Here is a 127500-nt window from a genome sequence, read left to right as displayed (position 1 = left end):
CCCCGGTTTGGTCGTTTCTCCGGAGATTTTGAATCCGGAATTTAAAGTGGGAACTTTGAATCCGAAAACTTTTGAATCTGGACAGTTTTGTCGTGTAAACGATTTTCTCTCGAATTCGGATATTTTTCCGCCTGTGATCTTTGAGTTTGCGGTGGAACGAAAATGGCGGATTACATGATCCAGTCGTAGTCGAGTCGTAGACACATTGATGGCCATTTGATGGCGGTCGCTGGGTGATTACCTCGTGCTGTTTCAGGTGTAGGTAATCACTTTTATAATGGGTAATGCCATACTCCTCAGAAACCCAATTTATACTTTACTGCGCAGATGACGACGATGGCACGATCGAAAACCTCGACGGTTCTAGATATTAAGAAAAGACCAGAATAAATACCTGGAGGGACCTGACATGATGGACAACAGTACCGTGGTCAGCGAGTTGAAAGAAAACTTCAGACTGTCTCAACCTACCCCTAGCCTTATTTTCGGAGGCATTTTGTTTCTCGTTGTCGAGGCAACAAACTGCTCGTTAACCATTCCATCATGAATGTTCCCGGAGTTATCGTCGTGTGTAAACGGTTAAGAATCCGAATATCCTTTCACTGTAAACCCCCGCTAATCCGAATACTCTAAAATTGATGAACTTTTACGAATCCAAAAAAACTCCTTTAGTGTAAACCTAGTCCTAGATCGACCACTGTAATGTTTATTTGTCTACCAGTGTTATGATCTGCAAATTTCAGTTAATTGATCAAACAACCAAAGTAGAAAAGATGGATTTTTTCCCAGTATGATCGAAACTTAAACGCAGTTTCTTCCTGGGCTAATTCAATTCAAGAAATTCCGGGTTTTCTAGCTGAGTTTGAGCATGTGTGGGTACAAATTTTCTACACAGCTAGAAGAGCGGAGATGCCATCACGCAATTAGTAGTTTATAGAAATTATGGTATTTCCACTTGACTTTATTTGTCAGTCAATGATTCAATTGCCATAAACCATAGAGGATTGGTTAAGTGTATCTCTAAAACTGCCACTATATTGTAAGTTATCAGTGATTCAATAAAATAAATAAGTGTTAAAATCATTTCCCGGAGTACTGTAGAAACGTTCTTTATCAGGGATGTCGTGGGTGTTGCAATGCAAATGAAAAAACATACATACTTATACTAACTTAAACAAAAAAAGAAAACAAACAAACAAACAAAAAACATTTTCCATTATTTTATCTACACTACGTTTCAAATATTGCTTTCATCGGATTGCTGGAAACGAATATTTTACTCGAGAGTGGCTATCCGCGTCACGCAATTGTTTACATTCCAGCGCCGGATTTTGGGCAAAATCTATGAGAAACACAGGCCAAGGCGGGCGACTTGAAATCATTTGCCCAGAGATGTTTTTTGATAGCCTAACAGGTGGGTGTATATTTAACCCGTAGAAAGTGTTTTTATGGTATTTAAAGTTATAGCCCATAGAAAAATATGGCGATGTTTTCATGCAATAATTCTCTTGCGACACACTGTAAAATTTTGCGTGTCAGTTTGATCTCTTTTCGGGCTCAAAACTAACTTTGATTTTTTTTTTTTTGCGCTCAGTCATACCACGAAGACCTGAACTGAATATAAAATCCATTGAAAGATTCTCAAGTAGCTGTTCTGCGGAGCACGAAGCAATCAAATATTCGGAAAATTCAGCAAAACCGGAAGTAGATTTTGAGCCCAATCGGGTCGAAATCGTTTTTGGCGTATTTCTACCAAAGAAAGCTGCATTAGCAGAAACTAACTATGGTCCGTTTCTATTCTTACTAGGACCTATCTATGGACAAAATACAAGCGAAATCAATTTTTCGACTTGTGCCATTGATAGGCGATTTAGGTCCATTTTTATAGGCATTTACTCTTAATATTGTATTGGTTGTTGCCAAGATAAAGGATATGTGTTGTTTCTAGAGATTAGACCTTGTAAGTCATTTATAGTAACTACGAAAAGGTTATTGTTTAACAGTAATTCTAGAACAAGTCTTATGTGTATTTTGTGCAAAAAAATATTTTTCTCCTCTGCATCATATGTTTGTATGGGTCGTCCATTCGTACATGCTAACTTACAAGCAGCCTTCACTTCCTGTTCGGTAAATTAGTTTATACTGCAATCCTAATTGTCCCATAGGCATGGGCCCGGATGATCCACTGAAGGAGCTTGACATTCGTGAAAAAAAGGTCGCAGAACAAATTGGGTCGAACTGGAAAGATCTGGCACGACATAGGACATTTGACTTTAGCGAAGCCGTCATTGACAATATAGAAACGGAAAAAGGAGGTAACAAAGCCGACGCCGGCAAAGAGTGCTGTATCGCAGTCATCGTGCGCTGGATGCGTGATAAGGGAAAGAGAGCCACTGCTGGAAAACTAGCTGAGGCGTTAATGGAAATAGGGTTAACAATGGTGGCTGAGAAACTGATTGGTATGTTGAGGCAATGGAACCAAGATTAGGAATAAATATTCAATGCTTTCGTCGCTGCTTTTGTCGCGGCTAAGTTTTGTGGAAAAAATCGAGGAAAAACAGAATTTTCAATGCAGAGGGCCACACGACACCTAGGGAACGAAGGACACTATTTGTATTCCGATTCTTCGTTAGTCAGTAGAAACGCGTTCTATTCAAATAAGTCGCCTTATCGTAATCGATTTTGTTAATCAATATTTGTTTGTTGTAGATCCGTTGCCTGACATGGAAGGCGAAGAGGTAACGAAACAATTAAAGATGATTTCCAGTCCGTACTGCGCACTCTTGAGAGTTTGTTTGCGTTTTTTTGTTTCGTTTCATGTAAGACATCAATCTCGTTCTCAGAGCGTTCGTTACCCCGGCCTTGTCCTGCAGAGGCCTTCGTTTTCCCGTTCCGCCTGACATGGGGTGCTTTCCATTATGCTAAAGATTTCAAATGGAAATTGTGGGTGCTTTCCATTATGCCAAAACTGACCGGTCAGAGATCACTGGGAATACCCGGGGAAAATGGAGCGCCATTTTCGGATGAAACCGGGCCGACCAATAGGAATGGCTCTTACCATGATTTTTTATTAATTTTCCCAATTCCCTAATTAGGGCAAAGAACCGGTTTGTCAAAAATGGAACAGCGAATTTCGGTCGGAATGTTCTTTGTCATATCATTTGATGAAACAGCTTCGTAGCTGTAAAAATCAATCAAGCTGTTGAAAAAAGAATTTGAAAGGCCTCAAAGATAAGGTGTGTGGTTCGTAACGAATAACATCGATTCGCATTCCATCGAGTGAGATTTACAATGTTCATAACATTAGGGTGTTAATACCGCGCAGTTCGGACTGAAAATCATCTTTAAACAAAGTTCGTCACAAACGTAACTGATCTGAACTCAAGCTAACGAAGCAACAGAAAATGGTGAAATGCTACAACTCTGGTGTCTATTTGTCTGAAGTAATTGCTCGTGGCACACCAAGCTCAAGTAGTTTGAAATTAAGTGGTAAAATGCTAAGAATTTCCTAGATGGACCTTTAAATGGTATTTTCAGTGTTTTTTCTTGCGATGAACTTTTTTATGATTCTTTTGTTTTTAAATTTCAGTTTGGAAAACTGAAGAAGGCAGTTTTGGAAATAGAGTCACGCTTTATTTCCTGGAAGGAAAAGGTACCGAAATTATTGCTGATTGTGAACTAGTTGAATATTCTGGTTTAGCAAGAGCAAGAAAAAAATTAGATAACTGCACTGTGGCTAATGGGACGCAGGACATATTTTGAGCTATTTTTGAATTGGGAAAATCTCACATTTTCCCATTTTTTTCAGTAACTCTACTTGTAGATTTTATTCGCCTGCATGTTTGATCAGAGCCAGTTTTTAACCCGGAGATTGCTTGAGCAATCTATAGGGTTTTAGTTGTGGAGCAGATTATGCAAATAATATGCAAATGATGTCCTTCCATCATCCGTAAAGTTTTAAGAGTAATTCTGCTGACCAGTGGATAAAGCTCCCGAAATCACGGTATTAGTCAATATTGCAGACACATGTATCATTTTACATTTCTACAGGTCAAGGTATTATGTGACTGCGATTGTTGCACTAAAAGTGTTTTGTTTGCTTTCTGGGTATAGTTCATATGACATTTCTTTTACACTTCTAATCTTAATAAATTAACAGCTGACTACAAATAAGGCCAAATGTTGGCTTTTGTAATACGCCCTGGGACCGTTTTCGACCTTATAACAGTGGCAGTGCCTTTGTGATCTATGGGAGTTCAGTGCTAGAGTTCAGTGCATTCCTCGTACGTCTTTGCAATAGGTACGGGGAATGTTTTCGGTCTTATTGCCAACGAGGCAGCGGAGTGAAGACGCTCGGCTGGTGAGGCGGCAGAGAATAGTGCCACACGAAGAATACTTTATGCAGAAAAATTCTCGAACGAGCTTCGAGGAGTTTAAGTTTATGTACTTTGGACTTCGGTTTGAGCCAATTGCTAGGACGGAACTTTAGAGCCAATGGAAACACGTGTTAGATTTTAGTTTTTAGCCAACCAGGAGGCGATAGCAGGACGCGTTACCCCCCCGGGGGGGGGTACTCCCTTATATGGGCTATATAGGTATGTGTGGCCCCAAAGGGTATGGTTTTTCAGCCGTTTTGGTCATCACTAGGGTATCGATTTTAGCTGATTTTGGCCATTTTGGTCATAAATAGGGTATGGATTTTGCACTCTAGCCTAGATATGGGTATGTTTTTAAGAGGAAGCCACTTTTTCATCATTATCGAAAAAAAAATTAACAAAAGTCCTTCACAAATTATTTTTACGGTAATCTAACATTGGTCTGAACTAGGGAACTAATTATAACGCAGGTCTGAAACAGGGTTTTGATTTAAGGGTCAGGTGATAAATACGGTTTCCAATTTTTGGTCAGGCCATAAATAGGGTAGGGAATATTGCAGATTTTGGTCATAAATAGGGTAAGGGTTTTGAGAAGCGGGCCGCACACTCCCATTTTTCTGGGAGTAACCCCTCCCCCCCGGGGGCGTTAGCTCGCACATAAATCTGCAGACCGTTGCCGCGTTGTTGATCAAGCCTTTCGTCCTGAACGCACCGTGACCCACAGGGGACACGCTGCAATTTTAAAAGTTGCTGTAATTTTTAATAATTTCTTCTGCAAATTTAAGAGTTGCTGGAATTTTAAGTAATTTTGTACAAACATGTAAAACTTGCTGCGTTATAAAGATACTTGCATGCTGCAATTGCGCTTAATGTGATGCAAATTTAAAAAAACGTAAACGTTGCTGCAAATATAAAGAGTTTGTGCTGCAAAAATAAAGTAAAATATAATGAGCACACATAGTGGCTGAGGAAGTCTGGACCCACTGCCCTGTGTCCGCGATCTTTTCAGCACCAAGAAACCACGATCTCAGGGAAGTCATATTGTTTCCCGTTCGATATTGAGAATGTTCTGCTCTTCTTGTGGGGAAAACTGTTCGCTTGAGGCCAAATATTGTTACAAATGCGTACGTCTAATCGCCTAAACTTTAAACCCGGGTTTTATTAGGCGCCCCCATCCTGGATTCAATACATTGAATGAACTGATCAAATGAGGTAGTCACTTTGTCTGCTTTCTCACCTAAACGTTTAATTGAACCCATTCAGTTATAATAGACTAACGCACAGTTTACAGTATCTGTTGTTGTAGATTTTGTACATACTTTATTATATTCCCATTCCCATGCGCCCCCGCCCGAGTTCCTGATACGCACCTTCTCTTGAGCTACCAAAGCACTAAGGTATGCATTTTTCTCCTCCGTTTTAACAAAACAGGCCTCCAGAATGCGTGAAGAGTTACAACAAAAGGACCAAGAGGTACGTTTAGTTTTCAAGCTCTTTACAAAAAACAATGTCTAGAAATTTTTCCCACTTTAAATACAGGAAATTATATATCCTGTTGCAGTGAGGACACTCAAACCCTCAACACTTGACATTCTTTTATTGATTAAAAAAATAAAAATAAAAAAGACAGGCCTCCATAATGTTTGCCACAATCAAAGAACTGCAAGAACAGGTCCAGAAGAAGGTACGTTAAGTTTCCAAGCTCTTAACAGCGTAGCTTTGGCCAAAGGAAGTCGCTAGGATCATTAATAGAGGAGAATGTTATGAAGCCCGGCAAACTGTCAAAGGAGCAAACAAAGATGCCAAGATTTATGTTGGAAGGTCCACGACCGTGCGCCATCATTTGGTTTCCGTTCATAAACTATGCTTGAGTTAGGTAATTAAAACATTTCTATTGGTTAGCTCCTCGGTCAGTAGTAGTAGAATTTTCACTGTTATGGTGCACCTCTATGGCACACTCGAAGATACTAAGATATGGACGAAAATAATTTCTTACCCAAGCACAAATTGCCGTAAATAATCCAAAAACCCGTAAAAAAGCCAATATCCCTCCCAAACTCAGACGCACGGCAACACGGAATCTATTTGTTAAACAGTGAGGACACTCGAACGATGAACACTTGACATTCTGTTGTTCATTTTTAAAAAAAAAAACAGGCCTCCACAATGCTTGCCACAATCAAAGAGCTGCAAGAACAGGTCCAGAATAAGGTACGTCTAGTTTTCAAGCACTTAACCCCCGGAGGGGAGGGGGGTATTCGAAGAAAAGTTGGGTGGGGGTGTGCGACCCGCTTCTCAAAACCCTCACCCTATTTATGATCAAAATCTACGATATTCCGTACCCTAGTTCTGACCAGACCAAATATTCGATACCCTATTTATGACCTAACGGGCCATTAAATTAAAGCCCTGTTTCAGACCTGCGTTATAATAAGTTCCCTAGTTCAGACCCATGTTAAATTATCGTAAACACACGTAAACATAATTTGCGAAGGGCTTTTGTTAATGATGAAAAAGTAGCTTCTTCTTAAAAACATACCCATATCAAGGCAAGAGTGCAAAAATCATACCCTATTTATGACCAAACTGGCCAAAATAGGCTAAAATCGCTACCCTATTTATGACCAAAACGGCTGAAAAATATTCTGTAACTTTATTGCAATATTTTTTGCCGCTTGGCCCAGCCACCTAGCTCGATTAGCCTTAGCTATTTCTAAGTGGCTGTGCTCTGTTTTTCATTGCTATTTTTTCACATTGCATGTATTTATTTTTATTGTAAAATTTTTCTGGGCACGAAATAAAGATTGTTGTTGTTGTTGTTGTTGTTGTTGCCGTATATACCTATATAGCTCATATAAGGGAATACCCCCCCCCCCCCGGGCTTTTGACAGCGTAGCTCTGGTCAAAGGAAGTCGCTAGGATGATGAAACTGTTTTGGGTATTTGTTCGCCGACAGAAGATAACATTTAACGCTGTTACATTGAAAGAATGTGTTTCTAAATAGCGCTATAATTCACTTTCGTGCGTTTTTTTTTTACGTTTTTTTTTTTTGCAAAAACTCTGCAATAAGACAAGCTTATCGTTTATGCTCAAATATGTCTCTAATAGCATTTGATTTTTGGACTGTACAGACTCAACTTTTACATTTTACCAGAGTTCGTACTGTTTCTTTTAAAAGTTGGGCTGAATAGACTTGCTCTAGTGACTCTCCGTCTGGGCACGTTCTTGGTATGTTCTTAAAATTTGGAGTAGTCTTAGCCTCAAGTGTATGTTTTTCCTTAAAAGAAGAACTTTGAATACATGAAATTATCTATCCTGTTACACTCGAACCATGAATATTTGACATTCTTTTGTTCATTTTTTTAACAAATCAGACCTCCGCAATCAAAGAGCTGCAAGAACAGGTCCAGAATAAGGAACAAGAGGTACGTTTACTTTTCGAGCTCAGTTTACAACGTAGTTCAAGGGCGTCTCTTTTTATTAAAAGAAGAAACCAATGTCTGGAAAATTTTCCCACTTGGAATACATGAAATTATCTATCTTTTGACATGTTTTGAGGACAATCAAACCATCAACACTTGACATTCTTTTGCACTTTTTTTTGGGTGACTACAGAATGAAGGCTCTTCGCGTAATGTACAAGATTAATACTAGATACCGTCTTGTTAATATGAAGAGCTATGAGCAAAAATAGTGTTCACGGCAGGAGCCATAATCGGGGACGGAGACCGTAAGTCTTGAGATCCGCGCGTACCTATGATATGGGACAATTTTTCTATTTTTAGAACAAATTGCGCCATCCTGACGTCATATATCTGCGCGGATCCACGCACATGTCGGGGGTTCTCGTGTGGATGTTGTCACGTTGCATGATCAAATGGTGAGAGTTGAAAGATTCTCTTGCGTATCTTTCACAGCGATGGCAGGGAATAAGGAAGGGACTAAGAACCAGGGCGCTTATATGTAGTTTTATGCTCTGAGCCAACGGAAAAGGTGGGTTTTTCAGGGTCGAAAACAAGACTTCAATCTCGCGCTGGGAATGAATAATAAGATCTGCTCGCGCTAGTTGTAAGCTTACGCGTATGTTTTTGCGTTTGTTCTGACTTAAGAATATAGCAAGAAAACTCTCTACTCTGGTATCGAGTTAATTTGTGAGTTTATCGGACAATGGTTCATCATAACCAAAACCTGTTTTGATGGTTTCTAATTTTTTCTGCTTGTTTGGTGCGTTTGCAAAAGTTTTTGAAAGGAAAGTCTGACGCGTACAATTAGCTCATTTGCATAGTGCAGCTCGTGCACTTTCAAGTCCGAGTCGGTGTTTTCAATTGACAACAAATCTTGACAAACATTTCTTTCGTTATCTTTTGTGCTGAGATGCTGCAACAAATTTTACGAACGCAAGACAGGCTACAGTAACATCATGTGTGTTTCTTCAACATAAGCATAGTGAAGTTTTACACTGCGAAAATGAAAATAGACAAGGAGTTTTGATATTTTAAACTCGATCAACAAAATCGAAATCGTTATTCGAAGTTGATTAAAGAAAGCGTCATCGTAACTTTGTTGATTATTTCTGCTTTATCCGCATATTTTCAGCTTAGCGTTTAATATGTTCTCAAACATTTATCAATCTTAAACATATTTAAAAACTATAGAGTTATTGTTTGAGTTCGTTGTACGTTTTCACAGGAAAGTGCGGCGGAATGTCATGTTTACTGACTGTACAAAACACGCATCGGCGGGCGCTCTCATTCATCGACAACAGAGAATTTACTGGATTTTTACACGAATAAATCTGAGCAGTATCTACGGACGTAAAGTTATTGGGCCTTAATGAAACATCAAGCGTTGCTTACAATTCAGGCGAAACTCAAACTGACCAAACTAGCAATTATTTTGTTTTACTTTTCAGTCGCGATAGACTGGCAAATTCCTCGCAAGCGTGGGGCAAGAGGAGCTAGGAAACTATGAGGTCCTGAAGCTCTGCTGTATCTAAATATATCCAGCTACTTTCTTGCTGTGTAATGGAAAAGCTGTTAATCTTCAACATATGTGAAATTTAAAGTGGAGTAATGTACAGCTCATGTAAAAGAAGCATCCGTCGAAACACAACTTGGTCAGCGATATACATAAGCTTACAGTGGAACATACCCAAATTCGACACTGTCTTACTTCACTCAAACTGGAGCAGCTTACGACGAAAATACTGAAGCAAAAATCCAACAGACGTAAACGTGTTGAGTTGTGGGCCAAAAACATGAAACATTTCGGGAATTTCGGACGCCATTTCTCCCGCGCGACATCGGCAAAAATCCTCGCAGCATGTACGCGCGTGTGCCTCAGGTGATGGCGCAATCTGTTCTAAAAATAGAATTATTGTCCCATATCATGGGGACAACCCCAATACTAGAAATGGAGCGCGCTTACGGTCTCCGTCCCCGATTATGGCTCCTGGTTCACGGTTCGAGTGTCCTCACCGTAAATATCTGTACTGTTTTATGAAACAGAACTGCAAATTACGTGAAACGATCTGGACACTGAAGGATGCCTTGGCGGAAGAGAAAAAGGTTAGATAACCGGCGTTTATTCGTTGGCGGACACATCCTACCTTATGATGGATGGGCTCAGTTTATTTAGGTTTATAATACGTCATTTTACGAGCATACACGTACGGTATAAAGCAGTAGTTAGCAGCCGAGTTAGTTGGGGCGTGGGTTGTAAACGTAACTTTCCAAAACACGAGGAATTTTTTCACGAACTGGCCCGACAGCCATACCGAGCGGCCAGACAACTATACGGTGTCATTATCAATAGCTAAACAGTTGTACATTGATCAAGTTTGTTTATGTCAGCTGATGATCGATTCTGTGAATTACTGTTTGGGCCCTTTTATATTTTCGAACCAAAAAAAATGAAAGAAACACTATCGACTTTTTTGGCAAAATTTTCAAAGATGCTTTACTCAAGTGTATGAGAATAATGTATTCTACGACAACGGCAAAAATTGCCTCCAATTTTGTTTTGTTTTCCACTAATCCCTGCAGTCAATCCAACAAAAAAGGCTAAATAAATTTTTTTAAAAAATCTTCTATTCGTAGCAAACACAAATCATTCCTACTTAACTATATTGTCTTAGTGTAGTTTTATTTATGCCTCATGCCGTCAAGCACATGTGACGAGCAAACGGAGAGCACCAGGATCGGCGGAAGGTCGCCGGGCTTACGTGCCTGGCCAGTGCGTGAAAAATTTACCCGCGGTCAATAGGGCGTTTTTACTCACGTGGCCAACAGCCATGCAGAGTTATCAGAACAAAAGAAAGTGTTTACATGGTCTTACATAAAGAAAGAGTTCAACTCCCACAGGATTGGTTTGGCACACCAACATGGTTTTCATGGGTTTTGGAAACTAATTATGGCCGCCGTGACGTTATGTGAAAACACTCTATTGCACAAACTCGAATGTATTTTTAAGCACGCTAGTAGGGGTGCATGTAGGGTATGTGGGCTATAAGTTACGACAAATAAAGTCGTTGATAGACTGACTGAAAATTCGCGTCACAGGATTGGCAATTTTTAGACCCTCCTGGGATTTACCAGGCTCGATTTCCAGCCGTTTTGGGAGTACGGTTGTTTATCCCCTTCCCAACGAACATGGTTGGGGGCAAGAAACGCGAGCTCACAAATCGGCTGGAAATCGAGCCTAGGGATTTACGAAAACGGAAATTATTTAAACATAGCATGAGAGTGATAACCTTTAAGGGATAATAAGGTCTACATGTAGCATTAACCCTCACCCTCTGTCCTTTTATGCTTCTGAATGATTCAAAGGCTGAATTTTTCGGCGACTTCCTTGCGGACATAATGTTAAGAAACGGAAAACTTTTTTTTCTTGTTCATGCGAAAACTAGGTGTCCGATCTCAAAGCGAATCTCACATGATTCAGTGATGACCGTAGTAGTGGCTTCTATGAACAAGGTGAGAAAAACCTTTAACAAGTGTCAAGTGTAATAATCAGGCAACACACTCGATTGCTCTACAGCAACTGCTTTATTGACTAACCAACCTTTTGTTGATGTGTTTGCTATAGAAACTGAGACTAACTGTTTTAAAGACATTTTGCTGAAGCAGCCCTGTTATCGAGTGATGGAGTACACCAACTCTTCCGTCGTCCATTATTAAAAAGTCGTTCTTTTTTTCTGGTCCATCCTAAATTTTATCTTTCCTTCCTACTACTCAATTTGCCTCGAAGATATTTGCCATATCTAGCCGCCCTATAAGTACTAGTTATTCAACGCTTTAAATTGTTATACTAAATAATTAGATTATGAGCCCGGGATTTCTATCGCGTGATAGTTGACGAGGGCATTCAGCCCGAGTCAACTATCACGGCATAGAAATCGAGAGCGAATAATCTAATTGTTTTAGTATAAACACTGGCTGGTAGTTCGGAGGCTGGGGAGAGGGAAAAACGGAAGCGCGCGGGGAACTCCCAATATTGGGGAGCTTAAGCAACGACGACGGTGACGTCGGGACAACGCCTAGAAAAAAATGAATTTGTATTTTATCAGCGAAATTCGCGATTGTCTAGATCTGCTCGGTACACCAATGGCTCTAAAAACGTGCTTAAGCTAAATATGTAACAACGGCGTTCAATTCCAAATGGAAATACGAAATTGGCCGTCGTCGTCCACGTTCCGTAGACGACGTAGACGTAGACGCAGAACTTGGTCATTTCACGTTGTTGTTTTGCAGAGAACGGCAAAGAAATGTACAAAGATTTATAACGCACGTGTACAGCTATTATTTTGCTCATTTAACCTTTTGTTTGGTGACGCTTTCGTTGCCGTCGTCGTCGTGGTTTGCTTAAGGTCCCTATTACTCAATTTCCCATAGGGAACCTCTGCGGAAGAGAGAGGGGCCAAACCGAAACTGCAGTAATCGGGACCGTACATGCAAGTTCCATGTGGATGTGGATACATAAAAGCCCATCCAGTTCTTGGTTCCGTGTGAACATAGCCTAAAGTACCAGCAAAATCGACATGCCGTGTGGCGCGAAATTTTTGGGTTCTAATTTGTGGGATTTTTGCGTTTTTTTCCACGATCCGCCAAAAACAAAGTTCCCGCTAAAATTTTCTCCGCAAAAATTTACTCCACTGGCGATATTATAGACACCAATATCACATGTTGATGCCATTTATAGAAAACATTTCAATTTAAAACGTCTATTTCGTTCAGGAAGAAAACGATGAAATAAGAAACAAAACCTTCAGAAATTTAACGATTAAATTCCCCACGGTACACTACAGGTGTAGCTGCTAAAAAGTTTATAGAAAACGCTCGTCTGAAGCTGGCACTATCAGCCACACTAGGGCAAGATGGCTTTGTAATAGAGTGACACTGGCTACCGCGTATTACATCTCTGACTGTTGTTTTACTTGTCACCGGCATTGTAGCGTAATACAAAATAAAAAATGTTGTAACTCCAGTTAAACGCGACTTCCTGAAAATTGCAAAAATTAATACCCAGCAAGAAAAACCAGTCTTTCACAATCACAAAAATTGGTTTCCGCAAAATACAAACAAAAAGCGTTGTTCCGCAAAATTAAACTATCGCAAAATTTCGTGCCACATGGTTACGCAGGAGCTTCCCATTCGTTTTCTTTTTTCTGTTAGCGTTATAGTAAGCCATAAATTTAATTATTTCCTTATAAATTAGCTTCGCTTTACGAAGAAGAAGAAGAGTTCACGGGAAACGGATGCTGCTGGGAACTTTCTTTTGAGTCACTGGTTGAACCACCAGGAACCAGGTCTGATGATACGACCCAAGTAGAGTTTAACCAAGGTAACCTCTTTCTTACGTTTGATTCTCCGCCATGGGCCATCTTGTGAATCGGTCTTTCAAAATCTCTGCATTCTAGCTTGTACAAGGCAACGTTTACACATTGTAATTCCGTTTTTTTTTTCCAACTTCCTGACAAGTAGATTTGCTATTTGTTGGTCCCAGATTCAACTCCTCCATGCTTTGTGAATAGCCAACTGGTCAGCCTCCAGCCAGTTGGGGTTTTTGACAAGTTTCTGTTTAATTTACAATATTTGATTACTTATTTCAATGTCCACAATAAGTACAGCAGTGCTAAACACTTCGACCCTTAAATAAAAGGATTTATTTTATTATTTTGTTTTTATAAAGTCTTGGAATGAAGTCAATGAACGATATTACAGGATAACACAAAAGAACTTTTTACCAGAAAAACAAGTATTTCAGATTCAGTTCATGTTCACGTTGGACTTAAATGACAGATTTGTTTCCCTTTCATATACCTCAACTTGTAAAATCCCTGTAAAATAAAATAAAATCCCTTTTATACACCTGAAGCCTGAAAAAGCTACCTCTTTCGGGTAAAGTCTCCTCATGGAGGTCATTATACGGAGTACCACCCCGCCCCGATACATTGTCACAGTTCAGATAATCACGTAGCGGTGATGACTAGCTGTTGGCCTTTTCTCATTCCCATGTATACCTCGTAGGTGACTGTTTTCTGTCTACTGCTGTTGTAGTCTGGTTTGTTTGTTATAATTCTTGGGTTGATTAGCCACTTGCTGTGCGCAAGTTTCAAACGAGCATGCTGATTTTTCTTCAGGACAAGAAGAGGAACAACCCAAAGACTTGAAAATAAAACAAATGTTGGAAAAATTGCTTGCTATCACAGAAGCAAGTCAAAGGATCCTGCACAAAGAGTATCAGACCATCTCGCAATCATTCAGCTCAAAGGATATAGAGCTAAATGAATTACACTGCGAACTTAAAACGATGATCCAAAGCGGTAATCAAGGAATCTCGTACAGTGAAATTCCCACAGAGAGAATCTATCAGCTGATTAATGGAACCTACTCCTTCTGTGCTTATGTGAAAAGAGTAAGAGTTCTTTTACCATTCCAATCTGATGCGCAACAAATGACTAAACTGAAGTGCCCATCCAGGTGACTAATAGCATTCACTGTGATTTTATGTTTCTCTAAACATCTTTACATTAATATCCTTGTTTTGCCACCGCTTAGCTTATGGGTTATATACGAGACAACAGTGGAATCCCGATTTTACGAACCTACAAGAGACACGAGTTGAGAAATCGGGGCTAAAATTACAATGTTCGAACGAGGAGAGGGAGTTATCGGGAGGTTCGAAAAATCGAGGGTTTGAGAAATCGTGAGTTCGCCGTAAAAAAGTCTCCAGGATGCTCTACAGGGTTGAACGAAGCCCTTAAGGAGGCAATGACCAAGGTCATGTCCACATCTTCCCATTTTTCCCTCTTTCTTGCTATCGTCATATCTTTTAAGTTTCTTTCATTAAATCCACCACGTTTTACCCATGGTCCGCAAGAGCCGATAAGTCGAACATGAAATGAAGTAGTCGATTGTTTTTCGCTATCGCCAAAATTTCACAGGAGAATTTGATGGGGGAAAATTAGCTTGAAATCGTGCCTATGTGACAGTTCCTAAGATCATTTTTTCTCTGCTTGCAGCCGACAAGTTCCTCGAGTATTTTTCTCCAAACAGTGATCCCAGTTGACATCTCACAACTCAACGGTTTTTCGGTTTATTGAAAGGATTGCAACAATTTCTCCCTTGCGTTGCGCCGCGTCATAGGTTACGTCGAGTTTATGGTCTATAAACCAGTTATGTAACGCTTTCTAGTGGTTTACCATGGAATATATCCCACGAGGCACTTGTATTTTCGGGATATGCACGCGAACCTTTGGGCGAGTGTTTAATAAGTATAATAAGTATTATTAAAAACTGGATAATTGGATAATGCAATTCAACGGTTTTCATTGTCTTAGCCATGATGGTATATGGGTCATCATAATCCATCAAATATTTTCGCTCGCGCGCAATTGGTCTAAACGCGTAACGTGACCGAATATTACGAATGTTCTTTAACTTACGCGTTAGTTCATTTGATTGGTGCGGTTAAAACGAATGACCAGATCAGAGTGCGCGCAATACCGAATGGCTTTTTTGTTATGCTTTGGTTTTATAAGGCATATAATAAGATAATAATAAACTACTTATTAGCCTCAAACGTTAAGTCTTTACGGGAAAATCTCACTGGCTTGCCGTATTGACCCCGCTATGGTTCGCTCAAAACAGCAGCTTCTCGGTTTGAGAATTCCCCGTAAAGACCTCACTCTCGGTTAATAAGTAGTTATCATCTATTGAAATGACGCCCTCTTGCACCTGTATCACCAGTACAACTGCCCTCGAAAGCGTGCATTCTTAATTTCATTTCGTTTTTTCTTGCAGTGGAAAAATGTCTTGCACGAAGACGTGAAAATGAAAAGAAACACAAAACAAAGTTTTGTCTTCCAGTTTATGCTTTAGACCTCACAGTGAAGAAGATGATCTAATTTGTTGGCAACGAGGAATTGATTCGTCAGTGGGGTTAATTCAACTTTTGTGCACTTAATTTTGCCTGGTTATTAGTAGATGATGCATTTATTAGACCCTGTTACACTGTGCTTAGGAATTCTTTTTATAGTTATTCAACTTATTAGATATAACTTAATGCTATAGATATGAACTTCAGTGAAAAAGGTTTGAACAATGTATCTTCATTAACTATACAATCACTTTCAATTGATACAATAAAATCGAATTACGACCAATTATACTCGTGCAACAGTAAAACAGACCATTTTACAGTTGTCTGTTCAGCGATGTATGATTCGTCTTAACTGTAGAAGTATTTTAGGCGTGCTTACCGGTATGATGAATCCCTAGAGGCGACTATTTGAGGCTATTTGAGATTTGATGAATCCCTAGGCTATTTGAGATTATGTAAGTTTTTTTTTTTAATTTAACAATTTTTTTTATTTCTTTATTGTTTACATTGACAATTACGGTTACAAGCATATTTACTAGACGCACTAACACTAAAAAAAAGCAGTAAACAAATAAATAAATGAATAAATAAATAAGAAATACAATAATGGTTAAACACTACAATAAATAAATAAATAAATAAATATACCAAAAACAAAAGGACAAAATAAATAAAATTAATGAATAAAGTACAAGACACACGATGACGAAACTTTAAATTGATGCTTAGTTAAGAAAGAGGCAATAATTTTTTCCATTTTTTGTAATGTTTATGGAGCCTGTCATTTCTTTTGGCAATTTTTCTCTCTATATGGTGAACTAATTTGATCTTTTCAAAGAAAATTCTTAATGTTGGTTTAGTTTTGTTCAGTTGACATGTATAAATAAAATATTTAGCAATGAGTATTAAGTGATTCAAAATAGCAAACTCTTCATTGTCATTAAATACGCCAAACAGAATATTCATTAGTGATAACGTCTCCATAGATATGTTTTGTTTACTAATCCTGAAGAAAGTCGCACGTATTTTGGTATCTAGTGGGGTGGTTGGTTTTTTACCTATAATTCATTACCATTTGGTTGGAAATTTCATCTTATGTATATCACTCGACGGACCTTGTGGCGTTAAATTTTCTGCGCTCCTTAGGTCTTTCGTGTCTCTTGTATATCGATGATAGACATAATGGCCAGCTCCAGGTGTCGCCTGACAAGGGACAATATAACACTTAGGATTCTATTGATTAACGTAATCTCAGCGGTGTTTCTCGTGGCATTTCATTTGGTACGCCTAGGGTATTTCCTTGGTTTATCAAAGTGAATCTTAATTCCCCGGAAAATGGCCCCTTATCTCCGTTTCTTGATAGACTCCGGTAGCGAAGTTTTCCGCCTGATCCCAGAGAAGAAGCGCAACTTTATAGAGTACATCCGGGAAACGTTAAGCTCACGTTATGTATCGGTCATGACGCTCCAGAGATTGGTGGGTAAATGCGGCTCCTTTTCCTTGCCGTTCCAGCGGCCCCTCTGTTTACCAAGGAGGTGTCAGCGGCAATTTCTATGGGTATGCGCACGTTGAAACCAATCGCGGTCCAGGGTGCACTGCGCGATGGAATTGCCCATTGGCTTTTTCTAGAAAAATGGGACGACCCCCTTCCTTGGCGTGAAGAGAAACCTCTTGAGATTGAGTTAGCTACGGATGCCTCCCAAACTGGATGGGGAGGGGCCATATCCACACCTGTGAAGCAGGAAACATCTGATTATTGGTCAAAGGATCAGATGATGTTGGACATTGCGACTAGGGAGGCCATTGCTATGGATAAGGTCTTTCATGCCTTTAAGGACCTTGTCAAGGATTGTCGCGTCGATGTAATGATTGACAATCTGACGATCACGTATGCGTGGAATAATCAATCAATCTGGATACATACCCGAGAAAGTACTGGTGGCCTCTTTTGCAACGGGTTTCTAGAAAAGCGCAGAAGCTGGCAGGTGCAGGTGATTCACAAGCCCTGTTACTATCCTCAAAGGAAGGTTGGAGCGGAGAAAGCGGGATCCCAGGGGATTTGTGGGCCTTCCAGATAGTTTTCCCGTTAGAGCTCTGAGCTTGTCTGTGACAGTGACAATTGTGTCAGAAACACTAGCTATATATTAAATTGAAATTGGATAAACCCCCTGGAATGTGGGAATCCCTTAGTCAGAATAAGAAATTTTTTCTCCCCTCCTTGTATAATCCTGTGGTATGCAAATACGAAGTTTGACTTTTAAGGAGAATAAAAAGTGTTCTGATAGATTACAAGTCTCTCGTCCTTTCTCTACTCAGGATCTCCCCATCGTTGCCAAGTTGTTTACACCTTCCGTTAGATGTCCAGTATGCTGCCATGCGAATGACCAGGATTTTAGATTCTGCCAACGTTGTGGTTATAACCGACAAATTGTGACACCGGTTAATATTGACAAGACTGGCATCGATCTGGAGAGCATTGACCAGCGCTTAAGTCAACTAATGGACTTTGATCGTGCTACCAACTATGAACAGCTTAAACAGAGAGACTCCCTAAGAAAGGAGCTTGAAACCTTTCTTGCTTCACTTCCTGGTCATATCACATAAGCCACTGTGGCTCCACGGGATATTTGCCGGTTCCTTGTTTTTAAAGACAAGAATGGGAAAACTCAGATTCCGCAATGGCTGTAAGTAGATCGGCCAAGCGGGACGATATACTTGTGGATGTCCTATACGTCTATCTTATAAGACGGTGGACTCTTATATCGGTAAGCTACGAGCTATTCTCCATTCTATTGGACGAGACGGCGAGTGGGACAAGCGTCTAGGCCTAGGCAACCCAGCGTCTGACAAGTCGGTGAAGGATTTTTTGAGGCTGGTAACCGCGGAGCAATTACAGGCACGGGTAACACCAAAGCAGGCCACCCCTTTCTTCGTTGATAAGCTAACGCAATTATGTTCACACCTAGACAGAAAATTGAGAGACTCAGACAGAGCGATTGACAGATTTGTGATAGCCCGCGATCAGGCGTACTTTAAACTAGTTTTCTTTAGTGGAGATCGACTTGGGAACTTGGGACAGATTAAGGTCCCTGAAATCCTACGTTTCCCCAACGACGACGGTTTCCTTTTCAATCACATTTGGGGAAAGACGTTAAGGGATGGGGACGAGAATGTGTTTGGAGTGAGGAGAAATGCGCAAGCGGAAATCTGTCCTGTTCGAGGCATCGAGCGTTATATGGAGGTGACGCGTGATATAAGGGTGGATTTAACGTGCGGTTACCTATTTCGTCCAATCACACCTGATTTGGGCATGAAAGACGCCCCTTTTACTTCCTCTGCAGCTGAATCACGCTTAAAAGGTTACCTTAAGGAGATGAATGCAGATAGCGGGGAGACGCTCCATGGTTTCCGCTCCGGCTGTGCGATCAATCTAGCTCTTACAGGTGCAGATCTGGCCGAGATCATGGATCATGTTGGTTGGCGTCACACAGCCCTATACTACATGCAGTTAGCGAAAGTCTTAAATCCGGCTGGAGCCTCTGCTCGGCTGGCCTCTAACATCGGCGCGGAACCGTCCTGTTCATGGCAAGATATTAGGGAGCTTAAGCAACGACGACGACGACGCCGAAGACGACGCCTAGTAAAAAATGTATTTATATTTTACAAGCGAAATTCGCGATTGTCTAGATCTGTTCGGTACGCCAGTGGCTCTAAAAACGTGCTTAAGCTAAGTATGCAACGACGGTGTTCAATTCCAAATGGAAAAACGAAAAATTAGCCTTCGTCGTCCACGTTTTGAGACCCCCCCATGTATATAAATTCTTGTGTTCCAAGGACACAATAATAAACACATAATCTGGGCAGCCAATCAAATGGTGAGTGTATTAATACGCAACAATTGCGTTTAACGGTGTTCTCACAGACACACTCGATATTGCAGATATTGACCAACTGCTTCGCGCTTTCAACTGTGCAACATCGAGCCAAATGCGCATGTCCGAGACAGTCTTTGTTCTTCAAATTTGAGTTGCAACGCCCACGTTTAGAATTTCTCCGGTATCTGTAACATAATGCGATTTCGAGTATTTTTATTTCCCCAAAGCTGGGATGTTAGTTCCCACCAGAGTTACCCCAGCAGTTAAATCACTGATACCAATTTATATTATACACCCGGGTGGAGAGAGGAATGGTGAGAGTAGAGAGTCTTACCCAAGAACACAACACAGTGACCCCGGTCAGGTTCGATCAGTTCTTGAACCCGGAGCCCAACACATGGCGTGAGGCCTCCGTGTCTCCCTATCCAAAAAAAGCTGTTGTCAGTGTTTAAATATTAAGGGCCTGTTTACAAGGAAGGAGGGTTACCCTAGCAAGCAGCTTACCCTAGCACTCACACATTTACTCTTTTTTACTTCGTCGTGTTTACAAGGCAGCCAGGGTTACCCGGGTAGGTGGGTTACCCTATCTGTGTGCGAGGGTTACCATAGCAGGCGGGTTAACTTTTTCCCTTGTGAACACTCCAGGTAGGGTTAACCTGCTTAACCGGGTTAACTTTCTACTTGTTTCCAGACTCTTTGAGTGTTATCGCACATTAAGTTGTCCCGGATTGTTGGGTTACCCTACCTGTGAACTTTTGCTTGTAGAACCGTGCTATCTTTTGCCCTCCAGCTAGGGTTAACCCGCTTACTGGGGTAACCCTCCCTCCTTTTAAAGAGGTCCCAATTTTCTCATGCGCCACGTCATTGCACCCTTTCGACTCTGACGGACACTAGAAGGTCTTTAACCAATGGAAATCGTTCTATTCAGCACCACGCCGTTGCCCGAGATAATTTGCGACTTTCTAGTGAAGCTTTATGATACAGTAAAACACCTACATTTTTTGGAGTCTTACAAAATAGGTTCTTGTAGTTTGGGGTAGTTATTGGTTCTTAATTAGGTTCTTAATTTCTATGAAGGAGATATAGCTGTTGATTACCGGAAAAAATAAACAAACTTGGGTTTGATCCTGGAATAAACAGTATTTATTCACAACTGTATTATGTATTTCCTTGTAATTGAAATTTGCAATCTCAAAGTCACACTCTTTGTTTAAAATGTTTATCATAATTTTATCATAATTTAACTGTAATCCACATATTATTATTATTAGTGTCATTGTGGGTGATTTTCTCTCGCAGCATCCGAGTCCAAACCATGGACTTTGGGAGGCAAAGAGGGTTTCTACTTGATGGAGAGGGCCCACTTGAGAAGGTGGGCGGTAGAAAGGAGAGTTATTTTCTGGAGTTTATGTATGTTGATGTTGCCAGGGATTTTGTTGATGTAGCTTTCCATGCCCTTCTTGATAGTACCGAGGGCTCCTATAACCACCGGGACTGTTGTTGTTTTGAGTCCCCACATTCTGTCTATCTCGATTTCCAATTCTTTGTATTTGTTAAGCTTTTCAGTGGTTTTGACTGAGGTGTTGGCGTCGAGGGGTACGGTCATATCAATGCGAACTGCCCCGCATACCCTTCGAAGAGGAGATGAATTTTTTCCACTACCTTCGCTCATACAATTCAAAACGCGCTGTGAAACCCTAAGGAAATTACGAGACAGGGATTTATCGAACACTGTTACAATAACTTTCACAATTCCCGCAAGATCGATAGGAAAACAATTTTACCGTAGAGTCGTCAATTTTCAAATTTGGCTGGGTCGGTCCGAAAAAACCCGGCACATGAGCAGAACAGTAGAATAGTAGAACAGTAGAATTGTTTCACTGAAAAAGCATGCAACTGCTTTTCTTCCATCTCAAGTGATTACAAGTTTGAAACAGGAAGGACTCCTTCGTACTCGGGGAGTGCATAGCGGTAATTTAGTGCGACTGAAAAGACAGAGAAAGCTGCGGAATGTGAAACAAAGCGTTCCCGCTATTACTCGCTTTAGGAGATTTGAACACGACCACCACACTCGACATCATGATGCATCAGTTAACGGCCCTCGTAATGTTAACAACTTGATTACAATGAAGATATCTAAGCCTGGTCCTACTCTCCCTAGAATTATTCCTAGCTGCATGGTCATCAATGCTCGCTCCTTGGTTAAACCGTATGCTGCGGCAGCACTATATACTGAATTGTGCACTAACAAGATCGATCTTTGTTTTGTCTCCGAAACTTGGCTTCATAGCAAAGTCGTTTCGAGTTTGATATGCCCTGATGGATATCTCATTGTAAGGAAAGACCGTTGTGACTTGCGAACAGGAGGGGGAGTTGCTATCATTTGCAGAAACGACTGGAAGATCAAACGCCTGGATTTCCAAAACAACTTGGAATGTGCATGGTGTGAAATTGTTACTGCCAATTTTGAATATCATGTAGCCGCTATTTACCACCCCCCTAATCCTACATATGCTGATGTGGAATTATTAGACCATCTATCTGAGAGCTGTGAACAGATCCTCTCATTTAAACCTAACGCAAGAATCATCATTGCGGGGGACATCAACCAGTTGAACATACGGGATCTTATGAGCCAACACAAACTTGAGCAGATGGTGCGGAAAGTCACAAGAGGCCATAGAGTGTTAGATGTGTTCCTTACCAACTGCCCACACATTTGGAAACCACCAGTTGTATTTAATGGTCTTGTCCGGTCAGACCACTTAGCTGTTATGGTCACTCCTCGCGTCGCTGCTAGACCTGACAGGTCGTTTGTTTATTTTAGAGATGTTAGGGAACATCGGAAGATTCAAATGGAGCACAAGTTGGAAGCATGCGTTTGGAGCAACGTACTGTCGTGTGACGATATCACCGAGGCGATTCACTTATTTGATAACACCCTCACAGGGATTTTCAACGAATGCTTCCCCCTGATCAAGGTTAAGGTGTCCTCACGGGACCCCCCTTATATGTCGCCGCTGGTTAAACACCTGTGTACCATCAGGAATAGGAACATCAGGAAATATGGTGAGATGAACACTGACCTACAAGCAAGGATAAATGAGCTCATCCGCTACAACCAAGTACAGGCTGTAGATAATGAAAATAACAAACATGGAACTGGGACCAAGGGTTGGTGGAATACTGTAAACAAAATCACTGGAGGAGAGTCTAAGGCATCAAACATCAGCTCTGTTATCAACCCTGAGGACATAAACCTGTTCTTTCAAAGAATTAATACGGACACACAGAACTCAGCCCCGGAGCTATTACCTATTCCGGAGGGAACTCGCGTCCCCACTCTCGATGTTCTTACTGTCAGAAGGTTTATGACTCGTTTGAAGAGCTCTGCTCCAGGTCCGGACGGATTTCCCTATTGGCTGTGGAGAGATTTTGCATACCACCTTGCTCCAGTTGTCACCAAGCTTTTTAACTCTTCACTCAGACAGCAGTCAGTTCCTCTTCCATGGAAGCTTGCCAACATATCACCAATTCCCAAAGAATCTCCACTGTCGTCATGTGCTCAGCTTCGACCGATATCCCTCACCAACATTATCATGAGTCTGTTTGAGAGGCTAGTCTGCAAACTAGAAACTTTCATGGAGCTTAGGTCTGTGATTGGTATGGATCAGTTTGCTTATGAGAAACATTGCAATACCACGATGGCGCTTATAAAGTGTCAACATAATTGGCTCAGGTGGCTAAATGATGATGTAGACTTTGTTCGAGTTCTGTCATTTGACTTTAGTAAAGCTTTTGACACTGTCTCTCACAAAATTGTCTGCGAAAAGTTGAAGGCTACTAATCTTAATCCATATATCATCAACTGGATTATCAGCTTCCTTGGCAACCGCAAACAAAGGGTCATTGTGGATGGAAAGATTACTGATTATGTTGATATTAACAGAGGAACGCCACAAGGTACAGTCCTTGGGCCACTTTTATTCTCTCTCAGTGGTGAACGATGTAAAGCTAGTTGATTCAAACAACGGGATCTCGAAATATGCTGATGATATCACTATTAGTGTACCTGTTAGAAGGAACTCTGACACGGCGCTCGCAGAAGTTAAGAACCTTGAGAGCTGGGCAGCCAACAATAGGATGTCTTTAAATTTGTCAAAAACGTGGGAAATGCTACTGCGTAGTAGAACTACTCAGCCTGCTCCTCCTCCAGTGCCTGGGATTGAGCGGAAAGAGTGGCTGAAACTTCTGGGAATTACCTTCCATGAAGATCCTTGTAATTGGGATCTTCATGTTGACAGTTTACTTTCTAGAGCTGCTAGTCGACTATATATTCTTAGGGTATGCAAATATTATGGATACACTAAAGATCAGCTTAGTAAACTCTTCGACTCTTTAATAATGTCATTATTTCTGTATGGATTAGAAGTGTGGGGCTCCACCTATCAAGGCAAATATTTAGATCGGATTGACACTTTTTTTCGGCGAGCCTATCGTTTTGGCTATACAAATATGATCATTTTGATATCTGATGTTATAAAGAATAGGGACAGTGATCTTTTCAAAAGAATCACAAGTGACACTGGCCATGTATTATATGACTTCCTCCCACCCAAACGTAACAGAGCTCTTAGAGAAAGGGGCCATGACTTCATACTCCCTAAAGTAAAAACGGAACGATTCAAACGGGCTTTTGTAAATAGATGTCTTTTTAAATTTATTTCTTAAAATTTTTCTTGTAATACATATGATAGGTTTTTTCTAGTTTAGCTTAGTTTGTTATTGATTGTAAAGCCACACGTATGTTGTGACTGATTTCTTAATAAAGACTTCTAACTAATAGTCCCTCAAATACGCTACTCTCTAGCCTGCGCTTACAAAGCTTTTTCTGTATTCCGGTCGTGCGCAAATTGGAGCGAAAGCGAGTAGGGGGTGTTGCCAGAGAGGGAACACTTGCCCACAAACCCCTTGATTTTGAAAAACCCGTTCGCCCACGAACGGGTTTCCTGATTGGTGCGGCATGGTCATGTTGATTGCAATTGACAAGTGTATCAAATTCGCTTGAAAGATTCCTGGAATAACTCGAGGGTGACTTGCACAATGCCGTGGGTACGATTTGTTAGCGCCAGCCAAATTTATTAGACTTGAGCTTAATGTAGCCTGTAAACAGACTCTCTAGTCGAGGATGGGCCTAAAACGAGAAAACGAAAACGGGAAGAAAGAGCCTTTCAGATGTTGAAGATCAAAGACAAACAAGAGAAGGAGAACCAGGCTTTGGACATCGTAGGTCCCGTGTACATTGCGCCGGAGAAGTTTGAAACGGCGCTTTCAATCTGAAAACGCTTCAAACTCTTCCACACTACGCTGGAGAAGCTTTTAAAACAATGTTTTAAACGCAGCCATCACCGGTCATAAACTCAGGCAGGGAAGTCGCTGATTATCATCATCATCATCATCATCATCATAATAATAATAATAAATATTTATAAAAAACACTTCAAACTCTTCCATTCATTCATCATGACGTCATCGTTTTCAAAAAGCTCCGGTTTGAAGAGCTGCGTTTTCAAATTTCTTTGGCGTAGTGTGGACGGGGCCTTGTTCTGTAGCCTCGCTTAACTTTTCTGAGTCATATTTTCATTGTAGTATCAACTGAGTGGTTATAACGACTCATCAGAATCTAACTCTTAAGCTCGGAAAGTGCTGGAATACCCCTTTTAGTCGAAAGTGAAAATTAAAACCAGGGCGACCCTGAAAAAACCCCCCCCCATCAGTTGAAAAACTTTTGTTGCGGTTTATTAGCCAAACTTGACCTGACCTGAGTGGGTGGGAGAGTTAGCGACTTGGCAGAATGTTTTTCTTTTGAAAATTTTACACGAAAAATGCCATGACAAAGCAAAATCACTCGTTCGAAGAGTAATAAGTAACATAAACTTAGGCAAGAGGATAACTGAGTTGAAAATTAAACAATAAAATTGTTTTTAATTCGTTTCAGCCGGATAAGCCCTTTCACCAGAGCAGTTTGCCGGTGATTGCCATTGACATTAAGTATGAAGCGAGTTACAATACACATTTCAATAATCTGAGAGATCTATTGAAAAGTCAGGATTAAATTGATTCATCTTGCTGTTGACTGTCCCTGTACGTTCTACAGGAGATTATGTGACGCCTGTAACGCAGGTCACGCTCTCTCGCTCTTATCTTTGCGCAGAACACAAGGCAAAACGATCGCTTTTGCATCGGCGGTCTCTTAGCCTGCAGTTTGTGCGCAATGAAAGTTGTCCAGCCTATTTCTTTGAGCATGCATGGACCGGACGAGTGTATAGGTATAAACTCGTGATATGCCCAATGTTACACGGCTTTGTATTTGACACAAGCATTTTTCAAATTGTTCTTTAATATAGATTTCCGAGTAAACGCGACCGGTAAAAACCCCGGATAATCCACGGTCCGCCGCGCCGGGCTCATCGTACGAAGAAATGAAAATATAGCCATATCAACTAACCTTTCAGACGGTATTGCATATGATCAAACAAGGTACGAGAGGGCATGAAGTCAGGACGTTCCGGCTATAAATAAGACAAGCTAACACAGCTCGATTCTCCAAAGTACATTCGAATGCTGAGTTCCAAGTTCTTGCTTATTTAACATAGTGGTAGACAGATCGATCACAATTCCTTAAGATCTTTTGTTAATTTCTTAAATCTTCAAGTCCTGTTGGAGCCTGATCTAGGCTGCTGTTTCGATCACGACCGGACCAGAACACTTGGCCAGAGAACATAACTGGAGGAATGTCCTGTAAATCTGCAGACAAGGGTAAGTACTTTAATATAACTACATGACTCTCTGGTAGAAGTTTACAATATCGTTCTTAAAGGCCTTGATGCTTCGTTATTTCCGGGTGGCTACCGAGTCAGTAATGTCTTTCAAGCGATTACAGGAGGCGTACAGGAGGCGTACAGGAAATTAGGATAATAATGATCGGTGTTTCTGATGTCATGTTCAAGTTTGTTCTCAGATTTTCAAGCTATCTTAAGTAATCATGCACATCGTTCCTCAAACATTTATTATTTATTATTATCACATTTTTATTTTTATAAATGTTTGCTAAACTTTCATCTACTCTAAGTTGAGTGACTAAACAGTCGTTTCCTCTACTTGGCTCACTATTTCTGGCCTGCCGGTGTTTCACAGGGGCTTAGAAGCAGAGACAATTCCTGCATAAGTGTCGTAGAATATTCATCTTTTATAGTATTCCAATGCGTAGTCACACAGATGTCCCGTTGCCAGGTCACGGGTCACTTGAACTGAAAGAGTACACAACTGAGCCCGCAGTATTCCATGCTAAGATAGCGGGATGACGTATTTGTGCTATTTTTGAACTAGATACCATATGTACAAAACGGTAATTGAAAATGAACATATATTTAAATAATTGATACTGGCGTTCAGACCTTCATGAATATTAATCCATTCCACGTATAAAGCTTGACACCAGATGCTTGTTCAATATACGGTTATACGGGAGCTAAATAAAATAGCGATTGCGTTTTCCGAAAAATAGTGACCTTACGTTATAAGCTTGCTGCAACTCTTTTAGTTTATGCTGGGCTGATCGAGCACTCGAGGGGAACACGAGGAAAGCCGAATGGCAAAGAACCCACCCGAAAAGTTCCGTTGCCGACTTTTTTTTCGGTATAAACACGTTTATTCATTCACTTTATTTTTTATTTTAAACACGAGATCAACAGGTTTACATTTGCGATAGCCCTGTTTTAAAATAAAGGGCATTTTTTACGCTTTCCGTTTTGTTTTCCTCTTTGAAAAGCTGAGTTTGTCCCATCGAACCTTTTTAGCTGCATAACGGTAGCTTTAATTAATGCTACTGTTGTGCTACAGATCAGGATCCAATCCAAATGGGCCTGGACCCGAGTCATCAGCTGAAGGAAAAAGACATCTATAATTATCACCTGCCGCGAAAGGTTGGAGAGAAGTGGAGAGACCTGGCACGAGTCTTAGGCTACAGCCACACAGAGATCAATGGGATCCAAAAGGAACAAAGCAGCTCTATCAAGGAGTGCTGTATCGAAGTCCTCGTGTGCTGGATGCGTCGGGAGGGACGGAACGCTACCGTCGCAAAATTAGCTGAGGCTTTGGTAAAAGCAGAGTTGAAGGACGTAGCAGATGAATTGATGTGTATGGATACCACCCAAGTACGTCTACCTTGAACTGGTGTAGAAATTAAATATAAACTTGAACAAAATATCGCAGATACGCTCTTTGTTTTAAGTACATCAAATTTTTGGAATGAGGCTGAACAATCTTAATTTATGTTTTGCCGTTTGAACCTGGAGATGTTCTTAAGTTACCATTTCTAATCGTATCATTTTATAGTGTTTTGCTATCTTTTCCAATAGTCCAGAATTAAAACATGCAGACAACCATACAGTATGCCAAAGACCTTCTACTGTACTGAGCCATGCAATAATACAAGCTCATCTTTTAGTTTCAAATATGTCCCTAAAAGCATTCAGTCACTGGGCTGAAAAAGACTCAGCCAGTTGTACATTCTACCACTGTACTGTCGACAAGTTGTCAAAATAAACCTCAAAACCATTTTCTGCGAATATGTCTTTCAGTAATTTACTTCCGCTTTATCGATATATTTTTTGTTTCCCTGAGAGTTACCTAGAAGTTAAAATAGCGGGGCTCTACTGCATTTTGAAGTTCAATAGTAAAGCATCGAGAATTTGCGTGCATGTTCAAAGGTTTTTGTGTATACTGTGGAAGAAATTAATCTGGATTTTTTTCTTGCATGCCAGAATGACAGATTTGACATGACTATAAGTCAAATGCAGACAAACTGTAACTGCAAACATCTAGAGGTCCTGAAGGAAGAGGTAATGAAATTATTCTCAATTTTAACATGATTAACAATGTTTTAGTATAACTCTAACTGAAATTTCCTTTAAATGATGATTTTCAATTATGTTATTACGTGGTATCAAACGTCTAGCTTAAGAAATGCGCGCGCAGACTGAATTGTGATTTGAAATTGGCAGTTATGTACGCGCGCATCAGTTTTTTCAACAATTTCGAGATTTTAGCGTCAAAGAAACAGTGAAGGTACTTCTTTCGGCATTCTCGAGAACTTAATTATCGATGTCTTTCTAAATGTTCTTACGCAACTTCGAAAAAACGAGAAAACGTCATTTCGTTAACGCTGATAGGATTGCTCAGCCAATCAGATTGCAGCACTATACGTGCAGAACACAACAAAGATCATCCTCATGATAATAAGTATACATGTTTTTCTTTGTACCAAAACAGGGCTCTAAAATGCGTCGCAGAATAAAAGAACTGGAAGACAGGTATCAGGATGCTGAGCGAGAAGTAAGTCTTTTTGATGGATAGGCTTTCATTGCATCTGCGGACGTCTTTCTTCCTTGAATTCTGCAGGTTTTTGGTAAGATTAGGACAAGTTGATAAGTGAAATAAACCAACCGTCTGCTTTAGAAATTGAACTAGCAGACAACTTGTTGAACAAAGGGGCATTGAATTTCTTGAGACTTCAACACCTGGAATACAAAAGAGTTGATGGTCTTTTCTTTTCTTTTCTTTCTTTCTTTCTTTCTTTCTTTCTTTCTTTCTTTCTCCCTTTTTTTTAAAGAACTCCGACATGCGTAGCAAGATGGAACAACTGGAAACAAGGCTCCAAGATTCTGAACATGAGGTAAGTCAGCAGGTTTTTGGTAAGATTAGGACAAGTCGATAAATGAAATGAACCAACCGTCTGCTTTAGAAATTAAACTTGCAGACAACTTGTTTGACAAAGGGGCATTGAATTTCTTGAAAGAGACTTCAACACCTGGGATACAAAGAGTTGATGGTCTTTTCTCTCTTTCTTTCTTTCTTTCTTTCTTTTTTTTAAAGAACTCCGAAATGCGTAGCAAGATGGAACAATTGGAAACAAGGCTCCAGGATTCTGAACATGAGGTAAGTCGGCAGCTGTTAATTAAGCCATTTAAAGCATACTTCTGGCCGAAAGGAATAGCGAGTCCACGCAGATCGAGCCAAATTTGAAGCTCCATTTGTGACCCAAGTGCTTGACAGTCACTCTATTTAGATATTTTCAAATTCCCTTTTCCTCCTTCGGATAGTTTTTGAACCATTAATAGTTCCTTTACAGTAATTGGGATGTTAATGTAGAGGGAACCACTGACTGGTTCGGGCATGCGCAATGTGTGTTAGCTGGTTGAGGGGTTCTGTCTTGTTCTCAGTTCAGCCGGTCATCCTTACTGCAGTGGTTGTATCGCAGTCCCTGGGAAGAAAATGTTTTCTTTTGTAAGAGAGGGGTGGGGTTGGGAAAGCGAGTCGGGAAGGAGAAGGATACCCTAGATCAGGGTTCTAGCGAATATACGATATCACTAACATCGAGGTTACGCACACTTATTTAGCAATTTGAATTCGCCATGTTGCAAGATGTTAATCTTATTGATTGCCTATATAGGGTCTTGGCAATTCTGTTGACGCAGCCACTGAATTAGAAGACGTTTCAGGTGCGACAAGAAATGGTCTTGACACAGATCAAGAAACTAGAGAACGTCGAATCGCTATCCAGCTAAAAAGCCTTGACGGAAAGCTTAAAAAAGAAGTAACATCCCCGTTACAAGTACCGGAAGTAAAGGAAGACAAGTTGAAGACTCCAGTCAAATTGGATCTTTTGACAAAACTCAGCGAGAGTTTGCAGAATATGTACAGCGACATTCAGGCTATGGTAGCTGAAACGTGTAAATGCAACGAGGATTTGAAGAGACAATTCTATGACTTTGCCTATCATGGTCTCAGAGCGGAGCACAATGATTTGGTACATCGAGTCAAAGAACTGGAATCATCGCAAGCAGAAATGTCTGATGAGGAGAAGAACGATTTTAAAAGATTACAGCAATACCAGAAAAATCGACAGAGACAGATCGATAGGTTGGAAAACTTTTGGAGAGGACTCTTCTCCTCGGTAAGCAAACACTTCATTTTTTAAAGGAGAGTTTGCAGTAAAAAAAGAAAGGGAACAAAAAAAAAGAGGAAAGTGAAGTGGAGGGAAGTTGTGGTTAGTGTAGTGCTACGTCATGAGTATGCATCTAAGGTAACCAAGTGCAATTTTAAGTCTGGGGAACAAGATCCTGTTCTTTATTATCCAATCAAAACGTTTGTGCGAGCGCTTGACGGTTCTTCAGCATCACGGCGCGATTGGTTGCTTAGCAACTTGGAAACGAAAATTGCGGGCTCAGTTTAGGGTTAGGGATCAACAATTTAGCAAGTTCCTTAGAGTTCATATATTATATAGGCACGAGTGTTTGTATAGGTAATCATACGGTTTCGAGGTCAATTTCGAATTAATTTGCACGAGTGAAGCTGAAATTGCACGAGCCGCTTCGGCGAGTGCAATTTCGCTTTTCACAAGTGCTAATTAATTACAAATTGAACGAGAAAAGCCGTATGATTACTTTTTAATAATATTAACATGGAAAAATTCGCGTGGAGGAAATGCCGGAAGATCTTTCTTGAAGTCATTTTTTCTCATTCAAGAAAACTTTTTTCAAAGTTTCCGCACTAAATTGTCGCCATCATTTCGCGTGATATCATTGGCTTAGGAAATTTCCTCTTTTCTTTCAGCCAATCATAATCTAGGATTACTTTGTGTAATTTGCACTGGTGTTACACGTTTTGCACTGGTGTTACACTTGAACTGTACTGCTCTCAGCCAATCAGAATCGAGTAATTTTTTCATGTATGTTATTATACTGAAAAAGACACCGCTCGTAAAATTCATACGAAACCACACCTGGGACTCGACTGGAGTATTTTCCATATCCTCACTAGTGAAGATATCGGTGATTTCACTGATATCAAGTTTGTCTCTTAAATTGTACTTAAATTTGTTGGTGTATGATCGAAAAATTTTCGGGTCTTCTTCGAAAGTCTTCGGCAATCTTCGGAAATTTTCGGAAATGTTCGGCAACGTTTGTGTGACCTTCGGACAAGTTTTGGAGAATCTTCGAAAATCTTCGGAAAGTGGTCGGAAATCTTCAGAAAATCGTCAAAAACGCCGTCATCAGCATGTCTGTATAATACAAAGAACATTACACGTTAGCTCGAAGATATGAGTTTTATGTTCTCTTGGCAAGAACACTGGCCACTGAAAATAAAATTCATATCTTCTCGCCACCATGTAATATCCTCTATATATTAACCTGCATCTGAAGAATGATCTTCATCTTGAATTAAATTGCAGCCCGAGAGTCTTCCTGAATCATCGTCCTCAGATCCCACCAGAGGAAATAACAATAGTAAAAAGGTAGGTGAATTATAAACTGCTAAGAATGAAATATGTTACTAAGTGCATAAAAATTTTAAAATAAATAGTGATAGAGAAAAGCTGACTCACCAATAATAATGAACGTAATTTTTGAGCTCAGCGGGAACAGTAGTTTTTTCTCTTCTGAGCGTTTAAAATACAAAATGCTTTGATTGTCTGCTTTCAGTTTCAGTTTTTTCTGTAGAAAAGTTCCTATATGCATGCTGCAAAAATTGCAGGCAATGATGAGCTGATGTTCCTACTCGTGGTTGAGAAATGTGGAGGAGCTTTCTTTATCCAGTCTCTCAAAAATTGTTTAAGGGCACAAATATTCCACAAGCCATCGACACGGGGTTGAATTTAAACACTAACTTTTGTTTTTGATGGGTATATAGGCATTGAGTCGCAACCGCACAGACCCTGGCGCCAGACAAAAACAGACAAAACCACGCGAAGAGGCTGCCAGTCCTGGAACACCTCCAGCGAGCGATGAAGAGAAATCTGAAGTGTGCCCTACAATGGTAAGTCCTGATGTTGCCTCTGACACGTTTCATAGCAGAATCCTTTTGTGATTGTAAAGAGGGGTACATGTAACAAGTTACAATATGTCGAAAAGTTGCTTGACTTTCTAAATAAAGTGCTTTTCAATCGATTGTCGTAAAACCAAATCCAAAATAATCACTTTGGCGAATCACAAATCACACAGACAATCCAGTGAACCAATCAAAATTAAGAGACGATGATTTAAAACTCAAAGTAAACACGTCTAGCTGACACGAAGCGCGGGAAAGCGCGTGCGAGCGAATCATGATTGGTTTTGGTTTTACTTCAATTGTGATTGGAGGACAAATTGGCGCGAGATATTTTTAAGCCAATTGCTTGCTTGGTTGCAAAACCAAAACAAATGCGAATGACTTTCGATAATCAAGGTAAAACCGCTCTAGTCAAGTAAACAAATTGCCATTCCACGTAGAAATTTTCATCGAATTCAATCCGACATTGTCTGAAAAATTGCATGTTGATGACATAGGTCTCAAGCAAGAGATTATCAATGTTAGAGAGTGAATCCCCCATATAGGCCTTATACCCAGAGATTTATGTTTCGTTTCGTTTCGTTTCGTTTCGTTTCAAAGCAAAGGAATACCTCCAACGCTTTGAGGATGTCTTTGGTATTTTAATTGCAAGCAAAGGAGCCTGGGCTCTCGCCATATTTTGATACATCTCGAAACTTTAATAGGAGTTTAAATAGGAGACAGAAAACTCATTCAGTTTGTCTATTACTGTCAGAAATATCAAACAGAATACGTAAGACAGCGTCAAAATTCGAAAAAGAAATTGTAAAAATTGGCCGTCGTAGTTCACGTTCTCTCGGCTATATCACGTTGTTGTTTTGTAAAGAACGGCAAAGAAAGGAACAAAGAATTATAACGCACTCTTACACAGCCATTGTACTCGTTGCCGTTGCCGTTGAGGTTTGCTTATTAAACTCTGGGTCCCTAAAACTGAATAAATGACAAAATAATGAACAGCCAAACAAGCACAAAGCAAATGAAAGCCCAGCCGACCAAAAAGACAGTTGAGGGTGCAGAAAACATCTGTGCTATGAAACGTCTTTTGAAAATCAAAACGTATAAAATGACTTTTTCACCAAATTTCCCGCCATTTCGTCTCAGGTAGTTTCGAGAAAGTCGCTTGGGCTGTTCACGCATCGCGCGAGTAACATCCTCGGAAGAACTGGGTACCCTGTCTAAAAAATAACTTTTGAGGGATTGCCTTTGGCATAAGGCTTCTATGGGGGACTCAAGTGATTGATGTAGCGTTTCCTGATTGGTTCACTTAACTATTTGCGCGCGACATTTTATAACTGAAACACACTCAACACATTTCTTCCGAAAAGCCCGTCATATATGTAGAATTTCTCTCAGTTAGTAACACGCGGCAAAATTAAAACTTCACCCATTTGTCGCGCCATCTTGTTTGAGTTCGTGACGCAATCTTTCCTTAAGAAGCGAGATTGTGTGACTCATGTGTTTAGATACTTCCCTGCAAGCGGTTTCTACCCGAAAACATTTTTTCCATGAGAGTGCATGCTAGTTTGTTATGGTGTGCTATAAAAATGGATGCGATCATTCTTCTTTTTTTTTCAGTACGGTTCATTTTACATTAAGCTACACAGCTGTCAAAATGTTTAAGGCCAGAATTGGGAGGCTTTGTTCACAGTTGGTGTACTCATTTATTTTCTCTTGCAGTTCAAACAACGTTCAAAGTGGAGCTGTTTTCTCAGACCAAAAGAGAGCAAGGAAAACATGTGTTCTCCTGTTTCCTACTGCACTCGTAGAGACTCTTGATTGTCTAAACGCTTTGGACAGTGATTGATAAAAAACTTTCAATTTGAAAAATCATTTGGTCCTTTGTGTCTCGACCGGCGAACATAGTTCGAGCTCTGGAGGCAATGTCTGGCCAGCGTAATTAAGTAGACGAACCCTAAAGAAAGCATCACCATTGACTGCGATTGACCGTTAGTAAAGAATTGTCATGGCTCGTAGCACTTGAAAATCTAGTTAAATTGCAATAGACTATATTCGTAGTCTCGGTATAGGACTGGAACTAGCTTGCAACTGAGGCTAATGTGGGGATGGTAATCGCTTATTAATGATATTTCCCCGCAGAGCCTCCATTACATGCTAGTTCCAGTCCAATACTGAGAATACGAATATGGTCTATTAAAGTGTGCATGGCACGCGTTCAATGTTAGGGCCCTTCAGCCCTTTTGTGGTGTCATTGTATTGTGTTCTTGAAAGACACTTTACCCTCACAATACTTCTCTCCACTCACCTGTATAAATGGGAACCGGGAAATTGTCGGGACACAACCATACAAAATGCCGCAGTTTTTGTATACATTACATTTATCTTATAAATTGTAATTAATATATTTTTTGCGCCTGTAAAATAATGCAGTATTATATATATTTACACATAGCATTGTTTAATAGCAAAAGCAACTCAGCCACAGTAGAGCCGCTCTAACACGGACACCAAAGCCGCAAAGCGTAGTCTGTATCATAGAGGCGTCTGTATTCTAAAGGTGAAGATTACAAGAAATCTTGGTTCATTGGGACCACCTGAATTGCCCGTAATTAAGAGTTGTCCGTACGGAGAGGTTTGGCTGTAGTAAATTATAAGCCAGGTTTAGAAAGCACTGAATGAAAATCAAATAAAACAAAATAAAACAAAAGGCTCCTGAAACCATTTTTGGGGCCTGACCATTGATGGGAAACGTGGTTTGACGGCGCTCTTCTCAGGGTGGGGGTTGAGAAGGTCCAGGCTTCCGTAAGAAAAAAAATTCCAGCTGGGTTTTCAGTGGTTGTTTTCACATCCACAATGAATAATCTGACTCATCTATTTCATATGCTTTTACGGTTGCACAGTTCTTAACTGCCAGGGAACTAGCCCCAGCTACGAAGACGCCTGGACTTACTAATTTATCTAACTTGTGTTCAGCTAAGCCTTTTTATAAAATTGGCATTGTCATCCAGATCGCCAGTATGATAGCGGAGCCCCAGAGAACAAGGAGAGCACCATAACAATCAGAGGAAAAGAACCACATGTATGCATAGAAATAGAAAATCATGGCCCTTCCAGCGCTTGCTTTTGCAATGTTCACCAGTAGTTTTTCAGCATTAAGGCATTTGTAGGCTACGAACAGTACCTCGTCCCCAGTCGTCCACGCCCTGAAAAGGTGAATTAAAAATGAAACCCGCGCCTGCAGGGAATGATGGTAGCTGTATTTATCAAAACAAATATCCCGTCCAAGATGATGAATACAACTGCCATGATTCCTTGCCGGCGCATCTCACACAAAGAATTGGCCATTGGATCAACTGTAGAAATTCTCGAGTTGGTTAAATAGACAGTAAAGTTCTTTTGTGACGAAAATAAAATTAAGTGAGCCATCAACAGCTAGAGCAACGTAAGTGGCACAGGAAAAGAAAGCAGCAAAGTCCTATAATTCCTAGACAATCGTCGTCACCACTCCTTTTCCACAGTTCTCTGATGGCATAATACGATGTCTAACACTGCTACGGTTAACATGCGGCTGACAGAAATCAATCACAGATGACGTCAAAATGTGGTAAGAACAAAAAAATGGGCGATTGCTGGACCTCGATTCCTTTAATCAGCACAAGCAAATGGTTAATTGGGTTGAACTGAGGTTTCATAAAAGCAAGCCGGGCTGACTGCATCTTGAATCTGAACCAATAGTGTAGAAAAATTGCCGTATGGTGTTGGACCGCACGCACTGTCAACAGCTGAAAATGAGCAGCTCATTTTGCGTTGTACACCACGCTTCTGACTGCAATGTATATATTGTTGCAAAAGACCGGAGCGAAGACCATATGTCACGTCATAAATGTAAATATGACAAGAACAAAATTGTCATAAAATACTTTTGTACATGTATAGGCTCTAACGATATAAGATAATATGAAAAAAAACAAAATAGAGTTTCTACAAGAGAATTTGCAAACAAGGCTCCAAACTGGGCTACGGTATTGTTACTCAAAATTACTATTGTGTTTTTGGCTCTTATTTGATTCGTTGCAATCCCGTCTTTGACTGTACAAGATTGCTTGACCTGGAAACTTCGCCTATTCAAAGCCCACAAAATGCAAATCAGATGCCAAAACGATTTTCCCTTAGGCCGTTTAAAATTAAGCAAAGAAAATGTTTGGTAAATCTCGTTCGTATCTTCATTTCCTAATAGTTCGTTAGACATTGCCACTTACGGTATGAGCCTAGACCAGCCTTCGTTCAATTAAAAAGCTTTCTCATGAAAACAGCGTGGAACAGTCACCCATCCCTCCTGTACCACCAGTCAACTAGTTCCCAGTCTGTCCCGAGTCAAGAAATTCAACATGGCATCGTTGTGTTCATTTTCATGTTTTCCAATTTTCTCTCCTTGAACTCGAAAGAGAAGGGATTTGAAATTTTTTGTGGAACTAATTTGATCAACTGTATATATTCAACTTCGGACAAACCCAATGCGAAATCCAGCAGCGGCTTAAACAGCACATTGCCTGCGTCGAGTGCTTGCGAGCGTCGAGTCAGACCATCGAGTGGTAGGAGAAATGTAGTATCTTGGTGTTTGAATGGCCCAAAAAGATTATTGCTCTTTGTGATAGAGGAAAGGTAAGAGTGTTTGGTTTTGGCATCCGATTATTGCTGAAGTTTTAGTTGTGCGTTCTGCGGGAAGTTGAAAATGACTCATTTGTTGCTTATTCGCAGGTACGAAATATAGGTATTCGAAAACTAAATGGCGTAGACTGACTTGTGCTTATTTCTCATATCTCTGGCTTTTTACAAGAAGTTCTATGTCCAATCATATCAGATACAAAACACGAACTTCGTACGCTAAATTTTACAGTTTTTGCTGGATGTCTAATTTGGGTCAAATTTACCAGAAAAACTAGGACCTGAGGGGGTGATGGAGAGTGGATCTCATATCTCCTATACCAAAACAATTGAAGAGCAAACTTTAGTATATTCATCCATAAGTCAACCTAACCTATCTATGATGTTAGTATGGAATAATCTGGCTCACCCTCATCTTTGACCACCTGCCTGGCTTTCTCAGACAATAACTCTTTAAATCCTAGTGTGCGTGTCACACCGCACTCTGATCCTTGGACTCTATTTTCTTCCTCCTGGGTTGAAGCTCTTTAAAAAGGCGGGAAAGGGAGAGTTCAGGGACTACTGCAATGAGCCGTGACACATGCCCAGTCATTGAACAATACTGTGTGCATATTATTGAGATGCGAGAGATTTTAGGAAGGAGGAAACCCTTACGTGGTAGCCTGTTTTTTTTCTCCTTATGTGAGACCCCTGAGGACGAGTCTGTCAAACAATAGACTGCGAATGCATCAGTCACTCCTCCTCTGTACGCCTACTTTGTTCAGCGTATCTCCAATTCACAGGAGACAGGACAATGGAGGTCATTGTACTTTCTTTCTGAGGTTACTCAAGGTGTTACCTGCTCGATTCGGCAAACGCTTAATTTGGGTGGAACTCGAGTCCTTAAAAGCAAGGTGCAAACATCCCATATGTGTAAGAAATAGAAAGGAGACATATGCTGACTCGCCACTAAAGAGCAGGCATGCGAAATTTGTCCAAAATAGACCGGGCAATGTTCAAAAAAAACTGGGAAAATGCACCTTTTAGTTGAAAGTGAAAATTAAAACCAGGGCCCCGAGAAAAAACCCCATTAGTTGAAAAAGCTTTTGTTGCGGCTTAGCCAAACTTGACCTGACCTGAGTGAGTGGGAGAGTTAACGACTTGGCACGAAGAATGCCATAACAAAGCAAATTCACTCGTTCGAAGAGTAACAAGTAACATAAACTTAGGCAAGAGGATAATTTTAAAAATTAAACAATAAAACTGTTTTTAATTCGTTTCAGTTTGATAAGTTTTCACTAGGGCAGTTTGCCGGTGGGTGTCAGTGATACTTAGTATACGTATGAACCGAGTTACAATACACATTTTAATGCTCTGAGAGATCTATGAAAAGTCAGGATTAAATTCAAATTTAATTCATCTTGCTGTTCACTGTCTCTGTACGTTCTGCAGGAGGTTATGTGACGCGTGTAACGCAGGTCACGCTCTCTCGCTCTTATCCCAGATTTGCGGCTTTGCGCAGAACAGTCTACGTGGTCTTCAAAGCAAAACAATCGCTTTTGCATCGGCGGTCTCTTGGCCTGCAGTTTGTGAGCAATGAAAGTTGTTCAGCCTATTTCCTCGAGCATGCATGGACCGGACGAGTGTATAGGTATAAACTCGAGATATGCGCAATATTACACACCTTTGTATATGACCCAAGCATTTTTCAAATTGTTCTCTACTGAGTAAACACGACCGGGTAAATTCCCCGATTATAATTGATTCACGATCCGCTGGGCTCAACGAGGAAATGAAAACTTCTTGCATGTTTTAGCATCTTTTGCAACCTCCATTGCATTGCTTTTCATGCAGTTCTACTCATTTGCAGAGTCCTTACTGAAAAAAGTGAGTTCATATTTATGATAACAATATTCTATTGAGATATTTCCTCATATATAGCGGTATTAACCTATCAGAGTGTTTGCATATGATCAAACAAGGTACGACATGGCAGGAAGTCACGACATTCACTATAACTTAAACAGTCTAATACAGCTCGATTCTCCAAAGTACATTCAAACACTGAGTTCCAAGTTCTTGCTAATTTAACATAGCGGTAAACAGATCGATCACAACTCCGTAAGATCTTTCGTCAATTTCTTAAATCTTCAAGTCATGTTTGAGCCTGATCTCTGCTGTTTCGATCACTAGCTCTCTCGACTTGACCTGACCAGAACACTTCGCCAGAGAACATAACTGGAGGAATGTCGTGTAAATCTGCAGACATGAGTAAGTACTTTAATATAAGTACACGACTCTCTGGTAGAAGTTTACAATATCGTTTTGAAAGGCCTTGATGTTTCATTATTTCCGGGTGGCGACTGAGTCAATAATGTTTTTCAAGGGATTACAGGCGGCGTACGGGAAATTAGGATAATAATGATCGGTGTTTCTGATGTCATGTTCAAGTTTGTTCTCAGATTTTCATGCTATCTTAAGTAATCGTGCACATTGTTCCTCAAACATTTATTATTTATTATTATCGCATTTTTTATTTTTATAAATGTTCGCTAAACTTTCATCTACTCTAAGTTGAGTGACTAAACAGTCGTTTTCTCTATTTGGCTCACTATTTCTGTCCTGCCGGTGTTTCTACGGGGGTTAGAAGAAAAGAGACAATTCCTGCATAAGTGTCGTAGAATATTAATCTTTTATAGCATTCCAATGCATATCATATAGTTGTCTCCTCGCTAGGTCACGCGTCACTTGAGAAGAGTACGCAACTGAGCCCGCGATTTTTTTTTTTTTCAGTATTCCATGCTAAGATAGCAGGATGACGTATTTGTGCTACTTTTGAATTAGATACCATATGTACAAAAACTAATTGAAGATGAACAAATATTGAAATAATTAATACTGGCCTTCAGACCTTCATGAATATTAGTCCATTCCACGCATAAAGCTTGACACCAGATGCTTGTTCAATAAAAGGTTACTACATTCTTAGACGGGAGCTAAATAAAATAGCGATTGCGTTTCCTTTGATGGTTCGATTGATTTTGGTGATCTCAACAAAAAACACTGATTGTTCAAGTAATTAACTTGAATCATTAATTCGCCAAATTGAGCCTTCGAAAAATAGTAACCTTACATTATAAGCCTGCTGCAACTCTTTTAGTTTATGCTGGGCTGACAGAGCACTCGAGGGGATCCCGAGGGAAACCGAATGGCAACGAACCCACGCGAATAGATCCGTTGCCGACTTTTTTTCGAGATAAAAACGTTTATTCATTTATTTTATTTTTTATTGTAAACACGAGATAAACACGGTTACATTTGCGATAGCCCTGCTTTCAAATAGAGAGCATTTTTTACGCGTTCCGTTTTATTTTCCTGTTTGAAAAGCTGAGTTGTTCCATCGAACCTTTTTAGCTGCATAACGGTAGCTTTCATTAATGCTACTGTTGTGTCACAGATCAGGATCCAATCCAAATGGGCCTGGACCCGAGTCATCAGCTGACGGAGAAAGACATCCACGATTACCAGCTGCCAGAAAAGATTGGAGGCAAGTGGAGAGACCTGGCACGAGCCTTAGACTACAGCCAAGCCAACATTAATAGGATCCAAAAGGATCAAGGCGGCTCTACCAAGGAGTGCTGTATCGAGGTCCTCGTTTGCTGGAGGGGTCGGGAGGGACGGAACGCTACCGTCGAAAAATTAGCTGGGGCTTTAGTAAAAGCAGAGTTGAAGAACGTGGCCGATGAATTGATGTGTATGGATACCACCCAAGTACGTCTACTTTGAACTAGTGTAGAAATTAAACATAAACTTGAACAAAATATCGCAGATACGCTCTTTTTCTTTCAGAACTTCAAATTTTTGGAATTAGACTGGACAATCTTAATTCATTTTTTGAACCTGAAGATGTTCTTTAGTCACCATTTCTAATCGTTTCATTTTATAGTGTTTTGTTATCTTTTCCAAAAGCCCAGAATTAAAACATTCAGACAACCATACAACATATGCCAAAGATCTTCTACTGTACTGAGCCATGCAATAATACATGCTCATCGTTTAGTTTCAAATATGTCCCTAAAAGCATTCGGTCATTGGGCTGAAAAGACTCAGGTTCTACATTCTACCATAGTACTGTCAACAAGTTGTCAAAATAATCCTGTGCCAAACTTAGTTGTGGATAGCTTATACAGTTGGACCCAGCTAATTTTAACCTGCGGACAGACGCGTACGGCCTTGCGCCAGATCGCAGGTTATGTTGAACTCGGTTATTTCGAATTTCCCTTTACTACGAACTCAAAACAATTTTCCGTGGATTTGTCTTTTAGTAATTTACTTCCGCTTTATCGATTTATTTTTTGTTTCCCTGAGAGTTAGCTAGAAGTCAAAATAGCGGGATTCGACTGCAGTTTGAAGTTCAATAGTAAAGCATCGAGAATTTGCGTGCATGTTCAAAGGTTTTTGTGTATACTGTGGAAGAAATTAATCTGGATTTTTTTCTTGCATGCCAGAATGACAGATTTGACATGACTATAAGTCAAATGCAGACAAACTGTAACTGCAAACATCTAGAGGTCCTGAAGGAAGAGGTAATGAAATTATTCTCAATTTTAACATGATTAACAATGTTTTAGTATAACTCTAACTGAAATTTCCTTTAAATGATGATTTTCAATTATGTTATAACGTGGTATCAAACGTCCAGCTTAAGAAATGCGCGCGCAGACTGAATTGTGATTTGAAATTGGCAGTTATGTACGCGCGCATCAGTTTTTTCAACAATTTCGAGATTTTAGCGTCAAAGAAACAGTGAAGGTACTTCTTTTGGCATTCTCAAGAACTTAATTATCCATGTCTTTCTAAATGTTCTTACGCAACTTCGAAAAAACGAGAAAACGTCATTTCGTTGACGCTGATAGGATAGCTCAGCCAATCAGATTACAGCACTATACGTGCAGAACACAACAAAGATCATCCTCATGATAATAAGTATACATGTTTTTCTTTGTACCAAAACAGGGCTCTAAAATGCGTCGCACAATAAAAGAACTGGAAGACAGGTGTCAGGATGCTGAGCGAGAAGTAAGTCTTTTTGATGGATAGGTTTTCACTGCATCTGCGGACGTCTCTCTTCCTTGAATTCGGCAGGTTTTTGGTAAGATTAGGACAAGTTGATGAGTGAAATGAACCACCCGTCTGCTTTAGAAATTGAACTAGCAGACAACTTGTTGGACAAAGAGGCATTGAATTTCTTGAGATTTCAACACCTGGAATACAAAAGAGTTGATGGTCTTTTCTTTTCTTTTCTTTTCTTTTCTTTTCTTTCTTTCTTTCTTTCTTTCTTTCTTTCTTTCTTTCTTTCTTTCTTTCTTTCTTTCTTTCGTTCGTTCGTTCGTTCTTTCTTTCTTTCTTTCGTTCGTTCGTTCGTTCGTTCGTTCGTTCTTTCTTTCTTTCTTTCTTTCTTTCTTTCTTTCTTTCTTTCTTTCTTTCTTTCTTTCTATCTTTCTTTCTTTCTATCTTTCAATCTTTCTTTCTTTCTTTCTTTCTTTCTTTCAATCTTTCTTTCTTTCTTTCTTTCTTTCTTTCTTTCTTCCTTTTTCTTTTAAGAACTCCGAAATGCGTAGCAAGATGGAACAACTGGAAACAAGGCTCCAAGATTCTGAACATGAGGTAAGTCAGCAGGTTTTTGGTAAGATTAGGACAAGTCGATAAGTGAAATGAACCAACTGTCTGCTTTAGAAATTAAACTTGCAGACAACTTGTTTGACAAAGGGGCATTGAATTTCTTGAAAGAGACTTCAACACCTGGAATACAAAGAGTTGATGGTCTTTTCTTTTCTCTCTCTCTTTCTTTCTTTCTTTCTTTCTTTTTTTTAAAGAACTCCGAAATGCGTAGCAAGATGGAACAACTGGAAACAAGGCTCCAGGATTCTGAACATGAGGTAAGTCGGCAGCTGCTAATTAAGCCATTTAAAGCATACTCCTGGCCGAAAGGAATAGCGAGTCCACGCAGATCGAGCCAAATTTGAAGCTCCATTTGTGACCCAAGTGCTTGACAGTCACTCTATTTAGATATTTTCAAATTCCCTTTTCCTCCTTCGGATAGTTTTTCAACAGTTAATAGTTCCTTTACAGTAATTGAGATGTTAATGTAGAGGGAACCACTGACTGGTTCGGGCATGCGCTATGTGTGTTAGCTGGTTGAGGGGTTCTGTCTTGTTCTCAGTTCAGCCGGTCATCCTTACTGCAGTGGTTGTATCGCAGTCCCTGGGAAGAAAATGTTTCCTTTTGTAGGAGAGGGGTGGGGGTGGGAAAGCGATTCGGGAAGGAGAAGGATACCCTAGATCACGGTTCTAGCGAATATACGATATCACTAACATCGAGGTTACGCACACTTATTTAGCAATTTGAATTCGCCATGTTGCAAGATGTTAATCTTATTGATTGCCTATATAGGGTCTTGGCAATTCTGCTGACGCAGCCACTGAATTAGAAGACGTTTCAGGTGCGACAAGAAATGGTCTTGACACATATCAAGAAACTAGAGAACGTCGAATCGCTATCCAGCTAAAAAGCCTTGACGAAAAGCTTAAAAAAGAAGTAACATCCCCGTTACAAGTACCGGAAGTAAAGGAAGACAAGTTGAAGACTGCAGTCAAATTGGATCTTTTGACAAAACTCAGCGAGAGTTTACAGAATATGTACAGCGATATTCAGGCTATGGTAGCTGAAACGTGTAAATGCCACGAGGATTTGAAGAGAGAATTCTATGACTTTGCCTATCATGGTCTCAGAGCGGAGCACAATGATTTGGTACATCGAGTCAAAGAACTGGAATCATCGCAAGCAGAAATGTCTGATGAGGAGAAGAACGATTTTAAAAGATTACAGCAATACCAGAAAAATCGACAGAGACAGATCGATAGGTTAGAAAACGTTTGGAGAGGACTCTTCTCCTCGGTAAGCAAACACTTCATTTTTTAAAGGAGAGTTTGAAGTAAAAAAAGAAAGGGGACAAAAAAAAAAAAGAGGAAAGTGAAGTGGAGGGAAGTTGTGGTTAGTGTAGTGCTACGTCATGAGTATGCATCTAAGATAAACAAGTGCAATTTTAAGTCTGGGGAACAAGATCCCGTTCTATATTATCCAATCAAAACGTTTGTGCGAACGCTTGACTGTTCTTCGACATCATGGCGCGATCAGTTGCTTAGCAACTTGGAAACGAAAACTGCGGGCTCAGCTCAGGGTTAGGGATCAACAATTTAGCAAGTTTATTAGAGCTCATTTATTAACCTGCATCTGAAGAATGATTTTTATTTTGACTTGCAGCCCGAAAGTCTTCCTGAAACATCGTCCTCATATCCCACCGCAGGAAATAACAACACTAAAAAGGTAGATGAATTCTATAAGCTGCTAAGAATGAAATATGTTACAAAGTGCATACAAATTTTAAAATAAATAGTGATACAGAGAAGCTGACTCACCAATAACAATAAACGTAATTCTTGAGCTCAGCGGGAACAATAGTTTTTCCTCTTCTGATCGTTTAAAATACAAAATCAGTGGTGGATCCAGACCTTAAGCTAAGTGCGGGGGGACGGTTTTGTTCTGCTTGCCCTGCCGGCTTTTCTTTCTTCTACTATTTCTTCTTTTTTTGCCCAAAATAAGGGGGGCCCGGGCCCCTTCCCTAGATCCGCCACTGAAAATGCTTTGATTGTCTGCAGTCAGTTTCAGTTTTTCCTGTGAAGAAAAGTTCCTACATGCTGCAAAAATTGATGGCAATGATGAGCTGATGTCCTGACTCGTGGTTGAGAAATGTGGAGGAGCTTTCTTTATCCAATCTCTCAAAAATTGTTTAAGGGCACAAATATTCCACAAGCCATCGACACGGGGTTGAATTTAAACACTAACTTTTGTTTTTGATGGGTATATAGGCATTGAGTCGCAACCGTACAGACCCTGGCGCCAGACAAAAACAGACAAAACCACGCGAAGAGGCTGCCAGTCCTGGAACACCTCCAGCCAGCGATGAAGAGAAATCTGAAGTGTGCTTTACGACGGTAAGTCCTGTTGTTGTCCCTGACACGTTTCATAGCAGAATCCTTTTGTGATTTTAAAGAGGGGTACATGCAGCAAGGTACAATATACCGTAAAGTTGCTTGACTTTTCTAAACAAAGTGCTTTTCAATCGATTGTCGTAAAACCAAATGCAAAATAATCACTTTGGCGAATCACAAATCACACAGACAATCCAGTGAACCAATCAAAATTAAGAGACGATCTAAAACTCAGAGTAAACAAGTGTAGCTGACACGAAGCGCGGGAAAACGCGTGCGAGCGAATCATGATTGGTTTTGGTTTTACTTCAATTGTGATTGGAGGACAAATTGGCGCGAGATATTTTTAAGCCAATTGCTTGCTTGGTTGCAAAACCAAAACAAAATTAATGCGAATGACTTTCGATAATCAGGGTAAAACCGCTCTAGTCACGTAAACAAATTGCCATTCCACGTAGAAGTTTTCATCGAATTCAATCCGTCAATGTCTGAAAAATTCCATATTGATAACATAGGTCTCAAGCAAGAGATTATCAATGTTAGAGAGTGAATCCCCCATATAGGCCTTATACCCAGAGATTTATGTTTCGTTTCGTTTCGTTTCATTTCAAAGCAAAGGAATACCTCCAACGCTGTGAGGATGTCTTTTATATCTTAATTGCAAGCAAAGGAGCCTGGGCTCTCGCTATGTTTTGATACATCACGAAACTTTAATAGGAGTTTAAATAGGAGACAGAAAACTCATTCAGTTTGTCCATCATTGTCAGAAATATCTCAAACAGAATACGTAAGACAGCGTCAAAATTCGACAAAGAAATTGTAAAAATTGGCCGTCGTAGTTCACGTTCTCTCGGCTATATCACGTTGTTGTTTTGAAAAGAACGGCAAAGAAAGGAACAAAAAATTATAACGCACTCTTACACTGCCATTGTACTGGTTGCCGTTGCCGTTGAGGTTTGCTTATTAAACTCTGGGTCCCTAAAACTGAATAAACGACAAAATAATGAACAGCCAAACAAGCACAAAGCAAATGAAAGCCCAGCCGACCAAAAAGACAGTTGAGAGTGCAGAAAACATCTGTGCTATGAAACGTCTTTTGAAAATCAAAACATATAAAATGACTTTTCACCAAATTTCCCGCCATTTCGTCTCAGGTGGTTTCGAGAAAGTCGCTTGGGCTGTCCACGCATCGCGCGAGTAACATCCTCGGAAGAACTGGGTACCCTGTCTAAAAAATAACTGAAGAGGGATTGCCTTTGGCATAAGGCCTATACGGTGGACTCACTCTCTTACCTTGATAATCTCTATGTCAGGTCTCAAGTGATTGGTGTAGTGTCTCCTGACTGGTTCACTTAACTATTTGCGCGCGACATTTTATAACTGAAACACACTCAACACATTTCTTCCGAAAAGCCCGTCATATATTTAGAATTTCTCTCAGTTAGTAACACGCGGCAAAATTAAAACTTCATCCATTTGTCGCGCCATCTTGTTTGAGTTCGTAACGCAATCTTTCCTTAAGAAGCGAGAATATGTGGCTCATGAGTTTAGATACTTCCCTGCAAGCGGTTTCTACCCGAAAACATATTTTCCATGAGAGTGCATGCTAGTTTGTTATGGTGTGCTATAAAAATGGATGCGATCATTCTTCTTTTTTTTTCAATACGGTTCATTTTACATTAAGCTACACAGCTGTCAAAATGTTTAAGGCCAGAATTGGGAGGCTTTGTTCACAGTTGGTGTACTCATTTATTTTCTCTTGCAGTTCAAACAACGTTCAACGTGGAGCCGTTTTCTCAGACCAAAAGAGAGCAAGGAAAACATGTGTTCTCCTGTTTCCTACTGCACTCGTAGAGACTCTTGATTGTCTAAATGCTTTGGACAGTGATTGATAAAAAACTTTCAATTTGAAAAATCATTTGGTCCTTTGTGGCTCGACCGGCGAACATAGTTCGAGCTCTGGAGGCAATGTCTGGCCAGCGTAATTAAGTAGACGAACCCTAAAGAAAGCATCATCATTGACTGCGATTGACCGTTAGTAAAGAATTGTCATGGCTCGTAGCACTTGAAAATCTAGTTAAATTGCAATAGACTATATTCGTAGTCTCGGTATAGGACTGGAACTAGCTTGCAACTGAGGCTAATGTGGGGATGTTAATCGCTTATTAATGATATTTCCCCGCAGAGTCTCCATTCCATGCTAGTTCCAGTCCAATACTGAGAATACGAATATGGTCTATTTAAGTGTGCATGGCACGCGTTCAATGTTAGGGCCCTTCAGCCCTTTTGTGGTGTCATTGTATTGTGTTCTTGAAAGACACTTTACCCTCACAATACTTCTCTCCACTCACCTGTATAAATGGGAACCGGGAAATTGTCGGGACACAACCATACAAAATGCCGCAGATTTTGTATACATTACAATTATCTTATAAATTGTAATTAATATATTTTTTGCGCCTGTAAAATAATGCAACATTATATATATTTACACATAGCATTGTTTAATAGCAAAAGCAACTCAGCCACAGTAGAGCCGCTCTAACACGGACACAAAAGCCGCAAAGTGTAGTCTGTATCATAGAGGCGTCTGTATTCTAAAGGTGAAGATTGCAAGAATTCTTGGTTCATTGGGACCACCTGAATTGCCCGTAATTAAGAGTTGTCCGTACGGAGAGGTTTGGCTGTAGTAAATTATAAGCCAGGTTTAGAAAGCACTGAATGAAAATCAAATAAAACAAAATAAAACAAAAGGCTCCTGAAACCATTTTTGGGGCCTGACCATTGATGGGAAACGTGGTTTGACGGCGCTCTTCTCAGGGTGGGGGTTGAGAAGGTCCAGGCTTCCGTAGGAAAAAAAATTCCAGCTGGGTTTTCAGTGGTTGTTTTCACATCCACAATGAATAATCTGACTCATCTATTTCATATGCTTTTACGGTTGCACAGTTCTTAACTGCCAGGGAACTAGCCCCAGCTACGAAGACGCCTGGACTTACTAATTTATCTAACTTGTGTTCACCTTGTGTTCACCTTGCCGTGGTGGTGAAGCTTGTGTGTCTCCATGACCCGGAGAGCTGTGCCGGCGGGGACTTTGTTCCCTGGCAGGTCTAACCATGCCGGATTGGTCGAAGGGTAGAGGCCAGACGAAGAACAGCCCCTGGTCCTCCAGGTTGGGGGTTGGGCGGCGGGCTGATAACCCGCTCCCAGAAAATGCTATTTATTACAGAAACCGAAGCTAGAACTACCACTGCACCCTATCGGGAAGCAGGGGTAAAAGATGTTAACACCCGGTTGGAACAACGTGCGAAGCAGCGAATGACGCATAAGCCGCCGACGAAATTGCTGTCGCCAAAAGCGTGTGTGAAGATCGGGCAATGGAATGTTAGGACAATGTTTGAGACTGTTGGCGGCGAAGCATGTTACGTGGAATGAGGCAAAAGGCACTGCACAAAATAGGGTTAGGTGGCGCGCGCTAGTTGAGGACCTATGTTCCACTTAGGAACGAAGAGGATTAAGTAAGTAAGTAAGTGTTCAGCTAAGCCTTTTTATAAAATTGGCATTGTCATCCAGATCGCCAGTATGATAGCGGAGCCCCAGAGAACAAGGAGAGCACCATAACGATCAGAGGAAAAGAACCACATGTATGCATAGAAATAGAAAATCATGGCCCTTCCAGCGCTCGCTTTTGCAATGCTCACCAGTAGTTTTTCAGCATTAAGGCATTTGTAGGCTACGAACAGTACCTCGTCCCCAGTCGTCCACGCCCTGAAAAGGTGAATTAAAAATGAAACCCGCCCCTGCAGGGAATGATGGTAGCTGTATTTATCAAAACATATATCCAGTCCAAGATGATGAATACAACTACCATGATTCCCTGCCGTCGCATCTCACACAAAGAATTGGCCATTGGATCAACTGTAGAAATTCTCGAGTTGGTTAAATAGACAGTAAAGTTCTTTTGTGACGAAAATAAAATTAAGTGAGCCATCAACAGCTAGAGGAACGTAAGTGGCACAGGAAAAGAAAGCAGCAAAGTCCTATAATTCCTAGACAATCGTCGTCACCACTCCTTTTCCACAGTTCTCTGATGGCATAATACGATGTCTAACACTGCTACGGTTAACATGCGGCTGACAGAAATCAATCACAGATGACTTCAAAATGTGGTAAGAGCAAAAAAATGGGCGATTGGTGGACCTCGATTCCTTTAATCAGCACAAGCAAATGGTTAATTGGGTTGAACTGAGGTTTCATAAAAGCAAGCCGGGCTGACTGCATCTTGAATCTGAACCAATAGTGTAGAAAAATTGCCGTATGGTGTTGGACCGCACGCACTGTCAACAGCTGAAAATGAGCAGCTCATTTTGCGTTGTACACCACGCTTCTGACTGCAATGTATATATTGTCGCAAAAGACCGGAGCGAAGACCATATGTCACGTCATAAATGTAAATATGGCAAGAACAAAATTGTCATAAAATACTTTTGTACATGTATAGGCTCTAACGATATAAGATAATATGACGTTATTTTTCCGGATTTTTTCCCTTTGTATTGAAAAAAAAAAACAAAATAGAGTTTCTACAAGTGAATTTGCAAACAAGACTCCAAACTGGGCTACGGTATTGTTACTCAAAATTACTATTGTGTTTTTGGCTCTTATTTGATTCGTTGCAATCCCGTCTTTGACGGTACAAGATTGCTTGATCTGGAAACTTCGCCTATTCAAAGCCCACAAAATGCAAATCAGATGCCAAAACGATTTTCCCTTAGGCCGTTTAAAATTAAGCAAGGAAAATGTTTGGTAACTCTCGTTCGTATCTTCATTTCCTAATAGTTCGTTAGACATTGCCACTTACGGTATGAGCCTAGACCAGCCTTCGTTCAATTAAAAAGCTTTCTCCTGAAAACAGCGTGGAACAATCACCCATCCCTCCTGTACCACCAGTCAACTATTTCCCAGTCTGTTCCGAGTCAAAAAATTCAACATGGCATCGTTGTGTTCATTTTCATGTTTTCCAATTTTCTCTCGTTGAACTCGAAAGAGAAGGGATTTGAAATTTTTTGTGAAACTAATTTGATTAACTGTATATATTCAACTTCGGACAAACCCAATGCGAAATCCAGCAGCGGCTTAAACAGCACATTGCTTGCGTCGAGTGCTTGCGAGCGTCGAGTCAGACCATCGAGTGGTAGGAGAAATGTAGTATCTTGGTGTTTGAATGGCCCAAAAAGATTATTGCTGTTTGTGGTAGAGGGAAGGTAAGAGTGTTTGGTTTTGGCATCCGATTATTGCTGAAGTTTTAGTTGTGCGTTCTGCGGGAAGTTGAAAATGACTCATTTGTTGCTTATTCGCAGGTACGAAATATAGGTATTCGAAAACTAAATGGTGTAGACTGACTTGTGCTTATTTCTCATATCTCTGGCTTTTTACAAGAAGTTCTATGTCCAATCATATCAGATACAAAACACGAACTTCGTACGCTAAATTTTACAGTTTTTGCTGGATGTCAAATTTGGGTCAAATTTACCAGAAAAACTAAGACCTGAGGGGGTGATGGAGAGTGGATCTCATATCTCCTATACCAAAACAATTGAAGAGCAAACTTTAGTATATTCATCCATAAGTCAACCTAACCTATCTATGATGTTAGTATGGAATAATCTGGCTCACCCTCATCTTTGACCACCTGCCTGGCTTTCTCAGACAATAACTCTTTAAATCCTAGTGTGCGTGTCACACCGCACTCTGATCCTTGGACTCTATTTTCTTCCTCCTGGGTTGAAGCTCTTTAAAAAGGCGGGAAAGGGAGAGTTCAGGGACTACTGCAATGAGCCGTGACACATGCCCAGTCATTGAACAATACTGTGTGCATATTATTGAGATGCGAGAGATTTTAGGAAGGAGGAAACCCTTACGTGGTAGCCTGTTTTTTTTCTCCTTATGTGAGACCCCTGAGGACGAGTCTGTCAAACAATAGACTGCGAATGCATCAGTCACTCCTCCTCTGTACGCCTACTTTGTTCAGCGTATCTCCAATTCACAGGAGACAGGACAATGGAGGTCATTGTACTTTCTTTCTGAGGTTACTCAAGGTGTTACCTGCTCGATTCGGCAAACGCTTAATTTGGGTGGAACTCGAGTCCTTAAAAGCAAGGTGCAAACATCCCATATGTGTAAGAAATAGAAAGGAGACATATGCTCACTCGCCACTAAAGAGCAGGCATGCGAAATTTGTCCAAAATAGACCGGGCAATGTTAAAAAAAAACCGGGAAAATGCACCTTTTAGTTGAAAGTGAAAATTAAAACCAGGGCCCTGAGAAAAAACCCCATTAGTTGAAAAAGCTTTTGTTGCGGTTTAGCCAAACTTGACCTGACCTGAGTGAGTGGGAGAGTTAACGACTTGGCACGAAGAATGCTATAACAAAGCAAATTCACTCGTTCGAAGAGTAACAAGTAACATAAACTTAGGCAAGAGGATAATTTTAAAAATTAAACAATAAAACTGTTTTTAATTCGTTTCAGTTTGATAAGTTTTCACTAGGGCAGTTTGCCGGTGGGTGTCAGTGATACTTAGTATACGTATGAACCGAGTTACAATACACATTTTAATGCTCTGAGAGATCTATGAAAAGTCAGGATTAAATTCAAATTTAATTCATCTTGCTGTTCACTGTCTCTGTACGTTCTGCAGGAGGTTATGTGACGCGTGTAACGCAGGTCACGCTCTCTCGCTCTTATCCCAGATTTGCGGCTTTGCGCAGAACAGTCTACGTGGTCTTCAAAGCAAAACAATCGCTTTTGCATCGGCGGTCTCTTGGCCTGCAGTTTGTGAGCAATGAAAGTTGTTCAGCCTATTTCCTCGAGCATGCATGGACCGGACGAGTGTATAGGTATAAACTCGAGATATGCGCAATATTACACACCTTTGTATATGACCCAAGCATTTTTCAAATTGTTCTCTACTGAGTAAACACGACCGGGTAAATTCCCCGATTATAATTGATTCACGATCCGCTGGGCTCAACGAGGAAATGAAAACTTCTTGCATGTTTTAGCATCTTTTGCAACCTCCATTGCATTGCTTTTCATGCAGTTCTGCTCATTTGCAGAGTCCTTACTGAAAAAAGTGAGTTCATATTTATGATAACAATATTCTATTGAGATATTTCCTCATATATAGCGGTATTAACCTATCAGAGTGTTTGCATATGATCAAACAAGGTACGACATGGCAGGAAGTCACGACATTCACTATAACTTAAACAGTCTAATACAGCTCGATTCTCCAAAGTACATTCAAACACTGAGTTCCAAGTTCTTGCTAATTTAACATAGCGGTAAACAGATCGATCACAACTCCGTAAGATCTTTCGTCAATTTCTTAAATCTTCAAGTCATGTTTGAGCCTGATCTCTGCTGTTTCGATCACTAGCTCTCTCGACTTGACCTGACCAGAACACTTCGCCAGAGAACATAACTGGAGGAATGTCGTGTAAATCTGCAGACATGAGTAAGTACTTTAATATAAGTACACGACTCTCTGGTAGAAGTTTACAATATCGTTTTGAAAGGCCTTGATGTTTCATTATTTCCGGGTGGCCACTGAGTCAATAATGTCTTTCAAGGGATTACAGGCGGCGTACGGGAAATTAGGATAATAATGATCGGTGTTTCTGATGTCATGTTCAAGTTTGTTCTCAGATTTTCATGCTATCTTAAGTAATCGTGCACATTGTTCCTCAAACATTTATTATTTATTATTATCGCATTTTTTATTTTTATAAATGTTCGCTAAACTTTCATCTACTCTAAGTTGAGTGACTAAACAGTCGTTTTCTCTATTTGGCTCACTATTTCTGTCCTGCCGGTGTTTCTACGGGGGTTAGAAGAAAAGAGACAATTCCTGCATAAGTGTCGTAGAATATTAATCTTTTATAGCATTCCAATGCATATCATATAGTTGTCTCCTCGCTAGGTCACGCGTCACTTGAGAAGAGTACGCAACTGAGCCCGCGATTTTTTTTTTTTTCAGTATTCCATGCTAAGATAGCAGGATGACGTATTTGTGCTACTTTTGAATTAGATACCATATGTACAAAAACTAATTGAAGATGAACAAATATTGAAATAATTAATACTGGCCTTCAGACCTTCATGAATATTAGTCCATTCCACGCATAAAGCTTGACACCAGATGCTTGTTCAATAAAAGGTTACTACATTCTTAGACGGGAGCTAAATAAAATAGCGATTGCGTTTCCTTTGATGGTTCGATTGATTTTGGTGATCTCAACAAAAAACACTGATTGTTCAAGTAATTAACTTGAATCATTAATTCGCCAAATTGAGCCTTCGAAAAATAGTAACCTTACATTATAAGCCTGCTGCAACTCTTTTAGTTTATGCTGGGCTGACAGAGCACTCGAGGGGATCCCGAGGGAAACCGAATGGCAACGAACCCACGCGAATAGATCCGTTGCCGACTTTTTTTCGAGATAAAAACGTTTATTCATTTATTTTATTTTTTATTGTAAACACGAGATAAACACGGTTACATTTGCGATAGCCCTGCTTTCAAATAGAGAGCATTTTTTAGGCGTTCCGTTTTATTTTCCTGTTTGAAAAGCTGAGTTGTTCCATCGAACCTTTTTAGCTGCATAACGGTAGCTTTCATTAATGCTACTGTTGTGTTACAGATCAGGATCCAATCCAAATGGGCCTGGACCCGAGTCATCAGCTGACGGAGAAAGACATCCACGATTACCAGCTGCCAGAAAAGATTGGAGGCAAGTGGAGAGACCTGGCACGAGCCTTAGACTACAGCCAAGCCAACATTAATAGGATCCAAAAGGATCAAGGCGGCTCTACCAAGGAGTGCTGTATCGAGGTCCTCGTTTGCTGGAGGGGTCGGGAGGGACGGAACGCTACCGTCGAAAAATTAGCTGGGGCTTTAGTAAAAGCAGAGTTGAAGAACGTGGCCGATGAATTGATGTGTATGGATACCACCCAAGTACGTCTACTTTGAACTAGTGTAGAAATTAAACATAAACTTGAACAAAATATCGCAGATACGCTCTTTTTCTTTCAGAACTTCAAATTTTTGGAATTAGACAGGACAATCTTAATTCATTTTTTGAACCTGAAGATGTTCTTTAGTTACCATTTCTAATCGTTTCATTTTATAGTGTTTTGTTATCTTTTCCAAAAGCCCAGAATTAAAACATTCAGACAACCATACAACATATGCCAAAGATCTTCTACTGTACTGAGCCATGCAATAATACATGCTCATCGTTTAGTTTCAAATATGTCCCTAAAAGCATTCGGTCATTGGGCTGAAAAGACTCAGGTTCTACATTCTACCATAGTACTGTCAACAAGTTGTCAAAATAATCCTGTGCCAAACTTAGTTGTGGATAGCTTATACAGTTGGACCCAGCTAATTTTAACCTGCGGACAGACGCGTACGGCCTTGCGCCAGATCGCAGGTTATGTTGAACTCGGTTATTTCGAATTTCCCTTTACTACGAACTCAAAACAATTTTCCGTGGATTTGTCTTTTAGTAATTTACTTCCGCTTTATCGATTTATTTTTTGTTTCCCTGAGAGTTAGCTAGAAGTCAAAATAGCGGGATTCGACTGCAGTTTGAAGTTCAATAGTAAAGCATCGAGAATTTGCGTGCATGTTCAAAGGTTTTTGTGTATACTGTGGAAGAAATTAATCTGGATTTTTTTCTTGCATGCCAGAATGACAGATTTGACATGACTATAAGTCAAATGCAGACAAACTGTAACTGCAAACATCTAGAGGTCCTGAAGGAAGAGGTAATGAAATTATTCTCAATTTTAACATGATTAACAATGTTTTAGTATAACTCTAACTGAAATTTCCTTTAAATGATGATTTTCAATTATGTTATAACGTGGTATCAAACGTCCAACCTAAGAAATGCGCGCGCAGACTGAATTGTGATTTGAAATTGGCAGTTATGTACGCGCGCATCAGTTTTTTCAACAATTTCGAGATTTTAGCCTCAAAGAAACAGTGAAGGTACTTCTTTTGGCATTCTCAAGAACTTAATTATCCATGTCTTTCTAAATGTTCTTACGCAACTTCGAAAAAACGAGAAAACGTCATTTCGTTGACGCTGATAGGATAGCTCAGCCAATCAGATTACAGCACTATACGTGCAGAACACAACAAAGATCATCCTCATGATAATAAGTGTACATGTTTTTCTTTGTACCAAAACAGGGCTCTAAAATGCGTCGCACAATAAAAGAACTGGAAGACAGGTGTCAGGATGCTGAGCGAGAAGTAAGTCTTTTTGATGGATAGGTTTTCACTGCATCTGCGGACGTCTCTCTTCCTTGAATTCGGCAGGTTTTTGGTAAGATTAGGACAAGTTGATGAGTGAAATGAACCACCCGTCTGCTTTAGAAATTGAACTAGCAGACAACTTGTTGGACAAAGAGGCATTGAATTTCTTGAGACTTCAACACCTGGAATACAAAAGAGTTGATGGTCTTTTCTTTTCTTTTCTTTTCTTTTCTTTTCTTTTCTTTCTTTCTTTCTTTCTTTCTTTCTTTCTTTCTTTCGTTCGTTCGTTCGTTCGTTCGTTTGTTCGTTCGTTCGTTCTTTCTTTCTTTCGTTCGTTCGTTTGTTCGTTCTTTCTTTCTTTCTTTCTTTCTTTCTATCTTTCTTTCTTTCTATCTTTCAATCTTTCTTTCTTTCTTTCTTTCTTTCTTTCTTTCTTTCTTTCAATCTTTCTTTCTTTCTTTCTTTCTTTCTTCCTTTTTCTTTTAAGAACTCCGAAATGCGTAGCAAGATGGAACAACTGGAAACAAGGCTCCAAGATTCTGAACATGAGGTAAGTCAGCAGGTTTTTGGTAAGATTAGGACAAGTCGATAAGTGAAATGAACCAACCGTCTGCTTTAGAAATTAAACTTGCAGACAACTTGTTTGACAAGGGGGCATTGAATTTCTTGAAAGAGACTTCAACACCTGGAATACAAAGAGTTGATGGTCTTTTCTTTTCTCTCTCTCTTTCTTTCTTTCTTTCTTTCTTTTTTTTAAAGAACTCCGAAGTGCGTAGCAAGATGGAACAACTGGAAACAAGGCTCCAGGATTCTGAACATGAGGTAAGTCGGCAGCTGCTAATTAAGCCATTTAAAGCATACTCCTGGCAGAAAGGAATAGCGAGTCCACGCAGATCGAGCCAAATTTGAAGCTCCATTTGTGACCCAAGTGCTTGACAGTCACTCTATTTAGATATTTTCAAATTCCCTTTTCCTCCTTCGGATAGTTTTTGAACCATTAATAGTTCCTTTACAGTAATTGAGATGTTAATGTAGAGGGAGCCACTGACTGGTTCGGGCATGCGCAATGTGTGTTAGCTGGTTGAGGGGTTCTGTCTTGTTCTCAGTTCAGCCGGTCATCCTTACTGCAGTGGTTGTATCGCAGTCCCTGGGAAGAAAATGTTTTCTTTTGTAGGAGAGGGGTGGGGGTGGGAAAGCGAGTCGGGAAGGAGAAGGATACCCTAGATCACGGTTCTAGCGAATATACGATATCACTAATATCAAGGTTACGCACACTTATTTAGCAATTTGAATTCGCCATGTTGCAAGATGTTAATCTTATTGATTGCCTATATAGGGTCTTGGCAATTCTGTTGACGCAGCCAGTGAATTGGAAGACGTTTCAGGTGCGACAAGAAATGGTCTTGACACAGATCAAGAAACTAGAGAACGTCGAATCGTTATCAAGCTAAAAAGCCTTGACGAAAAGCTTAAAAGAGAAGTAACATTCCCGTTACAAGTACCGGAAGTAAAGGAAGACAAGTTGAAGACTGCAGTCAAATTGGATCTTTTGACAAAACTCAGCGAGAGTTTACAGAAGATATACAGCAAAATTCAGGCTATGGTAGCTGAAACGTGTACGTGCAACGAGGATTTGAAGAGAGAATTCTATGACTTTGTCTATCATGGTCTCAGAGCGGAGCACAATGATTTGGTACATCGAGTCAAAGAACTGGAATCATCGCAAGCAGAAATGTCTGATGAGGAGAAGAACGATTTTAAAAGATTGCAGCAATACCAGAAGAATCGACAGAGACAGATCGATAGGTTGGAAAACGTTTGGAGGGGACTCTTCTCCTCGGTAAGCAAAGACTTCATTTTTTAAAGGAGAGTTTGCAGTAAAAAAAGATAGGGAACAAAAAAAAAAGAGGAAAGTGAAGTGGAGGAAAGTTGTGGCTAGTGTAGTGCTACGTCATGAGTATGCATCTAAGATAACCAAGTGCAATTTTAAGTCTGGGGAATAAGATCCCGTTCTTTATTATCCAATCAAAACGTTTGTGCGAGCGCTTGACGGTTCTTCAGCATCATGGCGCGATCGGTTGCTTAGCAACTTGGAAACGAAAACTGCGGGCTCAGTTTAGGGTTAGGGATCAACAATTTAGCAAGTTCCTTAGAGTTCATATATTATATAGACACGAGTGTTTGTTTAGGTAATCATACGGTTTCGAGTTCAATTTCGAATTAATTTGCACAAGTGAAGCTGAAATTGCACGAGCCGCTTCGGTGAGTGCAATTTCCGTTTTTCACAAGTGCTAATTAATTACAAATTGAACGAGAAAAGCCGTATGATTACTTTTTAATAATATTAACATGAAAAAATTCGCGTGGAGGAAATGCCGGAAGATTAAGATCTTTCTTGAAGCCATTTTCTCTCATTCAAGAAAACTTTTTTCAAAGTTTCCGCACTAAATTGTCGCCATCATTTTGCGTGATATCATTGGCTGATGAAATTTCCTGTTTTCTTTCAGCCAATCATAATCTAGGATTACTTTGTGTAATTTGCACTGGTGTTACACGTTTTGCACTGGTGTTACACTTGAACTGTACTGCTCTCAGCCAATCAGAATCGAGTAATTTTTCATGTATGTTATTATACTGAAAAAGACACCGCTCGTAAAATTCATACGAAACCACATCTGGGACTCGACTGGAGTATTTTCCATATCCTCACTCGTGAAGATATCGGTGATTTCACTGATATCAAGTTTGTCTCTTAAATTGTACTTAAATTTGTTGGTGTATGATGGAAAAATTTTCGGGTCTTCTTTGAAAGTCTTCGGCAATCTTCGGAAATTTTCGGAAATGTTCGGCAACGTTTGTGTGACCTTCGGACAAGTTTTGAAGAATCTTCGAAAATCTTCGGAAAATGGTCAAAAACGTCGTCATCAGCATGTCTGTATAATAAAAAGAACATTGCACGTTAGCTCGAAGATATGAGTTTTATGTTCTCTTGGCAAGAACACTGGCCACTCGAACATAAAATTCATATCTTCTCGCCACCATGTAATATCCTCTATATATTAACCTGCATCTGAAGAATGATCTTCATCTTGAATTAAATTGCAGCCCGAAAGTCTTCCTGAATCATCGTCCTCAGATCCCACCAGAGGAAATAACAATAGTAAAAAGGTAGGTAAATTATAAACTGCTAAGAATGAAATATGTTACTAAGTGCATAAAAATTTTAAAATAAATAGTGATAGAGAAAAGCTGACTCACCAATAATGATGAACGCAATTTTTTAGCTCAACGGGAACAATATTTTTTTTCTCTTCTGAGCGTTTAAAATACAAAATGCTTTGATTGTCTGCTGTCAGTTTCAGTTTTTTCTGTAGGAAAGTTCCTATATGCATGCTGCAAAAATTGCAGGCAATGATGAGCTGATGTTCCTACTCGTGGTTGAGAAATGTGGAGGAGCTTTCTTTATCCAGTCTCTCAAAAATTGTTTAAGGGCACAAATATTCCACAAGCCATCGACACGGAGTTGAATTTAAACGTAAACTTTTGTTTTTGATGGGTATATAGGCATTGAGTCGCAACCGCACAGACCCTGGCGCCAGACAAAAACAGACAAAACCACGCGAAGAGGCTACCAGTCCTGGAACACCTCCAGCCAGTGATGAAGAGAAATCTGAAGTGTGCCCTACAATGGTAAGTCCTGATGTTGCCTCTGACACGTTTCATAGCAGAATCCTTTTGTGATTATAAAGAGGGGTACATGTAACAAGTTACAATATGCCGAAAAGTTGCTTGACTTTCTAAATAAAGTGCTTTTCAATCGATTGTCGTAAACCCAAATCCAAAATAATCACTTTGGCGAATCACAAATCACACAGACAATCCAGTGAACCAATCAAAATTAAGAGACGATGATCTAAAACTCAGAGTAAACACGTGTAGCTGACACGAAGCGCGGGAAAGCGCGTGCGAGCGAATCATGATTGGTTTTGGTTTTACTTCAATTGTGATTGGAAGACAAATTGGCGCGAGATATTTTTAAGCCAATTGCTTGCTTGGTTGCAAAACCAAAACAAATGCGAATGACTTTCGATAATCAAGGTAAAACCGCTCTAGTCAAGTAAACAAATTGCCATTCCACGTAGAAGTTTTCATCGAATTCAATCCGACAATGTCTGAAAAATTGCATGTTGATGACATAGGTCTCAAGCAAGAGATTATCAATGTTAGAGAGTGAATCCCCCATATAGGCCTTATACCCAGAGATTTATGTTTCGTTTCGTTTCGTTTCGTTTCAAAGCAAAGGAATACCTCCAACGCTTTGAGGATGTCTTTGGTATTTTAATTGCAAGCAAAGGAGCCTGGGCTCTCGCCATATTTTGATACATCTCGAAGCTTTAATAGGAGTTTAAATAGGAGACAGAAAACTCATTCAGTTTGTCTGTTACTGTCAGAAATATCAAACAGAATACGTAAGACAGCGTCAAAATTCGAAAAAGAAATTGTAAAAATTGGCCGTCGTAGTTCACGTTCTCTCGGCTATATCACGTTGTTGTTTTGTAAAGAACGGCAAAGAAAGGAACAAAGAATTATAACGCACTCTTACACAGCCATTGTACTCGTTGCCGTTGTCGTTGAGGTTTGCTTATTAAACTCTGGGTCCCTAAAACTGAATAAACGACAAAATAATGAACAGCCAAACAAGCACAAAGCAAATGAAAGCCCAGCCGACCAAAAAGACAGTTGAGAGTGCAGAAAACATCTGTGCTATGAAACGTCTTTTGAAAATCAAAACATATAAAATGACTTTTCACCAAATTTCCCGCCATTTCGTCTCAGGTAGTTTCGAGAAAGTCGCTTGGGCTGTCCACGCATCGCGCGAGTAACATCCTCGGAAGAACTGGGTACCCTGTCTAAAAAATAGCTTTTGAGGGATTGCCTTTGGCATAAGGCCTATACGGTGGACTCACTCTCTTACCTTGATAATCTCTATGTCAGGTCTCAAGTGATTGGTGTAGTGTCTCCTGACTGGTTCACTTAACTATTTGCGCGCGACATTTTATAACTGAAACACACTCAACACATTTCTTCCGAAAAGCCCGTCATATATTTAGAATTTCTCTCAGTTAGTAACACGCGGCAAAATTAAAACTTCATCCATTTGTCGCGCCATCTTGTTTGAGTTCGTAACGCAATCTTTCCTTAAGAAGCGAGAATGTGTGGCTCATGAGTTTAGATACTTCCCTGCAAGCGGTTTCTACCCGAAAACATATTTTCCATGAGAGTGCATGCTAGTTTGTTATGGTGTGCTATAAAAATGGATGCGATCATTCTTCTTTTTTTTTCAATACGGTTCATTTTACATTAAGCTACACAGCTGTCAAAATGTTTAAGGCCAGAATTGGGAGGCTTTGTTCACAGTTGGTGTACTCATTTATTTTCTCTTGCAGTTCAAACAACGTTCAACGTGGAGCCGTTTTCTCAGACCAAAAGAGAGCAAGGAAAACATGTGTTATCCTGTTTCCTACCGCAATCATAGAGACTCTTGACTGTCTAAATGCTTTGGACAGTGATTGATAAAAAACTTTCAATTTGAAAAATCATTTGGTCCTTTGTGGCTCGACCGGCGAACATAGTTCGAGCTCTGGAGGCAATGTCTGGCCAGCGTAATTAAGTAGACGAACCCTAAAGAAAGCATCATCATTGACTGCGATTGACAGTTAGTAAAGAATTGTCATGGCTCGTAGCACTTGAAAATCTAGTTAAATTGCAATAGACCATATTCGTAGTCTCGGTATAGGACTGGAACTAGCTTGCAACTGAGGCTAAGGTGGAGAATCTTTTCAAATGTAAATGACATTAATCTCTTTTTAATGATATTTCCCCGCAGAGCCTCCATTGCATTCTAGTTCCAGTCCAATACTGAGAATACGAATATGGTCTATTATGTTAGGGCCCTTCAGCCCTTCAGCCCTTCTGTGGTGTCATTGTATTGTGTTCTTGAAAGACACTTTGCCCTCACAATACTTCTCTCCACTCACCTGTATAAATGGGAACCGGGAAATTGTCGGAACACAACCATACAAAATGCCGCAGTTTTTGTATACATTACAATTATCTTATAAATTGTAATTAATATATTTTTTGCGCCTGTAAAATAATGCAACATTATATATATTTACACATAGCATTGTTTAATAGCAAAAGCAACTCAGCCGCAGTAGAGCCGCTCTAACACGGACACCAAAGCCGCAAAGCGTAGTCTGTATCATAGAGGCGTCTGTATTCTAAAGGTGAAGATTGCAAGAATTCTTGGCTCATTGGGACCACCTGAACTGCCCGTAATTAAGAGTTGTCCGTACGGAGAGGTTTGGCTGTAGTAAATTATAAGCCAGGTTTAGAAAGCACTGAGTGAAAATCAAATAAAACAAAATAAAATAAAAGGCTCCTGAAACCATTTTTGGGGCCTGACCATTGATGGGAAACGTGGTTTGACGGCGCTCTTCTCAAGGTGGGGGTTGAGAAGGTCCAGGCTTCCGTAAGAAAAAAAATTCCAGCTGGGTTTTCAGTGGTTGTTTTCACATCCACAACAATCTGACTCATCTATTTCATATGCTTTTACGGTTGCACAGTTCTTAACTGCCAAGGAACTAGCCCCAGCTACGAAGGCGTCTGGACTTACTAGTTTATCTTGTGTTCAGCTAGGCCTTTTTATAAATTGACATTGTCATCCAGATCGCCAGTATGATAGCAGAGCCCCAGAGAGCAAGGAGAGCACCATAACAATCAGAGGAATGGAACCACATATATGCATAGAAATAAGAAATCATGGCTCTTCCAGCGCTCGCTTTTGCAATGCTCACCAGTAGATTTTCAGCATTAAGGCATTTGTAGGCTACGAACAGTACCTCGTCCCCAGTCGTTCACGCCCTGAAAAGGTGAATTAAAAATGAAACCCGCACCTGCAGGGAATGATGGTAGCTCTATTTATCAAAACAAATATCCAGTCCAAGATGATGAATACAACTGCCACGATTCCCTGCCGGCACATCTCACACAAAGAATTGGCCATTGGATCAACTGTAGAAATTCTCGAGTTGGTTAAATAGACAGTAAAGTTCTTTTGTGACGAAAATAAAATCAAGTGAACCATCAACAGCTAGAGGAACGTAAGTGGCACAGGAAAAGAAAGCAGCAAAGTCCTATAATTCCTAGACAATCGTCGTCACCACTCCTTTTCCACAGTTCTCTGATGGCATAATACGATGTCTAACACTGCAATCGTAAACATGCGGCTGACAGAAATCAATCACAGATGACTTCAAATTGTGATAAGAACAAAAAAATGGGCGATTGGTGGACCTCGATTCCTTTAATCAGCACAAGCAAATGGTTAATTGGGTTGAACTGAGGTTTCATAAAAGCAAGCCGGGCTGACTGCATCTTGAATCTGAACCAATAGTGTAGAAAAATTGCCGTATGGTGTTGGACCGCACGCACTGTCAACAGCTGAAAATGAGCAGCTCATTTTGCGTTGTACACCACGCTTCTGACTGCAATGTATATATTGTTGCAAAAGACCGGAGCGAAGACCATATGTCACGTCATAAATGTAAATATGACAAGAACAAAATTGTCATAAAATACTTTTGTACATGTATAGGCTCTAACGATATAAGATAATATGAAAAAAAAAACAAAATAGAGTTTCTACAAGAGAATTTGCAAACAAGGCTCCAAACTGGGCTACGGTATTGTTACTCAAAATTACTATTGTGTTTTTGGCTCTTATTTGACTCGTTGCAATCCCGTCTTTGACTGTACAAGATTGCTTGATCTGGAAACTTCGCCTATTCAAAGCCCACAAAATGCAAATCAGATGCCAAAACGATTTTCCCTTAGGCCGTTTAAAATTAAGCAAAGAAAATGTTTGGTAAATCTCGTTCGTATCTTCATTTCCTAATAGTTCGTTAGACATTGCCACTTACGGTATGAGCCTAGACCAGCCTTCGTTCAATTAAAAAGCTTTCTCATGAAAACAGCGTGGAACAGTCACCCATCCCTCCTGTACCACCAGTCAACTAGTTCCCAGTCTGTCCCGAGTCAAGAAATTCAACATGGCATCGTTGTGTTCATTTTCATGTTTTCCAATTTTCTCTCCTTGAACTCGAAAGAGAAGGGATTTGAAATTTTTTGTGGAACTAATTTGACCAACTGTATATATTCAACTTCGGACAAACCCAATGCGAAATCCAGCAGCGGCTTAAACAGCACATTGCTTGCGTCGAGTGCTTGCGAGCGTCGAGTCAGACCATCGAGTGGTAGGAGAAATGTAGTATCTTGGTGTTTGAATGGCCCAAAAAGATTATTGCTCTTTGTGATAGAGGAAAGGTAAGAGTGTTTGGTTTTGGCATCCGATTATTGCTGAAGTTTTAGTTGTGCGTTCTGCGGGAAGTTGAAAATGACTCATTTGTTGCTTATTCGCAGGTACGAAATATAGGTATTCGAAAACTAAATGGCGTAGACTGACTTGTGCTTATTTCTCATATCTCTGGCTTTTTACAAGAAGTTCTATGTCCAATCATATCAGATACAAAACACGAACTTCGTACGCTAAATTTTACAGTTTTTGCTGGATGTCAAATTTGGGTCAAATTTACCAGAAAAACTAGGACCTGAGGGGGTGATGGAGAGTGGATCTCATATCTCCTATACCAAAACAATTGAAGAGCAAACTTTAGTATATTCATCCATAAGTCAACCTAACCTATCTATGATGTTAGTATGGAATAATCTGGCTCACCCTCATCTTTGACCACCTGCCTGGTTTTCTCAGACAATAACTCTTTAAATCCTAGTGCGCGTGTCACACCACACTCTGATCCTTAGACTCTATTTTCTTCCTCCTGGGTTGAAGCTCTTTAAAAAGGCGGGAAAGGGAGAGTTCAGGGACTACTGCAATGAGCCGTGACACATGCCCAGTCATTGAACAATACTGTGTGCATATTATTGAGATGCGAGAGATTTTAGGAAGGAGGAAACCCTTACGTGGTAGCCTGTTTTTTTTTCCTCATGTGAGACTCCTGAGGACGAGTCTGTCAAACAATAGACTGCGAATGCATCAGTCACTCCTCCTCTGTACGCCTACTTTGTTCAGCGTATCTCCAATTCACAGGAGACAGGACAATGGAGGTCATTGTACTTTCTTTCTGAGGTTACTCAAGGTGTTACCTGCTCGATTCGGCAAACGCTTAATTTGGGTGGAACTCGAGTCCTTAAAAGCAAGGTGCAAACATCCCATATGTGTAAGAAATAGAAAGGAGACATATGCTCACTCGCCACTAAAGAGCAGGCATGCGAAATTTGTCCAAAATAGACCGGGCAATGTTAAAAAAAAACCGGGAAAATGCACCTTTTAGTTGAAAGTGAAAATTAAAACCAGGGCCCCGAGAAAAAACCCCATTAGTTGAAAAAGCTTTTGTTGCGGTTTAGCCAAACTTGACCTGACCTGAGTGAGTGGGAGAGTTAACGACTTGGCACGAAGAATGCTATAACAAAGCAAATTCACTCGTTCGAAGAGTAACAAGTAACATAAACTTAGGCAAGAGGATAATTTTAAAAATTAAACAATAAAACTGTTTTTAATTCGTTTCAGTTTGATAAGTTTTCACTAGGGCAGTTTGCCGGTGGGTGTCAGTGATACTTAGTATACGTATGAACCGAGTTACAATACACATTTTAATGCTCTGAGAGATCTATGAAAAGTCAGGATTAAATTCAAATTTAATTCATCTTGCTGTTCACTGTCTCTGTACGTTCTGCAGGAGGTTATGTGACGCGTGTAACGCAGGTCACGCTCTCTCGCTCTTATCCCAGATTTGCGGCTTTGCGCAGAACAGTCTACGTGGTCTTCAAAGCAAAACAATCGCTTTTGCATCGGCGGTCTCTTGGCCTGCAGTTTGTGAGCAATGAAAGTTGTTCAGCCTATTTCCTCGAGCATGCATGGACCGGACGAGTGTATAGGTATAAACTCGAGATATGCGCAATATTACACACCTTTGTATATGACCCAAGCATTTTTCAAATTGTTCTCTACTGAGTAAACACGACCGGGTAAATTCCCCGATTATAATTGATTCACGATCCGCTGGGCTCAACGAGGAAATGAAAACTTCTTGCATGTTTTAGCATCTTTTGCAACCTCCATTGCATTGCTTTTCATGCAGTTCTGCTCATTTGCAGAGTCCTTACTGAAAAAAGTGAGTTCATATTTATGATAACAATATTCTATTGAGATATTTCCTCATATATAGCGGTATTAACCTATCAGAGTGTTTGCATATGATCAAACAAGGTACGACATGGCAGGAAGTCACGACATTCACTATAACTTAAACAGTCTAATACAGCTCGATTCTCCAAAGTACATTCAAACACTGAGTTCCAAGTTCTTGCTAATTTAACATAGCGGTAAACAGATCGATCACAACTCCGTAAGATCTTTCGTCAATTTCTTAAATCTTCAAGTCATGTTTGAGCCTGATCTCTGCTGTTTCGATCACTAGCTCTCTCGACTTGACCTGACCAGAACACTTCGCCAGAGAACATAACTGGAGGAATGTCGTGTAAATCTGCAGACATGAGTAAGTACTTTAATATAAGTACACGACTCTCCGGTAGAAGTTTACAATATCGTTTTGAAAGGCCTTGATGTTTCATTATTTGCGGGTGGCCACTGAGTCAATAATGTCTTTCAAGGGATTACAGGCGGCGTACGGGAAATTAGGATAATAATGATCGGTGTTTCTGATGTCATGTTCAAGTTTGTTCTCAGATTTTCATGCTATCTTAAGTAATCGTGCACATTGTTCCTCAAACATTTATTATTTATTATTATCGCATTTTTTATTTTTATAAATGTTCGCTAAACTTTCATCTACTCTAAGTTGAGTGACTAAACAGTCGTTTTCTCTATTTGGCTCACTATTTCTGTCCTGCCGGTGTTTCTACGGGGGTTAGAAGAAAAGAGACAATTCCTGCATAAGTGTCGTAGAATATTAATCTTTTATAGCATTCCAATGCATATCATATAGTTGTCTCCTCGCTAGGTCACGCGTCACTTGAGAAGAGTACGCAACTGAGCCCGCGATTTTTTTTTTTTTCAGTATTCCATGCTAAGATAGCAGGATGACGTATTTGTGCTACTTTTGAATTAGATACCATATGTACAAAAACTAATTGAAGATGAACAAATATTGAAATAATTAATACTGGCCTTCAGACCTTCATGAATATTAGTCCATTCCACGCATAAAGCTTGACACCAGATGCTTGTTCAATAAAAGGTTACTACATTCTTAGACGGGAGCTAAATAAAATAGCGATTGCGTTTCCTTTGATGGTTCGATTGATTTTGGTGATCTCAACAAAAAACACTGATTGTTCAAGTAATTAACTTGAATCATTAATTCGCCAAATTGAGCCTTCGAAAAATAGTAACCTTACATTATAAGCCTGCTGCAACTCTTTTAGTTTATGCTGGGCTGACAGAGCACTCGAGGGGATCCCGAGGGAAACCGAATGGCAACGAACCCACGCGAATAGATCCGTTGCCGACTTTTTTTCGAGATAAAAACGTTTATTCATTTATTTTATTTTTTATTGTAAACACGAGATAAACACGGTTACATTTGCGATAGCCCTGCTTTCAAATAGAGAGCATTTTTTAGGCGTTCCGTTTTATTTTCCTGTTTGAAAAGCTGAGTTGTTCCATCGAACCTTTTTAGCTGCATAACGGTAGCTTTCATTAATGCTACTGTTGTGTTACAGATCAGGATCCAATCCAAATGGGCCTGGACCCGAGTCATCAGCTGACGGAGAAAGACATCCACGATTACCAGCTGCCAGAAAAGATTGGAGGCAAGTGGAGAGACCTGGCACGAGCCTTAGACTACAGCCAAGCCAACATTAATAGGATCCAAAAGGATCAAGGCGGCTCTACCAAGGAGTGCTGTATCGAGGTCCTCGTTTGCTGGAGGGGTCGGGAGGGACGGAACGCTACCGTCGAAAAATTAGCTGGGGCTTTAGTAAAAGCAGAGTTGAAGAACGTGGCCGATGAATTGATGTGTATGGATACCACCCAAGTACGTCTACTTTGAACTAGTGTAGAAATTAAACATAAACTTGAACAAAATATCGCAGATACGCTCTTTTTCTTTCAGAACTTCAAATTTTTGGAATTAGACAGGACAATCTTAATTCATTTTTTGAACCTGAAGATGTTCTTTAGTTACCATTTCTAATCGTTTCATTTTATAGTGTTTTGTTATCTTTTCCAAAAGCCCAGAATTAAAACATTCAGACAACCATACAACATATGCCAAAGATCTTCTACTGTACTGAGCCATGCAATAATACATGCTCATCGTTTAGTTTCAAATATGTCCCTAAAAGCATTCGGTCATTGGGCTGAAAAGACTCAGGTTCTACATTCTACCATAGTACTGTCAACAAGTTGTCAAAATAATCCTGTGCCAAACTTAGTTGTGGATAGCTTATACAGTTGGACCCAGCTAATTTTAACCTGCGGACAGACGCGTACGGCCTTGCGCCAGATCGCAGGTTATGTTGAACTCGGTTATTTCGAATTTCCCTTTACTACGAACTCAAAACAATTTTCCGTGGATTTGTCTTTTAGTAATTTACTTCCGCTTTATCGATTTATTTTTTGTTTCCCTGAGAGTTAGCTAGAAGTCAAAATAGCGGGATTCGACTGCAGTTTGAAGTTCAATAGTAAAGCATCGAGAATTTGCGTGCATGTTCAAAGGTTTTTGTGTATACTGTGGAAGAAATTAATCTGGGTTTTTTTCTTGCATGCCAGAATGACAGATTTGACATGACTATAAGTCAAATGCAGACAAACTGTAACTGCAAACATCTAGAGGTCCTGAAGGAAGAGGTAATGAAATTATTCTCAATTTTAACATGATTAACAATGTTTTAGTATAACTCTAACTGAAATTTCCTTTAAATGATGATTTTCAATTATGTTATAACGTGGTATCAAACGTCCAACCTAAGAAATGCGCGCGCAGACTGAATTGTGATTTGAAATTGGCAGTTATGTACGCGCGCATCAGTTTTTTCAACAATTTCGAGATTTTAGCCTCAAAGAAACAGTGAAGGTACTTCTTTTGGCATTCTCAAGAACTTAATTATCCATGTCTTTCTAAATGTTCTTACGCAACTTCGAAAAAACGAGAAAACGTCATTTCGTTGACGCTGATAGGATAGCTCAGCCAATCAGATTACAGCACTATACGTGCAGAACACAACAAAGATCATCCTCATGATAATAAGTGTACATGTTTTTCTTTGTACCAAAACAGGGCTCTAAAATGCGTCGCACAATAAAAGAACTGGAAGACAGGTGTCAGGATGCTGAGCGAGAAGTAAGTCTTTTTGATGGATAGGTTTTCACTGCATCTGCGGACGTCTCTCTTCCTTGAATTCGGCAGGTTTTTGGTAAGATTAGGACAAGTTGATGAGTGAAATGAACCACCCGTCTGCTTTAGAAATTGAACTAGCAGACAACTTGTTGGACAAAGAGGCATTGAATTTCTTGAGACTTCAACACCTGGAATACAAAAGAGTTGATGGTCTTTTCTTTTCTTTTCTTTTCTTTTCTTTTCTTTTCTTTCTTTCTTTCTTTCTTTCTTTCTTTCTTTCTTTCTTTCTTTCGTTCGTTCGTTCGTTCGTTCGTTTGTTCGTTCGTTCGTTCTTTCTTTCTTTCGTTCGTTCGTTTGTTCGTTCTTTCTTTCTTTCTTTCTTTCTTTCTTTCTATCTTTCTTTCTTTCTATCTTTCAATCTTTCTTTCTTTCTTTCTTTCTTTCTTTCTTTCAATCTTTCTTTCTTTCTTTCTTTCTTTCTTCCTTTTTCTTTTAAGAACTCCGAAATGCGTAGCAAGATGGAACAACTGGAAACAAGGCTCCAAGATTCTGAACATGAGGTAAGTCAGCAGGTTTTTGGTAAGATTAGGACAAGTCGATAAGTGAAATGAACCAACCGTCTGCTTTAGAAATTAAACTTGCAGACAACTTGTTTGACAAGGGGGCATTGAATTTCTTGAAAGAGACTTCAACACCTGGAATACAAAGAGTTGATGGTCTTTTCTTTTCTCTCTCTCTTTCTTTCTTTCTTTCTTTCTTTTTTTTAAAGAACTCCGAAGTGCGTAGCAAGATGGAACAACTGGAAACAAGGCTCCAGGATTCTGAACATGAGGTAAGTCGGCAGCTGCTAATTAAGCCATTTAAAGCATACTCCTGGCAGAAAGGAATAGCGAGTCCACGCAGATCGAGCCAAATTTGAAGCTCCATTTGTGACCCAAGTGCTTGACAGTCACTCTATTTAGATATTTTCAAATTCCCTTTTCCTCCTTCGGATAGTTTTTGAACCATTAATAGTTCCTTTACAGTAATTGAGATGTTAATGTAGAGGGAGCCACTGACTGGTTCGGGCATGCGCAATGTGTGTTAGCTGGTTGAGGGGTTCTGTCTTGTTCTCAGTTCAGCCGGTCATCCTTACTGCAGTGGTTGTATCGCAGTCCCTGGGAAGAAAATGTTTTCTTTTGTAGGAGAGGGGTGGGAGTGGGAAAGCGAGTCGGGAAGGAGAAGGATACCCTAGATCACGGTTCTAGCGAATATACGATATCACTAATATCAAGGTTACGCACACTTATTTAGCAATTTGAATTCGCCATGTTGCAAGATGTTAATCTTATTGATTGCCTATATAGGGTCTTGGCAATTCTGTTGACGCAGCCAGTGAATTGGAAGACGTTTCAGGTGCGACAAGAAATGGTCTTGACACAGATCAAGAAACTAGAGAACGTCGAATCGTTATCAAGCTAAAAAGCCTTGACGAAAAGCTTAAAAGAGAAGTAACATTCCCGTTACAAGTACCGGAAGTAAAGGAAGACAAGTTGAAGACTGCAGTCAAATTGGATCTTTTGACAAAACTCAGCGAGAGTTTACAGAAGATATACAGCAAAATTCAGGCTATGGTAGCTGAAACGTGTACGTGCAACGAGGATTTGAAGAGAGAATTCTATGACTTTGTCTATCATGGTCTCAGAGCGGAGCACAATGATTTGGTACATCGAGTCAAAGAACTGGAATCATCGCAAGCAGAAATGTCTGATGAGGAGAAGAACGATTTTAAAAGATTGCAGCAATACCAGAAGAATCGACAGAGACAGATCGATAGGTTGGAAAACGTTTGGAGGGGACTCTTCTCCTCGGTAAGCAAAGACTTCATTTTTTAAAGGAGAGTTTGCAGTAAAAAAAGATAGGGAACAAAAAAAAAAGAGGAAAGTGAAGTGGAGGAAAGTTGTGGCTAGTGTAGTGCTACGTCATGAGTATGCATCTAAGATAACCAAGTGCAATTTTAAGTCTGGGGAATAAGATCCCGTTCTTTATTATCCAATCAAAACGTTTGTGCGAGCGCTTGACGGTTCTTCAGCATCATGGCGCGATCGGTTGCTTAGCAACTTGGAAACGAAAACTGCGGGCTCAGTTTAGGGTTAGGGATCAACAATTTAGCAAGTTCCTTAGAGTTCATATATTATATAGACACGAGTGTTTGTTTAGGTAATCATACGGTTTCGAGTTCAATTTCGAATTAATTTGCACAAGTGAAGCTGAAATTGCACGAGCCGCTTCGGTGAGTGCAATTTCCGCTTTTCACAAGTGCTAATTAATTACAAATTGAACGAGAAAAGCCGTATGATTACTTTTTAATAATATTAACATGAAAAAATTCGCGTGGAGGAAATGCCGGAAGATTAAGATCTTTCTTGAAGCCATTTTCTCTCATTCAAGAAAACTTTTTTCAAAGTTTCCGCACTAAATTGTCGCCATCATTTTGCGTGATATCATTGGCTGATGAAATTTCCTGTTTTCTTTCAGCCAATCATAATCTAGGATTACTTTGTGTAATTTGCACTGGTGTTACACGTTTTGCACTGGTGTTACACTTGAACTGTACTGCTCTCAGCCAATCAGAATCGAGTAATTTTTCATGTATGTTATTATACTGAAAAAGACACCGCTCGTAAAATTCATACGAAACCACATCTGGGACTCGACTGGAGTATTTTCCATATCCTCACTCGTGAAGATATCGGTGATTTCACTGATATCAAGTTTGTCTCTTAAATTGTACTTAAATTTGTTGGTGTATGATGGAAAAATTTTCGGGTCTTCTTTGAAAGTCTTCGGCAATCTTCGGAAATTTTCGGAAATGTTCGGCAACGTTTGTGTGACCTTCGGACAAGTTTTGAAGAATCTTCGAAAATCTTCGGAAAATGGTCAAAAACGTCGTCATCAGCATGTCTGTATAATAAAAAGAACATTGCACGTTAGCTCGAAGATATGAGTTTTATGTTCTCTTGGCAAGAACACTGGCCACTCGAACATAAAATTCATATCTTCTCGCCACCATGTAATATCCTCTATATATTAACCTGCATCTGAAGAATGATCTTCATCTTGAATTAAATTGCAGCCCGAAAGTCTTCCTGAATCATCGTCCTCAGATCCCACCAGAGGAAATAACAATAGTAAAAAGGTAGGTAAATTATAAACTGCTAAGAATGAAATATGTTACTAAGTGCATAAAAATTTTAAAATAAATAGTGATAGAGAAAAGCTGACTCACCAATAATGATGAACGCAATTTTTTAGCTCAACGGGAACAATATTTTTTTTCTCTTCTGAGCGTTTAAAATACAAAATGCTTTGATTGTCTGCTGTCAGTTTCAGTTTTTTCTGTAGGAAAGTTCCTATATGCATGCTGCAAAAATTGCAGGCAATGATGAGCTGATGTTCCTACTCGTGGTTGAGAAATGTGGAGGAGCTTTCTTTATCCAGTCTCTCAAAAATTGTTTAAGGGCACAAATATTCCACAAGCCATCGACACGGAGTTGAATTTAAACGTAAACTTTTGTTTTTGATGGGTATATAGGCATTGAGTCGCAACCGCACAGACCCTGGCGCCAGACAAAAACAGACAAAACCACGCGAAGAGGCTACCAGTCCTGGAACACCTCCAGCCAGTGATGAAGAGAAATCTGAAGTGTGCCCTACAATGGTAAGTCCTGATGTTGCCTCTGACACGTTTCATAGCAGAATCCTTTTGTGATTATAAAGAGGGGTACATGTAACAAGTTACAATATGCCGAAAAGTTGCTTGACTTTCTAAATAAAGTGCTTTTCAATCGATTGTCGTAAACCCAAATCCAAAATAATCACTTTGGCGAATCACAAATCACACAGACAATCCAGTGAACCAATCAAAATTAAGAGACGATGATCTAAAACTCAGAGTAAACACGTGTAGCTGACACGAAGCGCGGGAAAGCGCGTGCGAGCGAATCATGATTGGTTTTGGTTTTACTTCAATTGTGATTGGAAGACAAATTGGCGCGAGATATTTTTAAGCCAATTGCTTGCTTGGTTGCAAAACCAAAACAAATGCGAATGACTTTCGATAATCAAGGTAAAACCGCTCTAGTCAAGTAAACAAATTGCCATTCCACGTAGAAGTTTTCATCGAATTCAATCCGACAATGTCTGAAAAATTGCATGTTGATGACATAGGTCTCAAGCAAGAGATTATCAATGTTAGAGAGTGAATCCCCCATATAGGCCTTATACCCAGAGATTTATGTTTCGTTTCGTTTCGTTTCGTTTCAAAGCAAAGGAATACCTCCAACGCTTTGAGGATGTCTTTGGTATTTTAATTGCAAGCAAAGGAGCCTGGGCTCTCGCCATATTTTGATACATCTCGAAGCTTTAATAGGAGTTTAAATAGGAGACAGAAAACTCATTCAGTTTGTCTGTTACTGTCAGAAATATCAAACAGAATACGTAAGACAGCGTCAAAATTCGAAAAAGAAATTGTAAAAATTGGCCGTCGTAGTTCACGTTCTCTCGGCTATATCACGTTGTTGTTTTGTAAAGAACGGCAAAGAAAGGAACAAAGAATTATAACGCACTCTTACACAGCCATTGTACTCGTTGTCGTTGTCGTTGAGGTTTGCTTATTAAACTCTGGGTCCCTAAAACTGAATAAATGACAAAATAATGAACAGCCAAACAAGCACAAAGCAAATGAAAGCCCAGCCGACCAAAAAGACAGTTGAGGGTGCAGAAAACATCTGTGCTATGAAACGTCTTTTGAAAATCAAAACATATAAAATGACTTTTCACCAAATTTCCCGCCATTTCGTCTCAGGTAGTTTCGAGAAAGTCGCTTGGGCTGTCCACGCATCGCGCGAGTAACATCCTCGGAAGAACTGGGTACCCTGTCTAAAAAATAACTTTTGAGGGATTGCCTTTGGCATAAGGCCTATACGGTGGACTCACTCTCTTACCTTGATAATCTCTATGTCAGGTCTCAAGTGATTGGTGTAGTGTCTCCTGACTGGTTCACTTAACTATTTGCGCGCGACATTTTATAACTGAAACACACTCAACACATTTCTTCCCAAAAGCCCGTCATATATTTAGAATTTCTCTCAGTTAGTAACACGCGGCAAAATTAAAACTTCACCCATTTGTCGCGCCATCTTGTTTGAGTTCGTAACGCAATCTTTCCTTAAGAAGCGAGATTGTGTAACTCATGTGTTTAGATACTTCCCTGCAAGCGGTTTCTACCCGAAAACATTTTTTCCATGAGAGTGCATACTAGTTTGTTATGGTGTGCTATAAAAATGGATGCGATCATTCTTTTTTTTTTTTTCAATACGGTTCATGTTACATTAAGCTACACAGCTGTCAAAATGTTTAAGGCCAGAATTGGGAGGCTTTGTTCACAGTTGGTGTACTCCTTTTTTTTCTGTCTTGCAGTTCAAACAACGTTCAACGTGGAGCCGTTTTCTCAGACCAAAAGAGAGCAAGGAAAACATGTGTTCTCCTGTTTCCTACTGCACTCGTAGAGACTCTTGATTGTCTAAATGCTTTGGACAGTAAACAGTAATTGATAATATATAGATTTAGGCCAGCCTAAAAGCGGAGCTCCTCAGTTATTTTTCGGAATGTTGTTACTAATGAAAATAATCCAACATGTATGAGGTAAATTGCGAATGATTTAATAGTTTCAGCCGGAACTAGTATTACTTCAGCAGATCGAGGTGTAAGATGGTGTGATTATGAAATATAGAGCCACGATTTCAAGGATTTCTGGGAAGCTACCAAAAATCTTGATCACATAACAGAACTGTCTTCTGTGCTTTTTGGTGGCATTTCTTGTTCTTTCCTACCTTATTCAGAAAGACAAGGCATTGTCATTAATCATTATATTCTTCCTTAGTTAACATGGGGACTCCCACACAAAAGAGGTTTACACATTTTTGTTGTTGTGGGGACTGATTGAAATGCAGTGGTTACAATATACTCAGTCCCTGAATCTCTACCAAATGAAATCTCACAAAAATACCAAAACAGTATACATGTGTGAAAAGTTGGAAAGTTTTGTTTTCTAACTTGTCCCCAAAGATACATTTAGCTATCTTCACTATTGTATGGAGTCTCCTCCTGCTGGAAGGGTTTGCAATAAGCAAAATCACCCTCGCATGAATGGTAATTACGATATTTTTTTTTTGCTGATCATGAATACTTGCATAGGCTTCTAATAATAATTTTATTATTCAATTTCAATGTGATTTGTTCTTTTTCTCGACTGGCATTGTGGACTACAAGAGCTGCGATTGGGTTCCATTGATTAATTTTGCTATGATTAAATTATACCAAGAATTATCAATGAGCTAAGAGGAAGTTATATTATGTACATGTATTTTGTCTGCACTACACAACCAAATGCACTCAAAGGTTATGAGGCATAGGTACATTTGTCAGAAGAGCCCAGCATATCCAAGATATGTTTTGATTGACACATCAATTAAGATAATTTACAGCAAAATGGATAAAAAATACATCAATATCCTACATGCACCAAAGCCAGACATGGGGTTATAAGGCAATCGTTTAAACAACAGATTGAAATAATTTATAAATTAGAGAACACTATTTCTACAACAGAATGGAACAAATTAACCTTATCGGACATTGCGAATGGCAAGGCTGTCTGTAGAATGTCACAAATTTCTCAACCCTTTCTTTCTACAAAAATGCTAATCCTGCAACTTTGCTTAAGATCCAGTTCTCCATTTCGTGTTGGCAAAATATCAATTTATGCCATGTCCAATGCAGATTATCACAAAATTGATTTAAAAGCTCAATAAATATCATTTTAAAGCCAAAAAGCCAATTATTTAAATAAACAATGAGTAAATTATCTCTAAGAAAAACTGATTAAATTAACAGGCACTTAAAAATAATTAGTTAATATGTGTTTCTTAATAATGTAATGCAGTGTATCTGTCACAATGTTGCAGCTATGATATTACTACAAACAGGATGGGTTGCAGAACTGAACCTCCAAGTCAGTTTATTCAATGAACTTGGTGCAGAAATATAATCCCATCAAGTTGTCTGTAAATACAGAGAAACCAAACAAAGCATTACAATCATAAGTAATGAATTACTAAACTCTTTTACATGTACTGTATGAACAGTGTATGTTCCATTAATATTGGGGATCTCTCAGAAGCTGCATCCATGATAAATTAATTTGTTCCCAGATGTATTTGTTTATAGAACTTTTCACAAATTAATATCTCTGTCATAACAGTGACCTCTGTGTTCTCCAACAATTAGCACACAAGAAAAATACACTCAGTAAGATATTGTTTACAATAAAAATCAATGCCTAGAAGCAATCATAAGGACCTTAAATTTATATTACCTCATTATTGCAATGTCCTCCCCAACGGTCATATTTGTTCTGTGGGTCCAAACTTGAGCAAGTAGATTCTGCATCATACCTAGGAATTGCCATTAACAGTAAATTAAGGTGGTCTGACCATATCTCATCTATATCAAGCAAGGCGAGTCGATCCTTGGGGGTGATAAAGAGAAATCTCTGGAACTGCCCCAGGAAAGTACGCAAAACGGCCTATACCAGCATCGTCCGACCCAAATTGGAGTACGCAAGTGCCTCGTGGGACCCACATTACAAAAAAGATATTTTAACCCTGGAGAGAGTTCAAAGGAAAGCTGCGCGTTTTTGCCTTCAAAACTTCAACAACACAGCAAGCGTGACAGACATGCTATCTGACTTGAAATGGGACACATTAGAAACAAGACGAAAGAAAAACAGACTGACTCTAATGTACAAACTTAGTCATAACTTAATGGACATAACCACAGAAGAACACTTAATACTAAACAGTGAAAAAAGAACATGCAACAGCCATGCTTTTAAGTATAGGATGCCAAAAGTATCTAAGGACGTTTTTAAGTTTTCTTTTTTTCCTAGATCAATAACAGAGTGGAACCTACTGCCCGCTGACTTAGTAAATTGCAAGTCATTATCTGATTTTAAGTTAAATTTAGGAAAACACGTGAAATGAGTAAAGTAAATTGTACTTAAGAATTATTTTTTAATTATCCTTTTTGTCTAGCTTATGCATATGTGCATATATGTTTGGTACAGTTGATGTGATGTCTTGCGGGACTTTATCAACTAAATAAATGTAGATGTAGATGTAGATGTAGATGAAATATCTCACCAGGCCATGGTTGCTTTGAAAACCTTTGATGTTTTAATACAGGCTCCCCATCTGTAACCTGTTCATATATTGACTGACAGGAACAGGCATGTAATTCCTTTCTTTGATATACAGTGTACTTCATTGTTAGCTGTTTACTGAGTGTTAGTAGTGAATCAAATGCTAGGGGTTGGTACTCCAACTTTCACTGTGGCAGGCTCTGCCCTGAGATACAAAGCAAACTTACATAACTGTTATGAACTTCGCCACTTGCTTTCGAGAGCAAATGCAATTTGCTTCAAACAAGCAACTGGAACATTGAGGGTTACAACAATGTGCACAGTCCCAATCACAGGGTCATCCAGGCTGTTTGGTTGTACATATAACTGTACAACTGTATATGAGTTCAGCTTCCAGAAGAAAATCAGAGTTTGTCAGGATAAATACTGATGTTCTTGCCTACTCAATGAATGAATGTGCAGTTCCAGAAGATATTGATCACACCCAACACCCATTCACGGCCAGTCTTTAGAAATTCCAAATTAAAGTATCAGGAATCAAGAGCTCTAATAGAGAAAAAACCTCCATGTGGGGTATGAATCTTTTCTTGAAGAAAACAATGTCTGAGAAATCATTAATTACAAAATAATGTTTAAGAAACATCTTACCTTTCAGAGAATTTTGTAATCTACACTGTCTGGCCAGTTCATATACATGTATTTGACAAGTTGACACTGGGCATGTTTGTAAATTTGTGCACTTCAACATCACATTACTATGTAGTAGCACTGGCCAACTAAAAACAAACAGCATAATTTGGTTAATTAATATACACTGTACATTATTGGGTTGAAATATTGGTGTAGATTGTTGCACATCAACAGATACAGAAACTATTTGCACCTGAATCATAATGAGTGAAAAATCGTGCATGAGACATTTGCATGTACATGTAACGGCCCTCCACCTCAGAACCATCACAGATATGATACATTTGATATTTTTAAACTCTCTGAAATTTCAGATTATTCAAGATTAACATATGCACATACATCATCTGGGGCAACCCTAAAACACTGAATTTGGAAACCGAAATCCGGAATCCAGAATCTGGAATCCAGAATCCGGAACCAAAAACCAGAATCTGGAATCCAGATATTATGAATGATGATAGAAATAATTCACTTCAGCAATGTCTCATAAATAAATATGAGCAAAAATCATTTTGTTGTTATTTATTTTCTTGGCTTTACTTCAGCCACAGACTGTAATTGCTAAAAAATTATTGACTAGTTCTGAACAACCCTTAGCTATATATCTGGCCCCGTTGTTCAAAAGCTGCATAAAGCTATTCATTCGGTACATCACTATCCAGTCAGGGTTACTGATTTTTTGGGTGGATAGAGTTACTCATAGCCTGCGAGCAGGCTCTAGTATCTGTCTCTATTGTCTGAGCAGGCTAAATAGGTGTCTAATGTTTTTCTGCATTGGCATGTCACCAAGAGCCTTCATGCGGCTTTGCCAATCACACCCCCAGCCCAAACACGAGAGCCTGCTCATAGGCTAAGTTACCCATCTTTTGTTCAAGCTGGCCCTGGTGAGAGCCCGGTTCTTGTCTAGATCAAATTGCTCTGAGAAGACTGGTGAGCAGCACATTAACAACAAGCTATTATAGGCTATTGCAGTGAGTTTCTGGCAGTCTTTTAGCATCTTTGAACAGCATGTGGTCTGATCTGTCAGCAAGTGAGAAGCAGACGGAAGTAAGTGTGCAACATTTCTACAAATTGTTTTAATATGATGGCCGCCAAGAATATAAAATGCTGATTTGTCACAGTATGTGTGGAAATTGTGTTAATCTGGAATTGGTCTCGTATCTGTTGGAAAAATCAAATTTCATATTTAGACCAGACGGGTTAGCCCTTGGACTTCGAAATTGGGGGGCGTGACCGTCAATGTACAGGGGGCTGCCACTGATGGATATCCTGTTCTCTATGACATTTTCTATCTTGTTCAGTATGTACTAGACATAAAGGATAAATTTATACTTCCGGTAAATTGAAGATCACTTATTAAACAAAATGGCAATTACCAGCAAGCTTATTTTAGACACTCTCAAGGTGCTTGGAGTAAAATTAAGATGCACTTTACTGAGATTCTCATTCTCATAATCTCATAATTTCAACAGACGGGGAATTTTTGTTTCAAAAAAGGTTAAGTTTGAGGTCCTTTTTACTTGGCAGCTTACTTTTTACTTGGCAGCTTACTTTTTACAGTCGAAAAGCTAAGCAAAACAATTTTCGCGTACTTGAAGAACTTATTTTCTTTGATTTGCGGATTCCGGTTTCCAGTTTCTGGATTCCGGTTTTTGGTTCCAGATTCCGGATTCCGGTTTCTGGGTTTTAGGGTTGCCCCATATTTAACATATTGTTTGCTTCACATTCAGTTTACACATGGCTGTTATCCAGCATAGGCAGACTGATAAGTTTTCCTTCAAAAATATATTGCAACAACTATTGCATCTTTTGTTACCTATTCTTGTGATGAAATGACACAAAATTCAAGAACAAGAAGTCATAAGCATAAAACTAACTTACATGGTAGTGCTTACAGTTCCTCTTACCGTCTGCATATGCTGTCCATAAACTGATGCTGCCTGGACAATGTACTCATTATTTTTCTGATCACACCTTTTAAAACGTCACTGTTATATAATTTGTCCTGAAAAAGCAATACATGAAATGTTATGCCTTTGGCACTCACCAAATGCCTTTACAAGATGTATAATGTACACCATATCAACATTCACAATTCTCTTTACTTTCATTGTAACTCTTTTGTGTCATTTTCCCTCACTTGAAGACAGGACTTCCACATTAGGTTATAATTGCCTCTGGAATCTCTATGAATTCACAGGGAGTGATAACAATTAAATCATGACTAATTTTAGCAAAGGAGGCATTCAAATGCCAGATTTTAATGCTAAGTTTATACAGTAACTTTACATTACTCTTCGTACATATATATAACCTCTCAATTATTGCACCTATAGACTGAAGGTGTGCTGGGGGAAGAAATGTTCTAAACTCTCTGAACTTTTCCCCCTTACCTGTAATAGGATGACTATTATGAACTACAGTTTGTAACCAACACCAACATCAGGTTATGTATACACATGTATATTTGTTGTCATCTGTAATCATAAAAAAATAAAAATTTAAAATCCCCCATAAAGTTCACACTCAATAACACTGCTACATGTAGCGTTGTTACTGGAAATCAATTTAAGTGAAACTGTTGAAACAGCTCTGCCAAAATTTTTCCTCGCAGTTAAGGCAGGATAACAGAATATACATGTAGCACACAGCAAAGGCTAGAGATACTCACATGTTAGTTATCAGTTAGGATTTGGTGAGCTTCTGTGCTGTTGGTATGGTGGAAAATAATAGATTATCAGAAATGAAGGTTCCTGAGACATTTTGACAGCACTGAGAGGAATTAATATATAAATTCACAAAAGAAGAAGTTCTTGCCCTGTCCAGTTCTCTGTAATAAAAATATCATTTACATGAGTCATTTATAATATGTGGTTTGTGTTTAAAGCCGATATAATGCACACTCTGATTCGCCAATTCCAGTGCATTATTTACATTTACATGGTATACCTCGGTAAAACCATAAAACATTGCGTGGGACTAAAATAAAAAAATATACAAAATAAAAAGAAATGCCTAATTCATAACAATTTAAAATACTCAACACTAAAACGAATGTAATTCTTTACTTGAAAATTATTCTCCCGTAATGCCCATGGGCCAATTACAGGCAGGTTAAAAAGTCCTAACACAAAGTAAAAGGAAATTAAGAAAACTATTGCTTTTTTCCAGAAAATTGTAGCGACTGAAGACAATGATGGAACACTCTGAGAGTGCATTCTATCAACCTGATGAGATAAAATTTAAGGAGAATAGAGAATTCACGAAGTTATATCACAAACAAATTGGTACAGGACAGGAGAAAGGAAACTGTACAGCCAGGAAGAAACTGAAACTTTCTTCGACCAGCAAAAAAGTATGCATGCACAACAAAGAAAACAGTCAGTGACATTCATTTAATAAGTTAGTAAATAAAAAATTAGTGTGAAGAAGAGAGTAAAGAGAGAGAGAGAGAGAGTGGAGATAGGAGAGCACTCTCTCCAACTAAATTGTGTATATATGTATGTAAAAGTTCTTCTTATTACTGAGAAATGGTCAGGGCAAGAACTTCTATTACACTGTTCAATTTACCGAGTCAATTAGTACTATCTCACTTTTTTGGAACATTTCCATATTAAGTGTAAATACCGCATTGGGGAATAACCTCTTATTAACAAAATACGGTCCATGTACCCCCAACCAAAAGTAATGGCACAAATAACATGAAATAGCCAATCAAAATCAAAGCAGAGCTTCATTTGCAGACAGGATTGCCATGCATAATCGTCTACTCGACATTTTGGACTATATAAGCATTTCACCAAACCGAACTAATTGGACAGACAACAAAATAAAACGAGGAAATCTACATTATAAACACAAGATGCATATCACTACATCTGAGCTCGAGTATCAACAGCAAATCCCTTTTCAGTGAACGGTGACCGAATAAAAGAGAGGGTAAAGAAAATTCGTTTAAGCTTACGGTGTTAAAGTTGAAAAATTATTCACGCTTAAATTTGAATATTACTGAGAGTCTGTATTTGTGCCGACGGCTTAATTTAGCTATTCAGTCATTTCATTGGCAGTAGCCAATTTAACCTCGGAATTCACAAAAGCATTTCGCCAAACCGAATAAATTGAACTAACAAAACGAGGAAATCTCCATACTTTGTAATCACAATATGCAAATATTCACATAGGAACAAAAGTAAATTTAGCAAATCCTGTTCGCTTCGGCTTAAAATGGTTTGTAGACCTTTCTTGGTTCAGTTTTCAACAACAGAAGAACAAATTTTAGCAGTCTACGAAGCGGCAGTGCTATCTAAATCAGAGAAAACTTCAAAACTCGCCCGGCCGTGTTTACAAGTACGATTTTGGTTAAGCTTATTTTTAGATGTGAGGTTATAAGCTTAAACTGACGACGAAAATCGATAGAAAACATAATTTGTTTACAACTTACAGCAACCTCCAAAGCGACCCACGTGTTATTGTTTAGAGACGAGCGAAATTAAAACGATGCAATTTTTAAAATCTCTTACAGCATGGCTTCAAATAAGGAAGACTTTTAATGGATTCCAATTGAAAATAAGCTTATATCGCCGAGGAAACTTGTTAATTTTCATACCAAACGCAACAACAAAAGTCACTTACCGCAAGTTGGCAATTCAGTTCGGCCAGTGTAAATCTTCCAGGCAGAAACTTGCAGCAAAAGTTGTGAAGACTAAACTGAAGTTATATTTTCGATAGATCAACGAATCAACCACTTCTTTCCGCTACGTTTAGTGTTTTGCAATTTCTCTAAAACACTCGGGTACGTTTGACTTCTCTAATGTTCATCACCTGACCAAATCAGGTGACTTTTGAATTTTCTTGCACGGCTGCACAGCATCACGTTCGCGCGAATTTTGAACTTGGCCATGCGGAGTTCGGCAGTCTTCTGAATCAATTTGTCGGGTACTTTCGCCTCCTTTCTATAGCCCTCGTTAGCTTTGGTTCACGGCATTGTTCGGTATTATTTCACCTCCTTTCTCTAGCCCTTGACTAGCTATAATTCACGGCATTGTTCAGTACTGTTTCGCCTCCTTCCCCAGCGCTGGCCCTCTCAGTCTTTTTCGCGATATTCTTCGCTACTTCTTTGCCTGTTAATTCTTGCTTTCTGTCTTTTGCTTCAGCGTAACCCTGTCTTAAAAATATTAAATCAACCTCCGCTATCGTTTTTCTTTAAAAATCGGGCCAAGAAAAATGGCATTCACCCGCTACCAACTGAGGGTGCATGTCTCTGTCAACCTATTAGCTGGAGTATGGCCGCCATCTTGCGCGACTCCGTCGTCGTCGTCGTCGTCGTCGTCGCCGTCGTGCGTACGCGCCCACGAGCAATACCGCTAGCCATGATAACCATGAGAAAATCAATTCATGGGTTTCCTTTTCTCCCCTATATGGGTATGGGGCTCCGCCGGAGCTCCGCTAAAAAACTTTCAATTTGAAAAATCATTTGGTCCTTTGTGTCTCGACCGGCGAACATAGTTCGAGCTCTGGAGGCAATGTCTGCCAGCGTAATTAAGTAGACGAATCCTAAAGAAAGCATCATCATTGACTGCGATTGACAGTTAGTAAAGAATTGTCATGGCTCGTAGCACTTGAAAATCTAGTTAAATTGCAATAGACCATATTCGTAGCCTCGGTATAGGACTGGAACTAGCATGCAACTGAGGCTAATGTGGGCAGTCTTTTCAAATGTAAATGACATCAATCTCTTTTCAATGATATTTCCCCGCATGAGCCTCCATTGCATGCTAGTTCCAGTCCAATACCGAGAATAGGAATATGGTCTATTAAAGTGCGCATGGCACGCGTTCAATGTTAGGGCCCTTCAGCCCTTCAGCCCTTCTGTGGTGTCATTGTATTGTGTTCTTGAAAGACACCGAACCCTCACAATACTTCTCTCCACTCACCTGTATAAATGGGAACCGGGAAATTGTCGGGACACAACCATACAAAATGCCGCAGTTTTTGTATACATTACAATTATCTTATAAATTGTAATTAATATATTTTTTGCGCCTGTAAAATAATGCAACATTATGTATATTTACACATAGCATTGTTTAATAGCAAAAGCAACTCAGCCACAGTAGAGCCGCTCTAACACGGACACCAAAGCCGCAAAGCGTCGTCTGTATCATAGAGGCGTCTGTATTCTAAAGGTGAAGATTGCAAGAATTCTTGGTTCATTGGGACCACCTGAATTGCCCGTAATTAAGAGTTGTCCGTACGGAGAGGTTTGGCTGTAGTAAATTATAAGCCAGGTTTAGAAAGCTCTGAATGAAAATCAAATAAAACAAAATAAAATAAAAGGCTCCTGAAACCATTTTTGGGGCGTGACCATTGATGGGAAACGTGGTTTGACGGCGCTCTTCTCAGGGTGGCGGTTGAGAAGGTCCAGGCCTCCGTAAGAAAAAAAATTCCAGCTGGGTTTTCAGTGGTTGTTTTCACATCCACAATAATCTGACTCATCTATTTCATATGCTTTTACGGTTGCACAGTTCTTAACTGCCGAGGAACTAGCCCCAGCTACGAAGACGCCTGGACTTACTATTTTATCTTGTGTTCAGCTAGGCCTTTTTATAAAATTGGCATTGTCATCCAGATCGCCAGTATAATAGTGGAGCCCCAGAGAGCAAGGAGAGCACCATAACAATCAGAGGATAAGAACCACACATATGCATAGAAATAGAAAATCATGGCCCTTCCAGCGCTCGCTTTTGCAATGCTCACCAGCAGTTTTTCAGCATTAAGGCATTTGTAGGGTACGAACAGTACCTCGTCCCCAGTCGTTCACGCCCTGAAAAGGTGAATTAAAAATGAAACCCGCGCCTGCAGGGAATGATGGTAGCTGTATTTATCAAAACAAATATCCTGTCCAAGATGATGAATACAACTGCCATGATTCCCTGCCGGCGCATCTCACACAAAGAATTGGCCATTGGATCAACTGTAGAAATTCTCGAGTTGGTTAAATAGACAGTAAAGTTCTTTTGTGACGAAAATAAAATTAAGTGAGCCATCAACAGCTAGAGCAACGTAAGTGGCACAGGAAAAGAAAGCAGCAAAGTCCTATAATTCCTAGACAATCGTCGTCACCACTCCTTTTCCACAGTTCTCTGATGGCATAATACGATGTCTAACACTGCAATGGTTAACATGCGGCTGACAGAAATCAATCACAGATGACGTCAAAATGCGGTAAGAACAAAAAAATGGGCGATTGGTGGACCTCGATTCCTTTAATCAGCACAAGCAAATGGTTAATTGGGTTGAACTGAGGTTTCATAAAAGCAAGCCGGGCTGACTGCATCTTGAATCTGAACCAATAGTGTAGAAAAATTGCCGTCAAGTTATAACCTTTGTTTCCAGGACCTCTCAATAAGTCAGGGGCCCATTTTGGGTGATGAGAACTGAACTTTGGCGCCGCTGACGGGAGACTGCGAGATAACCCATTTCAAGCATTACAGATATTTGAGAGACATAAATGAGAGACTCGCCACAAAGGAGCAAGCATTTGGCATTTGTAATGTCCAAAATAGACCGGGGAATACCCTTTTTTCCCGAAAGTGAAATTAAAACCAGGGCCGCGAAAGAAGTTTCACCTTTGTCGGCTGCTATTACATGTAACAGACAAACTTAACCTGAGTGGGTTGACGAACTGGCAGAATTTTTTTTATGAAAATTGACATGAAGAATGCCATGAAAAGGAAAATTCACTCGTTCGAAGAGTATCAAGAAGAATAAACTTAGGTTAGCTAAATGATAATTTTAAAATTAAACAATAAAATTTGTTTGTTATTCGTTTCTTTGATAAGCCATTCCATATGGCCAATTACCGGTGCTGCACTAGAGCAATTTGCCTGTAAATGTTCCATCCATGGCATGTTCGGCGGCAGGCGGTTGCCAGTGGCTCCATTTATGACCTGAGTCGGAAATGAATTTATATTTAGTTCTTCTTTAGTATTGCTTACTGTCTCTCTACGTTTTCCAGGAGATTGTATTACGCGTGTAACGCAGGTTACGCTCTGCTGCTCATACTCCAGGGCAGTCTTCACAATCTTCCAAAAACAATCGCTGCTGCATCGGCTGTGTCTTCCAGTTGGCGCGCAGTGAAAGTGGTTCAACCTATTTTTTTGAGCATACATGGACCGACGAGTGTGGAGATAATTCGTGATATACCCCCTGATGATGACTCTGATGACATAAGCAGTTTTTAGTACACAGCGGCCGGGGAAATCCCCGGTTTGATCCACGGTCCATCGGGTTTTGACGCGGAAATGAAGACGTCTGCGCTGCTTCTTGCACGCTGAAGCATCTTCTGCAGCCTGCACTGAATACATTGTATTTTTCTGTTTCTGCTCATTGCCGAGACGGTCCTTACTGAAAAAAAGAGTGAGTCAGTATTTATAGTAACAATAATCTATTGATGTATTTCCTCATATATAGCCGTATTAACCTATCAGATTGTACTGCATGATCAAACAATTTCCACATGACAGGAAATCAGGACGGTCAATATAACTTTGACAAGCTAACACAGCTCGATTCTCCAAACAGTTACAAGTTCTTGTTAATTTAACACAATGGTGAACAGATCGATCACAACTCTGTGCAAAAATCTCTTGCTAATTTCTTAAATCTTCGAGTCTTGCTTGAGCCTGACCTCTGCAGTTTCGATCACTAGCTCTCTCAACTTAACTGGACTAGAACACTCGGCCAGAGAATGATAACTGGAGAAATGTCGTGTACATCCACAGATATGGGTAAGTACACTAATATAAGTACGCAACTATCTGGTAGAATGTTACAATATCGTCAAGAAAATCATTGATGTTTCATTATTTCCGGGTGGCTAGCGAATAATGTCTCACCCTTCTACTCCTAGAAGTGACGGCCTACGGAAAATTAGGATAATAATGATTGGTGTATCTAATGTCATGTTCAATTCATTTCCCTTTTGTTTGTTCTCAGATTTTCATGCTATCTTAAGTTGGCCTGTGAACAGGCTCCCGGTGAGCCCGAACAATTTTTTTTTGTCCGTCTTCGCCGGGAGCCTGTTCGCATGATCTTAAGTAATCTTGCACATTCCTCAAAGACGTTTTTACTATTTATTATTTTTATTAATGTTCGCTAAACTTTTTACTGCACTAACTTGACTGATTAAACTGTCGTTTCCCCTGTTTGGCTCCCTATATATTTCTGCCCTGCCGGTGTTTCATTAGAAGTAAAGAGACAATTTCTGTACTGGTGTCGCAGCATATTCACCTGGCATTCCAATGCATTTGAGTCACGTCTCGCCGCTAGGTCACGGATCACTAGAGCCTGCAATTTTCTGCATGTATCTTACGTATTTGTACTATTTTCATTGATGTGTTCGCGCCGGAAATGGCATCGCGTGCTACATAAATTAGCATGCTTTTCCCCCAGAGACCCTCCTAATACCCATGGGTATTGAGCAGGGTATTTATACGCCTTCCGCGCTTGAGATCGTTCTGTTATGCGTTCATGCCCCGAGAGGTCTGTTCAGAGTTCGCTTTTTGCCCCACCCACCTCCCCTCAGCGACGGAAACCTCCATCCTGCTGCACTTCTTCGCATGCGCGGAAATTATTTTGGCCCATATCTTAGTACCTTCGCGTGTGCCACAGAGGTGCAGCATAACAATGAAAATCCTACAACCTCGTTCCCAGAGCCCACGGAGCTCTGGAGTAATCAATTTCCAGACTCCAAGATTTTAGGGGTTCCGGTTTCACGGCGCATGCGTGCCTTGGTTTAAAACATGGCAATCTCGTTCACAGAGCCCACGTGTCTTTTGGTCAGCGCCAATCAAAAGACGAGTGGGCTCTGGGAACGAGATTGCCATGCTTTAAACCAAGACACGCATGCGCCGTGAAACCGGAATTCCTAAAATCTTGGAGTCTGGAGATTGATTATTCCAGAGCTCCGTGTCTTGGCGCTGACCAAAAGACACGTGGGCTCTGGGAACGAGATTGAAAATTCTACTAACATTTCTGAATTAGATACCATATGTACAATAACTAATTCAAAATTAATAAATGAATGACTGATGCTGGCCTTCAGACTCTTCGCAAGAATATTAATCCGTTGCACGCATAAAGCTTGACACCAAACGCTTGTTCAATATAAGCTTACTACAATTTTAGGCGGAAGCTAAATTTTATAGCGATTGCGTTTCCCTTGATATTTCGATTGATTTTGGTGGTCTAAACAAAAAAAAAAAACGATTTTTAGATTAATTAACGTGAATCATTAAATTCTCCAAATTAAGCCTTCGAAAAATAGTAACCTAAAGTTGTAAGCTTGGTGCAACTCTTATGGCTTAATTATGCTGGGCTGATCGAGCACTCGAGGGAATCACGAGAGAAACCGAAGGGCTACGAGACCACCCGAATAGGTCCATTACGACTCTTTTTGTGAGGCACGCACTTTAGCCAGAGCCCTATTCTCATATGAAGATTTTACAGCGTTCCTTTTATTTTCTGCATGAAAAGTTGCTTTGCTCCAAGGAACCCTTTCAGCCGCATAACGCTAGCATTAATTAATGCTACTGATGTGAAGTTTATATGAAATAATTCATATATGAACTGCGGTTGTAGATGAAAGTGAAGAATGATCATCGCAGTTAATTTTCCAATTTAAGCAATTGGAAAGAAGAAGCCTGAAAAAATCAGGGCTTCAACGGGATTCGAACCCGTGACCTCCGCGATACCGGTGCGATGCTCTACCAACTGGGCTATGAAGCCACACATAGGGAGCGAGGTCAATTAATTGAGTTCACTGTCTTCCCGTGAGGAGTGAAATGATGTGAAGTTTATATGAAATAATTCATATATGAACTGAGCATCGCACCGGTATCGCGGAGGTCACGGGTTCGAATCCCGTTGAAGCCCTGATTTTTTCAGGCTTCTTCTTTCCAATTGCTTAAATTGGAAAATTAACTGATCATCTTCACTTTCATGAATGCTACTGTTGTGTTACAGATCCGGATCCAATCCAAATGGGCCTGGACCCGAGTCATAAGATGATCGAGAGAGACATCCATGATTACCAGCTGCCAGGGAAGATTGGAGAGAAGTGGAAAGACTTAGCGCGAACCCTAGACTACAAGCAAGCCGACATTGATTCGATCCATAAGGAACAAGGCGGCTGCACTAAGGAGTGCTGTATAGCAGTTCTCGTGCGCTGGATGGGTCGGGAGGGACGGAACGCTACCGTCGAAAAATTAGCTGAGGCTTTAGTAAAAGCAGAGCGGAAGGACGTAGCTGATGAGTTGATGCGTATGGATACCACCCAAGTACGTCTACTGTAAATTAATGTAGAAATTAAACATAAACTTGAATGAAATCGCAGTTACACCCTTGTTTTGTAAGAAAGTCTAATTTTTGGGATGAGGCTGAACAATCTTAATTTCTTTTTTGCCTTTTGAACCTGGAGATGTTCTTAGGTTACCATTTCTAATCGGTTAATCGTTTCATTTTATAGTATTTTGTTATCGTTTCCAATAGTTCAGAATGAAAACATACAGACTGACCATACAACCAAAGATCTTCTACTGTACTGAAACATGCAATAATACAAGCTCATCATTTATTTTTAAGTATATCCTCTAAAACATTTGGTTATTGAGCTGAAAAGACGCAGGTTCTACATTGTTGAAAAGTTGTGAAAATAAACTCCCGCTAGCACCGTGCTCTCAGCCTGAAATTGTTTTTAGTATGTTCCTAAGATTGGAGTAAACGTGAAATTTTGCCCCGCACGGTAATCATATTGTCGTTTTATTGCGAAATGTTAACTTGTTATCCCACCCAGATGAGAAAATGTGACATAAAATAACTTTGGTGACCTTCTCCAAGATTTGAAACAACTGCTTGTGCACACTTAGTTGTGAATATTTAGGAATAAAGCCCAGAGAATTTGCTAGCTGTTCAAACGCTTTTCTTCATGCTTTTAAAGAAATTACTTTTGATTTTTTTTTCTTTCATGTCAGAATGACAGATTTAAGATGGAAATAAGTCATATGCAAACAATTTGCAGAAATCTAGAGGAAGAGGTAATCGAATTATTTTCTTGATCGAAACATAATTGTAAAGATCATCCTATTGAAAATGAGTATCATGGTTTTCTTTGTACCAACACAGGGTATTAAAATGGGTCGCACAATTAAAGAACTAGAAGACAAGCTGTCAACCGCGACACAGAAGAACGAAGAAACTGAACGAGAAGTAAGTCTTTTTGATGAATTGGTTTTCACTACAGTAATGCTGACGTCGACTCTCTTGATTGAATTCCTAAGTTTTTGGTAAGATTAAGACAAGATGATAGTGAAATGAACCAAGCGTCTACTTTAGAACTTAAAACTTGTAGACAACTTGAGTGAAAAAGAAGCATAAAAAATTAAGTCTTGAAAATTCTTCAACACCTGAAATACCTTCAGATGATTTCTCTCTCTTTCTTGCTTGCTTGCTCATTTATTTATCTATTTTTCAAAAAGAAATCCGAAATGCGTAGCAAGATCGAGCAACTGGCAACAAGGCTCCAGGATTCTGAACTTGAGGTAAGTTGACAGCTTTCAAGCTATTTCATAGGTACTCCTGACCGAAAGGAGTCGCGAGTCGACGCAAATTGGGCCAATCTGGAGCTCCATTCCATTCTCGACCTCAGACCTTCGTTTTTTTGAACTAAGCAATGAGCAATTGTTCCTCTTAAAAAGGGACTGTATGGATCATGAAGCGCTTTCATTTTTCCAAAGGAAACTAATCAGGACAGATTATTTTGCCCGGTTCCCCAGAGCTACTCGCGTAACCAGTCATGCGCAAAAGAGAATAGCTCTGGCGTCGAGAATGAGCTCCATTCTTGCCCAAGTGCTTCAGAGTCACCCTATAGTGAAAGACTGGGCACCGGATAAATCTTTGCTGGTTACAAGAAGGGCCAGTGCCTGAAAATTAGTTTGCTGCTAGTGATACTGTTGAATTTTTGTTTCATAAACAGTGCACCACATTGCGTACTAGGGTCTTGGAGCTTGAAGAGAACCCGGCGATTCAGAGCAAACAGCAGCAAGACGATGAAGAACAGGTATAAGGGCAGGCAAAGAATGCTCATGATTAATGGATACGTCCTACCATATCGTATCACTGCAAATTTAGCGATTGTACCGCAAATAGTTGATTTACGCTTAGAAAATAGCGTAAAGAAAATAAGCGCGCTGATTGGTTTAAAATCGCGCTTCCCAGTTTAGCAATTAGATTATGAGCTCGACATTTCTATCACGGGAAACTATCACGTGGGAGGGCAGAGAAGGAGAAGGATACCCTAGGTCACGGTTCTACAAAATATACAATATCAATAATATTGAGGTAACATACAAGTGATTAGCCATTTGAATTTGCCATTTTGCTAGATGTTAATCTGATTGCCTATACAGGGTCCCGGCAATTCTGTTGACGCAGCCACTGAATTGGAAGACGTTTCAGGTGCGACAAGAAATGATCCTGACACAGATCAAGAAGATAGAGAACGTCGAATCGCTATCCAGCTAAAAAGCCTTGACGAAAAGCTTAAAAGGGAACTAACGTCGCTGTTACAAGTGCCGGTAGTAAAGGAAGACAGATTGAAGACTGCAGTCAAATTGGATCTTTTGACAAAACTCAGCGAGAGTTTACAGAATATGTACAGCGACATTCAGGCTATGGTAGCTGAAACATGTAAATGCAACGAGGATTTGAAGAGAGAATTCTATGACTTTGCCTATCATGGTCTCAGAGCGGAGCACAATGATTTGGTGCTTCGAGTCAAAGATCTGGAATCATCGCAAGCAGAAATGTCTGATGAGGAGAAGAAAGATTTTAAAAGATTACAACAATACCAGAATAATCGACAAAGACAGATCGATAGGTTAGAAAACCTTTGGAGAGGACTCTTCTCCTCGGTAAGGAAACACTTCATTTTTTAGAGGGGGGCTTGAAGAAAAATAGCCTTGTGCCTGGCGAACAAAAAAAAAAAGGAAAGTGAAGTAGAGGGGCGTTGTTATTAGTGTAATGCTACGTCGTGAGTATGCTTTTAAGACAAACGAGTACAATTTTAAGTCTGGGGAACAAGATCCCGTTCTTTATTATCCAATCAAAACGTTTGTGCGAACGCTTGATGGTTCTTCGACACTGCGGGCTCAGCTCAGGGTTAGGGATCAACAATTTAGCAAGTTTATTAGAGTTCGTTTATTAACCTGCATCTGAAGAATGATTTTTACTTTGACTTGTAGCCCGAAAGTCTTCCTGAAACATCGTCCTCATATCCCACCGCAGGAAATAACAACAGTAAAAAGGTAGATGAATCTGTAAGCTGCTAAGAATTAAATATGTTAATTACTAAGTGCATAAAAGTTTCAAAATAAATAGTGATACAGAAAAGCTGACTCACCAATAATAATAAACGTAATTTTTGAGCTCAGCGGGAACAATAGTTTCTCCTCTTCCGAGCGTTTAAAATACAAAATGTTTTGATTGTTTGCAGTCAGTTTCAGTTTTTCCTGTGAAGAAAAGTGCCTATATGCTGCAAAAATTGCAGGCAATGATGAGCTGATGTTCCTACTCACGGTTGAGAAATGTGAAGGGGCCTTCTTTATCCAGTTTCTCAATAAATTGTTTAAGGGCACAGATATTCCACAAGCCACCAACAAGGAGTTGAATTTAAACGCTAACTTTTGTTTTTGATGGGTATATAGGCATTGAGTCGCAACCGCACAGACCCTGGCGCCAGACAAAAACAGACAAAACCACGCGAAGAGGCTGCCAGTCCTGGAACACCTCCAGCCAGCGATGAAGAGAAATCTGAGGTGTGCCTTACAACGGTAAGTCCTTATGTTGTCTCTGACACGTTTCATGGCAGAATCCTTTTGTGATTATAAAGAGGGGTACATGTAACAAGTTACAATATGCCGAAAAGTGTCTAGACTTTTCTGAATAAAGTGCTTTTCAATCGATTGTCGTAAAACCAAATCCATAATAATAAGTGCTTTCCATTATGCTAAACTGACCGGTCAGAGATCAGTGGGAATACCGGAGGAAAATGGAAAGACATTTTCTGATTAAACCGACCAATAGGAATGGCTCTTGCCATTTTAATGCCTTTTCCCAATTCCCTAATTAGGGCAATGAAGCGGTTTGTCAAAATTGGAACGGCGAATTTTGATCGGAATATTCCGACCGAAATAAGTGGACCATCTCCAGAGGTGATCCCGGATATTCCGGTCGGAAGAAACCGAAACGGACCTCTCCGTTTGAATTTCGACCGAAATTTCCGGAATCTTTGGCATGATGGAAAGCATCAAATCACTTTGGCGAATTACAAATCACACAGGCAATCCAGTGAACCAATCAAAATTAAGAGACGATGATCTAAACGTCGGAGCAAACACAAAAACGCTGCAGGCGAATCATGATTGGTTTTGGTTTTACTTCAATTCTGATTGGAGGACGAATTGGCGCGAGATGTTTTTAAGCCATTTGCTTGCTTTGTTGACAGTTAATGTACTCATTTATTTTCTCTTGCAGATCAAAAAACGCTCAACGAGGAGCCGTTTATTCAGAACAAAAGAGAGCAAGGAAAACATGTGTTATCCTGTTTCCTACCGCAATCATCATAGAGACTCTTGACTGTCTAAATGCTTTGGACAGTAAACAGTAATTGATAAAAAACTTTCAAGTTGAAAGATTATTTGGTCCTCGTTTGTGTCTCGACCGGCGAACATAGTTCGAGCTCTGGAGGCAATGTTTGGCCAGCATAATTAAGTAGACGAACCGTAAAAAAGGCATTATCACTGACTGCGATTCACTTTAGTAAAGAATTGTCATGGCTCGTAGCACTTGAAAACCTGGTTAAATTGCGATAGATCATATTCGTATTCTCGGTATAGGACTGGAACTAGCTTGCAACTGAGGCTAATGTGGAGAATCTTTTCAAATGTACATGACATCAATCTCTTTTTAATGATATTTCCCCGCATGAGCCTCCATTGCATGCTAGTTCCAGTCCAATACCGAGAGTATGAATATGGCCTACCGAAGTGTGCATGGCACGCGTTCAATGTTAGGGCCCTTCAGTGGTCTTTGTGTTGTGTTCTTGAGAGACACTTCACTCTCCTTCTCTCCACCCAGGTGTATAAATGGGAACCGGGAAATTGTCAGGACAACCATACAAAGTGCATTTTATGAATACATTACAATTATATTACAAATTGTAATCTGAGGTGTTTTTGCGCCTGTAAAATAGTACAACATTTTACATACTTACACATAGCATTGTTTAATAGGAAAAAGAATTCAGCTACAGTAGAGCCGCTTTAACACGGACACCAAAGCCGCAGAGCGCAGTCTGTATTATGGAGGCGTCTGTATTCTAGAGGTGAAGATTTCAAGAATTTTGGTTTCTTTGGGACCCCTTGAACTGCCCGTAATTAAGAGTTGTCCGTGCGGAGAGGTTTGGCTGTAGTAAATTATAAGCAAGGTATATAGAGAGCACTGAATGAAAATAAAGTAAAACAAAATAAAACAGAAGGCTCCTGAAATCATTTTTGGGGCGTGACCACTGATGGGAAGCGTAGTTCGACGGCGCTCTTCTTAGGGTGGGAGTTGAGGAGGTCCAGATTTCCATGAGAAAAAAACTCTAGCTGGGTTTTCAGTGGTTGTTTTCATATCCACAATAATCTGACTCATCTATTTCATATGCTTTTACGGTTGCATAGTTTTTAAGTACCGAGGAACTAGCCCGAGCTACGAAGACGCCTGGAATTACTAATTTATCTTGTGTTCAGCAAGGCTTTTGTATAAATTGACATTGTCATTCAGATCGCCAGTATGATAGCGGTGCTCCAGAGGTACGAAGGACCGTTAAGGGGAGCACCATAACAATCAGAGGAACAGAACCATATGTATCAGGCATAGAAATAGAAAATCATAGCTCTTCCAACGCTCGCTTTCGCAATGCTCACCTGTGGGTTTTCAGTATTAAGACATTTGTGGGGTCCTCAGTCTTCCACGTCATAAAAGGTGAATTAAAAATTAAACCCGCGAAAAGTTGGGGCACTGTCGTTATTTAACTTTGTGGCAAACTGGTTCACGACAAAAATAAAAGGAGCTGTCGGTGCTTGGTGGCTTAGTGGTTCCCAGAGCAGTCCAATATTTTAAATTATTTCGTGACCTTTTACTGAGAGAGAATTAGCTTCACCATGGCCGAATTGCTCGTCAAAGAATTACACCAAAGACAAACAATCTGCTGGCGTGTTTCTTTTTCCGTCGGCCGGTGAATCAATTTAACGACAAATTTATCTGCCGGCATCTTCGGCGCCTGCGGATGCATTGTATTATTTTTGTAAGAAGAGATTTCATAAAACTTAATTCAACGTTGTTGCTCGGACAGAGTTTTGGTAAGAATTGGAAAATATTGGCCTCGCTGTTCTTTTCAAGTCAGTTCTGGCCCCCCTTCAGTTTGACTCATAAACTTCCAAAGGAAAGAACTGGACCAATATTTTCTGCAATAACTTCGACAGAATCGAACAAGCTTTTTCTTGCAGACCATTTTCTGGACTTTAAGAAGCCTTGTAAGGCGATCTCCCTTTTTTTTCGTTTATTGTCGAATGCGTTTTCTGATTTTGGGTCGGTCGGTCGGAAAAGGAAAAAAAACAAAAATAAAATTGGAAAAGGAGTCTGGAGCTGGGAGGCCTGGTACCTCAGCATAATATCCGTGGAGCCTGGAAACAATAAGGTGTGGTTACAAAGTCAACATCGCGCTTAATTGTTAAAATCAAACGAGAACAGGGTAAAACTAAAAATCTGTGAGGCAAAAAATTGCTTGTGTTTCAGATTAAAGTGACAATTGTTTGAAATAATGTGTCATTGCCTTCATTGCCTTCTGTGTAACTGTTTTTTTTTTTTTTTTTTTGAAAACGCGAAAATCTGGGTCGGTCGGTCGACGCTAAACAGAGAAAAAAAAAGGGGATGGCCTAATGAATAATTAAACTTAACTTTAAAGTCAACATAGGCGAGCTCGAATGCGAAATATAAAGGGGCCTGCAATGAGAGACCTCGAGTTTGAAAAAAAAAAAAATTCGAACCTCAGCGAACAGTTAGAGATCATCAAAGATCGTGAAATGACGGACATGTGCGTAGTCATCTCAATTTTAAAGAAAGAAAACATCAACCTATATCAAACGGGCTCAATCATGTAAGTGGACCTAATTTAATCTTTGAAGCAATTATTATATTGCACGCTTCGCCCATATGCCGATATTGATCGCTATACGTACCCACCCAAAAGGAAAGGAAATCACTTTCCAAGACTTGTCGCTCAAACGTCTCCCGCGCCCATTCGTGGAAGCCGGGTCCGAGATAGGCTTTTTATCCTAATAATTTAAGAGACCTGCATTTGGATTGCCCTTACGATTGCCTTAAAAAAAGAACGTATCCTTAACGGGTTTGTTCACGTTTTGTAACCGGGTACTCTATGCTTTGCAGGAATGACACCCTGAACGTTGTAATCTGAAAACTGAAAAACGCAAACTAAACGCATTTTTCCCGTGGGATGTTCCGGGAGGTCTCGCATCCGCTGGACAGAATACACTAGGTATTCATTTAAGCTCCCTTTTGTTTTATGAGCTGCTTTCGTGGGCATACGAGCGTGGAAATAATATGGAATCCATTCTTCAGGGTTTTCAGCGAAACTGTGTTGCTTTTAACGTGTGCATATTCGCCGGTGTTCCCCTACTTTAATCTAAGGATAACATACCCTCGATGTGACCCGTTGCTATCTCCCGTCTCGTCCCGATCCTGCCCGCATCCCTCTCTGTATTGAACCCCACAACAAATGTGTGCCGTTCAACGTTGATTTTCCTTTTTGATCCTTATCTTTTTGTCTTTGAAGACTATATAGTTTCCGTCCGCTTTTCAGTCTCAGTTCGCGAAGAGTCGCGTGTATCAAATTGCAACGATTTTTTTTTCAAATAAAGCCTGGATAAAGCAAATGTACCGTTTATTTCCGCAACTGTGAAGTAGAGAGCGCGGGCAACATAAATCTGCGTCTGCGTCTGGACCTGTCCCGAAGAAGTTACTTGATTGGTCGCTATTTTTAGGCGTGACGTACTCATTCATTCATTGCATTCTCGTCTGGTCTTACTCTGGTTGAATATCCAAAATATAATATATAGATTTAGGCCAGCCTAAAAGCGGAGCTCCTCAGTTATTTTTCGGAATGTTGTTACTAATGAAAATAATCCAACATGTATGAGGTAAATTGCGAATGATTTAATAGTTTCAGCCGGAACTAGTATTACTTCAGCAGATCGAGGTGTAAGATGGTGTGATTATGAAATATAGAGCCACGATTTCAAGGATTTCTGGGAAGCTACCAAAAATCTTGATCACATAACAGAACTGTCTTCTGTGCTTTTTGGTGGCATTTCTTGTTCTTTCCTACCTTATTCAGAAAGACAAGGCATTGTCATTAATCATTATATTCTTCCTTAGTTAACATGGGGACTCCCACACAAAAGAGGTTTACACATTTTTGTTGTTGTGGGGACTGATTGAAATGCAGTGGTTACAATATACTCAGTCCCTGAATCTCTACCAAATGAAATCTCACAAAAATACCAAAACAGTATACATGTGTGAAAAGTTGGAAAGTTTTGTTTTCTAACTTGTCCCCAAAGATACATTTAGCTATCTTCACTATTGTATGGAGTCTCCTCCTGCTGGAAGGGTTTGCAATAAGCAAAATCACCCTCGCATGAATGGTAATTACGATATTTTTTTTTTGCTGATCATGAATACTTGCATAGGCTTCTAATAATAATTTTATTATTCAATTTCAATGTGATTTGTTCTTTTTCTCGACTGGCATTGTGGACTACAAGAGCTGCGATTGGGTTCCATTGATTAATTTTGCTATGATTAAATTATACCAAGAATTATCAATGAGCTAAGAGGAAGTTATATTATGTACATGTATTTTGTCTGCACTACACAACCAAATGCACTCAAAGGTTATGAGGCATAGGTACATTTGTCAGAAGAGCCCAGCATATCCAAGATATGTTTTGATTGACACATCAATTAAGATAATTTACAGCAAAATGGATAAAAAATACATCAATATCCTACATGCACCAAAGCCAGACATGGGGTTATAAGGCAATCGTTTAAACAACAGATTGAAATAATTTATAAATTAGAGAACACTATTTCTACAACAGAATGGAACAAATTAACCTTATCGGACATTGCGAATGGCAAGGCTGTCTGTAGAATGTCACAAATTTCTCAACCCTTTCTTTCTACAAAAATGCTAATCCTGCAACTTTGCTTAAGATCCAGTTCTCCATTTCGTGTTGGCAAAATATCAATTTATGCCATGTCCAATGCAGATTATCACAAAATTGATTTAAAAGCTCAATAAATATCATTTTAAAGCCAAAAAGCCAATTATTTAAATAAACAACGAGTAAATTATCTCTAAGAAAAACTGATTAAATTAACAGGCACTTAAAAATAATTAGTTAATATGTGTTTCTTAATAATGTAATGCAGTGTATCTGTCACAATGTTGCAGCTATGATATTACTACAAACAGGATGGGTTGCAGAACTGAACCTCCAAGTCAGTTTATTCAATGAACTTGGTGCAGAAATATAATCCCATCAAGTTGTCTGTAAATACAGAGAAACCAAACAAAGCATTACAATCATAAGTAATGAATTACTAAACTCTTTTACATGTACTGTATGAACAGTGTATGTTCCATTAATATTGGGGATCTCTCAGAAGCTGCATCCATGATAAATTAATTTGTTCCCAGATGTATTTGTTTATAGAACTTTTCACAAATTAATATCTCTGTCATAACAGTGACCTCTGTGTTCTCCAACAATTAGCACACAAGAAAAATACACTCAGTAAGATATTGTTTACAATAAAAATCAATGCCTAGAAGCAATCATAAGGACCTTAAATTTATATTACCTCATTATTGCAATGTCCTCCCCAACGGTCATATTTGTTCTGTGGGTCCAAACTTGAGCAAGTAGATTCTGCATCATACCTAGGAATTGCCATTAACAGTAAATTAAGGTGGTCTGACCATATCTCATCTATATCAAGCAAGGCGAGTCGATCCTTGGGGGTGATAAAGAGAAATCTCTGGAACTGCCCCAGGAAAGTACGCAAAACGGCCTATACCAGCATCGTCCGACCCAAATTGGAGTACGCAAGTGCCTCGTGGGACCCACATTACAAAAAAGATATTTTAACCCTGGAGAGAGTTCAAAGGAAAGCTGCGCGTTTTTGCCTTCAAAACTTCAACAACACAGCAAGCGTGACAGACATGCTATCTGACTTGAAATGGGACACATTAGAAACAAGACGAAAGAAAAACAGACTGACTCTAATGTACAAACTTAGTCATAACTTAATGGACATAACCACAGAAGAACACTTAATACTAAACAGTGAAAAAAGAACATGCAACAGCCATGCTTTTAAGTATAGGATGCCAAAAGTATCTAAGGACGTTTTTAAGTTTTCTTTTTTTCCTAGATCAATAACAGAGTGGAACCTACTGCCCGCTGACTTAGTAAATTGCAAGTCATTATCTGATTTTAAGTTAAATTTAGGAAAACACGTGAAATGAGTAAAGTAAATTGTACTTAAGAATTATTTTTTAATTATCCTTTTTGTCTAGCTTATGCATATGTGCATATATGTTTGGTACAGTTGATGTGATGTCTTGCGGGACTTTATCAACTAAATAAATGTAGATGTAGATGTAGATGTAGATGAAATATCTCACCAGGCCATGGTTGCTTTGAAAACCTTTGATGTTTTAATACAGGCTCCCCATCTGTAACCTGTTCATATATTGACTGACAGGAACAGGCATGTAATTCCTTTCTTTGATATACAGTGTACTTCATTGTTAGCTGTTTACTGAGTGTTAGTAGTGAATCAAATGCTAGGGGTTGGTACTCCAACTTTCACTGTGGCAGGCTCTGCCCTGAGATACAAAGCAAACTTACATAACTGTTATGAACTTCGCCACTTGCTTTCGAGAGCAAATGCAATTTGCTTCAAACAAGCAACTGGAACATTGAGGGTTACAACAATGTGCACAGTCCCAATCACAGGGTCATCCAGGCTGTTTGGTTGTACATATAACTGTACAACTGTATATGAGTTCAGCTTCCAGAAGAAAATCAGAGTTTGTCAGGATAAATACTGATGTTCTTGCCTACTCAATGAATGAATGTGCAGTTCCAGAAGATATTGATCACACCCAACACCCATTCACGGCCAGTCTTTAGAAATTCCAAATTAAAGTATCAGGAATCAAGAGCTCTAATAGAGAAAAAACCTCCATGTGGGGTATGAATCTTTTCTTGAAGAAAACAATGTCTGAGAAATCATTAATTACAAAATAATGTTTAAGAAACATCTTACCTTTCAGAGAATTTTGTAATCTACACTGTCTGGCCAGTTCATATACATGTATTTGACAAGTTGACACTGGGCATGTTTGTAAATTTGTGCACTTCAACATCACATTACTATGTAGTAGCACTGGCCAACTAAAAACAAACAGCATAATTTGGTTAATTAATATACACTGTACATTATTGGGTTGAAATATTGGTGTAGATTGTTGCACATCAACAGATACAGAAACTATTTGCACCTGAATCATAATGAGTGAAAAATCGTGCATGAGACATTTGCATGTACATGTAACGGCCCTCCACCTCAGAACCATCACAGATATGATACATTTGATATTTTTAAACTCTCTGAAATTTCAGATTATTCAAGATTAACATATGCACATACATCATCTGGGGCAACCCTAAAACACTGAATTTGGAAACCGAAATCCGGAATCCAGAATCTGGAATCCAGAATCCGGAACCAAAAACCAGAATCTGGAATCCAGATATTATGAATGATGATAGAAATAATTCACTTCAGCAATGTCTCATAAATAAATATGAGCAAAAATCATTTTGTTGTTATTTATTTTCTTGGCTTTACTTCAGCCACAGACTGTAATTGCTAAAAAATTATTGACTAGTTCTGAACAACCCTTAGCTATATATCTGGCCCCGTTGTTCAAAAGCTGCATAAAGCTATTCATTCGGTACATCACTATCCAGTCAGGGTTACTGATTTTTTGGGTGGATAGAGTTACTCATAGCCTGCGAGCAGGCTCTAGTATCTGTCTCTATTGTCTGAGCAGGCTAAATAGGTGTCTAATGTTTTTCTGCATTGGCATGTCACCAAGAGCCTTCATGCGGCTTTGCCAATCACACCCCCAGCCCAAACACGAGAGCCTGCTCATAGGCTAAGTTACCCATCTTTTGTTCAAGCTGGCCCTGGTGAGAGCCCGGTTCTTGTCTAGATCAAATTGCTCTGAGAAGACTGGTGAGCAGCACATTAACAACAAGCTATTATAGGCTATTGCAGTGAGTTTCTGGCAGTCTTTTAGCATCTTTGAACAGCATGTGGTCTGATCTGTCAGCAAGTGAGAAGCAGACGGAAGTAAGTGTGCAACATTTCTACAAATTGTTTTAATATGATGGCCGCCAAGAATATAAAATGCTGATTTGTCACAGTATGTGTGGAAATTGTGTTAATCTGGAATTGGTCTCGTATCTGTTGGAAAAATCAAATTTCATATTTAGACCAGACGGGTTAGCCCTTGGACTTCGAAATTGGGGGGCGTGACCGTCAATGTACAGGGGGCTGCCACTGATGGATATCCTGTTCTCTATGACATTTTCTATCTTGTTCAGTATGTACTAGACATAAAGGATAAATTTATACTTCCGGTAAATTGAAGATCACTTATTAAACAAAATGGCAATTACCAGCAAGCTTATTTTAGACACTCTCAAGGTGCTTGGAGTAAAATTAAGATGCACTTTACTGAGATTCTCATTCTCATAATCTCATAATTTCAACAGACGGGGAATTTTTGTTTCAAAAAAGGTTAAGTTTGAGGTCCTTTTTACTTGGCAGCTTACTTTTTACTTGGCAGCTTACTTTTTACAGTCGAAAAGCTAAGCAAAACAATTTTCGCGTACTTGAAGAACTTATTTTCTTTGATTTGCGGATTCCGGTTTCCAGTTTCTGGATTCCGGTTTTTGGTTCCAGATTCCGGATTCCGGTTTCTGGGTTTTAGGGTTGCCCCATATTTAACATATTGTTTGCTTCACATTCAGTTTACACATGGCTGTTATCCAGCATAGGCAGACTGATAAGTTTTCCTTCAAAAATATATTGCAACAACTATTGCATCTTTTGTTACCTATTCTTGTGATGAAATGACACAAAATTCAAGAACAAGAAGTCATAAGCATAAAACTAACTTACATGGTAGTGCTTACAGTTCCTCTTACCGTCTGCATATGCTGTCCATAAACTGATGCTGCCTGGACAATGTACTCATTATTTTTCTGATCACACCTTTTAAAACGTCACTGTTATATAATTTGTCCTGAAAAAGCAATACATGAAATGTTATGCCTTTGGCACTCACCAAATGCCTTTACAAGATGTATAATGTACACCATATCAACATTCACAATTCTCTTTACTTTCATTGTAACTCTTTTGTGTCATTTTCCCTCACTTGAAGACAGGACTTCCACATTAGGTTATAATTGCCTCTGGAATCTCTATGAATTCACAGGGAGTGATAACAATTAAATCATGACTAATTTTAGCAAAGGAGGCATTCAAATGCCAGATTTTAATGCTAAGTTTATACAGTAACTTTACATTACTCTTCGTACATATATATAACCTCTCAATTATTGCACCTATAGACTGAAGGTGTGCTGGGGGAAGAAATGTTCTAAACTCTCTGAACTTTTCCCCCTTACCTGTAATAGGATGACTATTATGAACTACAGTTTGTAACCAACACCAACATCAGGTTATGTATACACATGTATATTTGTTGTCATCTGTAATCATAAAAAAATAAAAATTTAAAATCCCCCATAAAGTTCACACTCAATAACACTGCTACATGTAGCGTTGTTACTGGAAATCAATTTAAGTGAAACTGTTGAAACAGCTCTGCCAAAATTTTTCCTCGCAGTTAAGGCAGGATAACAGAATATACATGTAGCACACAGCAAAGGCTAGAGATACTCACATGTTAGTTATCAGTTAGGATTTGGTGAGCTTCTGTGCTGTTGGTATGGTGGAAAATAATAGATTATCAGAAATGAAGGTTCCTGAGACATTTTGACAGCACTGAGAGGAATTAATATATAAATTCACAAAAGAAGAAGTTCTTGCCCTGTCCAGTTCTCTGTAATAAAAATATCATTTACATGAGTCATTTATAATATGTGGTTTGTGTTTAAAGCCGATATAATGCACACTCTGATTCGCCAATTCCAGTGCATTATTTACATTTACATGGTATACCTCGGTAAAACCATAAAACATTGCGTGGGACTAAAATAAAAAAATATACAAAATAAAAAGAAATGCCTAATTCATAACAATTTAAAATACTCAACACTAAAACGAATGTAATTCTTTACTTGAAAATTATTCTCCCGTAATGCCCATGGGCCAATTACAGGCAGGTTAAAAAGTCCTAACACAAAGTAAAAGGAAATTAAGAAAACTATTGCTTTTTTCCAGAAAATTGTAGCGACTGAAGACAATGATGGAACACTCTGAGAGTGCATTCTATCAACCTGATGAGATAAAATTTAAGGAGAATAGAGAATTCACGAAGTTATATCACAAACAAATTGGTACAGGACAGGAGAAAGGAAACTGTACAGCCAGGAAGAAACTGAAACTTTCTTCGACCAGCAAAAAAGTATGCATGCACAACAAAGAAAACAGTCAGTGACATTCATTTAATAAGTTAGTAAATAAAAAATTAGTGTGAAGAAGAGAGTAAAGAGAGAGAGAGAGAGAGTGGAGATAGGAGAGCACTCTCTCCAACTAAATTGTGTATATATGTATGTAAAAGTTCTTCTTATTACTGAGAAATGGTCAGGGCAAGAACTTCTATTACACTGTTCAATTTACCGAGTCAATTAGTACTATCTCACTTTTTTGGAACATTTCCATATTAAGTGTAAATACCGCATTGGGGAATAACCTCTTATTAACAAAATACGGTCCATGTACCCCCAACCAAAAGTAATGGCACAAATAACATGAAATAGCCAATCAAAATCAAAGCAGAGCTTCATTTGCAGACAGGATTGCCATGCATAATCGTCTACTCGACATTTTGGACTATATAAGCATTTCACCAAACCGAACTAATTGGACAGACAACAAAATAAAACGAGGAAATCTACATTATAAACACAAGATGCATATCACTACATCTGAGCTCGAGTATCAACAGCAAATCCCTTTTCAGTGAACGGTGACCGAATAAAAGAGAGGGTAAAGAAAATTCGTTTAAGCTTACGGTGTTAAAGTTGAAAAATTATTCACGCTTAAATTTGAATATTACTGAGAGTCTGTATTTGTGCCGACGGCTTAATTTAGCTATTCAGTCATTTCATTGGCAGTAGCCAATTTAACCTCGGAATTCACAAAAGCATTTCGCCAAACCGAATAAATTGAACTAACAAAACGAGGAAATCTCCATACTTTGTAATCACAATATGCAAATATTCACATAGGAACAAAAGTAAATTTAGCAAATCCTGTTCGCTTCGGCTTAAAATGGTTTGTAGACCTTTCTTGGTTCAGTTTTCAACAACAGAAGAACAAATTTTAGCAGTCTACGAAGCGGCAGTGCTATCTAAATCAGAGAAAACTTCAAAACTCGCCCGGCCGTGTTTACAAGTACGATTTTGGTTAAGCTTATTTTTAGATGTGAGGTTATAAGCTTAAACTGACGACGAAAATCGATAGAAAACATAATTTGTTTACAACTTACAGCAACCTCCAAAGCGACCCACGTGTTATTGTTTAGAGACGAGCGAAATTAAAACGATGCAATTTTTAAAATCTCTTACAGCATGGCTTCAAATAAGGAAGACTTTTAATGGATTCCAATTGAAAATAAGCTTATATCGCCGAGGAAACTTGTTAATTTTCATACCAAACGCAACAACAAAAGTCACTTACCGCAAGTTGGCAATTCAGTTCGGCCAGTGTAAATCTTCCAGGCAGAAACTTGCAGCAAAAGTTGTGAAGACTAAACTGAAGTTATATTTTCGATAGATCAACGAATCAACCACTTCTTTCCGCTACGTTTAGTGTTTTGCAATTTCTCTAAAACACTCGGGTACGTTTGACTTCTCTAATGTTCATCACCTGACCAAATCAGGTGACTTTTGAATTTTCTTGCACGGCTGCACAGCATCACGTTCGCGCGAATTTTGAACTTGGCCATGCGGAGTTCGGCAGTCTTCTGAATCAATTTGTCGGGTACTTTCGCCTCCTTTCTATAGCCCTCGTTAGCTTTGGTTCACGGCATTGTTCGGTATTATTTCACCTCCTTTCTCTAGCCCTTGACTAGCTATAATTCACGGCATTGTTCAGTACTGTTTCGCCTCCTTCCCCAGCGCTGGCCCTCTCAGTCTTTTTCGCGATATTCTTCGCTACTTCTTTGCCTGTTAATTCTTGCTTTCTGTCTTTTGCTTCAGCGTAACCCTGTCTTAAAAATATTAAATCAACCTCCGCTATCGTTTTTCTTTAAAAATCGGGCCAAGAAAAATGGCATTCACCCGCTACCAACTGAGGGTGCATGTCTCTGTCAACCTATTAGCTGGAGTATGGCCGCCATCTTGCGCGACTCCGTCGTCGTCGTCGTCGTCGTCGTCGCCGTCGTGCGTACGCGCCCACGAGCAATACCGCTAGCCATGATAACCATGAGAAAATCAATTCATGGGTTTCCTTTTCTCCCCTATATGGGTATGGGGCTCCGCCGGAGCTCCGCTATAAAATGTATCCGTTCTACACCAACACAGTGCTCATATAGCCGTCGTGGGCGGATTAGCTGAGCAGCTTTAAACGTTTGGACATTATAACGTCTATGAGATCTTGACATTTCTGTGTTTTGTAGAAGATCTCGGATAAGCGTTATAGAACAATCTCATGTGAATTAACGCTGGCTTGAGCGTGACATCTGTTAAAATATTTTTGATTGTCTGTAAATACGAGCTGCTGGCTAAGAGAATTTGAAGTGGTTGGAATTATTTTTAGCCGGAGTGGAGGAAGAAACAGGCCAAAGACCTCAGAGCAAATCCGTTTTCGTGCGATCAGTGAAAGAAATATGGCGGCTCAAGGAGCAAGGTCTTCTGATGGTGATTGTCATGAAAGTGTTCTTGACGACGTTTTCGAACGTTATGGACCGATCGATGTAGAAGCTTTTATTGACTTGCACTTTAAACATGCTTTAAAGGGTGAGGAAGAAATGTTTCCTTCTTATCCTGACGGAACACAGCTTATCGGAAGCAAAGTGGAACTTAAAAATGTGGCGAATGGTTCCTTGGCCACGTTAGAGAGCTTCACGTACTTTGGAACAGATACACAAATAAACTTAGATCACACAATTTCATTGGCGTCGCCACAGGAGGAACTGGAGAGCGATGCCGTGTGTCCTTGCTGTCGACGTGTTTTGGAAAAGGATGGTTTAGACGATTGCCGTACATTTTATGGCGATAACAAGGTCAATAGGGAAACAACAACATCACTGACATTACAGGAGAAGACGAGCGGATGTGATGGCGGTATTGAAATGAGAGGTGTGTATTATAATGTTATTTGTTTTTGTTCGTGCCTAATAGCACGTCTCAATATTACATAAAGGGTATAATTTTTGCACGGTGGTCATGGTTGTTGTGAACTCAGATGACACTCGTCGACTTGTGTTTTAAAGCGGCCTCCTTCTATCGCTCGATCGGGAAATGTTAACACTGGTCGATAGAGTTAGACGGACCATTAAGATTTCTTCCGACGTCTTTGAAAGCTTAGGTTAATTAATGAATCCAGTCGTCTTAATACAGATTAATCTTTGGTCTTAATTTGGAACTGCTAAGCGCTAAACCATTTGGGTAATAGCTTAAATCTTAATGTTTACGCAGCCATATTGACAGTGAGTTGATACAGGTTATTTTGAGGGTGCGGGCCAACGATTGTTGTTCGTAAGCTTACATATTGGTTACAATAAATATTCAACAACACTTCAGGCTTTTTTTATGGGTCGTTATGGTTTTGTGGGATAATAAATTGTTATCAAGTTAACTTGATTAGTTTAACTGGGTGTGTTTGAGGTGTTTTCAAATAAGATATAGGGAAAGCGAGGCAGGAAGTGCAATTTTGCCTGTCACTTTTTTACGCACACCCATTGGTTAATATTCATTGCCAGTAGCAACAGAGGTGCATTGATGACGTCAATGTGATTTGTTGATGACATAATATCACGGAACTCAAAGAATAGACCAAGTGACCGCGATGCTAGCAGGATAGTTTTAATAAAATTTATTGCAGCATAGGCAATTGTTGCCTTTAATTTAATTTCAACTCTATATATCATTTTAAAGAAACTTAAAAGCTCATGATTGTAAATGAGCATGAAATAGGAACTGCTAGTTGTCTTTTATCTTTTCTGTTATTTTCATTTTTTTCTTCCTTTTCTTTCTTCCTTGAAAGTTATTTTGTTGTTTTCATTCATGATTCCTCTCAGGTGGGCAACAGTTGAAGAGAAATTGACAAATTGAAAATAGGACTTGTTTATCTCTCTTATAGAAGAAACTATGGATCCAAGAAAGTTTGTAGTCACAGAATTGCAGCTCTCTGACATAAGTGATGATGTCGGAACTTGCTGGCGGGAATTAGGTCCAAAGCTTAGCATTGCAGCGTCAAAGATTCGCAACCTAGATGAGGAATACAGCCACAATCGCGACAAAGCCAATGCACTTCTGATCATATGGAAGGAGCAAGTGGGGAGTGGTGCGCTAGCAGGACTTCTTGCTGATGCTTTAGAGAGCATTGGAAGAAAAAGTATTGCTGAAAAACTACTTGGTGAGTGGGTGTCCTATGTGAGATAAAAGGGTGCTCTGTATGCAATGCTGCTGAGATGTTTTACCATAAAAGTAGGCCAGGAATATTCATGTATAAGGTTATTTCCCTGATCCTTGATTCTAAATTATTTTTAGAGTACAAGAGTGATACATTTCATCCTGGTTTCATGTAGTATTCATTGTACATTTACCACTCAGCCATGTCAATTACACCATAGCATAAGACTGGGTGTGTTTAAAACATGAAATGGCCAAATGTCACTATGAGTAAGAGTTACTGTGAGATACAGGTGTCTGTAGGGGTTAACCCTTACAATTGTTGAGAGCTGATATCTACAAGCCTGCAAATAACAGTCGGTCATCGGACAATTGTCTGGTAAATTTGAGGTTTTGACAGGTAAAAGCTTAGTCTGGTCGGACACTCTGACCGGGCATTTCTGCTAAACGAAAAATAATGTAATTGGAAATTTGTGGCCGAATATGGAACAAGTTATTTTATCATACTGCCACACAATACTACGCAAAAAGGCTTTGTTATCAGTTTCGTTTTTATTCCATTTCTGAGAAATAATTTTATCATGCCCAATGCGCTGTCTCAAATGTCATGTCGAATCATAAACATGCCATATCAGCGCCACCATTCAAGCTATGTGTTAATTTATGCATTTTGCAGTGGTGTCTTGAAAGATTGAGAAGCCCCATTTAGTCTGAATTACGTTCGTTTGAAAAACTACTTGAATCTGAGGTCTTATATCTTGTTACTCGTTGTTTGTTATCTGCAAGTGTTGTGGTTTTTGGTCGTAATTTGACTCGACTAAAATATTAAATATTATGCAAATTGGATACATGGCCCAAATTCTCATGTTTCATTTATCTGAATGCAATCGCTTTCAAAACTTTAAAACCTCTAGAATGAAACCAAATGTATTACCAGTCCATATGATCAAAAATCAGTTTTATAGCTCTATATAGTTTTTTCTTACGTCTGTGGTACAATTTATTTTGAATTAGTTTCCGTGCCACAGACATTTTCTTCTGAAAAGTGTGAATGTACAAATTAGTCATGCTTTGTAGTCACGGCCACTTCCAATTTGAATTTCATCTAACTACGCAAATTTATTTATTCAATTGACCCCAAAAATTGTCGAGGGAAACTTGCTTTCAGAAAAAGTCGAAGAATTCATTTCAGCCAATTTTCAAGTCTCTGAATATTACTGTGAGTGAGTTTTGGTCAGTTTTAACACTGACAAGCTGTCCACGCGGGAAACTTGATCAAGTGAGTGAAGGCAAACTAGGGGTACAAATGTTTGTAAATTTGTCAATTTTCAAGGGGTAAAATAATACCTGACTTACTGTAAAGGTCTCCTTTCTGGTGCTAGTATCAATTTTACACTCAGTTGACTTTACTTTTAAGCCATTTGAATTTGCAACCAACATTTTAGCGAAGGGTCTGAAATACCGAAATGTCTCAAATGTCTCTTATTTTAAGTTTCTAACGGCAAAAAAGAATTTGTCCGATCTGACTGGCTTTTTGTCAGGTCAAAACTTGTCCTTGGCCTGACAAATTACCTGCTTATACATGTAGACAAAAATTATTTGCAGGCTTGTACAGTGTATCTAGTGTAACTAGTGTAACCTGAGCACTGTTTAGCTAACAAGAGTGCTATTTAGGCTAACTGTAGTACCACATTGTCATTTCACCATTTTGTGTTCTTGCTATAATTATGCCCTATGAGAACAATTTCAGCCTGTTGCTGAGAATCAGGGTTTCCTATAATGTAGATTTTTCCTGTAATTTTCCATGGTACAAATCTGTTAAATTGCAGTGCTTGTGATGTATGGTTTGTGTTACATATTCTGAACTTTCAATGTTGTTTAATATATTTCTTTCCTAGGAGTAAGTGATGTCAAGTTGCCAGCATGCACAACAGTTTCTGAGGGTCACAAAATCAGTTTAACAGTCAAATGTGATTTGGATGCAGAGTTAGACAACAAGGTTAACAGTTCTATCAATAGTAATGTTTAAATGTTTTTAATCTGGTAAATGCTTAAACTGATAGTTAGCTCAGTTGGCCTGTGTTAGTCACTTGATCTTGTCAATCATTAGAATGTCATAGCTGCTCTTGCCTAGCTGAAACATTTGGGCTGGAGCTGTTAACTGAAGCTCAAGACGTGTAAATGATAGTACACTTCAGATTTGCCATTTTCAAGGGAAAACTTGTGGCGATGGCACTTTTATTTTGTTTAAACACATCTTGGAACTGGGCCTGGGAACTATTTGAAACGTCTTCAGAAGTCACAGAATGCCCTTGACGTTTTCAGATATTTTTAGCTGGTCTTTAAAATCCTGGCCCTTCCAGGACAAAAATCTAATGCCTGTAACTCATAAAAAGTTGGTGATATTCTATGCAGTTGGTGCTAACTCTCACAATTGGAAGAAGGATAGTATGAATGTATTTTAAAGAATGCAATAAGATGATTTTGGTCCAGAATGTATAATACGACTCCCCTCCCTCCCCTGTTTCAAGAATCTGAGAACTCTTTCATGCATGGAAGGGTTACGCACACGCTACACGATAAAGGGAAAGATAGATTTTTAACTATTGTAGATTTGTGCTATTTTTGTTGATAATAACACATTTTCATGCTCTTTGTCAATCTTTACAGCTTATGTTGTGTGAAGATGATTATGGGAACAAATACATGTTGAAAGCTGTTAGCAATAATGTTGGAAGTTGGAATTCAGAAGAGGTACTCTGACTGTTAGCACTTCCCTTCTCTCTCTCCTTATACTTACAGTGTACCACCCAGACGATAAATTGAATAGCCTTTGAACGCGAGGGCTTAAACCCGGACTGCTCCATCAGCCGGGAGTCCAGTGCACTAACCATGAGGTCATCTCATGCCTCCTACTCTGATATAACACAAAGCACTATAAAATTCTAATCAACAATGATTTAGATAAACATATACAGGCAAAAACTAACGTTCGCGCTAAAGTCTTTGTCTAACTTATGCAAATTAGAAACTCTGAACTCTTAGTTACTCTTGAAATCGCATATTTAATTAGTTTCCCTTGACAATGGCGCCAAGATGTCGCCGAAATGTCGGATTTATCTATCGTTAGTTTTTGCCTGTATATCACTATAAAATTGATGGATAAAGCCTTGGCTTTAAAAATTAACTACATGTAATGATGATCTCACTTTTTACCCTAAATGAAAGGTACTAAATAATGTTTACTCACTGTATCATTCATTGGCAATCTTGATAATATTAAAATTTATGATATAGATAGGACCCTGCCCACACTCTGATTGGTCAAAACCCATGTTTTATCAGAGTTTAAAAAATAACTGAGATACTATGCATGCTCTGATTGGTCAACAGAGTTGCTAAACCTATGTTCTATTGTACTGGTAAACTACGGTTCCTGATCTATGGCAGCTCTACACAGGAACTAGAGAACTTGGAACTCTAGCGATAACAAATGTAATATAAAACAGTTTTGCCTTTCACTGGCTGAGATATCAATAACACAAATATCTTTTCATTCAACATAGAAATTTGTAAGGAAAAAAGGACCTGAGGTTGGTTTCCATATAAAGCTTTATCTGTTTTTTCCATGGCAAAAATTTTACGCTGACTCTGGTTATGCTTGAGAATTAAAATTAAGGATGTTTTAAATCCTTTTTTCTGGTGCTTTCCATGGTCTGTGGAGGATGGAGTCAGCTGGGCTTAACTGATCAATTTGGGTTGTCAAAAAAGCAGGGAAAATATTTCTTTCTATCAGAAATTTTGAGTCAAAATTCAATACATGGATGCATAACACGATAAATGAATTTGGTTTCCATAAGCTCAGCTTTCAAACAATAGTTTTCATATAGCTAAATACAGAGAAACACGGATTTCATAGCCTTCAGCATACATGTAAGTAAATAAATTCTGAATAACTTTTGGAAGCAGCGTTTCTGTAATTATAACCTTTATGCCATTCACAAAACTTTGGAAAGTTATCGTTAAACACTGCGTTGAATCACTTTGCCAAGCGCATGATCTTTGGACTACTTGCAAACTTTTCGTACAGCCTTTTACTTTCGTGATGACCGATTCCACCTACGAATTGCTGCATTTCCCCATCAGAATATTTGTGAGTTAATTAATATTCTTTTTGCCTTTCATCGATAACCTTTTCCTTTCCTTTCTTAAAACTATCTTGGTGTGAAATGTTTTTGTTGCTTTGCTCTGTGGATTTCGTGTCAGGTGTGGAGTCTGTGCTTTCATTCTTTCAGTCGCCATGATTGGTTTGTCGCATCATCTCATGAATTTGATGAGAATAAGACACTTGATCACGAAAGTACAATAAATTTTCTTCTCATTGACAGGCTTTTTCTGTAGTTATTTCATAAAAGCGATAGACCACCCTTTCTGTGGGTTTACTGGCGCAGTAAACCACTTGGGATGTTGGGAGAACACTCGAAATGCCGGTAAATCACTTGCCTAACGGCTCGTGATTTACAAGCTTTTCTCATGTTCTCCCAACATCCCGTGTGGTTTATTGCGCCAGTAAACCCATAGAGAGAGTGGCCTATTGCTTAAATAAATCGTAGAAAAAGCATGTTTTATTGTTTTTGGCCCCATTTTCTCCAGTCAATATCTTTGTTAGAGATGGTGAAAAACATTTTCTTTGGCACAGAAGAAATTTGTGATTGAGTTCTCTGCGAAGCAGCAGAAAGTTTTGAAGACGAGTCATGCAGCACCTTAGTGGTATTAAATTGCATCAGTTTGTCGATCTGTGTGCTTTGTTGTTTCTGCTCGGCATGTAAAATCTATTTCATAAAGCAAATGAAGAAGCCTAAGCCATGTATTAGACTGTGATAAAACACTCCGGACATTTAAGAACACTCGAGAAATGTAGAAAATACTTGCCTACGGCTCGTGTTTTCTACATTTTCCTCGTGTTCTCAAATGCCCGTCATGTTTTATCACAGTGTAATACATGGCTTAGGCTTCTTTATTTGTTAATTAAATATAACTAGTTGCCAAATTTATCCATTTGCTATGTTTGTGTTTGCCAGATCCAGAAGAACAAGAGATTTTTAGAGGCTGTTGCTGTAGCTGCACAGGACATGGGGAAAACAGCAGAACAGAGACGGCAGGAAAGCTTAAAACGCATTTCTTCAGAGGTTCAAGAACTGAGGCAGAAACTGAAGAGAGTGAAGCTGGACTGTTGTGATGCTGATCTTGACAAGAACGATGGAGTTAAATCTTGTTCTCAAGGTGATGTGCAATCCATAAAAGAGGCAGTGGATTATGAACATGTTAACTCAGTCTCTGAACATTCATCACAAGGTGAAAGTGTGCAGCAATTACTTAAATCATGTGAGGATCAACGTAGGTTTTGTGAGGGGATATATGGAGCTCTCATCAAGCTGGTTGGTGAGGTTGGTCAGCCTAGGGAGGACAATGCCAAGTGTATTCGGCAACTTTGTGACTTTATAAAAGAACTGCAGGACCAGGAAAAGACCTTTTTCTCCAAAATTGAGCAAGTCCGCAGTCAGAGTCAACATTTGGATGAGCTGCAAGTTGCTCAGGTGGAGGAGTTAGACAAATGGAAGAGAGCACAAAAGCAACAGGTAGAGGGAGTCGAAAAGCTCTTGTTGCTCTTGCTTAATCAAGGGACGATGGAAAAAAGACAGGTGAGTTTTGCTAAGGCATTAGCAGGCTCTTCCCCCTGAAATATGCTCTTGAAATTCAGTTCCAAAAAGCAGATTTTGAACTCTATTCAAGGGAAAATTGTGACCATCAATATCAGTGCCTTAACACATGCATACATGTATGGTATAATGAATTACATAGTTACATTCCAAGTGATTTTAATTGTCCAGTGTTATTTCATGACACAGAATTTTGTCAAATTAAGGTAGCTTACAAATTAATCTACATGTATTTGTCCTTGGTATTTTAAATGCACATGTGAAAATCATTCAGTGGAAACCTCTGAAGAATTTATCAATGAAAAATGGCTTCAAACTTTGCTGCCATAGCAACATCAAGGGACGCCACACATACCCAAAGTTTGACATTTTGAGGCTAGTAACGTGAAAACTACTTGGTGGTAGTTTTGCTTTGGATGTACAGTTGTATAAATCATTTTTGTTTGCTGAACAATGCAGACTCGCATGAGCTGGTTCTGAGCTGACTTTAAGGTGGCTCTGAATCCTATGTACTCAGGTTTTAGAACATTGGTAAAACTTTTCTATAGATTCGCCTTAATTTCTTTTTGTATTTCGTGCATTGTATGGATCTGTTGAGGCAGTTGTTTTTCCAGATTTTTCTTTACTTTGGATACATGCTAATAATTTTGTGAGGTTATTAATAAATAATTATAATAACATATACCTTTATTTTAACATCTTTGTAGAAGCTGCTCAACCGCAGATCAGAGCCAATTAAACCAACAACACCATCATCTGGATTTGGAAGAAGGGTAACTAGACTTAATAAATGTTACATGAGTTCATTAATATTTATTGACTGCAGAAATTGACTTTAAATTTCCATCATTTTGCATGTAACCAACATTGGTTTGGAGGGAGTGGGAAAATTTCCCCTAAAGTATCTGAACATATTTGTTGCCCATTGTCAGTACATTGTATAGTTCTTACTGGTATGCTGCCTTAAGATGCAATGCATGAAGGTACTTACTTAATACCTTGATATTTAATGTGTTGATAATTTTTATTTTGCTAGAGAACCAAAACTGACTCGTCAAAGAATTACAGCAAGTCTCAAAGTGACATATCATCACCAGTGTGTGCACGTCGCATGTGTGTAATGGACACAGACAAGAAGAAAGAGAAGGTCAGTCATGTTGTATTGTCATCTTCAATAAACTTGTCTAGTCTTGATGTTTAAGAGAACTACTAAGTTTATTTTTTCCCTGTACATGTAAATAAAAATTGTAACTTGGCATCCTGCTATCTCTAAGGCCATTTATGAGAGAGAATTTGAAAATACATGCCATGGGTGTAAAATTCAGGATTTTTAAAGGGTGTGATTAAATTCTTGGCAAGAGTGAGAATCAAATAACGATCTTTGGCCAAAGTGAAATCTTCTAGAGGGTCTTAGCTAAGGCTTTATTCCCTCCTTCATCTTCTGCTGTCTTCTGTCAAACAAGGAGAGAAGAAACTACTCTGAAACCTTGAAATAATTTGCACTCATGAGGAGTTTTACATAGTCACTATAAACAACAATATCATGTTTCATTTTCTTTTCAAACACCCAGGCCTCCTTGGCCTTTGGAATACACTGATTTTGGTGCAAAATTATTTTTGCCCATGGAGATTGGAGAGATACGTTTTATTGGTAATGCTATAGAAAGTGGACAGGATATAATTCAAACTTCAAACTAGCAACACAACAGCAACACCCTGGGTACTGGGCACTGACAGCCACTTTAGGTTCAGTTAAGCCCTCTCTACCTTATTGTTGTCTGGTACATACAACTGTTGTCCTTGTATATTCTCAGTGCATTGTTTTTGTATTGTTTTGCTGATTAGTTAATTGTGTTAGTGAGATAATTTTTTCTGCCTGTTCGGCTATTTATACATCCTAATAATAATTGCAGGTATTGCAGAAAGGGCAGCTTGGAAAATTGATTTTCTTTGCACTATGTTTTCATACTGATATTAATATTATGTTCCTTTGTAGAAAGACAACCCGTGAAAATTGCAAGTTAGAACTGATAACAAAAGAAGCAAAGAATTCAAGAAATTTTGTATGTCAGAATACAGGCCATGTCAGACAAGTTCTTGCTAATCTCCAATGATGTCCAACTGAGAAGATGCAAGAGTTTGGAGGCATTCCAGGTGATTTAATGACTAATTAGTAATTCATTACTCGGTTATGATTACAAGTTTGATTTAGTTTTTAGTAACAAGTGCATACACCTGTACTGTAGGCTATTTTAGCTAGACATCATGACTTATGTAGATTTTTTGTAGTGCATTAAACATGAATTGTGTTTGTTCAATAAAAGAACCAGTGTTCACTTGTTAGTCATTAGTGAGAGATCACAATATGGATCAAGTGGACACATACATGTATAGGGGTGGCAAATGGTCCCTCAAAAACCATGCATGTCACAACATTTTCATCAAATTTCGTGGGTCTGACAGTCTCATGTTTTTAACAGTTATGTGCTTCTCGCAGTCTTGAGTTTTCTGCACAGCTGTCTTAAAGACTTGATTTTTTTGCAAGGCTAAGAAAGTCTTGAAGTCACACTTATTTTAATAGTTGTTTTGTTTTTATAAAATAGTTAATGATTAATAATTAATAATTAGAGTCTGAATGTCTTAAGCTTTGAATTCTTAGTCTCACAATTCAAAAAGTCAAAATGTCTCAGGCTCCCAAAGAAAAACACTAGACTCGTCTTCTTGCAAAGTCTGGCATTTACCATTTGCCACCCCAATGTATTGTACATGTACATGTAGTGCTGTATATTAATTGTTTAACCTATAGGGTAAATCAGATTAAATTTTTAATAAATGGATTTTGCAAATTGTCAGCATAACTCCACCTTGATACACTTTTTTCTAAGAGTTTATTATTTTTTTAAATCTGGAGAGATTCCCATGTTCCCTGTGTATATTTGTCAGAGTATTTTGCTCCAGTTATAGGGAACAGGATCCCGAGTGTTTTTGTTTTTGTTTTTTTGTTTTTTAATTGACACTGGTAGTGGAAACCAAAAATGTACTTTTAAGCAAGCATGTATTCTATACATGTATGCACTGTAATCTTAAAGTTCAGATGACCAATGTTATTGGGGCTTAAGGCAGAATATTATCATTCCAAGAAGAATTTCTATTGTTTTTCAATCGCCATACATGTATTCCTGTTGATGTTCATTTCTCTTTTTTCTGTGATCAATATTTAATATTCCCAGAATATAAAATTGAAATATTCAATATTCTGCCATAGGAAACCCAGGAAACATCAATTTTTTTGGAGGTGATGTGACAATTGTTTTCATTTTGACTTTTTTGTTACTTCGTGTTAATGTATCAGACGATAAGGAAACACTTGCACAAATGTACATCTCCTAGGAAATGGTACTGATTAAGTTAGAGGGTGTAGGAAGGGTTTTCTTCCATTATATGCTAACATAGATAATATTTAGATTAATTTCCTAATAGTGAGTGTTTCCAGAAAATTGGCTTTTACCAGTTAATTGTTTCACGTGAACTATACCATAATATAACAGGGGAGTGGTTAAATTATTCAGTATTGGTGCTGATTTGGTCAAATTTTGTTTGAAACAGTTATCCTAGATGGAAGCATACTTTGTTTGAAATACATGTAGACGGTCGTTGAACACATTATTTGTTCAGTGTGCATAGTTGCTAGGATGTAAACATATGTGTATTGTGTTTGAAAGAGTAGTTATTAACGACAAACAAGAAATTGTTTGAAAACTGTACTTTTCATTAATTAGGATGTGGTCATAGTTTATTTTAAATAGTTTTAATAACGATATCACTGTGTGTGTTCATTACTTGGGTGTGTTTTGTTTCAAACAAACTACTGAATCATGAAGACAAGGAAATAAGTTTGCCTGTGAAAATAAGCCACTGAATAAGAATGTAAACAAAGTGCACTGTTAAGTTAAAACATAGGCAAGTTTATGGGACAGTGGAAGCTGGTCTTCAAACTCCCACTGCGGGCAGTTTAAATGAAACTCATAAGCTGGCTAGTAGAGCAGTTTTCAATTGAGTGTTGCAAAACCAATTCCAAAGTAATTACTCTAGCCAATCACAAAGGACAAAAACATTACAGCAAACCAATCAAAACTCAAAGTAATTACATGTAGCTTATGCACATTACAGGAAAACGATTGCAAGGGGTTTTGGTTTTACAGATTTTACTTTATGATTGGATGAAAAAGTGGTGCGAGTTTTTTAAGGCAATCATGTAGTGTAGTTGATTCAGAACCAATTACTTTTCAACACTCAAGTGAAAACTGCTCTATGTAGCAACAATTAGTGCTTTTGTTTTGAAATTATTATCAGTTTTCAAATCAAACATAAATCTAAGCAGTCAATTTATTACAGCTTGACTTTCAGCTGCCTTCTCTGGTTACTACGGCAGGGAAGTGTGACAGTCAACCTACAATTGTGTACCAAATGAATTTGATGTACATGAAATTTAATTTTCAAAGGGGATATTTATTTTTATTGGCAATTATGGGGGATAATGTAGTGACTATGCAAATCACTCAAAGTGCAAATGTGTTTAAGCTGGAGTACATTTCTTATTTTTCTGTGGGGCAAAGAAAGTAATTTTGCTTTACATGTAAGAACTGTATTTTTGATAGTGCAGTTGAATTGTATTAATTCTGAGTGAAGATATAGTATATATTATTAGAGAGAATTAGAGAGAAGTTTTGTATGAAGGTTGTGAATGTTTGTAAGACATGAATTTTACTTTTTATTTTATTTTATTTTTTACCATACAGTCATGTGGCTTTTATCATGTGTTAGTCACGTAGTTTGTTGGATTTGTCAAACTATCTTCTACATGAAAGATTGCATGACAAAACAAGCGAACATCTTTATAAGAGTTTATAGTGATAATAAAGGTGTACGAAAGATTTACTAGAGTTTACTGGTTGGCCTTGTTGTTTCTCAATAAAACTTCAGGCCAGGTTTGTTCAAAGGGTGGATAGCACTTGATCTACTGTGTTAGGGTATGTCATAATCCGGTGGTTAAGTCTTGGCTATAGGGCTGAACCATTTGATACCAATAGCACCACTAGATTGTGATTTACCCAGTGAATAGCATTGTTTTCTTTGAACAAATTTAAAGCGAAGTAAGCTATTAACCATAAAGAGATACCTTTGCACTATTGATTAAAGGTCAGTATTTTTACATGTACCAGAAAGTATAAGTCCAACACGACATGGCAGTCTTCCAGTTGTGCGTGGCATACATTTCTTGTGATTGAGAGGTTGTACTTGCAAAATGGCTTGCTTGCAACTAAGCCACCTATATTAGTTGATATTGCTCTTTTACAATATTCCTCTTTGTATGCCAATTTAGTGGAATAAATTGGAATTCATTTCACATGCTTGTTGGAGTTATTAATTTACATAATTCCGTGGTCTCTAGTTTTGATTATACCTAGACAACCCTTTGTGTAAGCTGGTTTCAAGTGTGAACTTACACTTGTGTACTCATGCAGAGTGTTTTGATGAATGGAACAAATTTCAGTACGACTTAGGGACCGTTCATTTTTTATGAGGGAGGGGGGGCTGGTGGGATTTGGGAAGCACCATTTAAAAATCGCATGACCCCCCCTCAGCTTACCAATTTTTTCACATGGCCCCCCCTTTATAGCGGTCATTTTTTGGGATGACCCCCCCCCAAAAAAAAAATTGAACAAACAATATTTAGATTTCAACTTTTTTAATATTTCTCTATTATCCCCCTACTTCACGTTATTGTGCTCACTATGAAGACAATATTTACAATCCCTATACGACAGAGAGCTGTTGTTTAAAAAACAAATCAAAAGAAAGAGAAGTGAATTTCGGATCTCCTAGTTATGGCTCGCCCTGAGCGTGTGGCATTTGGCCTCTCATTGGCATCTTCCTCCTCTGAATTGATGAATGCAAGAATGACGTCATTTGAGTCATCTTCTCCCCCAGAGTCAATGGCATCACTGTCATACTCATCATTGTCACTTTCATCTGTTTCACTGCTGTCAGCACTTGCCCTGTTGTCACTTTGTGTCAATGTCCTGGCATTTCTCAGTGTTGGTTGGCCAGCTCTGAGAGGACTCTTCTGCTGCAAGCACGAATATCTTACAATTGCCTTTACTTTCTCACTCTTGCTGCTTTTTAAATGCGCAAAATTCCAAAATGCGCAATAATGGCGAAAGCGACGAGTCGTTTAAGAAAAGGTTTACAGCTGAACGATCCAGGCAGTTTGACATCTTACAAGCAAAAGAAGCAGTCTTTCTAAGTGCGGATGGCTGTTCAGAAAGGGTGGGTGAGTTTTCCGTGCCAGGGTACCAGTTGAAGCCCAGTGATGGAAGAAAACTGAACTTCTCCATCAAACAGCTCAGAGCAATTGTGGAAAAGTTGAATGTCGTATTGAAAGATGTAAAGGAACATGATTCCACACTCTTTCAGTCCAATGGGCTTGCTTTAAAGCAGGGCGAAGAATTTGCCCACAGTTTTAATGTAAAGCAGATCAAATGTATAGAAGCTAAGTTGACGAAGGTCACGCAGGACATGGAAGCACTAGAAAATAAGAAGAGCAATTATAACAGCATATTCAAGGGCACACTCAAACAGTACATCAACAAAAGGAGAAGGAAAAAAGAAAACCGCAGAAAGTCAAATGAAAGAAAGAGGAAGCGGACTGAAAACAACGTCCAACGAGTTTATGGAATCTGTGTTGGAAACCCGCTAGGAAATGATCTTCCACAATGCCTTGTGTACCCTCTTAGAACGGCCGTCCCGGAAGAGTGTATTAAAGTTGAGGATGTTGCTACGTCGTTATTTAGAAGAGATGGGCCATACATCGCACAGCTCTTGGAAGGGAATTATTTCACCACAAACCTTGAGCAGGAAGTCAGAGATTATGTTTACACCTTCATGTACCCTGAAGAGTACACTCTGACGGAAAGCATTGCTGCTTCTTGCAGCATTGGTGAAAGAGACTCCCATAGCAGCACAAGCGGCGACGAAGAACTCGATGACAGCGAAGATGAAGATGAGTGCCAGTGAAAGTTGCATTCGAAAATAACAGTGTTAAATACTTCTTTTCAGTAGCTACAAATGCTTTTTGTGGCCAAACGTTTTTTTAAAGCAGAAGGAAAGTTTGTAATAAATTTGTATCCTGCCTTCTATGTTTATTCTATAGCAATTTTTTTGATATTCAAACGTTATGCCATTTTAAAGTTTTACTAAAATATTTCACGTGACCCCCCCTTTTTCCCTTATTTTTTTGGGATGGCCCCCCCTCGAAAGCCATTTTTTTTCGCATGGCCCCCCCCCAAATCCCACCAGCCCCCCCTACCTTATAAAAAATGAACGGTCCCTTAGCTTGTCTCCTGTAACTTCCGGTTTTGGAAATCCCTAGAAATACCCCAACCTGTGAAAAGGATGTAGCTCACACGGGCAGCCCGAGCTACCTTATGCAAAGCGATTGTAACATTATCCACCCAAGAACAAGGGGTCTCTGTACATTCATACATATGTATGTATTATGGGATTACCCTAGGGATTACCCCAGCCAGACCCTGGGATCATCCCCTTGGGGGGAACCCTGTCCATAAAAGTTGGGGGTGCTCGTCGGAAATTTTGAAAAGAACCCCCGAGAAGTACTAAAATCCTGTTTTGTGAGGGTGGCTTGAAAACTTTTTCTCCCCTAAGGGACCGTTCATTTTTTATAAGGTAGGGGGGGCTGGTGGGATTTGGGGGGGGGCCATGCGAAAAAAAATGGCTTTCGAGGGGGGGCCATCCCAAAAAAATAAGGGAAAAAGGGGGGGTCACGTGAAATATTTTAGTAAAACTTTAAAATGGCATAATGTTTGAATATCAAAAAAATTGCTATAGAATAAACATAGAAGGCAGGATACAAATTTATTACAAACTTTCCTTCTGCTTTAAAAAAACGTTTGGCGACAAAAAGCATTTGTAGCTACTGAAAAGAAGTATTTAACACTGTTATTTTCGAATGCAACTTTCACCGGCACTCATCTTCATCTCCGCTGTCGTCGAGTTCTTCGTCGCCGCTTGTGCTGCTATGGGAGTCTCTTTCACCAATGCTGCAAGAGGCAGCAATGCTTTCCGTCAGAGTGTACTCTTCAGGGTACATGAAGGTGTAAACATAATCTCTGACTTCCCGCTCAAGGTTGGTGGGGATTCTGCTTCTTGCAGCATTGGTGAAATAATTTCCTTCCAAGAGCTGGGCGATGTATGGCCCATCTCTTCTAAATATCGACGTGGCAACATCCTCAACTTTAAGACACTCTTCCGGGACGGCCGTTCTAGGAGGGTACACAAGGCATTGTGGAAGATCATTTCCTAGCGGGTTTCCAACACAGATTCCATAAACTCGTTGGACGTTGTTTTCAGTCCGCTTCCTCTTTCTTTCATTTGACTTTCTGCGGTTTTCTTTTTTCCTTCTCCTTTTGTTGATGTGCTGTTTGAGTATGCCTTTGAATATGCTGTTATAATTGCTCTTCTTATTTTCTAGTGCTTCCATGTCCTGCGTGACCTTCGTCAACTTAGCTTCTATACATTTGATCTGTTTTACATTAAAACTGTGGGCAAATTCTTCGCCCTGCTTTAAAGCAAGCCCATTGGACTGAAAGAGTGTGGAATCGTGTTTCTTTACATCTTTCAATATGACATTCAACTTTTTCACCATTGCTCTGTGCTCTTTGATGGAGAAGTTCAGTTTTCTTCCATCACTGGGCTTCAACTGGTACCCTTGCATGGAAAACTCACTCGCCCTTTCTGAACAGCCATCCGCACCTAGAAAAATTGCTCCTTTTGCTTGTAAGATGTCAAACTGCCTGGATCGTTCAGCTGTAAACCTTTTCTTAAACGACTCGTCGCTTTCGCCATTATTGCGCATTTTGGAATGAGCCTCTTTCATGATGCTCATGTAGTAATGCGCTCTTTCCCCGATTGGATTCACAATATAAAGAAGAAAGAGCATGGAAGTGGCAGGCTGGTTTTATCTGACCCAGAGAGCGTTGCTCTATTTGCAGATAAGTTTATTCTCAAATCGAAGTTTGTGGTGGATTATCTTCAGCATCTTGAAGTGCTGGAATTTAAAAGGAAAAAGAGGGCAGAAGAAAAGGCAAAGTTAAGTAGGGAGGAGGATTATCCTTGGACTGAGTTGTGCGAAGGTCTAACCAAGCTTAAAAAGCTACGTGTTCCAGAACTAAACAAGAAGATCTGTTAGATCTTAAAACCGCGCTTTTAAAATTTAACTATTTTCTTAGCACTACAGTTGCAACGCAGTGTACATTCGAAAGTAATCCTTGATGATTCATTGATTACTGTAGACATCACATCACTTGATCAACACAGACTGTACTATTGCACCATCAGTCGTAGCCCTTGCGAAATCTCCGATGACGTAATAGTGTTAATCTGGAACTTTCTTTGGGATATGTATGGGCATGAAGATACGAACACTATTAACAACAGCTTTCTTTCTTAAAAGTCAAGTTTAAATTTAATATTTTCCTTGAGTAAAGGGCTAGCAAAGAAGTCACACGAGTCACATAATTCAAGAATTGCGTTATCGACAGCTATCTTTAGTACGGTGGTTATTTCCCTACCAATGACGTAATCATTGCATGTCCTGACATGTTCTTTGCTTGGCTTGCAAATATTTCATTTTCCTTCCGATCTATGAACTCGCTGCGATGAAAGAGCCAAAGAATTTACTTCATTTGCCTAAAACCACAAGAAATACTCGCAAACTTGCAAATAAATTAATGACCGTCGCTTCTGGCGAAATAAACTTCCAAAGTAAACACGATCTTATTAGTCACGTAGCGAAAGTGAAAGCTGCAACGTTAACGCATTCCATGGCTGACGTAATACCTTTTTTTAGCGTATTTATTAATCCCTTTGAATCCAACGCTTCGATAAAACCAAAAGAAAATATATTTTACCCACAACAAAGGAAACAATATCCGTAAAATTATCCGTGTATTGATGTTTTAACAGCTTCTGGCGGAAAAAACATCACACGTTGCGTGACTCGGAATTTGGTCGAGCGGAGGTCTGCGTCTGGTCACCGACAAAAAAAAAAAAAATAAACCACGGGTAAACCTAGAACCGCGCTCGGCTATGGTTAGCCAAATGTTGCAAAATTCAACAACTTGGACCTTCATATTCAACAACTTATATTTATGTTCAACAACATATATTTATATTCAACATTTTATATTTATATTCAACGATACGCATTTTCTTTCAACTTCAACCCAAATTATTTTCATTCAACAAAACTATTTGTTCAACTTCAACCAAAAATAATTTCATTCAACAAAAATATTTGTTCAACTTCAACCGAAAATAATTTCATTCAACAACAATATTTGTTCAACTTCAACACAGATTATTTTCATTCAACAAAAATATTTGTTCAACTTCAACCAAAAATAATTGCATTCAACAAAATTATTTGTTCAACTTCAACCACAATTATTTTTATTCAACAATAAAGTTCCCGGACATTCAAAATATCGTCATTCAACAAAATTCCCCGTCCCTCCCCCTGAACTACCCCGAACGCTGTCACAAATCCCTAGTGTTTTGGGTACCCAAAGCACTGAAAGCGTAAAACTGATGCAAGTGAAATCATCCACAATTCTGCTCAAGACCCATTTATCCTCTTACGAAGCTTTGTCTCGATAAATTAAAGCGTTCTTTAGCTTGATATAAACACGATACGTCTCTGAAAATAGTCGCAATTCATAACAGACTGTCTGATCCGAGTCCGCAGTTATAACGACATATAAAACCGAATTCACGCGCCAAAGATCCTTGTATGAACATGCGCTTGGTGCCTATCGATAACCCTTGAAATGCACGTTATTTAAAACGAGCAAGACGCTTTCTAAACCTCCGATAGTGCGGCGATTAAAATCAATATACGAACGAACGGCCGTCACGCAATATGCAGGTCTCAAGCTGTGACCGACTTCTGTATGTGTTGCCTGTCGGAAATAAACTCTGGCTTAGACTTGTTTGTCGCTCTTTCCTTGACCATCCCTTCTAGTGTACGTAGATTTTGCCAGCGAACAGTTCTCTATGCCATTAAATAAGTTTTTTGTTTCGGAGACAAAACCAAAATAAATATAAATAAAGTATAGACAAGGCTAATCTTTGGAAAGTCTTAGACTTGTTTATTTCTCGCTCTTTCCTTAACCATCCCTCCTATTAGATTTTGCCATTAAAGCAGTTTTTTTTCTTCGGAGACAATTCTATAAAAAATACAAATAAAGTAGACAAGACTCAGTTCTTTGAACACTGGGAAAGTGGGATACTTAAATCCCGGGTAATATATGGGTATCCCTTTCCAATATGCTTGTTTGTTATCGTTTCTTTAATTCAGGGTAGCCAAATCGACCGAGGATTAAAAGGCAAAGCAAACCTTTTATATCTTCATCTTATATATTCCGGCAAAATCTACGTACACTAGAAGGGATGGTCAAGGAAAGAGCGACAAACAAGTTTTATATGTCGTTATAACTGCGGACTCGGATCAGACAGTCTGTTATGAATTGCGACTATTTTCAGAGACGTATCGTGTTTATATCAAGCTAAAGAACGCTTTAATTTATCGAGACAAAGCTTCGTAAGAGGATAAATGGGTCTTGAGCAGAATTGTGGATGATTTCACTTGCATTAGTTTTACGCTTTCAGTGCTTTGGGTACCCAAAACACTAGGGATTTGTGACAGCGTTCGGGGTAGTTCAGGGGGAGGGACGGGGAATTTTGTTGAATGACGATATTTTGAATGTCCGGGAACTTTATTGTTGAATAAAAATAATTGTGGTTGAAGTTGAACAAATAATTTTGTTGAATGCAATTATTTTTGGTTGAAGTTGAACAAATATTTTTGTTGAATGAAAATAATCTGTGTTGAAGTTGAACAAATATTGTTGTTGAATGAAATTATTTTCGGTTGAAGTTGAACAAATATTTTTGTTGAATGAAATTATTTTTGGTTGAAGTTGAACAAATAGTTTTGTTGAATGAAAATAATTTGGGTTGAAGTTGAAAGAAAATGCGTATCGTTGAATATAAATATAAAATGTTGAATATAAATATATGTTGTTGAACATAAATATAAGTTGTTGAATATGAAGGTCCAAGTTGTTGAATTTTGCAACATTTGGCTAACCATACTCGGCCCATGGCCGCGCGGTTAACAAGTACTCAAACCACCACGGCTGAAGCAGCATTTGAAAAGCAGCAAGAGTGAGAAAGTAAAGGCAATACACCGATTCCAGAAAAAAACCGGAAGTTGCACGCAAGCGAGGCTTAATAGCCCTCGAGCTTTCAAAATGGCGGACGAAATGCTGGGGAAGAACGAAAAAATTCGAATGTATGTAGGTTAGAGCTACTTGTCTGGAGCAAATGTGGTAAAGAAAAGGAAAAGAGTTGGACACAAATGTTGTGCGGCTGCAAACTCTAATAATCGAAGCAAAAACCGACTGAGTTTCCTTCGGACAAGCTAGCCAGATAAACAAAGAAGAAAAAACTGGGAAATACTTATGCAAAGGGGAGATGTCTATTTTACCTCGGTAGGAAATAATTTTTGTTTTTCCGAGTACTTCTTGCCAAGTGATTTTAAACTGAGTACACTTTTTGAAACTGGGAGCCGTACCCTCGGCTTTCCCTTGGGCAAAAGTTGATGAGGAATCTCTGTGTAGAGCAAAATATGTGATGCATCTGAGTCTGGCATATGAATACCCATCAGCTTCAATCAACTTAGGAATTAATCAGTTTTCATGCCTCTGAGGTAAACAAAAAAGTTTCCCAAAAACAATGTTGAATGTGGAAGGACATTAGTGATTTAAATACAGCCATTGATGAATTTTGAATATTTTTTACTCGCTTAATATTTCAGCAAGATCTGGCTTTTAGGTTTAATGTTTCAGAACTAGTAGTGTCAGATAAATTATTGCATGGGCCAATTTCCTGTACTTGATGTTGGGGAGCCAGCCCATTAATTATTTACCTGAAGTTTTCCTAGGCTGAATTTGAAAACATAAGGTGCAGAATAGACTGCAGAGAGATAACAGGTCAGACACCCAAGACCTGGACATCCAAAAGTGAACTTTACTCTGAATAAGTCTGACAACACATTTTAAGGCCTAGTAGGAATTTTCCTTAATGTCGTAGATTTGATAGACAGCTTGTACTGGCAAGCAGGAAGGTTATAATCTTCATCCATTCTATGCAACCAAGTAAATCAGAACTGACTATAATTTTAATACCAATTAAAATTATGAAGACTGTTTTCCAACCATGAACCAGAACTGCAAATGTAAGAATACAAGCTGAAATGGCTATTAGGAGAATAAATGGATGGCATGTATTTGATGGTGTAACTCCACTAAGGTTGTGTAGAGTTGTTAATCAACCCTGGATAGTGAGCTATTTGCTTGTAAACTGGCAGAAAAAAGTTATCTGATGTTTATTTGTCATTTGGTAGTGACTTTAAACAGAGTACATGATATTGTTCATCAGTGGTAATTAAATATTTGGTGATTTCCACCGTACTGAAATTGTGCATTATGTGGCTTCATGTTCTATTTTCTGGCACAGGGTGTAACATAGAAGGACACATGGTAGAGCTGGTGTGTAATTTTGCTAATAACATAAAAGTGCAATTGAATTTGACCTCATTGAGAATTTCCTACATTGTAT

At 39.2% G+C, this 127500-nt stretch overlaps 5 protein-coding genes and 2 long non-coding RNA genes across 29 annotated transcripts in view; 5 read left to right on the top strand and 2 right to left on the bottom strand.

Annotated features, from left to right (window-relative positions):
- The window catches only part of LOC149106757 (ankyrin-2-like), a 38195-nt gene extending 21478 nt beyond the window's left edge, over nucleotides 1-16717 (top strand). Inside the window, exons 2-12 of the mRNA XM_089297684.1 lie at nucleotides 2166-2459; nucleotides 2710-2738; nucleotides 3590-3652; nucleotides 5808-5849; nucleotides 6534-6587; nucleotides 7751-7801; nucleotides 9884-9943; nucleotides 11284-11350; nucleotides 13092-13217; nucleotides 14017-14356; nucleotides 15680-16717. Coding sequence (XP_089153810.1) covers nucleotides 2166-2459; nucleotides 2710-2738; nucleotides 3590-3652; nucleotides 5808-5849; nucleotides 6534-6587; nucleotides 7751-7801; nucleotides 9884-9943; nucleotides 11284-11313 — 623 coding nt within the window. The 3' untranslated portion in view covers nucleotides 11314-11350; nucleotides 13092-13217; nucleotides 14017-14356; nucleotides 15680-16717. The remainder of the gene's footprint in view (nucleotides 1-2165; nucleotides 2460-2709; nucleotides 2739-3589; nucleotides 3653-5807; nucleotides 5850-6533; nucleotides 6588-7750; nucleotides 7802-9883; nucleotides 9944-11283; nucleotides 11351-13091; nucleotides 13218-14016; nucleotides 14357-15679) is intronic.
- Nucleotides 16718-21759: 5042 nt separating this feature from the next.
- On the top strand, nucleotides 21760-24467 carry LOC110069151 (uncharacterized). Its single transcript, XM_089297380.1, has 2 exons — nucleotides 21760-23596; nucleotides 23631-24467. Exons 1-2 carry the CDS (start codon nucleotides 21760-21762, stop codon nucleotides 24362-24364), a joined length of 2571 nt encoding a protein of 856 aa, XP_089153506.1. The 3' UTR covers nucleotides 24365-24467.
- Nucleotides 24468-26093: 1626 nt separating this feature from the next.
- Nucleotides 26094-74816, top strand: LOC110069470 (uncharacterized). 14 transcript variants are annotated; one of them, XM_089297665.1, is made up of 16 exons: nucleotides 26106-26173; nucleotides 26349-26452; nucleotides 27536-27849; nucleotides 28459-28536; nucleotides 28967-29029; nucleotides 29307-29369; nucleotides 42770-42832; nucleotides 43042-43104; nucleotides 56029-56091; nucleotides 56301-56363; nucleotides 69484-69546; nucleotides 69756-69818; nucleotides 70333-70836; nucleotides 72102-72164; nucleotides 72561-72686; nucleotides 74447-74816. In XM_089297665.1, the coding sequence occupies exons 2-16, from the start codon at nucleotides 26428-26430 to the stop codon at nucleotides 74543-74545; spliced, it is 1713 nt and encodes a 570-aa protein (XP_089153791.1). In that variant the 5' UTR covers nucleotides 26106-26173; nucleotides 26349-26427; the 3' UTR covers nucleotides 74546-74816. The 14 variants fall into 14 exon arrangements, with proteins under 14 accessions (XP_089153804.1, XP_089153802.1, XP_089153803.1 ...); XM_089297667.1 differs by lacking the exons at nucleotides 26106-26173; nucleotides 56301-56363 and having other exon boundaries at nucleotides 26180-26452; XM_089297666.1 differs by lacking the exons at nucleotides 26106-26173; nucleotides 29307-29369 and having other exon boundaries at nucleotides 26181-26452.
- Nucleotides 74668-83375, bottom strand: LOC149106756 (uncharacterized). 8 transcript variants are annotated; one of them, XR_016209666.1, is made up of 7 exons: nucleotides 80593-83375; nucleotides 80315-80398; nucleotides 80027-80107; nucleotides 79829-79926; nucleotides 77230-78004; nucleotides 76404-76482; nucleotides 74668-76090 (listed from the first exon to the last, which is right to left on the bottom strand). It is a non-coding gene; the product is annotated as an uncharacterized LOC149106756 (long non-coding RNA). The 8 variants fall into 8 exon arrangements; XR_016209665.1 differs by having other exon boundaries at nucleotides 80027-80398; nucleotides 80593-81148; nucleotides 82554-83375; XR_016209668.1 differs by having other exon boundaries at nucleotides 80027-80398; nucleotides 80593-80629; nucleotides 82554-83375.
- Nucleotides 83376-85167: 1792 nt separating this feature from the next.
- Nucleotides 85168-87209, bottom strand: LOC149106755 (uncharacterized). The gene is made up of 2 exons (XR_016209671.1): nucleotides 87100-87209; nucleotides 85168-86327 (listed from the first exon to the last, which is right to left on the bottom strand). It is a non-coding gene; the product is annotated as an uncharacterized LOC149106755 (long non-coding RNA).
- Nucleotides 86219-94514, top strand: LOC149106754 (uncharacterized). Of its 3 annotated transcripts, XM_089297680.1 has the most exons (11): nucleotides 86219-86339; nucleotides 86632-86710; nucleotides 88947-89260; nucleotides 89954-90016; nucleotides 90105-90188; nucleotides 90458-90520; nucleotides 90955-91038; nucleotides 91388-91891; nucleotides 92222-92284; nucleotides 92684-92809; nucleotides 93513-94514. In XM_089297680.1, exons 2-11 carry the CDS (start codon nucleotides 86671-86673, stop codon nucleotides 93612-93614), a joined length of 1443 nt encoding a protein of 480 aa, XP_089153806.1. In that variant the 5' UTR covers nucleotides 86219-86339; nucleotides 86632-86670; the 3' UTR covers nucleotides 93615-94514. The 3 variants fall into 3 exon arrangements, with proteins under 3 accessions (XP_089153806.1, XP_089153808.1, XP_089153807.1); XM_089297682.1 differs by lacking the exon at nucleotides 90955-91038; XM_089297681.1 differs by lacking the exon at nucleotides 92222-92284.
- An 11428-nt stretch (nucleotides 94515-105942) lies between these two features.
- Nucleotides 105943-119146, top strand: LOC110068987 (uncharacterized). Its single transcript, XM_089297664.1, has 8 exons — nucleotides 105943-106744; nucleotides 107748-108023; nucleotides 109918-110018; nucleotides 110690-110773; nucleotides 113101-113721; nucleotides 114447-114512; nucleotides 114776-114886; nucleotides 115736-119146. The coding sequence occupies exons 1-8, from the start codon at nucleotides 106273-106275 to the stop codon at nucleotides 115748-115750; spliced, it is 1746 nt and encodes a 581-aa protein (XP_089153790.1). The 5' UTR covers nucleotides 105943-106272; the 3' UTR covers nucleotides 115751-119146.
- Nucleotides 119147-127500: the final 8354 nt, after the last annotated feature.

Source organism: Orbicella faveolata, unplaced genomic scaffold (genome assembly GCF_042242905.1).
Source record: "Orbicella faveolata isolate gen_17 unplaced genomic scaffold, um_ofav_v1 contig_3, whole genome shotgun sequence".
Classification (NCBI taxonomy): Eukaryota; Metazoa; Cnidaria; class Anthozoa; order Scleractinia; family Merulinidae; genus Orbicella; species Orbicella faveolata.
This window is presented reverse-complemented; position numbering and strand designations above follow the sequence as displayed.

Excerpts from the sequence above, each read along its gene's own strand:
- LOC110069151 (XM_089297380.1), top strand. The coding sequence starts at position 21,760 with ATGAAGATATCTAAGCCTGGTCCTACTCTCCCTAGAATTATTCCTAGC. Across the intron at positions 23,597-23,630 it reads TAACAGAGGAACGCCACAAG|TGGTGAACGATGTAAAGCTA; the intron begins GTACAGTCCTTG and ends ATTCTCTCTCAG.
- LOC149106754 (XM_089297680.1), top strand. The coding sequence starts at position 86,671 with ATGATAACTGGAGAAATGTCGTGTACATCCACAGATATGG. Across the intron at positions 90,521-90,954 it reads TCCAGGATTCTGAACTTGAG|TGCACCACATTGCGTACTAG; the intron begins GTAAGTTGACAG and ends TTTCATAAACAG. Across the intron at positions 91,039-91,387 it reads AGCAAGACGATGAAGAACAG|GGTCCCGGCAATTCTGTTGA; the intron begins GTATAAGGGCAG and ends TTGCCTATACAG.
- LOC110069470 (XM_089297665.1), top strand. The coding sequence starts at position 26,428 with ATGTCCTGTAAATCTGCAGACAAGG. Across the intron at positions 27,850-28,458 it reads TGTGTATGGATACCACCCAA|AATGACAGATTTGACATGAC; the intron begins GTACGTCTACCT and ends CTTGCATGCCAG. Across the intron at positions 29,030-29,306 it reads ATCAGGATGCTGAGCGAGAA|AACTCCGACATGCGTAGCAA; the intron begins GTAAGTCTTTTT and ends TTTTTTTTAAAG.
- LOC110068987 (XM_089297664.1), top strand. The coding sequence starts at position 106,273 with ATGGCGGCTCAAGGAGCAAGGTCTTCTGATGGTGATTGTCATGAAAGT. Across the intron at positions 110,019-110,689 it reads ATGCAGAGTTAGACAACAAG|CTTATGTTGTGTGAAGATGA; the intron begins GTTAACAGTTCT and ends CAATCTTTACAG. Across the intron at positions 113,722-114,446 it reads GGACGATGGAAAAAAGACAG|AAGCTGCTCAACCGCAGATC; the intron begins GTGAGTTTTGCT and ends ACATCTTTGTAG.